General features: G+C 37.7%; 7 protein-coding genes across 15 annotated transcripts in view; 4 read left to right on the forward strand and 3 right to left on the reverse strand.

Moving 5' to 3' along the window:
* Secp43 (tRNA Selenocysteine associated protein) overlaps positions 1-11,057 on the forward strand; it is a 414,926-nt gene extending 403,869 nt beyond the window's left edge. Inside the window, exon 7 of the mRNA XM_069505344.1 lies at positions 11,042-11,057. Within this exon, the coding sequence (XP_069361445.1) occupies positions 11,042-11,046 (5 nt within the window). The 3' untranslated portion in view covers positions 11,047-11,057. The remainder of the gene's footprint in view (positions 1-11,041) is intronic.
* Hnf4 (Hepatocyte nuclear factor 4) overlaps positions 1-36,793 on the forward strand; it is a 41,586-nt gene extending 4,793 nt beyond the window's left edge. Inside the window, exons 1-10 of one of the 5 annotated variants that reach the window (XM_034979229.2) lie at positions 11,315-11,475; positions 26,676-26,859; positions 27,423-27,517; positions 30,035-30,162; positions 31,053-31,199; positions 31,838-31,958; positions 32,669-32,800; positions 33,128-33,364; positions 33,915-34,056; positions 34,446-36,793. In XM_034979229.2, the coding sequence (XP_034835120.1) occupies positions 11,457-11,475; positions 26,676-26,859; positions 27,423-27,517; positions 30,035-30,162; positions 31,053-31,199; positions 31,838-31,958; positions 32,669-32,800; positions 33,128-33,364; positions 33,915-34,056; positions 34,446-34,500 (1,260 nt within the window). In that variant the 5' untranslated portion in view covers positions 11,315-11,456 and the 3' untranslated portion in view covers positions 34,501-36,793. Of the gene's footprint in view, positions 1-11,314; positions 11,476-22,531; positions 23,453-26,675; positions 26,860-27,085; positions 27,163-27,422; positions 27,518-30,034; positions 30,163-31,052; positions 31,200-31,837; positions 31,959-32,668; positions 32,801-33,127; positions 33,365-33,914; positions 34,057-34,445 lie in introns of those variants that run through there. The other 4 variants (XM_034979227.2, XM_034979226.2, XM_034979228.2 and 1 more) reach the window with 4 other exon arrangements.
* Positions 36,794-37,796: 1,003 nt separating this feature from the next.
* On the reverse strand, positions 37,797-52,855 carry LOC117991719 (fanconi-associated nuclease 1-like). Of its 3 annotated transcripts, none has more exons than XR_011237908.1 (14): positions 52,277-52,855; positions 51,670-51,909; positions 50,658-50,803; positions 49,487-49,673; positions 48,095-48,296; positions 46,139-46,366; positions 44,909-45,031; positions 44,200-44,428; positions 42,632-42,837; positions 41,758-41,876; positions 41,068-41,319; positions 40,675-40,844; positions 39,916-40,201; positions 37,797-38,101 (listed from the first exon to the last, which is right to left on the reverse strand). XR_011237908.1 is itself a non-coding variant. In XM_069505286.1 (14 exons), the coding sequence occupies exons 2-14, from the start codon at positions 52,476-52,478 to the stop codon at positions 40,019-40,021; spliced, it is 2,487 nt and encodes an 828-aa protein (XP_069361387.1). In that variant the 5' UTR covers positions 52,479-52,500; positions 52,778-52,793; the 3' UTR covers positions 39,348-40,018. The 3 variants fall into 3 exon arrangements, 2 of the variants coding, with proteins under 2 accessions (XP_069361387.1, XP_069361386.1); XM_069505286.1 differs by lacking the exon at positions 37,797-38,101 and having other exon boundaries at positions 39,348-40,201; positions 52,277-52,500; positions 52,778-52,793; XM_069505285.1 differs by lacking the exon at positions 37,797-38,101 and having other exon boundaries at positions 39,348-40,201; positions 52,277-52,500; positions 52,725-52,739.
* A 529-nt stretch (positions 52,856-53,384) lies between these two features.
* LOC117991720 (dynein light chain Tctex-type 5-A-like) lies at positions 53,385-57,073 on the forward strand. The gene is made up of 3 exons (XM_034979322.2): positions 53,385-53,471; positions 54,989-55,182; positions 56,888-57,073. The coding sequence occupies exons 1-3, from the start codon at positions 53,385-53,387 to the stop codon at positions 57,051-57,053; spliced, it is 447 nt and encodes a 148-aa protein (XP_034835213.1). The 3' UTR covers positions 57,054-57,073.
* Positions 57,074-59,495: 2,422 nt separating this feature from the next.
* LOC117991587 (synaptic vesicle membrane protein VAT-1 homolog-like) lies at positions 59,496-96,394 on the reverse strand. 2 transcript variants are annotated; one of them, XM_034979178.2, is made up of 9 exons: positions 95,919-96,394; positions 73,116-73,245; positions 71,514-71,729; positions 68,441-68,592; positions 64,297-64,400; positions 63,235-63,290; positions 61,680-61,874; positions 61,116-61,323; positions 59,496-59,666 (listed from the first exon to the last, which is right to left on the reverse strand). In XM_034979178.2, exons 1-9 carry the CDS (start codon positions 96,377-96,379, stop codon positions 59,629-59,631), a joined length of 1,560 nt encoding a protein of 519 aa, XP_034835069.2. In that variant the 5' UTR covers positions 96,380-96,394; the 3' UTR covers positions 59,496-59,628. The 2 variants fall into 2 exon arrangements, with proteins under 2 accessions (XP_034835069.2, XP_034835068.2); XM_034979177.2 differs by having other exon boundaries at positions 61,086-61,323.
* Positions 96,395-99,444: 3,050 nt separating this feature from the next.
* LOC117991729 (putative ribosome-binding factor A, mitochondrial) lies at positions 99,445-105,202 on the reverse strand. The gene is made up of 6 exons (XM_034979327.2): positions 104,879-105,202; positions 104,269-104,470; positions 103,080-103,248; positions 102,819-102,958; positions 101,928-102,191; positions 99,445-99,729 (listed from the first exon to the last, which is right to left on the reverse strand). Exons 1-6 carry the CDS (start codon positions 104,968-104,970, stop codon positions 99,541-99,543), a joined length of 1,056 nt encoding a protein of 351 aa, XP_034835218.1. The 5' UTR covers positions 104,971-105,202; the 3' UTR covers positions 99,445-99,540.
* Positions 105,203-105,942: 740 nt separating this feature from the next.
* LOC117991755 (retinoblastoma-like protein 1) lies at positions 105,943-120,911 on the forward strand. 2 transcript variants are annotated; one of them, XM_069505529.1, is made up of 20 exons: positions 105,943-106,237; positions 106,377-106,513; positions 107,051-107,254; positions 107,790-107,980; positions 108,615-108,775; positions 109,314-109,449; positions 111,082-111,164; positions 111,884-112,047; positions 112,610-112,820; positions 113,503-113,712; positions 114,114-114,246; positions 115,121-115,234; positions 115,557-115,696; positions 116,030-116,209; positions 116,446-116,572; positions 116,781-116,878; positions 117,711-117,875; positions 118,378-118,434; positions 118,751-118,910; positions 119,835-120,911. In XM_069505529.1, exons 1-19 carry the CDS (start codon positions 106,070-106,072, stop codon positions 118,901-118,903), a joined length of 2,832 nt encoding a protein of 943 aa, XP_069361630.1. In that variant the 5' UTR covers positions 105,943-106,069; the 3' UTR covers positions 118,904-118,910; positions 119,835-120,911. The 2 variants fall into 2 exon arrangements, with proteins under 2 accessions (XP_069361630.1, XP_034835248.1); XM_034979357.2 differs by lacking the exon at positions 118,378-118,434 and having other exon boundaries at positions 119,835-120,910.
* Positions 120,912-121,896: the final 985 nt, after the last annotated feature.

Genomic DNA, 121,896 nt, shown 5'->3' on the forward strand with positions numbered 1-121,896 from the left:
CGTCATACCAGTGCCTGTCGTCTGACCGTGCCGCACGCACGCAGTGAGGATGGACATTGATGCTTGTCACTCACTGGACTCGGGACTGATAGAAGATAAAAAACCGGCCAAGTGCGAGTCGAACTCGCGCACAAACGGTTCCGTACCATTATCTATAAAAACGGCAAAAAAAAATCATGTCTGTTGTATGGGAGCCCCCCTTAAATAATTGTTTTATTTTAATTTAATTATTATTTTTTAAAGTGAATATATAACTAAATATTCTGTGAATATTTCAAGCGTCTACCTGTTGCCGTTATCAAAAAAGAGCGAAAAATCGTTTGTTGTGTGGGAGCCCCCTTAAATATTTATTTTATTCTGTTTTTAGTATTTGTTGTTTGTTATAGCGGCAACAGAAATAAATCATCTGTGAAAATTTCAACTGTCTAACTATCACGGTTCATGAGATACGGCCTGGTGACAGACGGACAGACAGATGGACGGAGAGCGGAATCTTAGTAATAGGGTCCCGTTTTACCCTTTGGTTACAGAACCCTAAAAAGATGCGTCTATGGCATAGGTACTCTTTACTCGGTATTGGACAGATTCTGGATTCGCCAGATTCGGGATTAGACAGATTCGCTATAAGTACTTACCTACGTTAGAAATTGTACAGTCATACGTAAAAAGTCATAAAGTCATTATACTAGCTTTTCCATGATACCGTGATAGCCTAGTGGTTAAGACGTCCTCTTCCTATTCGAGCGGTTGGGAGTTCGATCCCGGGCACGTACTTTTCAGAGTTATGTGCGTTTTAAGCAATTAGATATCACTTGCTTTAACGGTGAAGGAAAACAGCGTGAGGAAACCAGCATGTCTGAGAGTTCTCCATAATGTTTTCAAAGGTGTGTGAAATCTGCCAATCCGCACTTGGCCAGCATGGTAGACTGTGGCGAACCCCTTCTCATTCCAGAGGAGACCCTTGCTCAGCAGTGAGCCGGCGATTGGGTTGATCATGAATCATGATGATGATGCTGATGAAAATGCTAGTAGGCAGGTTCCTATAGTACGCGAGAGTTTGAGATGGCAATCGGGTTGGGAACGCCTCGCACACCCGCACAGCCCCTGTGGTAACCCGATGCGGCAAGCGCGGGTGACGTGCGGGTATGCGTGGCGTCCCCCCGCCTCATACTCCGACTGCCATCTCGACCTGTCGCGCACCTACTACACTTCCATCTTATAGCTACGGACTTACGTTCAGTAGATGATTTACTGGTCGTTACAACTGCATCTGCATGTTACGTCCTCATTGGCAGGTGTTCAAATCTTCTTAAATGCAATTCAATTAAAGACCACTCTTGGATCCGAAATCAATTCCTGGCTACGGCCATACAAATGCCCCTACTTAGTTAGCATAATCTTCCACAACTGAAGGTTGTTTTGTTTGAGGCTTTGCTGCAATTGTACCTGCTTTAATAATAATTATATTATTAAATTAAATGCTTCCTTGTATGAATTTTCAATAATGTTTTTTAGCATTCCGTATAGGCCATTACATTATCACAATCATTCACAATGTGTACAAAAAATGTATAGACCTTCAATGGAAAAGGTTGAGTCTCATATTTTGTACAAAAATAAAAATAAGACACTTCACAAAACAAGACCGCTTCCTTCGCTGCTGCGGCATTATTTAAGAGTAGGTAGGTGTATAATATATAATCATTTTGTCCGTTTGGGGGTTAGGTACGAGAAAGCCTTGGATTCCATAAAACATTAAACTGAGAGATGCTGGATCGACTAGTTAAATCAGTTTGTATGTCCACAGTCCATGTTCTGAAGTGATTGATTTGTCGCTGAGATTGCTTCTATCCTGAGGACGAACGTAGAATACTTTATATCCCTATTTTATTATTGTATTATGTTACAAGTAGGTAAACATAATTTAGTGGGTATACAAAATGGAGTCGTTCTAAATGCATCAAAATACCTTACGTCATAGAACCCAAACAATAAAGGTTAAAACCTGAATGTATAATGTTGACTATAGTAAGTAGTAAGTATATTAACCTATAGGTACCCGCCTCACGACATTCACGTGTTAAGATGTAAAAGACTGGCCTAGTGCGAATCGGACTCGCGCACAAAGGGTTCCGTACCATTATCTATAAAAACGACAAAAAAATCACGTTTGTTGTATGGGAGCCCCCTTAAATATTTATATTATTCTGTTTTTTACTATTTTTTGTTGTAGCTGCAACAGAAATACATCATCTGTGAAGATTTGAACTGTCTAATTATCACGGTTCACGAGATACAGCCTGGTGACAGACGGATGGACAGCGGAGTCTTAGTATAGGGTCCCGTTTTACCCTTTGGGTACGGAACCCTAAAAAGAAACATAAAATGCTTTAACTACCTATGTATTAAGTCTTAATACCTAGATCCGCGATTTTATCTCGTCTAAATTATTTTAGAAGATTGAAAAGTGCGGTTGTAGAGTCTATACATCTCTTGAGGATGCTCCGGTCACATGAGTATAAAGTACGCGACAGGTCGAGATCGCAATCGGGAAGGGAATGCCCCGCACACCTGCACGGCTCCCGCGCTAACCCGGTGCGGGCGAGCGTGCAGGACGTGTGGGTGTGCGGGGCGTCACCCCGCTTCATTCCCCGATTGCCATCCCGACCACGAGTGAAACGTACGTAGAGTGTGTTTTAGTAGATGCTCCCCATTATACCATACAGATTTATCTGCTTTACCGAATTGATCTAATTAGAGAAATAATAAGCTTGTTGTTCCTTGTGTAAGTATCATCAAAGATAATATATTAAACAAGGTATCATGGACTTCCGCAAAGTGACGCTTGTTTCTATTCTATCCAACATCCAATTGATAGATCAAAGAAAGGTCAGTGTTGTATTCTAAGTATGTTTTATTAATAACTTTAAAGACCGAAGACGTTAGTATGCTTGCGCCGATGTTGCCAGTGGCTTCCTAACCTATGCCAACAGCCAGCTGCAGATCACGATGAATTCAAGTGACGCAGCAACTTTGCATAGACTGCTCCTATTAATAGATTTTCATATTCTCTTCAATCAAAAGCTAATGGAGCAGCGAGACAGCTAGGCTTATTGAAACTAAATAAGCCATGTTTCTAGCATGACATACCTATATTTCTCATTCCATTATAATCCAGCTTGTGTACTAAGTAAGTAAAGAGTTGAGAGTCAACATTGATTTCAGTCCGCTCGCTCTTTGCCCATTAAGCTATTGAGATCTCTACATACAATAATTGTATTACAAATATACGAAAAACCAACTAGGCTGGGCAGCATTCGGTAAGCTAGGCAGTATAGGTACTTCAATTAGTCCAAAGTCATCGAACAGTGCGTATTGCCACTTGCCAATGATGACATGGATCTGAGACATGGTCACTAAGAATGGGCCTCGTAAGAAAGCTCATAGTCACTTAGCAAGAGAGATGTTACAGAACGATGGAGAGAGAGCTATGCTTGGAGTTTCTCTACGTGATCAAATTAGAAATCAAGAGATCCGTAGGAGATCCTTACCAACATAGTTCAATGGGTTGCGAATCTGAAGTGGTAATGGGGCAGGGCACATACAGATTACAGACTAGATTGACAGACCGCAGACCACATCAGACGGGTTGCAGGGAGTTGATGGATTCAGGCAGCGCAACACCGTGGCGTGTGGAAGTCCCTACAAGAGACGGATGTCCAGCTGTGGACGTCTTAGATCGGTTGACGATGATGATAATAATACGAAAATTGCCATAAAATCGATGAAGAACGAAAGCAAATCATAAATACTTATGATACGACTGTATGCGGAGAAGCGCGCGATACTCGACAATCTTCGCACAGTTGGAAAATGGCTTGAATGATTAATTACTTAATTAGCCATTCATTATAAATGCATATCAAAATGAGGTACATAGAGACCACGTAAATAAAGCAATAACAACGCATCAAGGTCGTCGCCTATGCTTTATAGTCGCTACTTAGATTAATTGATGTGTCTCCCATTACCTACTTCACTAGCAAGCGCTGAATGTTCCACTATAATTGAAATTGCTTTGTCAAATGAAGGTACATTCGGAATTCAAGACCACATGTTGCATCTCTCTTTCTTTCTCTCTCTCTCCTCTCTCTATGCGTCGCTGAAAGTTGTGATCCCTTTCCAGTAATCACATAATGGTAACAGTTTTCTTGAGAAAATAATACGGTGGGTTCCCAAATCCTATTCTGCTCAATTGAGGCCGAGATTTCAACTCAGATTTTTACAGATTAGGTACCTACTACCTATCAAATGTTTGTGATATTGATAATAACCGGGATCGTGCTCTCCGAGGCACAAGGTTACCGTTAAAATTGTGGCAAAGTGGCTTGCAAACTTCACAAGTCAGTATTCGTACCTCCATGGTCAAATGGTGGCTTTTTTGTGGGTAGGTAACTCTACTCTAGTCGCCTGTTGTGCAACTGGCCCTATTAGTCATCTGTGTTGTTTAGCTAGGATCCTAATTACTATTTTAGGTACCTATACAACCTATATAGTTAATGGTTAACCTTATATCAGCATTGAATAATAATATTCGCATAAGAATATTGGTTTTGTTTGACCAGTGACCTTCAGCAAGTGGAAATTATTGTAATAAATCCTAATGAGTCGAATATAACGAATGTATCTACGTAATGAGGGCTCTTCGATCGCCCGCAAATCGCAATGTGAAAGCCCATGAATGGTCAGTGGGAACAACAGTGTGGATGGGTGTGGATGGTTCCCGCTGTTCACGGATGGTTCCCACTGTTCACAGATAGTTCACAGACGGACGCGCGCGAGTGAAGAGCGGATATGACGTAACTTAGGGCTGCCAGGCCCAAGAAAACTTAAATACAATAAAAGGTCAAATGCGTGTCAGTGCGCAGAATACGCAAGTAAGGTCAGAATGCAGAATGACGCCAAAGTGAGTTTATTAGCGTAAGCCTAACATGCTGGCTAGCTCAAACCTTTTTCGTTTGTCTATTTTCATCATAATACTTAGGTAGGTAAGTACCTACTTATTTTATTTAGGTGTTCATATTTTTTGTTGGTGGCATAAGCTTCGGTAATAAGTAGGTAGGTATTCACAATCAGCTATTTTTAGGGTTCCGTACCTCAAAAGGAAAAACGGAACCCTTATAGGATCACTTTGTTGTCTGTATGTCTGTCTGTCTGTCTGTCTGTCCGTCTGTTTGTCAAGAAACCTACAGGGTACTTCCCGTTGACCTAGAATCATGAAATTTGGCAGGTAGGTAGATCTTATAGCTGAAATTTGGGGAAAAATCTGAAAACCGTGAATTTAGGGTTAGATCAAACAAAAAGAATTAAATTGTGGTCACGAACTAATAATTAGTATTTTCAACTTTCGAAGTGAGTGACTATATCAAGTGGGGTATCATATGAAAGGTCTTCACCTGTACATTCTAAAACAGATTTTTATTTATTTTTATGCATCATAGTTTTTGAACTATCGTGCAAAATGTCGAAAAAATACGACTGTACCCTCATTGCGCGAGCCTAACTCGCACTTGGCCGGTTTTTTGTGTATCATGTTACATAATTATCATGTACACATTTTACTGTGACATTGTATAACCCATTAAGGTCACAGAAGTCAGCATACCTACAGCTACCTACTTAATATTTTATAGTATGTAATTATGTGATCCTTCACAAGTCCGGTGTTCCGTTTTTCCATTATGAGACGGAACCGTAAAAATGTAGATAGATATTTGGGACTGTTGCACATTTTATATTTTATTTATTTAATCCTTGACGGCTAGGTACTTGTGCACGATGTAATGGAAAAAGTTAACCCATAACCTCGGTGAGTTTTGAGCTGATTCTTAATTCTCCTTCTTCTATAATACCTACTGGTTTTTTTTCGCAATTGACTTAGTAGTCCGTTGTAAATGAGACCGCTGGTGCGGCTCCCCGCTGGATCACTCCAGCCAGTCGAGCTCACTCCTGAATACAAGCAGGCCTGGTAGGTCGGCGAGGACTTCAGGAAGTGTTGCTGGGGAGCCAAACTGTTAAAAGTTGAAATGATGTACTGGAGTTCGTCATGCTAACATTGGTGATATTAGGTTACCCGTAACTCGAAGGAGGCAAGCAAAAAAGGTAATTTGGGTATCACAGCTTGTTTTTTGCCAATTGTTTCACTACCATCGCCAGCCATTCCGCTCGTACTGATCAAGCAGAAAAGCCTCGCCATGCCGGTCAAACTGTGTCGGCGCCTTGGTGCCCAGCGGCTCTTTTATTCTATGACAAACTAGCCCTTGCAATTTCACATGGTGATAAGTGATACCGCAACACTATATAAGTAATGCTCGGTGGCACGTCGTTGCTACTACTCGTACCTCAGCTGAAGCCTCCCACCAGATCAGCTTTCGATTTATGCGAATTTAAAATTTTAAAAAAAACATTGCGAATTTAAAATTTAAAATTTAATTTATTTTAGTTTTAATATAATGTTTTTTTTTAGATTTAAGTTTATTAATAGTTTATTTGTTAACCATTGATAATAAAATATAATATCCAAAAAAAACATGGTTTTTAAATTAAGTATTCTCTTTAATAATGAATTCTAGCCTCATAAACTACCACTATACAAACAATAACTTATTATACTTTGACGACCTCCCTGGCGCAGTGGTGAACGCTGTGGTCTTAATAGTGGGAGGTCCCGGGTTCGATTCCTGGCAGGGGTTTGGAATTTTATAATTTCTAAATTTCTGGTTTGGTCTGGTGGGAGGCTTCGGCCGTGGCAAGTTACCACCCTACCGGCAAAGCCGTGCCGCCAAGCGATTTAGCGTTCCGGTACGATGCCGTATAGAAACCAAAGGGGTATGGGTTTAATAAAAACTGCCATACCCCTTCCAGGTGAACCCGCTATCATCTTAGACTGCATCATCACTTACCACCAGGTGAGATTGCAGTCAAGGGCTAACTTGTATCTGAATAAAATAAAAAAATTATACTACAGTTCAAGAACGCACGTGACTAACCCCAAACCCTCTGACTATAATAATGTTCATCGGTCTTTAGAATGACATTTCGGCTTTGTAGAGCGTTGTCTCAGTCACTCACACCTATGTGACGTTTTGTTGGCCTCAACGACAGAGACAATGCTCTACAAATCAGCAGGGCGATTGTCCCGTTCTACTTCTAAAGGTCAATGTACATTATTTTATGCCGCGTACTGTAGTTGTTTTCAAATAGACCGAAATCCTATGCCTAACCCTATAGGTTTAGTTAGTTTATAGTTTAAAAAGTCCAAATTCATTTCCATGTGCAGAAAGACCTGAATGATGTAATTAATCAGACTATCATTCAAATATCACATCGGCCTGACCTTTACAGATGTACAGGTATGAATGGATCGCGTCAGCACACGGGTTGCCAACTGGTGTTTTGCTGCACTGCCAATTTGTATGATGAAGCGTTAAATAAGGTCTTCCCACATAACATGTAAGAGGGTATTCCCTCTGTCCTCAAGGGTGCCTTAACAGTGCACAGAAATGTGTGAAGAAACTTTTCAGCAGGACGTCACTAGAGTTCGTCGAGAGCTTGAAGTGCAACAGTGACGGTGAGGCCATGTGATGAGGCCGCGCGAATGCCTAGAAATGCGCTGGGCTCGCACCGCTGCAGTAATGTCTATAATGCTCGTACCCTAAGCTCATCCAAATAATTTTAATTCAAGTAGGTAATCCTATTTTAGGGTTCCGTACCTCAAAAGGAAAAACGGAACCCTTATAGGATCACTTTGTTGTCTGTCTGACAGTATTTTCAACTTTCGAAGTGAGTGACTATATCAAATGGAGTATCATATGAAAGGTCTTCACCTGTACATTCTGAAACAGATTTTTATTTATTTTTATGCATCATAGTTTTTGAATTATCGTGCAAAATGTCGAAATAATACGACTGTAGTACGGAACCCTCATTGCGCGAGCCTGACTCGCACTTGTCCGGTTTTATTATTTATTGGAAGTACCTCATTAATCTGTACACCAAGTCACAAAATATGATACTGCACTACGTACGTCCGTTATAATATTCACGTTTCACGTTGGCCCAAATGGTAGGTATAGTATGCGACAGGTCGAGATGGGAAGGGGAGATGGGGAAGGTGCGGGCGAGCGCGGGAGACGGTGCGGGGCGTCCTCATACCTATGAGGCTGCCTCATACCTCGATTGCCATCTCGACCTGTCGCGTACTGTAGGTACTTAGTGCATTTGCCCACCTTGACTCACCAATCAACATGCATTTAAATTTTAACGGCCTATCGAAGGACATGTCGTGCGGCGATCGAAAATAAATACTAATACTATACAAAGACGCTTCCAACTCTATATTTAGCCTAAGATATTTTACATCAACTTAGAAATACTTTGTATGTCACCGTACCTGGTGATAATTGATAGTTTGATAGTTTTGCCAAAAAGGCGCTTCGCTTGGATAGGAGCCATATCTACCATTTCGTTAACTAGTAGGTAGGTAACTATATAGGTAAATACAATAAAGACGCCATTATACGTACACATTGGCCCACTGCGTTCCAGAAGCGCAAACCTAGGTACCTAAAGCACAGAATATATAATCCTCTAGGTAAGTGCGTAAATAAACGTAGGTAGGTAATAGTCAGTACAAAATGACTTCTCACCCGCCATTTTAACTCTATGGGTCAACTATCATGTTTAAAATAAGGACTAAAATCGTACTTTTGACTAGACAATTGACACAAAGTTGAAATGGCGCTTGAGAAGTACCTACCCACAGAATTTCTAAGTACTACTTCGTAGTACAACCAGACTGAGGTACCTACCTTTTAAACCTATAATTTACATAATAAGTACTTAAGACATGGTAGAATGTGTGTAGTGCATAGTGCATAGATGCAATGTGATATCTATTAATAAAAATTAATCAGTCCACGTACATAGCTGTAACAACTGAAACGCGTGATGTCTTATGCGTACTTACCTATCCACTATTTAGTATTTCAAATGTCTATCGACACCATCCACGAGTGATCTTCTTGTTCTTCTTTATCCTGGGTTTCTTTGCCGCACTGAGATGTAGGGTAGGGGTGGCAACAATGAACCAAGTGGACACAGTGAGTGAATCACTATAGCTAGCCGCGCTATGAATCGCTGTTACACTGTGCAACATGGTATGATAACAGACTACCCGCATACACATGGAACATAAAACTAAAAAGATATGTAACATAGGACATTAGTTTTAGTTTGGGGAAACACACTGGGCGGGGAAGCACATAAAAAACGGTTCTAATTTTTCATCATGTGAATAAATTAAAAAGTTATTTTAATTCAAATAATATTTTAATCCATTTTTGAAAAAAAAAACCTAGAAAAAAAGTTATATAAAATATGCAAAAACCAAGTATGTTGGCTTAAACTTCATTAAATTTCCTATCGTTTGGTACAATTTGTGCATTATAGATTGTGGCAAACTTTTTGTGGTTGATTGTAGCCACCCCTACCCTAGTTGTCCATTGTACGTGAGACCGCTATATACAGTTCTCCGCCCGATCACAAACAGGCCACCCTGGTCAACGAGAACTTCAGGCCGTGTTGCTTGGGAGCCAATGTTTTCGATGGGCAGGTATGCCGCTGCACTGCACTGCTCACTGACGATAACAGACTCGAGTTTTGGGGAATAATACCTATTTCAATTTTTTTATGCATTCGATTTGGTCAAATTAGGCCCCCAGAATAAAGGACAGCGAGATGGCAATCAGGGTATGAGGCCTCATTCCCCAATTGCCATCTCGACCCGTCGCGGACTTTACGGAGTAACTCGTACGCAGAATGAACATTATCTATTAAGACTAATTTCCGAAGTCATGGTTTGTCTTTCGTAATGAATATTGAATGAGAGATACACTGACGAACTTGACACATATTTTGAGTCTAAAAATGAAACAAACATGCGTTATTTCGTCTACTACAAACTACTCGAGTGTCTGGACTCAAAATAGCATCTGGAAATCGAAAAACATAATTATCTACACACTTATACTCCAAAGAGATACTTAAGCACCTATAATTATAAAGTCCTTATTAATATCACCTACTTAATGTCATAAATACGAAAGAGTGTCTATCTGTCTGTGTCTGCTAACTTTTCACGGCCGTTTAACGGTTTTGTGACGAAATTCGGCATAAACACATAAGTAGGTAGTCAGCTTGCATTAAGACATTAAGCAAATTTTTGTCCAGAAAAATCAAAAAGTTCCCACGGGATTCTTAAAAACCTAAATCCACGAGAAACTTGAAGACGCGGGATCATCTAGATTCTAGTATATTTTATAATAGTTTCGTTGTCTTTGACCTACGCCGTACACGAGTTTGTTGTTACTTGTTTACAGCTTGTTTATATACCTACCTATGTAGTAGGCATTTAGCCTTCAGCCTTAGGTAGTTTATGTTCCTTGTTTACAAGCCATAATTATGTAAGTTTAATTAATGTATTAAGTACTATTGTATATATTATTATTGTTATGTCCATTTTTCTCTGTTTGAATGAGTATTGTTAGACCTGATTTAAATTAAATGAGAAAATTGTATTCCTGAACATGCAATGCAATTTTTTTAAAAAACGGTAATATAATAATTGCGCAAACTAGCGCCATCTAGTTACCTGATACTAATTTTATTTTGCTGTGGTAAAACCATAGACTTATGGGTAAAACAGGTAAAACTATTTAGTGATCTGACATGAAGGACATAAGATAAGTACGCTGGAAGAAATATACCATAAAAACAATTTTTTTTGTACCGATTCTAAACGCCGACGGCCGCCGCATCAAGCGTACTGCGTATCGGGATTCAAAATTTATATTTTGTGACAAATGGTCTTCGTTCTGTCTTACCACTAACATTTAGTTCCATATAGGTACGCTCACAGGATGCTCACTGTTGATATCAGCGCAAAAATGGCGAAACTCAAGTTGCTAGGTACCATAGAAGTATTAATATAGTATATTAATATAAGTATAAGGCTAGCTTTAAGTTTTATTGTAATATTTTCATTAAAAAAAAATATATAATATATAGTACCTATATTAATTATTTCGTACGTACGTCGTACGTCCAGCGTACTTATTTTAATAGAGGTCAGTGGCATCAACTGTCACATCCTAGTCTATGGACCTAATCATTCATTATCATTCGTTTTTTCCGTTTGTCAAGTTGACAGTTAGTTGTCATCACGGATGTTGTCATGCATGTCACTGTCACTATTAATTTCGTCATTTTCACGTCATTTTCAAGTTTCTCAAAACTGTACAAATTGTAAACTCGTGTACAAAAATAATACTTTTTATGAGTAAATATTGAGTTTTACAAACCTGGTAAATATAAAACGTACATATCAACATCTGAACATGGGCCTATGTGACGAGGGTGAGTACAAACATTTTCCTTCATGTGTACATAGTAAACAAGTCAATTATCTGGACTCAATTAGAGAAACGCATTTTCTTCTCCATACGCATTCATTGTAATGGAAACTTTTTAACTATTTGCTTGTTTAACCTATAAATAAGAAAATTTGATGTTTAATAACGGCATCATGCAGTATTTATCACAGTAGCAGCACTAGCAGCAGTAAAGATGTTAGAATAGTTAATAAATAGTACGCCATCTATATGAATAAGCAGTGGTAAGGCCTCGAATAACTATCGCGGAACTAGCATTCCACAAGAACAGGTTTGATCTCCACTTCGTACCTACCAAATATTTATTTACTAGTTTTCTTATGTAAATGCAGTAGGTACAGTACATTTATGATGTAGTAAGTAAATAAATAACTGGTTCCTACAAACATGACATAATATCTCTTCAAATTAAGTACCTACAAGATGTATAGAATTATACTTATTTTTAAGTGTAAAGAATATTTTATTAAGTATGTCGGTGTTTACCTACTTACTTATAACTGATGAGTAGATTTTTTTATTTGACAGGAAATACTTAATCTTAAATTATTTTTTAGCATGTTATAAGAAATCCAAGTAGAATTACAAAAAATTAATCTCTAGCTGATGCAGATATACATTTAGGATTTTTTGCTGTAGATACTAGGTACTTAAAATGAGTTTTATTTCTTGTTAAAATTTTAAAATAAATTAGGTGTTTCCGTATGTTATACTTCCTATTTCTGTTCTGTTCAGATCTGCAATTTAATTGCTCTTAGCAAGTTCACCTCATTTTTACTTCCTATTCTATTTTTCCATGGCTTGTTGCAGAAGCAAGAAATTTCCATATCTAACCATGGCGACCAAGTGATATTAGAAATGCGAAAGTGTGTCAGCCTGTAACCTTTTCTTGGCTCATCTGTTAAGCCGATTTTGGCAAAACTCTGTACTGAGGTAGCTTGTGCATTAGTAACGAACATTTAACGGACGAACGAACACTACTTTTAGGGTTCCGTACCTCAAAAGGAAAAACGGGACCCTTATAGGATCACTTTGTTGTCTGTCTGTCTGTCTGTCTGTCAGGGTACTTCCCGTTGACCTAGAATCATGAAATTTGGCAGGTAGGCACATCTTATAGCTGACATTTGGGGATAAATCTGAAAACTGAATTTAGGGTTAGATCACACAAAAATAAATATTTTTATCAAATAAGAGCTCCTACAGGATTTTTTAAGAACTAAAATTCACACGAAGTCACGGGCATCATCTATTTGTTACATATATAGCTTGCATCCCAGAGACAAGAACATAGGCTAATTTTTAATTTTATCCCAGAAAATGAAAGAGTTCTCTTGGGATTTTTAGGGCTTGGCTCTACCATGCTGGCCAACTGGCAGATTTGCCACACACCTATGAGAAAATTAAGAACTCCTTCCCTTCACTGTTAAAGCAAATAGTATTTAACGCACATAACTCTAATAAGTTAGAGGTGCCCGGGATTGAACTGAGGACCCCTCGAATAGGAGGTAGATGTCTTAACCAGACTATCACCGCTGAACATCACATAATATTACACAGTATTAATTAATGAGTCTTCAATAGTTCAAGAATAGTTAAGGACACAATAATTAGTATCAATTGTAAGTGGGAGAAACTAGACCTAGCAATTGATCACAATTCATTAATGAATGCAGTGCAATGTTGCGAGCAATGTTAATATTACGGCAAAATAAATAACTGGCCTAATAAAGTGTCATTGAAGGAACACTGCTCACCAACTGCCCTGATTTGTCAAAAACTTGTATAGTGAGAGATATGGTAGTTACACAAATCTAGACTAAATTAACAGATATAAAATACTAGCATATATACTCGTATCGTACTGCATGGACTACACAAATTTCACACCCTTAGGGGATGAATTTTTCAAAAATTCTTTCTTAGCGGATGCCTACGTCATAATAGCTGTCTGCATGCAAAGTTTCAGCTCTATCCGTTCAGTAGTTTGAGCTGTGCATTGATAGATCTGTCAGTCAGTCAGTTGCCTTTTCCTTTTATATATTTAGATTTGTTCAATGAAGGGAAACTCTTTAGGAAGAAGGGAAATAATCTTTTTTTTTACTATTTCTAGGCCATCTGCAAACAGTCATTTGTATGGACTATAATGAGATTGTTATGAGTGCATTTAAGGTAATTTACCACTAATCTAAAAATATAAAAGGAAAGGGAAAATGGCTGACTGACCAATCTAAGTATGCACAGCTCAAACAACTGAACTGGTCTAACTGAATTTGGCATGCAGATAGCTATTATGATGTAGACATCCGCTAAGAAAGGACTTTTGAAATTTCAACCCCTAAGGGGATAAAATAAGGGGTTGTTTGTGTAGTTCATGCGGATGAAGTTACGGGCATAAGTTAGTAACCAATATAACTTCATGTCAAAAAAATGAAACTTTTACAAAATATATTATTTTTACGAAAGGTTACTTAAATTGGATATAAAAATAATAACATTAATCATGACTAATGAGTAGCTACCAATAAATAATTGCTTCCAAAACAATAACGTTGTGCTTTACTGCCTTTTATCTTAATGTCTCATAATGATATACCATAAATACATTCTATTGCAACAATAAACAATGGATAAAAGTTAACTTTAGGTATTGGATTTAACATCTGCAAAGTCAAGAACTGTTGACATCATTTCTAGGATTTTACTTTTCGTCCTATATAGGGTTATATTATATGGATGGTGAAACATAAATAAAAGTTTTTTTTTAATTTTTAGGTGTAACTTTAAGCTATTAGACATCAACTTGTTACCTATAAAAATTCAAAACACAGCTCAGGAAATGTACACACGCCTTACACTAAAAATAATTGTGAAAAGTATTGCATATTTTTGCACTCATTTTATGTAAAAACTAGCTGATGCCAGCAACTTCGTAAGTTTGAATTTAGGTTTTTAGAAATCCTGTTTAACTTTTTGATTTTTCGGGATAAAAACGTTACCCTCCAGGTGCTAACCATATCCAAAGAATCATGTCGATTCGTTGCCCCGTTGCGATGTGATTGAAGGACAAACCAATAAACCAACGAACAAACACACTGGTAGTACAGGGGTAGTGATATAATCATAATATAGGTATTTTATCCTTAAATGTATAAAAAACGTGTTTTTTGCGCAAAAGCCTATCAATAAACCATTGAATTATCTTCTATTCAAGTTGAGTGTTAAGTACTTGTTATTTATAAACTGGAGTCAATAATAAGTTAAAATAATTTTCTGACGAAATCATTGAATACAGGCTGTAAATGCTAATTAGCAAAGATGTGTTTTCCCTTTAAGCATAAAATTATTATTTTATGAAGTTCCTTGTACCCATTAATAACATTACATATATTAATCAGAAATATTACTATCTGTTTATTACTCATGCTCACAGTCCAAAGTTCAATTCTTGTAACTGTACTGTAGTCTGTACCACATATTGTACTTACCTAGTACCTACCTACCTACTTGACATCCCACTCTTGGGTCTACCTAGCCAATTTAGAGAAAAAATGCCTCAAATTAAGAACCTATTTTTGAAGTCCATTAATAATGAAATAAGCCTTTGTGTTAATTTAATAAAAATAAATTTAAAAAGTTTTCGAAGTTAAATATTTCGACAACATTGTATGATTTTTAGAATAATTAATATTCACATTAGGATTAATATTATGTGTAAAAAAACGCATTTAAAATGTTTCATAATTATATGACACATTTTTGAACTGTGAACTCAAAGTGCGTGCGCGGCAGTGTGAAGCCGGCGTAACAAACGGACTTTGGACCGTAGTCTTTGATAATTTACTCTCTTATCAAAGACCGCTGTGTCGATATATTATAATTGAGGACACATTGTAACTGGCGGATGCGACACTACGCACTAGTTTGCACGCATAGTTTAGGTACCTGGAGTTCAATAAATATAACAATGAATGGAATTTGGTATGTAGTACAGCAATGAGAGGACCTTGGAAAAGATAGATGTCTAATAGAAATATAATTGGAGCTAGTTCCTTCGAACACAACTTGATAAACTGCCATTATTCCTCTATTCCAGGCTAGTCTGCTTACCTATGAGATTGTAGGCAATAGCTTGTATTCGAATAAAGAAAAATATCTATAAGAAGCTTATGCTCGCGACTTCGTCCGCGTGGACTACACAAATTTCGAACTCCTATTTTTACCATTAGGGGTTGAATTTTCAAAAATCCTTTCTGAGCGGATGTCTAAGTCATAATAGCTATCTGCAGGGTTAATTTCTGACCGTTCTGCCCTGTAGTTTGAGCTGTGCGTTGATAATTCAGTCAGTCAGCTTTTCCTTTTATATCCATGATGAAATGAAACTAAGTCGATACGTGACACAGTTTCATGTTGACGTACACTTTAGTTTTATTTATCGAGTGTAAAAATGTATACGTATCTATTCATTTTTCAATCGAAATTAAATACCATTTACTTTCAAATATTATCTACAGTGGAATATTATAGTTCCTTCATGAACGTTAGGGCTCAATAAGGAGTATATTAGACGATTGATCTATTAGAGGATAGACAATATACATCAGTTCATTCCGTTAACTAACGAATGACTGCTCAGTGGTCACTAATGGAGCAGAGAATTATCCAGATATTCAGTCTAACTGCTAACAGCCTTCACATTAGAGATAGAGCTTAGAAAATAGATCATCAGTAATAGCAGTCGACTATGGCAAAACTAAGGTTGAAATCTATAGAGCGAACTTTGTCTTTGCTTAGACTTAAGACACTGTTAAAACGAGACAGCGTTATATCGCGAACATAAATCGGTCTTGTTTTAACTGAAACTTAAGTCTGAGCAAAATTAAAAGTTAGCTTTATAGTCAGAATGAACTAGAGTGAGGGAACTCTCGGTTCGATCCTGAATCGACGATATGTCAAATAGGCTATGGTGAAGTGAAATCAAAGAAAAATAGGGCTACCTGCGTCAAATGTACTAACATTTGACACCTGCCAGTGACGCCGAAGCCTCGATGTTTTGTTAGAAGTTCCCTAATTGTCGTGAACTGTGCTGTAGCTCTCAGCCTGACAGCAAAACCTAACACTTAAGGTATGATTCCGAACCACGCTGCACGCACCAAGCGTGCAGCGTGGTTCGGAATCATACCTTAATGCTCCCCCATCGTATATCTAATGGAGGCCTTATAACATTGGGTATTGGTCGCCGATAACATGTAGAGCAGTGTGAAGCTAGTTTAACGAATGGACTTTGAACTATCGTATCTCGATAATTACAATTTTATTGAGGAGAACGACGCAACCAAGTTGCAAACTAGCAAAAGGGCAAAAATTCCGCGTATTGCATTTTGCAAGTCACCATGATTAAGTATGTTATACTTTTTACAATTACCTTTCACGATTGAGCTAACTAATGCTACAAAATATAATATTTATAAAAAGTTGACTATGCCACAAATGCCACTATCAAAAGGATTTTGAAAAACAAAAAAAGAATCATCAAAATCGGTTCATAATTGACGCAGTAATCGCGTTGTAAACAAACAAAAAAACATACAGTCGAATTGAGAACCTCCTTTTTTTGACGTCGGTTAAAAAGTTTTTTATTTCAGCACTACTTACAGTAACTTCCACACAAATTATACCTATATACCTGTTGTAAAAACAACCAAATCAAAGCTAAGGAATTTTTATGAAACCTAAAATCTGACGAACTGGACGACTTTATAAGGGTTCCTTGATTTTCTACGGAATCCTAAAAAAGAGTTGACAAAGGAAATACATGAAAGTAAATGAATATTAATTTATACGTTGCTAGAAATGATAAAAAAATCTTTTCTGAATAAGCCATGACATTTTATCGCCACTGTAACAAATATCTCGAAAAGATAACACTGTTTACATTTTACATCCTTGTCAAATATGCCTACATGAAATTATTAATGTTACATACACTTTCTACTCATTCTAGTAGAGTAGTGTTTGCGTGATGCGCGTACAAACAAACACCTAAAGGTACAGTAACAGCGATCATGCACTCATCCGATCCGAATCCGTGAAAATACGGATAACTCATAAGCTACCATACAAGTACTTCGTAAATATATATTAATTGTTTTAAAAACGCACATAACTTCGAAAAGTTAGTGGTGCGTGCCCGGGATCGAACCCCCGACCTTCCGAAAAGAAAGCGGATGGCTTAACCACTAGGCTATCACCACTTACATTTATGCTACTTACATAGGCTTTTTTTCTGAGTTACCTACACCAACTAGGAAAAGTGTTTATATTACGTATTTACTTTAAAGGGAAATATCTACCTATTCAATTGCACAACAAAAAAATTTACGCACATCTAAATGTGCCCACTATTCAAGTATATCCAATCATTAAGGACTACACCATAAACAAACCAATTGACTAAACAGACGGAACAATAACTTGCATAACCAACAAATAAATAACTGCTCTAGTAGTTTCTTTTGATCAGAGGGTTCTCCGCCACTCGCTCAACAAACGTAATTTGATCAGAGTAAGGGTAGTATTACTGGTACATATTACAGAGGTTTGACGAAGCCGTCTAGAGTCTAGACAAAGCAGTTGTGCGGTACCTAAATGCGCGTAAAATAGCGACCCGAACTTTACGTATAGTACGCGACAGCTCGAGATGGCCATAGGGGTATGAGGCGGGGGGACGCCCCGCACACCATCACGTCATCCGCGCTGTACCGCACCGGGTTAGCTCGGGGATTATATTCAAGCACTATATACTACACAAGCACAAGTTTTATGTGATGGTAATTATATAGTAAGTAATTATAGAGCCTCAATAGTTCAACCGGTAAAGGAGTGGACTGAAAACCGAAAGGTCGACGGTTCAAACCCCGCCCGTTGCACTATTGTCGTACCTACTCCTAGCACAAGCCTGACGCTTAGTTGGAGAGGAAATGGGAATATTAGTCATTTAACATGGCTAATATTCTTTAAAAAAAAAAAATGTTACAACACTGGGTGTCCTCCATCTACGAGTACCTGTTGCTCGACCGCAAGGTTGAGGTCAATGATACGTCACGGAATATCATTACAATGCACTTGACGTCATTCGCCAGCGCTTGTAAACTATTTGTAAACTATAATTAATTCTACTCTACTATGCTATCTGGGGTACGAACCCAGGCACGCACCTCTAACTTTTCGGAGTTATGTGCGTTTTATGTGATAGTAAAAACATGTTACAAGTTACAACACTGGGTGTCCTCCATCTACCTGTGGCTCGACCGTAAGGTTGAGGTCAATGATACGTCACGGAATATCATTACACTGCACTTGACATCATTCGCCTTCGCTTGTAAACTATAATTATTTCTACCCTACTGTGAACGGTTGAATGAACTATGGTGTGGTATGAACAAACGGTTATAGCCTGGATCTGGGGTACGAACTACGAACCCAGGCACGCACCTCGAACATTTCGGAGTTATATTGTGCGTTTTAAACAATTAAATATCACTTGCTTTAACGGTGAAGAAAAACATTGTGAGGGAACCTGATGCCTGGGAGGTCTCCATAATGTTCTCAAAAAGGTTTATGAAGACCGCAGTCTTCCACGCTGGCCAAGTGCGGATTGCACTTGGCCAGCGTGGAAGACTGCGGTCTAAACCTTTCTCATTCTGAGAGACCCGTGCGCAGCAGTGGGCCGTTGAGGGTTGATAACGATGATGATGATATTATACCACTTATAAATAGGTAAGTTTATCATCATGATCAACCCATCGCCGGCTCACTACAGAGCACGGTCTCCTTTCAGAATGAGAAAGAGTTTAGCCATAGTCTACCACGCTGGCCAACTGCAGATTGGCAGACTTCATACACCTTTGAGAACATTATAGAGAACTCTCAGGTGTGCCGGTTTCCTCACGTACGTTTTCCTTCACCGTTAAAGCAAGTGGTATTGACTCCGAAGAGTTAGAGCTGCGTGCCCGGGATCAACCCGACCTTCGATTAGGAGGCGAATGTCCCGCTAGGCTATCACAGCTTCTAAAATAACTGCAACAGCTCAAGAAATGCTTATGTTTAAAATCAAAAACAACTTTTCTAGGTAGTGACCTCGCAATAATTGTTAATACTTGGCTCCCCACTTGATTATGTCACCACTTATTTCCGTATTTTTATGTAACAGTTAAAAAGGGCCGTGTTGTTTATACTCCTTCAGATACCATTACCTACCTTGTTGTCCTTACTGTAGTGAATACCTACATTTTAATCAATTTAAAATTTAATTATGGAAACCACATTATGAAGCATTATAATAATATGCTTTTAGACCTGAAATTTTAAGAAAATTATTTTAAAACTAGCTTATGCTCGCGACTTCGTCCGCGTGGACTACAAAATTTCAAAACCATATTTCACCCCCTTAGGAGTTGAATTTTCAAAAATCCTTTCTTACCGGATGCCTACGTCATAATAGCTATCTGCATGCCAAATTTCAGCCCGATCCGTCCAGTAGTTTGAGCTGTGCGTTGATAGATCAGTCAGTCATTCAGTCAGTCAGTCACCTTTTCCTTTTATATATATAGATTACTAGATGATGCCGGCGACTTCGTCCGCGTGTATATAGCTATCTATAAACAATCTCGCGGGAACACTTTCTAAAGTAGCCTAAATATATTATCTCCATTTCCAGCCAAATCCGTTTAGACTTCAGTCATTGTGGCGTGAAGGAGTAACAAACATCCAGGTATTTTATATTATTATAAAATACAATTAACTAATAGAAACCCTTTATATTTTTATAAGACTAGCTGATGCTCGCAACTTCATCCGCGTGGATTTAAAAATCCCATGGGAACTTTTTTCCGAGATAAAAGTATCAGGGCATCAGCTAGTTAGGTATAATTTATTTTCACAATATAATATATTTCATATATTGTATAGGTATTATATAATCAGTGCCATGAATTACAGTGCAGATACGCGACAAGTAAACAGTCGTATCTGAGGGCGGGTCGGGGTCAGGATATCTCGCTATCTGTCCCCCTTACACGCAGTACCCTCGATTTACCAAGTAGACTGCTTAAAATCGGTGTCTTGACCCAGTAAATAACAAGATAAACTTCAGAAACCCAAACCCGACTAGGTCCCTACTCTTAAAAATACCACCACTACGAACAGTTCATGTTTTTAGGGTTTCGTATCTCCATAGAAAAAGGAACCCACATAGAATCACTTCTTTGTCTGTCTGTCGTGTCGGTGCGAAGATATCGAAGAGAACCAGGAAAGAGATAGATTCAGCTTACCAAGAGCAGAAGTAGTGTACAAGTGAAGAGGCCTTTGTCTTGCAGTGGACTTCAACAGGCTGTAGATGATGATGATGAACTATAAAAATTAAATATTCAGAAAGCTAACATTTCCACTGAACCTATTAGTCGTTTGTTTATCATTGTGTTGTTTATGTAGTTATTGGTCGTTACGATTACTTTTATCAGTATACCGCGTGAAGTATGGATATAGGCGTGTATCGGAGGGTAATTATTTGTGTGTTTTGGTGAAATAACCTTTATTCGGATGACCGACCTCACTTTTTGCAAAAAAACTATTTTTGTCTCCCCTGCATAAAAAACAATTTGTGTTCTATAAAAAGCTATATGTACCGAACAGCGTCTTATCTATTAGCATCTTGGAGACAACCTTCTTTTACTCCTAGTTCCTACCACTACACACTTCTGCTATGAAGAGTCGCTGTTATCTGTTTTCACAATATCCGCTTGTGACAATCACCGACCTGTCAATTTGGTTTTAAGAGATAGTGTACAACCGAATTAGCACCAATGTTTAAACTGGTAAATATTTGAATAGGAGCATGCGTTTGACACGTGAAATTACGTTTGCTTCGCGATTAGTAACGAAAAGTTCTGTTCTCGATTACTAATAGCCCACAATGTATTATTTGTATAGTCACATTCGATTCTTTCATCGTTTTTGGAGCCGCTTATCTCTGCTCCAGTACCTGGATCTAGTTTGTTCATTCATCATTTCTAGCGCTGGACCAATTGTCAATTAATTTAATGGCGACCTTAACCGGTGTCCGTGATTTAGATTTCCGAACCTCGTGGTTTCACGGGAATATTTTATGTCCATCTCTAGGTTACAAATTATCTCTGTGTTAAATATCGTCAAGTTCTATTAGCGGTCTGAGCATTGAGCTGTTGCTTGTTGGGATTAAGATTTTTTGAATCTCGTAGGAATTCTTAGATTTTCCGGGATACAAAATATCCTGTCTATCTCCAGGATTCAAATTCTGTGTTAAATATCGTCAATTTCGGTTAGCGGTCTGAGTATTGAGCTGTTCCTTGTTTGGATTAAGATTTTTTGAATCTCGTGGGAACTCTGATTTTCCGGGATACAAAATATCCTATGTCTATCTCCAGGATACAATCTCTATGTTAAATATCGTCAAGTTCACTCAGCAGTAGAAATGGCACTAGCACTAGATTAATCATCTAGACTAGACGATTCTAACCGCGCTAGATTTAAAGTAGGTTGATAATTCAGTTGCTGGACTTAGCGTTGACAGTCCATTGTCTAAAAACGCCGTTGTTCACATTATTCTAATAGCAATAGAGCACGACATTGAATGAATCGTTGGACGACTATTGTAATCCATTTCATAACAGTTCCTTTGATACGCAAACTGGGATATCATGTTAAAATTATCATACCGACGACGACAAAAAAGGAAGATTGAAAACTATCATTTACTGTACAAAAGATGACAAAGGAACAAAGCGTATGCACGACAATCAATTACTCATCCGGTCGGCAACATAACATTCCCTGTACGAACGAAACTTCATCCATCAGCTGTGACTGTGACTCCTCGTCGTGCATTCGATTCTACATCCGCTGCAGTTCCGATAACGGGTGACTCAGGCTTGCTGACTTGACATTTGCCGGTCGGCAGGCTGTGCTAGCAGATTTGCGTTCATTAAAGCCTATAAACACCCGATAGTTAGTTCATTAGTTTTATTTAGTTCTCGCTTAGCCGCGGTCAAGGAAGGTCGCGTTGTCACACCGCAATCGTCACGGACCAGACGCATGATAAATCCTCGCGTGACCTACGTTAACATATCGGCGTTTTGTACGAAAACAATGGCGTGATAAAAACAAACACCTCGGTGCTCTGATTCGCGTTAATCGTCTGGATATTAAAGTAACAGCTAAGGACCTGACAAACGTGGATATAGTCTTAACAGAAATGCCTGGTGAATTTAAACATTGGTTTAATATAAGAACCTGGTGAATGTGACCATAACCGCAAACTAACTTGTGACAGTAGTACCTATATGAACGAAGGAAATCAGTGTAGCTTTTGAAGTAATAGAAGTACCTGGCGAAAGTGGAGATTGTAATAAAATGAAAACGTGGTGAATATGTGCTTATAATAGCTAGTGAACATTGCCATTGAAATAATCAAGAATCTGATGAAACTGGCTTTAAAATAACTAAAATATATCGAAAGAGATTATCATACCGACATACTTGGATTGGATAAAGTATTATTTGTTGTTGATAAACGGTATTAATGTTCTTAATTGGAATGTATTCGATTACTTAAAAATGTTTATCTATTTATTATCAATTGTCGAATGTTGACTGTTGCATTCAGTAGTTGATAACGGTTGGATGTGGTAACACTCTTGCCTTTTGTGATTGGAAGATGCCAGCTCTTGGTTGTGAGATGGCGGCTTCACAAGACTTTTGCGGGCCGAGGTATTGCCCAGGAACCGACTATGTGCTACCAGGATCCTATATGTGGGAGAAGCATCAGAACAACCCATTTTCAATCCACACGCATAAAACTCCTCCAGAAAATGAACAATGCGTCAACTCTTTGCCAAATTATAGCACAGGTTCGTTCTTGATAGTAGTTAATATTTTTCTGTAGACGTCAGTAAAGATTTACAAGATTAACCCTTATCATATTATTTTGTTTAAGGTGCCTACTTGGTTTTATTTTTAATGCTAGATAGGCACAAGTTATGATAACAGTTGTTTAAAAGATAAGCGAAAACCTGCAACCCCATTTTTCATATAAATTTGCTAATGCCTGGCATGCATGGTAACGCGACTCGCGCACCACCTATTGTATTTTGATGGTACTATGTCAGAAACCTTTCCGCAAGTTTCAACACCAACTTTACAAAGTTTTAACTCATTCGGATGGGTACGCGAATGCATAGGTAAGACACAAACATTACGGTGGCGCGCGAGGGATATTGGAACGCACGCCGGGCATTATACTTTAGTTTTCCTTAGTTTGAAAACAAATTGCTGAAACCCTCTTGGAGAAACGCGTGACCTTTTCGAGTTAGGTTTTACACTCGTATCATGATTCCATTGTCAATTCGCATTAATGCGCCTTTTACGCATTTTAGCGAGAAGATACTTGTTTATCTTTTAAATAGATTAAGGAAACTAAAGTAGGTATAGCTATTTCATTATTATACACTGCTTTGCAAAACAACGAACATCTATACAAAAAACTGTAGGTACGAGCCCCCATCGTAAGAAGTGATTACTTCAAAGCAGATAGGTGATCGAATTCAGTTCTCGCCCTATAGTGAAATTCCATACCTTCATCAGACAAAGTACCTACGCTACTCCAGTTTGCTTGTGGAATGCACTATTTCTAGCTAACCTGAATCGGACAATCGGGTGCTTAGGGAGTACCTACCTAACTTATGGACCCTATCTGGCCGTCGACTGTGTATGTTGGCAGCTACTCGTCTCTCACCGCCCGTAGATTGAGCTAATTTGAGCTGCCTGTACTTTTTCTAGGTTTTTTTGAGGTACAAGAGGTAGTCTCTTTAATAATGAATTCTAGCCCCATAAACTACCGCTATATAAAAAATCACATCCTTTTATTACTGTAGTCCAATACCCTATTGTCATTAAATATTTAAACTAAGATACGTTAAGATTATCAAGACAAATAAATGTATTAATTGTACTTAATACATCTGATTTCTAGTCACATGTTCTTGCGCAGTGACATAAATTACCTTAATTGTACATATAACAATCTACTTTATGTACACAAAGTACGCTTCGTATTGAGTCTTTTAATTATTTTTTACTGCTGAATAATGCTTCCTGTAAATTACATATTATTTGTTTCAGCTGTCGGAAATATTTGTATTTTTTCAATAGGCTTCGTCTAAAAACTAATTATCCTATTTTGAAATTAGTTAGGTACATTACAAAAAGTAAAATAATGACAGAAGGTCATCATAGCTCCAGTTACATACCTAAAGCTTATTTCAAACTATAAATAAAATAATAAATAAAAATAAAAATAGCTTTATTTTTTCCTTACAATATTTTTCTTATTACTAATACAGTGCATAATTAACAAAAAATAAAAAATAAAAGAATTATTAGTAGGTTAGTAAACTATGTTTCTTATTCTTAAATAACTATATTAATATAATGGGTTTCATTGTAAGGACCGCCCAGGGCGGTAAAAGCCTCCTCCATTAGAAGCCATTTCTTTCTATCTTTAGCTACTCTCGACCTTTTTTTTTTCAAACTACGGCATATAAATTATATTATAGGCCGGTCAATATTGGCGTTCCCAACATCCGTACCAATTTTAAGAGTAAAAATTGGTACGAATGTTGGGAACGCCAATATTGACCGGACTATACTTAATATAATTTATATCCCGTAGTTTGAAATAAGCTTAATGCCTACAACAGATATAATAAATATAAATAATATGCATATTAACGTCGTTAATACATATTATATTATAATAGCTTTATAAATAAATATCAAAGTGTTTTGTTACGTAACAATTTTATATATTACCGTTGTCCTTCATATATTTATATATCAGTATAGTTATATATTCCTAGTACCTACTTCCGCGGTTGTAAAAATCCCTTTGCTACACATACCGACCTTGTTTAAAATAAGGTCATTACAGATTCCATATCCAAATATGTAAATAAATGATTATAATAAGCTTTTAAGTGCCCTTTTATTCGTATACCTAACGGAATAATTACTTATTTCCCAATCAGTTAAACATTAATGATAATAAACTATGACATCATATTTTATAGATCAACAATTTTATTTTAAAAAAAATGTAAGCTCATGGCAGCGTGCATCTCTTACTTGCACCTCTAGATAATATTATTTTTCTACATGTTATCTCTTAAGATTAGTAAAGGTTGGAAATTAGTTTCGTACACTCATTACTATTCAGTGAGTTAGTATAAGATGTCACCAACGTTGATAGAATTCGGGTGTCGAAAAACTTTTGTGAAAGTAAATTAACTGTCTTGTTTTAAAGCTTAAGTTAGTCCCTTCATCCATATATACCTACACTCCAAACTGAATTATTGACTTTAAATCAAGGGTCTTTAGGTCAATTCTATAATCTGACGTTAATGTGTTTCAACGGTAATAGATGTAAAATCTCATACTAACCCCACTGTAGGCAAAAGTTTTTGACGGCAATCTCGATCCCCGCCCACTTGGATGTTGCGTTATCATAACTTTTTTCTGTGACCAACATCCCTTTCTCCTTAAACTTTTCCATTCATGATGAGAATTATTATTAAACAGACTAAATTCAAGGCTATGTGTTATCTTCTGGCTAGACACTCGGGAAATAAATTTATTATCATGGGTTTTTTATTGGTTATACGCAATGTTTAGACTAGGCCCCACGGAACAGAAAAAACAGCTAGGCCCGCACTGCGTTGCACCGCGTGATTTTTCTCCGCAGAATTCTGTGACATACTGTAATTGTATGAAACCGCACGCACGCACACGCAAAAAAAATGCGAATATGATACAGTTTCCATGTTAAAGATTTCTACGGGAAAAATCGCGCGGTGTATATTCGCAAGGCACTTACCCTTAGGGCGTTTGTGCACTCATCCGTGATTTTACGGATCTGTCAAAAAATACTAATCGAATGTACGTATTTGTATGACGGCCACTTCAGAGAATCACGGATACGAACCAAATACGGATGAGTGCACAAACGCCCTTATAGCCCGCAAATTGAAAAATATTTTTTAATACCACCAAAAGTAAATGTAAAAACTTTTGTTGCAGATAGTGATATGCAACTAGAGACCAGTAGCAGTGAGGCGAGTGCAACAAGTTCTATAACGTTGTCGCAGCACTGCGCCATATGTGGGGACCGAGCGACAGGCAAACACTACGGGGCCTCATCGTGCGACGGATGCAAAGGCTTCTTTAGACGCAGCGTTAGAAAGAATCATCTGTACACTTGCAGGTTTGTGGTTTGTACCTTCTAACAAATTGTAGTGACATTAATCTGTGAGGACCGAGCCACTAAAACTACGGGGCCACATCTCGCGACGGACGCAAATGCTCGTTTAGATGCAGCATTAGAAAGAATCACCTTTACACTTATAGGTTTGTGCCTTGTACCTTCTAACGAATTGGGGTACCAGTTTTATAAAGTTTGGACAGTTGTGGTGACCAAGCCATAGAAGCCCTGTGTGGCCTCATCGTGGGACGGATTTAAATGCTTCTTTAGACGCATTGTTAGAAAAAATCATCTATATACTTGCAGGTTAGTGTTTTGTACTATAGAATATTTAATAGTACTTTTCAGGTACAGAATAATCACTCCGCAAAGACGTTTAAATAAATAGTGATTCTTGATACGACGCCGTAGAGTGCAAATTAAGCTCGCACAGCGCTGCGGCCTAAAGCTTAATAAACGCCTCTTTCTATCGCGTAAGCACTTATATATCCCTCTCAAGATGCAGGGGAATTTTTGGCATTCTAATAAAAAAATGACTGACTAAACAATATATTTCTCTTTTACAGATTCAGCAGAAATTGCGTGGTAGACAAAGACAAAAGAAATCAATGCAGATACTGTAGGCTAAGGAAATGTTTTAAAGCTGGCATGAAAAAAGAAGGTAAGAGGCAAAACAATCAAGACTCCTTATCAATATAAGCATTTTTAAATGACATTATTCGAAGACCACGCATTATAATCAGAATTGTCTCAAAGCCCACAATTCAAAGTAAAATGACAGGTCTAAATATAGTGTTATCCTTTTCCGCAGGCAACATTGTAAAGAGTATAGCACTATTTTTAGAACGTTAAATTAAACCGTGTAAAGAAAACCGTGAATTTGTGGTTACATCACAAAAAATATGTTTGTTAATTTTTTTTAATTTTCAAAGTAAAATAACTATACCAAGTGGGATATCATATGAAAGGGCTTTACTTGTACATTCTAAAGCAGATTTTTATTTATTTTTATACATAATAGTTTTTGATTTATCGTGCAAAATGTCGAAAAAATATGACTGTAGTAGGGAAACCTCGGCCTGACTCGCAATTGGGTATTTGACTCCAATTTTTTTATTACTTTATTATAAACTAGAATAAAAATAATGACGTAAACTGAAAAAACTAATTAAATTGATCAAATAATAAAAAAGTTATAAGCATTTCAATATTTCTGATTAGACAGCAGTTTGACGTCACGCCTACTAATGCCATAGTAGCTTCGTGCGGTTCCATACAAATTTTCGTTTTGCGAGAAAGGGATAGAAGACCCTCCCACTCCAAAATTAAAATGCCTGTAACTTTGTAAATCTTTGTTGGATTTTAATATTTTCTTCAATGTACGTCATTATTTTTATCCTAGTTTATAATAAAGTAATAATATTTCTCAAATTCAAAAGTAGGCAAATACCCAAGTGGCCGGTGTTTTATCTTTCGTTTGTGTTTCAATTCTGCATTATGTCAGCAAAACTTATAGATCCGGTTAACATATTATCCTCCATAGAAACTGTGAAATTGCAATAATAACATACAATAAAGTTTTTCTGACTCAGTGTCTTCTGGTACTTGCATAATTAGTATTTGCATAGCTAAAAGTGACTAATTCATTGATTAATCATAACGTGACCAACAAAGAAAAGCCCGTGCTATTATAATAATTTTGTTACTAACTAAAATTGAGCGAAAATTCAGTCGAAAATTGAATGAACTAAAATGTAGTGGTGTTGCGGCCAAAATCAATTATTAAGATCTGTCCATAAATTATTTATTTCGCTTCTTTACTACTTTCGTACTAATGCTGAATAAGGGTCGTAAAAAGAAGTAGGTAGTTCATTAATCTAAATTGTGGATTTAATCTATTACCAAATACATTACATAATGTGAAACTTAGGAGTTGGACGCGATTAGAACATCTCTAATTTCCTAAATTTTACTTCGCAACAAATTATTCTTGCTTTACAAACAATTTAAAAACTGAAATTCAAAGTCTCTTAGCTAGCTATAGAGAGTGCTATATGTTTCCCTGCATGATAAGATCCGGAACAAGGAACTGGGCAGAACTCACACAGAACACACAGGCCAAACCAAGCAAGCTGAAGTGGCAGTGGACAAGCCATGCTTGTTGTAGGGAGGATGGCTGTTGGAGCCGAAAGTCCTAGATTAGAAGTCGCGTCCCTACAGCACAGAAAAGAGGGTGGCCGGAAGCGGCTGGATGAAGAAGGATGAGGATAGGGAGTGGTGGTGCTCACTAGGGAAGGCCTATGTTCGCAGGCTGGTATAACATGATGATGATGAAAAAATTTGAAACAGGATGTCAAACTTAACAATATGCTTCACATAATGTCTTCTCAAATAATTACACAGTCGCTTATGATCATTAATTGTTTTTCTCTCCCTTTAACGAACAAACAAATTAACGAGTTAATTAATATAATATTATCCTAATTAAAATTGAGACATGTATGTACAATAATTTAGTAATTCAAACTAAAACTACGTACATTACTCATTAAGGAATGACGCATTTGTTTATTTTTTATCCTTATCTGCCGGAATCAAATACCGTGAATTTATAGGCTTGGACGCACGTACCTAACGTGCGACGGAAACGTTGGACACGTTTTCGTACCCATACAGACGAAGTGCAGTGAAAGCGAGTTTTTATATAACAACTTGAACGTCAACTGAAATACGGTTGAAATTCATATACTGAAAAGGACAAGTCCGGATAAGTCACAGTAGGGCCCCGTGCTGCCTTATGCACAAAAACCGGCCATGTGCGAGTCAGCCTTATTTTTTTAATAAAAAAAAAATATATTCGTACTCTATTCAATGAGCTCTAAACAATGGTACCCGGTACCCCACATAATAGAGTAAGAAGAAAAAATCCGGCTCCGTTTCATGAAAAATAATTTAATTGAATTTTTGGTTTGGGTTAGTATTCTATACAAAAAACCAAGACACCCGACAGACAGCAGAGTGACATTAATAGAGCTCCGTTTTTACCTTTTGGGTACGGAACCCTAAAAACACCTGCACGGTATCCATAACAACTCAAACCTTTTGGAAACAGCTCTCCTGTAAGGTTGATAATTTTGACTTACGTGGTGTTAAAACATATATAACATATTTGTTTCAGCCGTACAAAACGAACGAGACCGCATCAACTGCAGGCGGCCGTCGTACGAGGAGCCCACGCAGGCCAATGGGCTGTCGGTAGTCTCACTGCTAAACGCTGAGCTTCTCAGCAGAAAGGTCATAGATGAAGTAAGTTATTCGTACGTAACAATCTGTAATAAAAGTTTCCAAATGCTGACAGATACGGTGCTTCTTGCTAACTAAGAGCCAGCGCGTGCCAGACCTTCGTTATTTTTAAAAACCTTATCTTCTATTTTTATCTGCGTATTGTCCCCAACATTGGGAGGGACATCTGTTTGGATGTTTGTTTAGATCATGGTGGCTTTGGGAGATAACAGGTAATAAAGGTATAAAAAATCTTACGTCAAAGTATAAAGAAACCAAGAACAAAGTGTCTTCCAATAAAGTATGTTAACTATAGACTAAGATAACCGGTCAATGGACCGATGCTTAGGTATAAGTACGTGTATAAGTTTAGGTTAAAGTAATATTACTTATTATAGCTATATAATTGTATAGTACTGTTGCCAGTACTATACAATTTAAAAAAAAGGAATAGTCTAATTATTTTATCTTCGTACTTCGCGACTTCGTACGCGTGGATTTAGGTTTTTAAAATTCCTGTGGGAGCTCTTAAATTTTCCGGGATAAAAAGTAGCCTATGTCCTTCCCTAGGTTGCAAGCTACCTCTGTACCAAATTTCGTCAAAATCGGTCGAACGGTTGAGCCATGAAAAGCTAGCAGACAGACAGACAGACACACCTTTGCACTTATAATATTAGTATGGGTGGATTTTCTTCATATTTTCTTAATATTGTTAGAAATCACTTCATGCGTTGCCAGACGTTCTCAATATGTCTATTTCTATTTTAAAACAGTTCCCTTCAATTCGGGTATTAAAAATTTGCGCTTAGACATTAATTTGCTACTTTGCGCACTTGCAGTACTGTAAAAATAAGCATCATGGTTTTCCTGCGTTTTCGGAGATAAATGGGCCTAAATTGTATTTCATCCGCCAGACAAACAACGTAACGGACGCAGAGATCAACAACCGCAAGTTGGCCAAGATCAATGACGTGTGCGACTCCATCAAGCAGCAGCTGCTCATCCTCGTGGAGTGGGCCAAGTACATCCCCGCCTTCACAGAGCTGCACCTCGACGATCAGGTATCATCATCATCAACAACCGATAGACCTCCACTGCTGGACATAGGTCTCTTGTAGGGACTTCCGTGGCTCCCTGCGAACTCGCCTGATGTCGTCCGTCCACCTGTAGTACGCGGCAGGTTGAAATGCCAATCGGGGAGGGAACGCCCCGCACAGCCCCGCACTAACCCGTTGCGAGCGACCGCGGGTAACGTGCGGGTGTGCAAACTCCTGTCTCCTCGCCTCATACCCCGATTGCCATGCAGTGGGAGGTCTTCCAACGCTGCGCTTTCCGGTGCGAGGTCGCCATTCCAGAACCTTAAGACCCCGACGTCTATCAGTTTTTCGAACTATGTGTCACCGTCACTGTCACTTCAGCTTCACCACCCGCTGAGAGCTATGTCGGTTACTCTGGTCCTCCTAAGGATCTCCTCATGTATTATTTGATCACGTAGATTCCAAATCAGGCATAGTGGCACTATATAATTTTCCCAAGCGATTGGTAAACTTGTCTTGTTATTGGTTGAGATCCTTTACATGACTTTCGACTATCGAGACCTTATGCAAAATAGCGATTAGCTGCATACCTTTCGGTATACACGTACATCTATAAGCCGTGTAGGTAGAAGCATTGTGTATTGAGCAGCAACATGTCGCAGGTGGCGTTGCTACGCGCTCACGCGGGCGAGCATCTGCTGCTTGGCTGCGCGCGGCGCTCGTTACATCTGTCCGACGTGCTGCTACTGGGGAACAACTGCATCATCGCCAAACACCACATCGGTAAGCTCTATTTTAATATTCAAGCTGGGGCAGCAAGTGATCTTCCACCGCATGGTATAAGCCCGCAACAGGTTGAGATGGCAATCGGGGTGTGAGGCGGAGGGACGCCCCGTACACCCGCTCGTCACCTGTGCTAACCTGCACCGGGTTAGCGCGAGAGGTGTGCGGGGCGTCCTCGATTGCCATCTGGACCTTCCACGTACGATGAATATTAATTATAACGATTATTAAAAAAAACCGACCAAGTGCGAGTCAGGCTCGCGCACCGAGGGTTCCGTACTACAGTCGTGTTTTTTCGACATTTTACACGATAATTTAAAAACTATGATGCACAAAAATAAATGAAAATGTTTGTGTTTTAGAATGCACAGGTAAAGCCCTTTTCATATGATACCCCCACTTGATATAGTTATATTACTTCGAAAATTGAATATACTAATTATTACATGACCACAATTTTTTTTTTGTGTGATCTAACCCAAAATTCACTGTTTTCAGATTTTTCCCATTATTTCTGCTAGAAGACCTACCTACCTGCCAAATTTCATGATTCTTAGTCAACGGGAAGTACCCTGTAGGTTTCTTGACAGACAGACAAAAAAGTGATCCTGTAAGGGTTCCGTTTTCCTTTTGAGGTACGGAACCCTAAAAGTGATTTAGAAAAATGATTTCATGTACCTAGCAATAATGCTCATCTCTGGTCCTTGCAGACGGGAGAATGGACATCGACATCAGCATGATCGGCATTCGCGTGATGGACGAGATCGTGAAGCCGCTGCGCGAGATCGACATCGACGACACGGAGTTCGCGTGCCTCAAGGCCATCGTGTTCTTTGACCCCAGTGAGTACCCTCCTCCTCTTTGTACTCCTGAGTAGTGATTACTTATTAGTGTTTTTACCAACTCTAGGTCATTATTGAAGTAAAATTTTTGAAATAACTCAAATCTTTTTTCGGACGGAAGTAACGTTAAAAAGTCATTTCCGCTGAAAATTGCCGCCAAAAACCAAACAGCTATCCTGAGGCTTTTTTTCTTTCGAGGGGATTTAATTTTGTACGAAGTAGTTAGTACCATCAATTAAAACCTTGCCGACAAATGTAGCTCAGAAGTAAGTCTTGCTGACTATAAGTACCTACTCCAGTAATAAAATCCAACACTTCCCTTTCCAGACGCAAAAGGCCTCTCCCAACCACAAAAGATCAAGCAACTCCGCTATCAAATCCAAATTAACCTAGAGGACTACATCAGCGACCGTCAGTACGACGGGCGCGGCCGCTTCGGCGAGTTGCTGCTCTGCCTGCCGCCGCTGCAGAGCATCACGTGGCAGATGATCGAGCAGATCCAGTTCGCGAAGCTATTTGGAGTCGCGCATGTGGACAGCTTGCTGCAGGAGATGCTGCTTGGGGGTAAGTCATTTTGTTTTAAACTAGCATTACGACTTTGGGATCTAGCTCTTTTGAATTTGTGACTTTGATTACGCTTCTCACACTCATACCAAAGAATCATACGGAAATCACGAGATACGAGCCTAAGGCGGAATGCAACTCACAACGATATCACGAGATAGCACCACAGGTATCTTCAGTATCGAATGAAAAAGAAAGGCGAATGTACACCAATGAATACAGACCTAATTGCTTGTCATTAAGATTTTGAACACGAGAAAATAGAGACTCGTACTATCTCGCTCATAATGCGCGCGTATAAAACATGGCGGGTAAGTAACAACCAATAGCGGACGGCCGCGCGCTACGAGGCTGAGATATTTTCGCGCCATTCAAAAATAAGATTTCTGCGCAGGCACATCGGTGTAACTTATAAAAGTGGTAGTACTGTAAACGGATAGGCCGTGAAAAGTTAGCAGACTGGCAGACACTGCCGCATTTATAATATTAGTATGGATTTGTAGTAATGTATTGGGCCATTAGCATAGGGTCTAACAGACTAAGGTCGTAGGTGCGTCAACAGAGGCGTCGCTGGAAGAGGCGGGCGCGTCACCGCCGGGCGCCGCGTCGCCGCCGCTCGTGCCGCAGCTGCCGCTGCCGCTGCCCGAGCCCGCGCTGTTCGACGCCGTGCCCTTCAAGCAGGAGCCCAACGCGTGAGTACAATCAAACACCTGTACATTTTATCATTTTTATGATAATTCCCTACGCTTCAAGGAGTGAAGTGGTCAAAAGGTCATAAGAAAGCTCACAGTACAAATCTATGCCTGCGAAGTTTGTTCCATTATCCGTATAAAGTTCCACGGTTAGAACACGTCATGACACGAAACGCTTTATTGCCGAAGTTAATAACATTTAAAAAGTTAACTAACTCTTTTGTACACAATCTCTACATAATAAAAACTATTGCTATCCCTTTATCATGCTTCTTGTCGAAAATGATAGAACTAAAATATCTGTTAATTTAGTTTAGACAAAATCCGCGACATTGTTAAATATCGCTGATATTACCCTGTCTGATAATAATGTTTTTTTCTCATGTCAGGAGTCCTGAGCATCCATCGCGAGTCTTGAAGTCAGCGGAAATGACACTTTTATAGTCGTCTACAAATCGCCATAAAAATATAAAGTATGAAATGTTAGGGACACGAGGCATTATTGTTATTATTTATACTTAAAATTTTATGTTTAAAAAGTTGTTTAAAAGAAATAATCAGATGTAAAAAATATCAGGCAGCTGCATTGAAATCTAAAAATATAGGTACAGTTAATCGGCTGAAATTAATAATATCAGCCTATCTGTAATCTGTTGATAAGTTACTTGCACTGGAATTCATAGTCAGTATAGGGCCTTTTTCAGACAACATGTGTCATATTCAACCTTTACATTGTATAAAGGTTGAATGTGACATGTCATCTGAATGGTACGCTAAAGAAGCCCCGCCCCTATCTTGACTACGAACTCCAGTGTTGGTAACGTTATTCGTTAAAGGGCCCATACAATACAATTTTTTGACAAATAACGTTGCATTGCCAGGTAAATAGGGATGATAATGTCAAAAATAGATTATTTCTTAGTAATTATTAAATGGGGGGGCTCCCAAAATTCATAAAATCCACATAATTTTGTCCGAAAGTCATGAAACGTAATAAAAATCAGGTGGTTACTATACGGATTTGCGCTGCAGCAGTTATAATAACCACATACTCCGTAATTTTTAGTTTCGTGAAGAGTAAGTATTCTGCATATAATATCTATAATAATAATATATTATGTATGTTATGGTCATGTTAGCTGACATGACTGATTTTGTAAATGCATTTTGCATGTTTTAAAATGAAAGTATCAAAATAAACGTGCCTACATAATGGTATGTATTTTTAACCAACCTCAAAGTCAATAATTCGACTGTATATTTTTTATAAAAGTGTAATATGCTTACAAAATATTTTGTATTAAAGTTTTTATACAAACATTTGGAAACTATATTTTAGGAATTAACTTATGAATGTGAAAGTGTAAAATTATTTATTATCAGTCGGCTGTGTGAATAAATCATATTGTTGAGGAAAGTCATGGTATATAAACAATATACACATAGAATTAAAATAAGAGTAGATGTACCAGAGATCCATATTTCTTTGTCAACCAATTGTTCTCTTTTAAGCTTAGTTACAAATAGGCTCGAAATAGTCATAGTTTGTTGTAAAAATAAAATGAAATACCAGTTACAGATATTTTTATATACATTTTGAAAACTTTCAGTAACAACTACATATCTACCTACTAGTAAATTGAAGTTTGCACAAAGTATACATGGCGTAACTAATAGAAAGCTGAATGAAATGGCTTATGACTCGTTCAGGGAGAAGCGGAGCGTTGCGCGGCGCGTCTAGCGTCGCATCGCGCGTTTTCTCTGTTTATTGAGAGGAGAGAGCGCGTGAAACGGTGAGCAGGGCAAAATATGGTCGCGTTTCTATAGGCGCAGGGCGTTGTGGGGCGCGTGGTGCGGTGCGGTGTTTGCTTTTGATCACTTTTGGCAGTGTTCTTCGGACATCTCACAACGCAGACGTGTTTTTGTAATTGAGTACAGTTTCATCGACATGTTACTGGAAATTAATTAATTGTCATTCGAAAAGGATTCAGCCCATGAAACTAACAACACGTCCGTTTCGTTAGCAGTAGGAAACGCGACGGCGGTAGCTGCGGCAGAGTGCTCGGGCACGAATATTGCTAGATATCAAACAAAACAGATGTAAACACGTTTCTACAAACGTTTGATTTAATCGCGTGATACGACGCTAGACGCGCCGCGCAACGCCCCACACTCCTTGAATGGTTCTCAATTTTTTTGATTTACGCTAAACAGATTATGATTAGTTACCATTATTGATAGATAGAATGTAGGTGATGGTAATGAATTTGGTGTTTTCTTTTTTCTAAGAATTGTTTGCATGATTTATTACGAATGTGGGGCTTATTTGGCACTAGTGCTGCGCCTACTGCTGCCAAATATAAGTACCCCTGAACGTCTTGGAAGTGTGAATATAGATATAAGTATCTCATACGCTACGTAGGAAATTATGTAAATCTACTTTTATACCTACTAATATAACTAGTAGACTGAATACAAAACGGCGTCGGCAGTGTTTATTGTTAGATTATTTTTGTACCACTATTAATGCTCAATATATTCTTATTAACGGATAGGGTGGTATCACAGTATGCCAAACGGTGAAAGTTTATTTTATTAGGTAGTAAAATGGGTTTGTCTGTAGACTTACAGCTACGTGTAATAGGTGCCTTATTTTCCTAGAGGTGTATTGTTGATGTACATACCATGTTATGAATTGTTTTTAGAATATATTTGAAAAATAAAAAATCCGTTATAATTTGTGAGTTTTGAATTTAAGACCGCCTTTATTTGCCCTTGGCTTCGCTAGCATGTACAGTACGCGGCCGAAAGTGAGTGCGGTGGGCAAGGCGGTGGTTGACAGCGACGTTATAGTTTTAACCGACTTCAAAAAAGGAGGAGGTTCTTAATTCGTCGGAATCTTTTTTTTAGGTCAAGTGTCACGCTCCCACATCCCGCGCCTTATTTCACGAGCCCTCTTTTATAAAACGCTATATATTGGTTCTAAATCAGCTTTACTATTATACTCTTTGGTTGTAGTACAATATTTCTTGCCGGCTAGTAGTTTTTATCAGACGGGGGTTCTTAAAATAATGTTAACCAAGGATCAGAATACTTCAGTTCGTTTCAACAAAGTAATTTACTGTGCATCAAATAGGTAGGTAAAACTTTAAATAAAAAGTAAAAACTTTAGAAATTTAAATAAGTTATCTATTAAACTTTATAAACGAATAAACAAGGTAAAGTACTCTAAAATCTAAGTATAAACATGGGAAACACTATTTTATGGCTTTTCCTCCACATCCATGTACCCTTTCCTCCTGTCCGATCTGTTCTTACAGTAAAGGAATAGAATTGAAAGCGCAGACACTGCAGACATGGCCAGAAGGGGAAAATACACCGTCAACATTCGCAGGTAGGCACTGTAGGTAGCGTATGTCCAGACTTTGTATTTTGTGAATTTTATTCACTGTATTAGTAGAATTAAGTATAGGTACTAGAAAATGGTCAAAATATAAAGGCGTAAATTAGTTATCAGGTATTTTGACTGCCGAAAGTCAGAGAATCATAGATAATAATTCATTTTCTAGCACTTACATCAAAGTTGAGTGATTGAAAAGTCATACTTCTATTTTCCTAATTCTCTACGCATATATAAAGATGATGAGGATATAAGGATATATCTATGTTTGCATCATTTTGCAGAGGAACGAAAGAAGCATAGATTAATTAAGGAAGATCATGCAAATAAAACAACACAATTTTTATGACAAAATATTTATTAAAACCAAATAAGGAACTACATGCCACTATTTTAACATGCACCTAATTTATAAATTAATCTATTGTATCTACTTATTTATAAAAGTAAATCCTTGATAAAGGTATCTCCTTACCTATTGTTTCAATTAAGGGATGATTTATGCCAACACGTGGCGGGCGCAGGCCGTGCCGCGGACGAGGCACAGAACATCGCGAAGATTTTCCATGTCCGTGCACGGACGCCACACGTCCACGTGATGTTTTGAATCCGTGCCTCGTACGTGGCACGGCCCGTGCCCGCCACGTGTTAGCATAAGTCATCCCTAATTTATACAATTCAAATCATCAAATGGGGCCGATTCTCTTGTGCAAAATCTCTAAACTAAACTAAATTAACAGGTCTTAATCTTGTGCTATCCTTTTCCGCAAGCAACATTATGAAAAGGATAGCAATAGATTTAGACGTACTATTTTGGTTTAGTTTAGAGATTGTGTACAACAGAATTAGCCACATTATATACTTATAACAAAACTGTAACTGGTCAAATTCTGCACATTGAAGATATTTTGAAAATTTTTTTTCGAGGGCACTCTATAATCGATACTGAACCCAAAACTGTAATTTTTTCATTTTTGTCTTGTCTGTCTGTCTATCTGTCTGTCTGTCTGTCTGTATCACGGCCGCGCATCACGCTGAAACTACTGAATGGATTCCAATGAAACTTGGTACGATTTGAGGTCATACTATGAGGAAGAATATAGGATACTTTTTATCCCGAAATTCAGCATGGTTCCCGTAGGAGAGGTGACGGAAGTTAAAATGTATACTGAGTTGTAATTCATTAACGCGTAGTCCGATTTCATTCATTCTTTTTTTGTTAGAAAGGGGATATTTTAAAGATTGTAGGTACCAAGCAACGACAACAATCCCGAAAAATCAAAGAGTTCCCACAGGATTTTAAAAAACGTAAATCCACGCGGACGAAGTCGCAGGAATCAGCTAGTAATACATATATTTATACGTGTTTCTAAAAACTCAATGATAATATTTGTAAGGGTGATTTATTTTCGTCATAAACGTAAAACTACAAACGCGCTTTGGTATGAAAAGAAGCTCGCAACCAACTCAGCCTGCTGGATTCTGTTTTTACGAGATATCATTAGGGCCACAACAGGTTGAAATGGCAATCGGGGTATGAGGCGGGGGGACGCCCCGCACACCCGCATGTCACCCGCGCTCGCTCGCACCGGGTTGTGTGGCTGTGCGGATGTGCGGGGCGTTACCTTCCCGATTGACATCTCGACCTATAACATTTTTGAGATAAGGAATTTAAAAATAGGCCTAAAAATAAGATCAGTCATTTTTAAATATTTCCCTGTAATTTCTAAATATTTTTTTTATAGTTCACTCTGGCAATATGGTGAAGTTTTTAGTTTTCTGATCAGGCTTTAATGACTCAAATAATGTCGACAAAAAATTATCACTGCTTGTTCTCGGGTTCCTTTAATTATTTTTTAAATAATTGTCAAAATAAGAAATTAATAGAAAAGACCCCACAAAAATAATTTATTCTGAATTTTTTCAAAACGATTGTCTATACAGTAGGTAGGTACTAGTTGTAGACATCCGGATTCCAGATCCCGATAAAGGAACCTTCTCTATTAAATAATTTGTATTTGGTTAAACTTGGAAGAGAAAATTATGTCACATTATAAAAGTATATTCCATACAAGACGTTCCCTCGGCTTTGCTCGCGTGATGGAACTGAATCGATGCCCCATTCCAATACAAAAGTATGTAAATATGTAACACACTTTGCACACAATTATTTTTTAGTTTTAGTTTCTTTCTTTTTGTCATGTTATGTAATATTTTTTGTGTGAAATAAAGTATTTCTATCTATCTATCTATCTATATATTTTTTTACCAAAAATATAACATTATTACTATGATTTATATTATTATTATGTCTATAGTTAATAGCACCAATTAAAATATTAGTAAATCTATGCACTGCACATGTTATTATAGCGTAATCATTATCTTGTCTAATCTCAATAATGCTAAGTTGCATATTATGTACTTTGTAAAAAACTATTATCACAATATTTACTGATCAACATACACCACACAACTATTTTCCATCGTCATCGAATTTCCTGTAATGCCCTTCTAAACCAAAAAAGTTTTGTGATTATGTCATCATCATCATCACCAGATCTAGTCATCAGCGTCATCATCGGAATATTCAATTTCTCCGCAGTTTCTCGAGCGGGCGCTCCTGGTGTGAACGCCTACGTAACAGAACTCGACGTTGATTTTATTGTCTTTGAGGTAGTGCATCCATTGCATTTGCTTTATCGACGGCTTGTCCGAGTCTGTCTTTACTTCCACGAATACTATCTGTTGGACATGGAAAAGTTTCTCTATACACATATTATATTGATATTTTTTATATTATGTTGATCCATGTTAATATGTTAATATAGGATGACACTCGATAGTGATCGTTGGCCGCGAGTCCACATTTTTTAGGAATACTAATTCATAATGAGTTTTACGGCTCGCAGCTTGGCTCAGCTGTGAGCAGCATTATTATTAAAGTTAGTGGGTTTTATTAAAAACAGGTCACAAAAACGATTTCGGAAATGCTGTAATAGTCAGTCACAGACCACAGTACTATTACAGTTCTTACGTCAAAAGCAGTTCCCGCCTCTCGCGTCCTGCTGACCAAAGGATTGGTCAGATTTGTCATGCACAAAAGCTTTTCTCGATGGGAAGGACGTTCCGAACCAGTTGTAGATGGATTTGACTTCTTAAGGCTCTCTTAACAGCTCTGAGGAATGGTTTAAATTAAAGGAATGTATTCTGTTTACCTGCTTAGTGAGAATATTCCACAGGGTGAGGTCTGGGAACCCGCTGTGCGCGTAGTGGTAGCGAGTGGCCAGGCGACGACACAACACGGCCACGCGGCGCGGGCCCAGGCACGTCCCTACCGCGCAAACGTTGTCCCACCCGATGCTGCGGTTTATGCCCGATATTTCAGCTGGGAATACAAGGGAGTTGTTAAAATTTTATAAAATCAAATGAAAATTATAAAGTATAAATCAAACGAAAATGAAATGAGACAAAAAATTAAATATAGCCTAAATTAACAATATGACATCCATTAGCATATTATTATCTAAAAATCTATTTGCCATTATACACTGCCACCCAGAGCTCGTCTTAACTGAAACCAACTATATACACGCACCCTTTTTACTTACTCTCAGGTCTGTTATCCCACGTAGCCTGCATTCGTGCCAACAAATCCCCCTCCGTGGACGTCTCGATCTCCTGCAGCCTATCCTCAATCATGCGCTGTCGGTTCGCATAGAAGCTGTCAGTGTAGAGGTCGAGAGGGTGCGCCTGGTAGCGCGAGAGGAACAAGCCGCGCACGTCGCGTACACGCGCGTAGATTATGTCCCAGAATAGCAGGAAGAAGATTGTAGTTACTATCCTACCCTCCCAGTGCCCACCTGGAATTTTTTTGCCTGCGTTACCTTTGTGAACTCTTCATTTTTGAAATTACGAGGTAAGCAGGTATATATAATGGAAATGGCTTGAGGTATCAAGTTTTTTATACTGAATACTAAGGTTAATTCTCTAGCTGCTTGTCCATGTTTCTAGTTCAGATAGACCGACACACTTTCGCATATTATATGGATGTAATATTACAATCACTACCCATATTGTAAATGTTGTTTGTTGGGTTGTTGGTTTGTCCTTCAATCACGTCGCAACGGAGCAACGGATTGACGTGATTTTTGCATAGGTATAGATAATGACCTGGAGAGTGACATAGGAAAATCAAAGATTCCCATGGGATTTTTAAAAACCTATTTCCACGCGGACGAAGTCGCAGGCATCAGCTAGTATACAATAATTACAATATTAGTATGGATTAAACATGTTACCGTGCGTGAACATGGAGTCAACGTGAATGTAGTGGTGTATGCAATACTCCTCCGCGCTCAGCTTAGTGCGCACGCCGTCCACGATAGCCTCGAACTTCAGCTTGCCCTTGCCGTAGTTGCTGACAAGTTATATCATTTCAACCTATAGTACGCCACAGGTTGAGATGGCAATCGGGGTATGAGGCGGGTAGGCGCCCCGCACACCCACACGTCACCCGCGCTCGCCTGCACCGGGTTAGCGCGGGTGCTGTGCGGGTGTGCGGGGCGTTCCCACCCGTTGGCCATCTCCTGTCATGCTCATGACCTGTCGCATACTAAGACAGGAATATTTAGCTTCAAACAAGATAAAATTATTCAAAACTTTACCCATCGTATTCTTATACAAGCAAGATTATTTTTTGGTAGAAGAATTAAGAATACATAATATTATTTTACAAGATTATTTTAATTAGATTTAGGTTTTAAAAATCTTGTGGGAACTCTTTGATTTTCCGGGATTAAAAGTAGCCTATGTTCTTTCCCGGGATGCAATCTATCTTTGTACCAAATTTGATCGAAATCGATTTAAAGGATGGGCCGTGAAAAGCTAGCAGATAGACAGACAGACACACTTTCGCATTTATAATATTAGTATGGATTTGCGCGCGTGTGTGGTGCATGTGTTGCGCGGACGTCGCGCGTTTGTGACGCGGACGTCGCGCGTGTGTTGCGCGTCGCCAGATTATTGTGTCAAGAAAACTCCTACCATTATGTCATTAATGGAAAGGTGTCATGACCCTCAGCAATGAGAAACACGACGACAGAGAGAGAGCGCAAACGGTATAAGCAGAGTTTAAATAGTTATCAAACAAACAGTTTTAGCTCTAATACTCACTCCATCGGTACTTTATAAATGTGCCTCGCCGATATCTCTCTCTCCCAATTGGACACTTTCTGCGCGTACACTGCGATTTTGTCTGCTGATACTGCATCGATTTTATTCGTTTTCCGTTTCGCCAGTCTAAGGGCCCGCGGGTACAACAACTCCTCGGCGTCCGTCGGTAGGTTTGAGCTAAATCCTTCTAGCAAAACTTTTGCTGCCTAAATAAAATATAATAAAAGTTAAAACTCTATGAATGAACCTCTATAAATGTTTTTATCTAAATATACAAAAGGAAAAGGTGACTGACTGATCTATCAACGCACAGCTCAAACTACTGGACGGATCGGACTGAAATGGCATGCAGATAGCTATTATGTCGTAGATATCCGCTACGAAAGGATTTTTGAAAACTCACGATTAAGTCTGACGACCTCCCTGGCGCAGTGGTGAGCGCTGTGGTCTTAATTAGTGGGAGGTCCCGGGTTCGATTCCTGGCAGGGGTTTGGAATTTTATAATTTCTAAATTTCTGGTCTGGTCTGGTGGGAGGCTTCAGCCGTGGCTAGTTACCACCCTACCGGCAAAGCCGTGCCGCCAAGCGATTAAGCGTTCCGGTACGATGCCGTGTAGAAACCAAAGGGGTATGGGTTTAATAAAAACTGCCACACAACCTTCCAGGTTAGCCCGCTATCATCTTAGACTGCATCATCACTTACCACCAGGTGAGATTGCAGTCAAGGGCTAACTTGTATCTGAATAAAAAATAAAAAATAAAAGTCCACGCGGACGAAGTCGCAGGTATACGCCAGTTTAAATTCTAAAGCACAAGGCACACCGGCAATTAATTATTCATTTTTTAACGGGCGGTAGCGCGCGGCAAGTTAAGTCGCGCTGAAGCATGGCTCGCGTCCTCTATATTTTGTTTTCAGTATACCAGTGTATACTGTAAGCAAACCATGGAATTTACTAGCTCTCAAGTTAGCTGATCTGTTTGGCGGCCAATTTCGGTGGAAGTAACGTATGAGCGATAGTTACATCCGAAAAAAAATAAGTTACTCGCAATCTCCTAAGTTTTGTTTATTTATACAGATACAAGTTAGCCCTTGACTGCAAACTCACCTGGTGGTAAGTTGCGCCTAAAGAAGTTCTAGTTCATAAACCGGCCAAGTGTGAGACAGGCTCGCGCACCGAGAGTACTACAGTCGTATTTTTTCGACATTTTGCATGATAAATTAAAAACTATGATGCATAACAATAAAAATAACAAAAATCTTTTTAAGAATACACAATTGAAGCTCTTACATATGATACCTCACTTAATATAGTTATCTTAATTTGAAAGTTGAAAATACGAATTATTAGTTAATAATTAATTTAAATTAATTATTAACTAATAATTTAATTTTTTGTGTGTGACCACAAATTCACGGTTTTCAGAGTTTTCCCAAGACCTACCTACCTGTTAAATTTCATAATTCTAGGTCAACGAGAAGTATCCTGTAGGTTTCTTGACAGACAAACAACAAAATGATCCTATAAGGGTTCCGTTTTTCCTTTTGAGGTACGGAAGCCTAAAAATTACCTGATCCGCATCGCCCAAGAATTTGTCCAAGACAAGAGCTTGCTCCGCAATCCAATACGCTTTCTTGTGTTGCCGGAACACGTTCTGCGCGATAAGCGTAGACAAGATGTCGTTGATGAGAGTTGCTTTCGTCTTGTCTCTCTTCAAGTCGGTGATGCCTTCTCCGAGAATCTTCACGAATATGTAGGGAGGGGTGAAGCGCCGTAACCAAACTGGCAGCGACTCGTAACTTTAAAATATGAAGTACTAGGTGATGCCCGCGACTTCGTCCGCGTGGAATTAGGTTTTTGAAAATCCCTTGGGAACTTTTACCAACAAACCAACAAACAAACACACTTTCGCATTTATAATAAGGGTACTGATTAATAAAAAACACGTCAAAGTGCGAGTCGAACTCGCACACAAAGAGTTCCATACCATAGTACAAAAATAACACTTTTATATTTTTGAGATGTAACCACAAATTCGAGGTTTTCGGATTTTTTCCTTTACTTGTGCTTTAAGACAAACTAAGACTACCTGCCAAATTTCATAATTCTAGGACAACGGGAAGTACCCTATAGGCAGAGCCTGAATAGATGCCGAGCTGGCGCGATGTTTAAGCACCTTTACGACCACCTTGGGTACGACGCCTATATGTTCAATACATAGCAGCTTGTTACTATTACCAGTCTATAGCAATTGTTGAATAGTAATGTAAATAACTTACATCATCATTTCATCATTATCGATGGCTTTAAAAAGACCAAAAACCAATTCAATGATCCTGCATCTCTCCTTTAATTCAGTCTTCGCCAAAAACTCTCCATAAATGGAATGTGCTTTCAGATAGCTGGAAAAATAAATAAAATTAAGAGAAAATTTGTAGTTTAAGCAAAAGTTAGAAAAGCATGTTAAATTTAACTAATTTTATAAGTTATTAAAATGTCCCCTCATATAAAGCTTGCACGTGGATATAGATCACAACGTGTAGAGGCTTATCGAGAGTTTTAATCTTTATAATAACCTAACTGCAATATTAACTTGATTAGGGCACAATTGCTATTGCAACCACATAATCAAAATAGCGACCTAAACAAAAAAGTATTTGATAGTCGTCGAGTCTCGAGTCGGAACGAGACTGCTTAAAAACCTTCAAACACCGGTATTTATACAAATCGATTCAAGATGGCTCCCCCGCCACAGATGACGTGACATCGGATGAGTCAAATATTGTCTAATTCATTAAACTAACTTCAATAAGCTAACAGTAGATAGCATAAAAACTGTGATAGTTAAAGCGTTAATGTTATTTTTCCTGTAAAATTATACAATAAACTTTTTTCCTAATGCGTTTAAATAAAAAGTTGTCTAACGAACCAATCGCACGGCGCAACAGGCAAGCGGTTTGTGCAGTACAGCGTCTGACAAAAAGAGCTCAGGAGTTCGATTGCGGTAAAGGTCCAAACGCATTTGTCTACCGCGTTACTCCATACAAACTCACATCCCGACTTAATAATTTAAAGGCGAAAGTTTGTATGTGTGTGTGTGTGTGTGTGTGTGTGTGTATATGTTTGTTACTCCTTCACGCAAACACTACTGGACGGATTTGGCTGAAATTTATGGAGATATATTATACCCTGGATTAAAACATAGGCTACTTTTTATCCCGGAAAATCAAAGAGTTCCCGCGGGATTTTGAAAAACGTAAATCCACGCGGACGAAGTCGCTAGTAAACTATATTTGCCGCACCACGCCGAGTCGCGCAAATGCGTTTGGGCCTTAAAATGACAATTAAGTATAACGATAACAATCACCTCTGGCTGACACTCTCTCGCTGTTGGTTAAAAAAGAAACGAAATACTTTTGATTCAAATTAACTTTTACAAATATTTTTGAATCGTTGTCGTACCACCTTTACTAATGAAAAGAACTAGCAAGAAACTTTGTTATTCTCACCGTTCAAATTGTAGCCTATTTTGGAAGACTACACTCGCGTTGTCCAGCAACTCACTGTCGATAGGGTAGCTCTCACGTTGAGACTTTTCGTTCAGTAGCATCTGTTCCAAGTTCTTATCGCTGATGATGCTGTAGTTCATGCCGAGATACATCAGAATGTACAGTTCGTTCAACGCTTGGCGAGCTTGATCGGCAAGCTTGTAGAATTTTCCAGCCTTCGCACCCATCCTGCAAGACAATAAGTTATTGTGGGTAATTCCATTGTACACAAACTCTAAACTAAACTTAAATGACACGTCTAAATCTATTGCTGTCCCTTTCATAATGTTGCTTGTGGAAAAGGATAGCACTAGATTTAGACCCGTTAATTTAGTTTAGTTTAGAGATTGTGTACAAAAGAATCAGCCCCATTGTTGTACTATACAGGCTTTTGCTTGACTGCAATCTTGCTGCAATCACTCCTAATACATATTCATCATCAACCCCAACCCACTACTGAGCACCGGTCTCCTCTCAGAATCAAACCAAATCAAAGTTATAGTATGTACCTATTAGAGTGTACCTTTGCATATTGTATATATAGTTGCATTGCGACTCCGTCTTAACAGCTCTATAAGTTCTACCTGGAAGAGATCACTGGTAGTGATAAGGTCGCCCTTTGTTTTAAGCATATCCTGTGTTATTTTACTCTTTCGGCAGCACTCAAACTCGCTTAATCGTTACTTAAGGCATGAATTAGCATGGATAAGGAATGCCTTAAGTAACGATTAAGCTACTCTGAGTATGGCTGTTAGTCATAGTATGAAGCAATAAAGATGTTTTAAATTAAATTGATACAAACATTCAGTATTGGCTGAGTGCAAGATTGTTTTGTTTTCATTAATACTTATATCAATGGTCTAAAAGACAAATGTAATTTAGGTCATAATCCACCATGCTAGCAAGTGCGGGTAGGTGGACCCACACACTTTTTAGGACAATATGGAGAAATTTCAGTCATGCAGGTTTCCTTACGATTCATTAATACTTATATCAATGGTCTAAACGATAAATGTAATTTAGGCCACAATCCACCATGCTGGCAAATGCGGATTGGTGGACCACACACTTTTGAGGACAATATGGCATAATTGCAATATGGCATAATTTGAGGATAATGTCAGGCATGCAGGTTTCCTTACGATGTTTTTCTTAACCGTTAAAACAAGTGATTTTAAATTGCTTAAAACGGACATATTAAGTCTGGAAGGACAGAGGAGCGTATCTGGGATCAAATCACATAGGAAACCGACATCTCTACAGTAGGAGAACTGCCACTCAGTACACTCATTCAAATACAGAGTGAAGCAGTATTACCTATCATTAATATAGAGTATTTTATATATTATATGTATTTATATTTTTCATATATTATGTATATAATTATTTATGATAAGTATAATTATTGTATATAAGTTGATTTGGGTATTTATTATAAGATATTTATGTAGTTTATTAGATTCTAGTACCGTAGACCTATTCCACTTCTTGATACGCCTTACTCACAACCTTGAATGGGAAGCTGGAAGAAATCTCTGTTTAGAGATAAGCATTTCCGATGTAACTTAATTTATTATTACTTTGTAACTACAATTTTTGGTACATGAATAATAAAAATAAATAAAATAAAAATAAATCTTAACAACTATGTTTTTTAATCCTAATCCTAATAATATTATAAATGTGAAAGTGTGGATGTTTAGATGTTTGTTACTCAATCACGCAAAAACTACTGGACGGATTTGGCGGAAATTTGGAATGGAGATAGATTATACTCTGGATTAACACAAAGGCTACTTTTTATCCCGGAAAATCAAAGAGTTCCCGCGGGATTTTGAAAAACGTAAATCCACGCGGACGAAGTCGCGGGCATCGGCTAGTAATTACTAAATTATAAATGACTTGAACACTACTTACATCTTTAAAAGGCGACTTTCGTTGTTACGTCTACCACCAAAATATGTGGCGATGTTGGTCTTTTGATGCATAAAATTCTTCAATAGTTGTATGCCCTTTGCTTTATTTTTTTCTTTTATTTTAAATTCTTTGCATACTTCTTCCAATTCTTCCCTATTCATAATCTTAACCATTTCATCAAAATTCAAATCGTGTCTTTCTCCTATTAAATAGAAGAAAAATAAACTAATCTTAGTAACTAAACCGACTAGACCTCAAACTAAATCGACTGGAATCGGAATTCAACTTCGTATATTTGTAGTTCTTGCATTTCACGAAGGCGAGTGGCTCATGCTTGTGATTAAGTCGTATCGGTATAAGTAAGGAACAGTAAATGTGTGCGTTTGCGAGCGCTTGCTCGCGACTGATTGGTCCGACATGCACGCACACTTAGAGCGAGGGCACACGATGCGTTGCGGCGGCGGTGCGGCACCGGAGTGGTGTCGCTGCGTCGTCTTACATAGAAATATCTGTGGCATGTCACACGATGCGCTCCGGCGCCGCACCGGTCTTGCAACCACCGAGACGAGGCGGGGAGGTGAATGCGTTGCGACGTCCGAGCGGCACCGCTCAGTTGTTTTTATTAACATACTGTCCAACGCTGCTACGGCGGCACTGCGACATAACAACGTTACGGCGCCGCACCGCTCGTGTGCCCACTGATACGGAGAAATCTTTTGAGGTGCGGCGCTGCAACGCATCGTGTGCCCCCAGTCTCACGCAATGCCCGTGTATAAGACGTAACCACAAGTAAAGTTCACTCGCCTTGGTGAATTGCAAGAACTGTATACAGTAATATACAGTAAAATTATTGGAATTGGAAAATCAAGGTTTTCGATAGTAAGTTTAAAATATTAATTACGATACGTGTGACTTAGTATAGACGCGCACTAGGCAGCCAGGTCGCGAAGGCCAGGTCGCCAATGGAGCGGCCGAGAATTCTCAGTTCAGTTCTGGCCGCGTGTGAGTCGCGCTTGATCTTATTGGTCGCGGCTAATCTTGGCCGCTGGCCACGTGTTGTTAAATACATGCGGTTTTAAAATTTATGAAACAATAAATAGATCACACTGGTCGCCACGACCTGGCCGCCTAGTGTGCATGTAGTCTTAAGTACTTAGTCCAATATTGCACGTGCTATACGCCGTGCAATAAACTTGCAAATCTAAGCAAATGCTCAAGTTACGAATATCGTATATTAGGTTCGGTAGCCTAAACCTGCGTAATGCCAATCTGTGATTTAATGCAGTATATTTTTGAATGGTCTAAAAATGGACCACTTAAGTCATGGATAAATCTTACTTAAGCGCGGATTTAGGTCACATAGTGATATTTTATTGCAATAAATCTATCTACCGTTGTACTGCGCCACAGCAATAAAGCCATTTTCAATGAGATAGTTCAACACGTCCTGTATAATCGGGTCATCAATGTCGACTTTTGAATTAATATTCGTTCTTTCTTGCTTTCCTTTTTTTTCTTTCTTTTCTTTGTTACCACATGCATTCTTCTTTATTTTGTTCCATCTACACCACTGCTCTACCTGCAATGATTATTGTGTCAGCTTGTAAAACACTATAGTTGGGCCATTACGAACGTGCGAACGGGGTCATTAATCATTACGATCAAGGGTTCACAACACAATGCCGCAGAAGACGTTATCGATAAAGGGATTCGGACGCAGGTAGTAGAGACGCAGGTAAAAGTATGGGCGATTTTTAAAACCTGTTATCGACTATCGATAAATTCTTTTGTTGCTGTTACACACAACACCAGAGCGTCGGGTTCGCACGTTCGTAATGGCCCAACTATAAATACAAAAACGGTCAAGTGCGAGTCGGTCTCGCACACGAAGAGTTCTGTACCATCAAACAAGAAATAACACTTTTAAATTTTTAATGTGATGTAACTACCTACTTCATGATTTTCAAATTTTTGCCTTTAGTTGTGCTATAAGACAGCTACCGGCCAAACATAATTCTAGGAGAACGGGAAATACCCTATAGGTATTGATTCCCTTGATGGGTCTTGAGAGACTGACAACAAAGTGGTCCTATAAGGGTTTCTTTCTTTTTTCTGGAGATACGGAACCTTAAAGACACATTTACGTGCCACATCCTCTCGTAAATACCACGAAGATGCTAGTACAACGTTACTTTAATAGGATTGGAGCAATGAAATACAATAATGTTATAAAGTAAAAGGAATCCAAAGATCCTTGGTTTAAAGTCTAAAATTCAGTAGGTACCACCGTTTTTGATTTCGCAAGGTTTCCAATTGGAGCGCTGGCTGTAATAAATAATAATCCATACTAATATTATAAATGCGAAAGTGTCTGTCTGCTAGCCTTTCACGGCCGTTCCGTTAAACCGATTTGGACGAAATTTGGTACAGCGATCGCTTGCATTCTGGGGAAGGACATAGGGCTACTTTTTATCCCGGAAAATCAAAGAGTTCCCACAGGATTTTCCAAAACTTAAATCCACGCGGATGGTGTCGCGGGAGTAGTGAAATATACCAGGTTTACCTGCCAGTATAGTCTGCATACTATCCTTTGTCCCGGGGGTTTCGCTTGCATATATTTTTCAAAGAGATCCAATGACTTTCCGTTCATGAGAAGCCGTAAGTTTTTATCATTCAAGCATTCATTCACGATTTTCATGAGGAATATCGCTGAAACATAAAATGGTAAGTATTTTTATTAACTCGGGCAAGTTTGCTGTAGGTATAGTACGCGACAGGTTGAGATGGCAATTGGGGTATGAGGCGGGGGGACGCCCCACACACCACCCGCGCTTCCCCGCACCGGATTAGCGCCGTGGCTGTGCGGGTGTGCGGGGCCTTCCCTCCCCGATTGCCATTTCGACCTTTTTAGTAAGCTAGTCTTAAAGAGAGTGTACACATACAATCTAATACATATTGTAAAGACAAGATTTTTTTTAACTCTATTGTGATTCCAAAGGATTCCAACATAAATTTATTTTATTTCAACCACGCCACATCACACTTTTTAATAAATATTTCTATTCTAATTAATTATCATATATTTTGTTATCTTTTTAATTTTCAACTGATAATGTTAAGGCACAAATCTTCAATACAACACCTCAATGTCAAATGTCATCCCTTCTGTATTAAACAATAAACAGGTAGTTCAGGAATCATCTCAATCAAACCGTAGGCTTATAATCTTTATGATATTCACACAACTACCAACAAAAACAGTACAGTGTTTCAACTCAATTGGATGAACAATATGCAAACAGAATACAAACATACAAACATTATTTTTTTTATCTAAATATATAAAAGGAAAGGGTGACTGACTGATCTATCAATGCACACCTGAAACTATTGGGCGGATAGGGCTGAAGTTTGGCATGCAGATACCTATTATGACGTAGGCATCTGCTAAGAAAGGGTTTTTGAAAATTCAACCCCTAAGGGGGTGAAATAGGGGTTTGAAATTTGTGTAGTCTACGCGGATGAAGTCGCGAGCATAAGCTAGTTTAAGTATAAGAATACTATTGGATACTTACTTTTATCATCTACTCCTTTTGTTTTTTCTTTGAATTCCTCATCCTTTACATCTTTTGATCCCAACAATAGATTCAAATTTCGCTTTGCCTTCATAGGACTTTTGATAGCTAGATGTCTCTTTTTAGAAGGTGAATAAAATGTCTTTTTTGATGATGGAGATGTATTGTATGCAGGGCTGTATGCTATTGTTGTGTTGGAAGTATTAGAAATTGTAGAGGAGCCACTACAATTAAGTTTGTCTGCAAAATAATAAACAACATGTAATCCATACTAATATTATAAATGCAAAAGTGTGTCTGTCTGTCTGCTAGTCTTTCATGGCCCATCCGTTCAACCTATTTTGACAAAATTTGGTACAAAGATAGCTTGGAACCTGGGGAAAGACATGGTTACTTTATATTCAGGAAAATCAAAGAGTTCCCATGAGATTTTTAAATAACTAAATCCACGCAGTCGTGGGCATCATCTAGTATAAAATATTATAAATACGAAACTGTTTTTTTTAATTGATTTTACAGCCCTGGATGTCAATCCTTTAAGGCCTACGAAAGTGTGTTATGTGACTTGACTAAGAGAATGATATATAAAAAATAACAAAAAGTTCACCTGCATCCCGCATTTCATCATCACTTGTCAAATCTATCACTCCTGGCACACTATGATCCTCTAGTGACAATTTTGGTGACTTCATTGGTGTTCTTTTTAAGGATAAGTTTAGTCTCTTTTTCTTACCAGGCACTACTTTGGTGCTAGGTCCAGATACAATATTAAAAAATCTATGCAATTTTGACTGTTCCTTTTGACTCATGGCTTAAAATCAACTAGTTCACCTAATTAGAAACTAAAATATTTGAAAAACATCTAGGTTTATGGATTTACACACACTAGTATTATTCCCTAACAAAGTTCAAAACACATTGCTTAATTTGGCTACAGGTACCTATAATGGTTTTGGTAATCACTAATCACTTGCAAAATTACAAAACATAATATTCTCAGAATCACATTATTTTACAAGTGTACAATTGAACAATATTTATAAACATATACGTACACTCCTTTTGTACCTACTTATTAGAAATTATGAATAATGAAAAAGGAAATTACAATTTTATTCTCTTAGCAGAAGCTCGGGAGTAACAGCAATAAAATGGAACTGTGGTGCAATAAAATAAAACGATGCATAAAGCACAACTTTGCCAGAAAACATAAACTTTACACGAGACAGACAGGTATTTTGAATGAAAAAAAATAAACCATGATAAATTAAATAGGTAAGTAAAAGTTAAAGCCAAAAGGTAAATATGTGCTAAAGAAATCTGGAAAACATGGGAAAACACGATAAGTACTGAATACACCATCCAAAAATAACGCACCGGGCTGCACACTGGCTCTGGAAAGCGGGAAAATAAATTGGAAAATGGAAAAGAAATGCATAGACATTTGAGAAATAATTGACAAACACAGCACAGACCAATAACATAACACAGGTTAATAATGCCGAAGAAAACAAAAATCCAAAAATCAGCTGTGACTGTGTTGCCATTAACTATTCTGATTATCGATGATTAGTTAGAACTGTTTCCAATCTTCAAATCCAAACTGTGTAAAAATCGCGATGGCTAAAGCCATTCTGAAACACTCTAAAACTTTATCTTGAATAATAAAGTTATTGGTAAGTATTTTTGGTGAACAGCGGCCAGCTATTAAAAAAATGTCTACAGAATATCGAAAACGAATTTCTTCGGATAAAATTAGCGGACTTGTTATCAACCGACGTGGAAGTAACAAACAGAAAATGGTAAAGTTCTTTTCATGAAAGAAGTCCCGCGGTGATTTTTGGGACTATGATGTCAGCGGACTATGTTAGCGGTGATTGTCGGCCATGTTGTCGTTCGTTGATGTTATCAAGTTCGTTTGTTGTGGTAGATTTTTCTAAGTTTTTAACACAACACCCTCCTTCTTACATTAATGGTCACCAGTCACCACCGCACTGCACCACACCACACACAACAAACCACCATACAACTTCCAAGACCTCCTTAATTAACTTTAAGAAAACCTCGTTTTTAGGGTTCCGTACCCGAAGGGTGCCAACCAGTCTATATTACTTTACTCTATGGTGCCAACTGCCAACGGAACCGTAATAGATAGAGTTGAAATATCTGTTAATAAAATTTATTTTTTGTATGATGGTAAGGAACCCTTTATGACGTGCGAGTCCGACTCGCACTTGACTGATTTTAAACTTTGATATTCTCCCAAACCTTAACAGTATTGGCCGTGATACACATGCTAGTTAATGGCATGCTAGTAGCTGGCAGGCTGGCATGCCAGCTACTAGCAGAATGTCGCTGCGTGATACACACGCTTGTAACTGGTATGCCAGTTACTAGAAAGGCTGCGTACCGTGCCAGTGACGTGCGAGTTGAAGATATAAAAATAACGTCTAAAAAGATAAATAATAACGTCTTCTCGTCGCCCCAACGAGCCATTATGTTTTATCAAAAAAAACCAAGGTAAAAAAGAACAAACACAAAAACTAGGTAGTTGTGCGTACGATGACAGTGCGAGTTACTAGCAAACACGTTACGACGTGTTTCGCGTGCTTGTAGCTGGCATGCTAGTCCCCCGTCCCACTTCCCCTATAGGGGAAAAAATCAAACGCCGTGCGATCTACTGGTATGCCATGTACTGGCATGCGAGCTACTGGCAGAACCTCGATACACATGCATGCTAGTAACTCGTTCTTGCTAGAAGCTGGCATGCTTTTGTGCGAGCTACTAGCATGTGTATCAAGCACTTATAGCCGGCAAGAAATATTGTACATCGACCTTTAAAATGAGATTTCGCCTTTTTGGAGCGTTGTCTATACTCTATGTCACTCATATCTATGTGACGTTTTGTCGGTCTCAACGACAGAGACAACGCTCTACGAAACCAACTAGGTCGATGTACAATATTTTCTGCCACGTACTGTACCTTAGCTTTCTATAACTTACCCACACTTTACAAACTTACTTAAGGCTTAAGCTGAGTTGTGCGAAACCTTCAAAACAAATTTAAAAATTCAAGTGAAGTTTTAACTAACAATCTCCAGAATTCCATTGAATCTCATGATTAAGTAAATTAAGACTTAAGTACCTAAGTACTAAGTTTAATTTTCTCTTAAATTTTGAATTTGTTTCAAACAATTCAGTGTTTACGTTGTTGTTGTACGTCGTTGGTCCTTCGGATTCTTGTCCGTTGCTATGATTTAAATTATAATTATTGATCAAACCCAACAATATGTCTGAAAACAAACCCGTTCCAAAGCAGGTGCGAACTTATCAACCTACTTATCAATTAAATTCAAGAAAACGCTTCAGTATTGAAGACGTTGAGAAAACCCTCCAGCGTATTGTAACATCAGAATTGGAGGAGTTGGAATATAGTGATAAAACCGCCGCAGACCTGTGCCTCAGCCTGACAGAAAACATTAGGACGGCTATAAAAGAAGAAAATTATGACAGGTATTCTTCGCCCCATTGTTATCTATATAGAATGAAATTAAGTCCCGCAAATTCCTAATGAGCGTGGCCGCCATTTTATTGTCGTCAGCCGTGTGTAGTTACGAGCATCGACATAGGAGGTACCTAATAATACTTGTAGTACATAAAAATTCTTTGGTTACGAGCCGATTCTATAGTAGGTAGATACTTCGTGATAGTACGCTACTACCATAGAGTAAAGTAATACACTGGAAATAGAGAGCCTTCTCATAAGATTTTAATGTCACCCAAATTCCTAATGCAAACCTAGCACCATCTATTAGTTGGTCACCTACAACTGTAACTGTATACATACCTATAGGTACCTATCTACCTTAGTGATTATTATAATATTATACCATAGAGATAGTATTCATCAAAGAGTATAATCTCTTTGCTACTAGGTACTCTTTGATTGTTATGGATGGCGTTGTCAAAAGGTCCAGTAGGTCTCAGAATAAAGGCTTCCCCACACAGCCGCGTTATTATCAGTCGATAACATCGCATGCGTTATTGCGATATCTGTTTTCAGTACATTTTGTATTAGGATGGTCATGTAGTTACACACTGCTGTGATAATACGTCCTACTTCTATTGCGGCGTTATTATCGTGGCTCCCCCACACAGCCGCGTTATTATCGGTCGATAATATCGCATGTGTTATTGCGATATCTGTTTTCAGTACATTTTGTATTAGGATGGTCATGTAGTTACACACTGCTGCGATAATAACGCCGCAATGGAAGTAGGACGTATTATCGCAGCAGTGTGTAACTACATGACCATCCTAATACAAAATGTACTGAAAACAGATATCGCAATAACGCATGCGATATTATCGACCGATAATAACACGGCTGTGTGGGGGAGCCTTTATGACTATGAGTAGGTAAATAGGTCATGAATGGTCGCGAATAATAGGTAAATTATGGTAAATGCAATAAATACTTTTGTACCGATCTAACGTAAATGATTTTAACGATAAAATGTTTAAAATTATTACTGAATGAATGTCACAAATTCGAAAGCAATGTTGATATTGCCACTGATTGCCGGCGCAACCATGGCTTCCGTTTTATGCTGCTGTTTCCATAGAAAGACTTGCTGATATTATGAACATCACCGTTATTTCAAAATCTTCGTGATAATATTATGTGACTGTTCGTATTTTAACTTAATTTCTTCTATAACTTACTTAATCCAGCAATGCGCCTGATTGTACTTTAATACTTAGGACACGGCATAATATTGTAGGTATGTATTATCATATCCTCATATCTTTGAAAAGTGCAACCGCCGAGTTTCTTGTTGGTAGGAAAGGCATTCCGAACTAGTGATAGATGCATATTTTCGACGATTCAAAAGTAGATAGGTACTTGCACACGATCCTCCATCTTCTTCGTTCACACATTTCCCGCCACGACAACGTCGGTTTATCGACTTTATCGTTCAAAACTAATTTTACCAGCCTATACAAGATTTGCAAAGGGCGACTCTGCTTGTTTTATTTAGGCTGAGATCTGTACACGTAGTCTTTGACATTGCTCAGACTTAAGTTTCAGTTTAAACGAGACAGATTTATGCCATATCACGCTGCCTCCTTTTAACCTACCTAAGTCTGAGCAAAGTCAAAGTACTTACGCTATATAGATTTGAGCTCAGGCTCAAATCAGGTGTCTTGTTTCAGGTATAGAATAATCGTAGTGGTGAGCATAGGCCAGCGGAGGCAGCAGAGCGTCCACGTGTTCCACTCCTTCGTATGGGACCACGAGCGCGACGGATATGCCTCCTACAACTTTGAGAATTGCCACATGTTTGCTAATGTCGTTGTGTATGGAATTTACTTTGATTAAAAAGTTAATTTACCTTTAAATTTGTATTGATCTCTAATCTTCTTAGCTTCGTATTTTTTTAAGTTAGGTACTGCCTCAATGAAGTCTGTGGAGACCGATGTGGAGAGCTTGTTTACAAGTCTGGCCCGGGTTTTAGGATTCCGGACTCCGATATGAGACGCGTTAGACAGTTATTAAGTTTGCTTTTATAAAACGTCCCAAAATATTTCGAAATTAATGATTGTTTAACTCTGAAACAAAACCAACTTGCCTTGTAGGTATTCATTCGTTCATTCATTCTTCCGTTGAATGGTTAAATCTGCTTAAAAGTACTAAGCACGTTAAAGATAGTCAATGAAATAAAAGACAGATTTAAGCATTTTTACAGATCATACATATTTATTTATCAATTTCATAGTATAGATATCACACTGGCCCGCCCTTACAAAAATAATTGTGTAATACGTTAACGACCCAGTCAAGCGCGTAGCTGGCGCGACCGCGCGGGCTCTGCCGCTGCCACTCTGGCTCTCTCCCACAATAAATATTGGCATCAAATTCGACACTATAACCTACAACAATTTGGACACAATCGCACACGGCGCAGTCGTCCCAGCTCACGTCGCGTCGCTATTGAATTTTGTCAGTTAACCTTATAGAAGAGAATTCAGATAAATCTTAACCATTATACAGGTCGATATACACAAGATTTTTAATTAATAATATAATATGTTAACATTAAGAAATTCGCACATTATTTGACACATAAAGCGACAAAGATTACTGGTAAGAAGACTAAGTAGCTTTAAGATATTGGTCCGAGACACTGAAGCAGTTGTATCCGCGTACAATACGAAAACTAGCACCAAGCCACCGTACGACAAGCGAGGCGGAACGGCGCGGTGTCGCCCGCACATATCGATTACACAAAAGCTATCTAATTTGAATCGGGTCGGATGCAGTCTGGTCTTTCGGTGCTTACGAGCTCACAACCAACGGCAACCGTCAAATACTTTCGCTCTGGACTTAACACTTTCAGTGATATACACGAGAAGATAAGACTAAACAATAAACATGCGCTCACGCAAATTATGCTCGTGTGAAAAATGTTCGAAAAGGGTAAAACTTTATAAAAATTCTACGAGTCTGTCGATTAGGTTTTGGAGTCGAACATAGGTTGCGTCAACGCTTGGCAGGGTGTCATTGAGCAGTCGGTATGCAGGACTGGAAACTACAGTATAGCCTCATTTTTTTCCGGAATCGCCGGACTACCTCAGCCTTTCAGATATAAATTTTACATGAGTTTGATATGTTATACAGTTAAAAAGTATATTAGTACTGGGTACATACATCTATAAGTTATAACCATACTGTACATTATAATATGACGGTAAATGTTACTTACAGCCTTAACAAAATCAGGAATAGGTACTTTTAATATATGCTAGGTAGGTGTATAAAAAGAAATGCAGTGAATATTGTTATCAAAACATTATCTCTAATATACATTGCGTGTAAGTGTATTTATGTTTAGATATGTGATATTTGTGTAAAGATACATAAAAAGCTTTATATTTTATAAGAGATCTCATCGTCGACATTTGGTCTATAAAAATATAACTTATATTATAGATGTCGTTACTTATGATAGCCACAAAATATATCGCACTCCCTGAGCTCGTTTTTAAAAATGTCGAGTTTTCGAGCTCTTTGGACTATCATATTGTGAACTAGGAGTAATATAAAAGAACAGAAGCAATTTATAAATCAATTTTTTGATATTTTCTTCTTAACTAGAAAATAATTTACAAAACGTCTAAGTATAAAAATATAATTATAAAACACTCAACCGTATTTTATGCTCAACTAAAAAAAATGTCATGTAAAGGCAGCATAAAAATACCGCACAAAATCTAAGCATACCTAATACAAAATATCACACGTAAGGTTTCGTTCGTTAGTATTTCCGAGATGCGGCGAGCGAGTGAATGAATGAACGGACCCGCGGCTCGAGGGCGGGGCGTCAGGGCTAAATTTTAAATATTTACTAATAAAATATTAAAGCTTAACATACATAAAGATTAAGCATCTCTGCACCTTAGATATACAATAGCCATTAAAAATAACCGCAGACTAAAACATCTCATCCTAAAATAAAGTCTTAAACATAAAACTATAAAGAAAGTTCGAAAGTTCAGCAACGAACTTAGGCCAGATTAAAAATTAAAATGGAATATTATTGAAATTCATTGCAAATTCGCTGTGTGAATGTCAAAATTTATAATTTAATAAAATATAGGAATTTAAGATGTGATGATAAAACGTGTACAACTAAACTTAACCGAGAGAGGTGGTACGAGAATGTCCGAACCGATTGCTGCATTACTTCCAAACATTATAGAGGGGGTTCCAGATCGGACAGGGTCGTACTCAGACTTATATTTAAATATTTTTATTCGTTTAAACATAAACATGAGGCAACACAGTGAGACGCCGGTGTAAGCACAAGGCGGACGTCCAAAGGAGCAGCTTCAACTCTAAAATAATATAATCAATTGGCGGTGGTTTGTCTGGTCCTGTTCTCTGGCGAGACAATTCAGCTAGATTCCTTTTCCTTCTCCTTCTCTTTCGACTCTGAAAAGCATTCATCCTCATCATTAGCATCAGTTTAAAATATGCGTGAACTTGAAATAAAATTATTTGAATTTGAAAGTGTATATTTTGTGTTTCAATAAAACAATGAAATAATAAAAGAAACCGGCGCATATCTTGGCAATACAAAACTTATATTCTAAAAATTGCTTTTATAGTGCATAAATAAATATAGCGACGAAAATCAGGAAAGCATATCTAATAAATACCCAACCGCTATGACCTTTTAATTTTTATCAATATTAATTTTGAGACATGTTTCCGTAAAAACTCGACATCATATGACCAAGCTGACTAAACGTACACAAAAAACAGCCTTTAGAAGGGGTCCTACTTATTACAAGGATTCGGATTTTATAATTGCTTTTTTAAAATTAATTTTAGGGCAAATGGCAACTATCTTGTACTTGCTAATTAATCTTTTTCACAGCCTGTAGATCATAGCCCGAGCTGTACAGCCAGTCAATAAAAATTTCAAACAATAATGTACGAAATGTAAACTTGATTGTAGAATCACACACACACACTCCAGAATCCATATTTTTATTTCATTTTATATCCTAAGTAGGTACGTAAAATATTATTTTAACTGATGTGTTGTTTGTTGGTTTGTCCAGCTTCAACACATTCAACAGCTGATTAGTATATGGATCTAATTCCCACGGCGCGGCGTTTTAAAAAGCTAAGTCGCGAATATCATTTAGTTTTTAATAAATTATTTAATATTCCTAAAAAGTTTGCTTGTCGTAATAAAATGTACCTATTGACGTAAATAAATAAGCAATAATTTAAGCGTTGATCAAAAAAGTGAATTGCGTAAGCGAGTCTAAAGGCTGCCATATCGTGTAACACTGGGCCTTCCTCGAAGCCATCGATGTGCGTAGTAAATAAGCCAAAATAAAAGGACCTCTCAATTTTTGGCAACTTAGCCTGCAAAACATGTGCAAAAGAAAGCATGCTAATTTTTATATTCAAGTCCGGAGTCACAAGCACGCAAGATTAAAAAAGAAGATAACCGGGTACAAATGGTTTTAACCTGGAGCCGAATAGCTATTTCAAAAAGTTATGGGAGCCCCGAGTCATCTTAAAAAAAAAGATAATCATAGAATATCAAAAGGGCGAGAACACAGCTGTGTAAAATAAAAGTATTTTTCTCTAAACATTTTTTTCTATTAATTATAATTATTTAAAGAAAACTGCTTCTTTGAATGCATCAAATATTTCATTAGAATCGGAAACTTTGTATGCATTTTAATGCGACAACATAAAAATTCACAAATCCTTACGTGCTAGCTAAGCTGCCAAGGAGAGGTCTATACTATTCTTATTTCGAGATAATAATATGTATCGCTTATGTAAAGCGTCTACGCTACGCATGCCTGGTCACAGATGGAGACTGACCTTCGTCGCTACCGTTAGTGACCTCCTCACCATTCTTGTCTCCATTCTCTATTTTCTTCTCTTCTTCTTTCGTCTCTTTGTCCTTCTTGTCTTCGGAGCTCTCTTTGGCCGGTTTTTTCTCTTTCCCGGCTTTGCCCTTAGCGGGTGTTGCTGGCTTGGGTTTAGGCTCCAGAGATGGATCTAGTACAAGCTTGCCAATGTTTTTGCGATCGTGCATTTTCTGCATCGCCTCACCAACCTGTAGGATGATAAAGAGGATTTAAATACATAAAATGTTTTTCTAGGAAAGCCTATTTTAGCTAGAATTTATTGCCAGTAAATTCACTGACATAGCAAACCATCAACAAGTTGAAGTGGCAATGGGCAGGCCATGCTTGCCGGAAAGTTCTAGAGTGGAGACCGCAAATAAGTAAGCATAGTGTGGGGCGCCCTCCAGCAAGATGGACCGACGATATAAAGAGGGTGGCGGGAAGTGGCTGGATGAGGAAAGCTGAGGACCGGATGTGGTGGTGCTGTTTGGGAAAGGTCTATATTCAGCAGTGGATGTCCGCAGGCTGAAATGATGAAAAGGCTTGGTCGCAGGTGTATACGTACGTCTTCCAGCGCCCAGGTGGAGTCGACGATGGGCTTGACCTTGCCGTCGCGCCACAGCGCGAACACGCGCTCCACGGCGCGGCGCACGGTGTCGGCGCGGCCGTGCTGGAACAGCAGGTGCCGCAGGTTGAGGCCGGCCAGACTCTTGTTTTCGTCGAACAGCTTGATCGGCGACACTTTATCCACTTGCCACCACTACGAAAACAAAATCTCTATAAACCCTAAACATCCACATAACAGATTGGTATCCATGCCAAAATTATGAATACGTAAAAATTGCCGCAAAGTCCTGGTCTCGAAGAGTAAGCGATACCTGCGAGTCGCTGTTCTACTTACTATTCTTAACTACTCTCAGTTTACCCTCGCGAAGAATTTAAAACAAGTAAGTAGCTATAATGCAATTTAAACCAAATGATTTATTAAGGGACATAATCAGTGGCTGCCTTCCGATTTGGAAAATTGTACAAGATTTTTTACAGTAAGATTCAAAATTCCGAAATTCCGAAAAAGGCCATGGTTTAAAATATCTAAAAAAACAGTGTGTTTATTGCTTCCGCTTTCCTTCTTTTATACTTTGTATAAGTCGATTGTTCAATGAAGTTAATGGTGGCAGTAACGCCTGGTGTCATCTGGTATCCAAAGGCTGATTTATTACGTGAAACTTTTCTTTTTTTTCTCATTTTTCAGAGCCTTTATAGACCCTTAAAACTTTTTGTACCTATAGACTATAATATGAGACTTATAGTATTATAATTAGACTTTATTATAATATATTTGTAGACTATAGAATATGATAATTCGAAGAATAAAACAATCTTGGAAAACAATATTTGCTGCACATTGCGAGACCACCGCAGCGAGGCATTGTACCCAAGATGCTAGCAGCATTACCCCTTTGGATGGCCAAACTAATTCTTTGGCCAAGGTAGCTGCCAGCTCTCGGGTCCCCGGTTGACACGATAACTCTTTTCGCAATTTCTTCAAAAAGAGCACGAGCCCCCGGGCCCCACAGCCCCAAGGTCTCCACACCAAAAGGCACGAATACGAAGCTCCCATCGAGGTTTTCATATTTGCGCCTCTTGGCCTGTTCGGCGCTGATGGCCGCTGCACCCGCCATAGAGGAGGTCGCCTGAATGTGGGATGCAGCTAAAGTGTCTACACAAGTTGCATCCCAAACAAGCGACCTGCCCATCTTCCACGGTACGAGCGTCATACCATCAGGTCTCTTGCCATCGACACGTGCCAAACCAACAGGTTCTAGTACAGCTGGCACATGGCGGTGGCAAGGGACCTCCGGATGATATCGTTAAGGGTACTATGGCGGGAGAAGCGACCAGCGCTTCTCGAACAGGAGAGCCCATGGTGGCCGAAGGCGTCCACGCAGTCACCGCAGTTAAAATATATTAAATCAGGTTTAAATATATTACTTTCCCTTTCATAAGTCTATAGATTTAAAGGGGCATAAAACCAATAAAACACTAAAATCCATGGCTCTTATTTATTTGCGTGGAGCGCATTCCCGTCGAATCAGATAATTAAAATATAATATACTCACAGCACGCGCGGCGCTGAAGAAGCTCTTGGTCTCCCCAGTCACGATGTTAGATGATCCTGCGATACAAGCCATTGTTAAGTGCGTTCAACTCGCTGCTACAGTTCTACATGCTTAAACCATTCAACGAAAGCACTGCATTTTGTCAACTCTTTCACATCACGAGGACGCTCATGACTTGTTGATCATGTTGACGCTGAGTGATCAATGATTGATAAAATGGAGCAGGGAATTACAGATATTTTACAAACAATTTTGATTTACCGACGTCACATTGAACATTTCGTGGCGAGCCCCAGGGGCCCACGCTAGTATTTTTGACGCAGCTCTTCATCCGAAATCAAATCATATTCGACTGTATTATTACTTAATACGTGAACTGGTGCCTGGTGGCCACCGGGGCAGGGTCACTTTGCTTAGACAGTTATATACCTCTCAATGCATTTTTCTACCAGTTAAATTGCTTCACAACTTTTATTATAAATCTTGCAAGTTTATCAGATTTTTTTATACTTACCTATTAGTAAACTATTTTTGAGTTGGAAATAAAATCTTATTGCAAAGACACACAAAATGCCTCCGGCATTTCTAAAAGGCATTGCCTATTTTACGACCGAAATCAGAGTCAAAACAGAAAGCCAACACCGATGCATCAAGTGAACATCAATTTTTATTTCAGTCGCTTTTACGACGAAATAAAATATCGCTTTTGTTAGAAGATATCGGGTTGATGTGTAGATACTGACCCAAATCGACGTTCTTTAAATTGCCTTTTACACGCGCAAACATACATAGACTATTTATTTTAGTCGTAAAAGTGATAATTTTTAGTACCCAGATCCACTACTTTAAAGATTAAACAAATGCTGGTTATACACTATGTAGGGATTCGTAGTAACTCTACAAAAATCACTTTCGAAACCTATAACATGGTTCTGGAACTTCTACAATTCTAAATGAATTATATCAAAAATTCTAGGTATTACTTGAACCTCGATTTAAATCTATGTGACTAATTCTAACTCAAGATTTCGTATAGGGATCTAAAATAACAGTAAAGCTCACCATAGAGGATGTACCGTCCCATTGGTTTGAGGAGAGAGTAGCCACGGTTGCATTCTTCGCCGCACAAGCAATCGAGGACTATATCCACGCCGTCCGGTGTAACCCTGAGTACAAGAAAAATCTACAATGAGTAAAAGCTACGTCTATAAGTCTATAGTACAGGTAATATAGTAAGGTAGTAAAGAAGCTATAGAGGTTTGTCAATTTTAGGGAAACCGTAGCTGTCTTTACCGAAGTGCTAAACATGGTTTTTAAAATAAAAGACAATACAAAAAATAGACAATCATTTTATAAATACGAATTGAAATTTTGAAAGAAGAGATTACCGTTGTAAGTTTTTATTTGGACGCTGGCTCTTAGTTCATTCTGATAAATTAGAATTCCATATTTGAAAACAAGGTTCGATTGAATTCAAGTTGACCGATCGACATAACCTAAACAAGGACAACCCGTGAGGGTCATGTTAAACATCGGAACATCAATATGTGAGTGGCATCGATATTATCAATAAATATCCGTTTTATATTCAAATACCCGCCGGTATTGTTGACAAATTGAATGGAATATCGATGTCTTTACTTTATAGTTAACGATACATAGCATTTTCCTGGTACTATACCAGAAACGACATAATACTATACTGTGTAGGGTAGTTTAACATTATTTCCTAAATGATTTTGCTATAAGCTATAAATTACCTAAATATGCACCTAATAAAATAAATATTCGTTACATGAAAATAGGATTTTTGTTTTAGGTAGGTAGGTACCAAGATTTAACTGTTTAACTGATTTAACTGTACTCTAATGTTAAATTTGAGAACAAAATATGTTGTTCTCAAATCCTCTAAAATACCCAAGGGCGCATGTATTTGAACTTTGGAATGATTTGAATTAGATATCATAATATTATGACAACTTTATACGGTCTTAGATTCTAACTTGTGTACCGATCTAAACGTCACGTTCTAATTATCCAACTGGGACGACAGGGAGGGTTATGTGTTTGACCTGTGTGTATTTTTGTATAGCAATATTATTATATTTTGTATAGCAAACTCAAAACTGTGGTTATTGCTGAGATGTTCATTCCGGTAATAGGCAATAGTGGGTACCTACCTAATTCCTTTCATCAACGAATTTCAATGACTTCGTCTTGTCTCACCTACAACCTACAAATAGTATCTACCTACTACGAATTGCCCATGTTGTTTACGTAAGGGATTGTGGCGCGATTTGTTTACACTGAAGAGCTAACGGGATATAAAAATAACAGTCTATTTACAAGAATTAAATGCCTCGCTGCTGGTACGAAGCAGCTGCCCTAAGGAGCAAGTTATAAACGGAACAATTAGCGCTCTATTCCCAACATAACTGGACCTTGGCTTTACTACCAGTGTATTCCCATATAACATGTAATAGGGCTGGTTATTCATCAGGCTTCTTCAATCAGCCTTCTTTCAGGATCTGAGAAGCTTTTGTTTGGAGCAATGCAACATCATTATCATCAACTACAACAAGCTAATTTGTAATGCATTCAGTTTCTTTCCATCTCTGAACTCTCTCAATCCTTAGGCCTCATTACGTAAGCCATCGCCCTATGTCATTTTATTTTTGGGAAACAGTGATTCTAAACTGCAAGCAAAAGCGTTCTTCAGCTAGGAGTTTTTATTAAACCAGACAACAATATCACCGAATGCTTATAAAAACTAAATAAGTAAATAGGTACTTATGATTCCGTTTCACTTTCTTTTTCATTATTTACACTTTTAATTTCAATGTGCATTTCAAGTTCATTCTTTTCTTATTTTCTCTTGATCGTGTAGTTTTTTTGGTATAGTACAGTACGCGGCAGAAAGTAATGTACATTCACCTTTAGAAGGAGATAGCAGATTTGTAGAGCATTGTCTCGGTGGTAGAGACTGACAAAAAGTCATATAGGTATGAGTGACAGGGACAACGCTCTACAAAGCCGAAATGTCATTCTAATGGCCAATGTACATTACTTTCTGCCGCGTACTGTAAATAGTTTTTTTGACAGCCCTGCTATTTAGTTGTAGACTGTAGTTACCGCGGTTCTTACTAAATTGGACTTTTTGAATCGCTCAAGTGCGAGCGATATGGGTGGGACAGAAGTATGTAGGCACTAATAACTAGCAATTAAACCATGGGATCTGGAACAATTAAGTTTATTAGCCGGAGGAATTTGTGGAAGCCGATGCTCTTGCGCATTCTTTATTTAAGGGCGTTACTTTCGCAATTTTGCTACTGTTTGTTGCTTGTGTGGTTGTGAAATTTTATGTATGGGAAGACCGGTGTCTAATGAAGAGAATGGTTAATAACGCCTACCTTTGGAACTCAGTTTCATTGTCATTCATTTATGAATTCATTGTCATAGGTACTCAGCCTCACTTTGAAGTTTGATGCAAAAATTCGACCTCGAACTGACATAAGTACATAAATGTAAAAGCCTGTTATTAAAAGATAAAAAAAAAAGATTATGATCGCCTGGCACTCTTGCGCTATTGTCTAAAATTCACAGTTTAGATAGCATAAATATGTAGATATAGATACCAATAGTAAGCGACAGTTCAAGATGGTAATCAGGGTATGAAACGGGGGGACGCCCCGCACACCCGCACGTCACCCGCGCTCGCCCGCACTGGGTGTCGCGGGGGCTGTGCGGGTGTGCAGGGCATTCCCTCCCCGATTACCATCTCAACCTGTCGCGTACTATTAACCTATATATATATATATAACCTTGAATTCAAATTTCGAAATAAGAATTAAGTTACTAAAGCATTAATTGGCGAAAAAAATACAGAATTCGGTTATCGTAGGTACAAGACATTTTTTCAGTGGGTGGCGAAAAACTGAAGCTATTATCATGTTACACAGCTTGGTATCTAAACCGCGGATCTAAACAGTGAAGACACCGCACCCGTACGCACGATTGATAGCCCATAAAAACGTAATAGATGCAATAAAAGCACAAACGATCACTCGTTCATGAAACATTCGTAATACATGCAAACTTTTACGAGTTTTAATTCAGGAGTAATATAAAAGAAACTCATCTTACTCCTAAGTCCCAAATGAAAAAAAAACCTGCCACGTTTTCCGTGAGGGTTCCGTACTCAGGTATTTTTTGGTATTTTTGCACTAATTTGCAAAATAAATCAAAAACTATTATACTTAAAAATAAATAAAAATCTAATTTAGAATGTACCTACAGGTTAAGCCCTTTCATATGACACCCCACTTGGTATAGTTATCTTTTTGATTAAAAAATTGAAATAGGTACCTACACAAAATTCTGAATTAAAATATGAAGTTCTCATACTTTCAAGTCAATATTTCGCGCCGCTATGCTATGGAAGATCTGCGCAAGAGCCACGGATGTACAAAGCCTGACAAATAAACTCATTTTGCAACAACCACTCTAGTCTGTGACAACAACTAAATAACTTTGATAACGAAATATTTAATCAAAGTTAAACTATATTTAGCAGTGATTTCATGTTGCGATTCCTCATATTATTTAGCAATGACGTGTTTTATAAAGAGAGATGCCGAGTGCAAAAAAGGCCAAAAGTCTGTGGAGGGTGCCGTGCCGGCGGGTTCGTGCTCATTTCAGATGACAAAATATGATTAATTGCAAACAAATTCGTCTCTTCTTTGTCGGGACCATGCGAAAGTTAACTTTTTATTATTTGTCAAATTGAAACGGGTTAAATTAAATTTAAATAATAAAATTTGGACAAGCCACACTTTAATTAAACTTTTCTTTTAAAAACCATGAGGATATTGCAAACATAATATGAGTAGGTACGTATTTATAAAACTTAGATAAGATGAAATGGGTGAAAAAGAACTTTCGTTCTGTTGTCACTGGTTAGTCGCTGCTGGCTGTAAGTATTAATTAGCTCTGCAATTTGACTACAGAAACACAACTAAATAAAGTCATTGTGTCAAAACAATGCCCAATCGTCAATCTCTTAATAAAAGTACTGTTAGAACTAAAGAACTTTCAACTGAAATCGAATCATCTCAATCTCCCCGATTTCACGTTATCTTGGTCGTATCCACCTTCTAGCACGAAATTCAGGCGTAGGTAGTTTGAGGGTATTAAAAAAACAACTTACTTTCTGACTTCGCTGGTATAATCGCTACCCCTCTCGAGGAGATGATCGATGTTGTTGTTATTGGCCTTCAGCGCCTCGTGCTTGCTCTTGGAACACACGCCGAAGACGGTTACGTTCTCCACGGTCTTCGACAACTGAGCTACGGCTTGACCCTGTAGAAGAAAACACATTTGAGTAACTTTCATTCGAATTCGTTCTTGACGTTTGACGGAGTAAGAAGAGTAAGAAAGAAAAGTACCGTCCACCAGGCTAACATAACACGTGAGAGTTGAACATGTCTTAAATCCTATAGAGCCTACGTCCGCTGCTGAGGAAGATATCTTTTTAAAATTATATTGTCTAGCAGTTTGGGCAACTCCATCGTGGTACATAAGGTTTTAAGATCGTCCTAAAAATATGTAGATTCTATAAAGGTGATATAAAAAGAGATTTATACGAAATAGATAAGTACGAATGTTTTCTGCTCCATGTCCAAAATACCTCCAAAAGAAATTATCGACATTGGAAAAAAACGGCATTGAAAAAAACTTCGATCAGATTCTGCAATACCTACATTTAAAGTTTCAATAGAGCTTTTAAAAGTACATTTTAGCGGAGATTTTGAATGGAGTTATATGGAGTTTAAGCTTTGAGAACAGTTTTATAGTCCGCAAGAGGCTACCGACATTGTAAGTTCGACCTTAAAATCATTTATTATCCTGGCCTATCTAGTTATAAATGCCATTTAGAATTAAAGCTCATTGACTCCGAACACTGAGGATAATGAATGACGTCAGAGCGGAAGCGCAAATATTCGGAACACTAAAAAATTTCTCACCCAATTCAGTACAATTAGACAATTTACGTTGTTTGTACTAGGAATACCGAAGAAGGGATGGACGGATAATGTGGAAGAGGATATGTGTATAGAAAAGGTAACTAAAAAGGTAATTGTCAATTGATAGAAGTAAAGTAAAAGTCAAATCTTCTTTATTGTAGATAGGTACAATGTTCTACAAAGGCGGCTTTATCGCTAGAATAGTGATCTCTTCCAGGCACGGAACCCTCGACTCGAATGAAGTTTACGTAGAGAGAGTTGTGACGAGACTAGGAAATAGGAATAGGAAATAGGAAAGCCAGACGAAGGCTAGATCAAGCAAACTTTTGCAACTTTTTTAGATGCTTAAAAAATTCCATCCGGGTATAACCGAAGTACAAAAGGAGCAAAAATCGTGGGTTTCGATGACGGCTTACAGCCCTACTGTTTATGAGCTGATACAAAGATATTAAACAGTACTTTCCAGGCTCGATGATGTATGGGATTATTTTTAGCGAAGTTCATTTATTTGCGTATGTCAGAGATCCAACGCAAATTTTATTTTGCACTTATTTAATGGAAGTACACAAAGAATTTCGCACGAGTACATTGCATCGTATTTTATAATGAACGCCTAATTTACATTTTAATTCTCTCGGTTTCTGTATTATTTATACAGGATCATTTAACATTTACAATTTAATATTTTGCTTTCCGTTTTATCGGTTTTATTTTTATAAAACGAAATAGTAAGTATTTGGATCCTTTACAATATACTTAGGTAAATAAAATAGATACTGATTACATTGCGGTTATCGAATCATTCTTCGAGGGTTTCATTCGTATTTTGCAATTCTATCTAGTTGGTGTAATTGACACTGGGTAATAGCAGAAAACCAACCGTTCCGGGAGCTATGTAACTAACTATTGCTATTATTGCACTATCAACTTTCAGAAGTGTCAATAGATCAATATAATCAATTTTAAGTACATTATTATAAATCATACCTTGAATATAAAAGTCATTTCAGTCAGTAAATACATATCGTCATCGTCCGTCTCAACTCTCAACCTGTAGATGTCCACTATAACGAAACTATAAGTGTCTTGCAAGGGTCTTACAAAATACCTACGGCTTTGTGCCGTTTGTACCTATCTAGTCTAGCAACTCCCAGCTTTGGCAAGGGTATGCCCCAATCTTCACTCTGGGCTGGCCGATTGCCGATCGTGGCTTGATCATTATATCAAAGAATTACTTTAAAATGCGTTTAAAAGCTTAAGCTTTAAGGGTAATTAAGTAATTTAGCGTGGGTACATGATTGTCATGTCCTTCTCCTTCCCCAGGTTGCAAGCTATTTCTGAACTACGTAGACGATGCCCGCAACTTCATTCATGTGCATTTCATTTTCTAAACATCCCGTGGGAACTCTTTGATTTTCCGCGATCAAAAGTAGCCTATGTCCTTCTCCGGAATGAAAGTCAATGTACCAAATTTCGTTAAAATTTTGTTAAATGGATGGGCCGTGAAAAGCAAGCAGACAAACATTGAATTGGCAGATATCTATTGAACTCAAGTATAATTCTCAGTTAGGTACCATTGAATTGTTCCATACAAAATTACTCATTGCATTTTCGTAAACATTAAACTCATTCAATATCTAGGTCATTCAAAAATCAAAATTTTATTAGCACAGTACAAAGGCAAGTCATGGACTTCTTTATTATCACGTTTCCATATTTTGTCTTACACACTTTATCTTAATCAGGAAATACTTTTCCTCTGGAGCATCTACTTTAGTTTTTAATTAGACGAGATTACACGTAAACCAGAATTTAATCTTGCTGGTGGATAATTATTTGGTTTGCACTAATTGCCCAAACTTGACTCAGACGGGACCGGTTTCTGTATCTATTTTTTGCTTGGATAATAAGCACATACACACTCCATTATTATGTTTGGAATCATAATAATAGGTGCTGCCTGCTAGGCCGACTTTACATTAAGATGAGTCATTACTTAATATTATAAAAACGTATTGTTATATTATAAATATACTGTTAATAAATGCCGGAGACAGACTGAAATCCAAAATTTTGTAAATCATTGATATGTACCTACCCAATTTTGTTGTTAGCTTCTGCACAAACTTAACGATTGTTTGTAGGTAGTTACAGGGTAGGTCACAGGGAAAATAAAGTAAGATAATGTTACTCATTAATTTCATTCATATCAGTCATTCATTCATTTATACAATAATGTAAAAAATATGAACTTACCACACCACCACCAGCGGAATGGACAAGAAGGCTCTTGCCAGGCGTCAAGTTGGCCATTTCAAACAGGAGCAGATAAGCGACCACGTAGTTGGTGGTGATGGCCACGGCGTCCAGGGCTGACATGCCCTCGGGCAGGGCGTACACATACTGCGCTGGTACGGCTACCAGTTCCGCCCAGGCTCTGTACTCCGGCAGGGCTACCACCTGGTCTCCAACCTACGACAAGATATTCAAATGTTAGGACAAAACTCTTCATTTGTACATGTTGACATAATTCTGTTTATGAAACGAGAACTGAACTGAACCGCAATTTCTAAAAATCCTTTCTTCGTGGTGTCACTTTATCAAAAAAGCCTACGTTCAAAATTGCAAGTCTTTAGACCCAGCGCAGCGGTTTGAGCTATACCTAAGTTGATATGTCAGTCAGTTTATATCTCGTGTTATGTAAGTTAAGTATACTTATAGAAGATAGATATATCTCCATTTCTTGACTGTAAATCTCTGTAGTAGTGTATTGCTCTTATCTTGACTCAGCTTGTGAAGTTCTAATCAAGCATCCACCTATAGTAACATTTGCTAATAAATTTTTCGGTACTACACTATCTTCAAAATGTCAAAAAATTCTTAATTCATACATGTAGCGTCGTCCAAAACTAATTTCATTCAAAAGTTACCTATATATCCCAAATTTCCAATAGCATTTTAATCAACTGCTAGTGCTAGTAGTGTCTCAGGTTTATGAGGCTTTCTTACCTTTAAAACAACGTCATATGTGTTAGGTTTGTGCAAGGTAAAGTATGAAAATCTTTAATTACCAGCTTAACTTCTGCTAAGCGCATTAACTAGTTCGTTGCTTTGTTCTAAGTCATATTTACTTAGAATGTTACGAGTACGTTTAAGTTAGTTACTTATGTTATTGTTAACAATTTCCTAAGAAGCATTATCTGGACTTAGATACACTAGAAAGTAGAAAGGTATTATGGTTTAAAGAAATCCTATTTGTAACATGATAAACGTTGAGGTTTCGACCATAGTACATAGTTTAATAGTTTCGATCCCACACTCCACAGGCAACGGTCTAGGGTTCTGCATTTCACGTTCGCTTTTATTTGATGGATTTGCTTACCTGACCGCCTGACCGTCATCGTCAACTTGGGCGGGTCTTCTCAATCCAAAGCAGACATATCTATAGAACTTTTGATCCATTTTTTTGGTGTAAAAAAAAAACTGTCTCTAGAGGTCGGATCCAGGGCTTTATGAATTTTGACAATCATATTATAAGAAGTTATGATATTCTTTTGATAATTTCAAACAAGCTGTTAGGAGTCACTGGAAGTTTCATAAAAGGCTTGTTGAGATAGTAAGAAGTGGAATGATGTTACAGTAGGTACCTATAGCTGCTATTTTTTAAGCACGTAAGTATGTTACTTTACAAGCTATAAAGTCTGGTCGGCTGGAATACAGCGAATTCAAATTATTCCACCTAGAAATCTTAACTCAATTCTCAGTTGGATTAATTGAAAGAACGATTTTCTTTAAATTGTAACCTATAGGCCTGACAAAACGGTAGACATATTAGAAACGTAGAAACTAGAGTCTTACTTTAAAATTGGTGACACCTTCACCAACTTGTTCGATCTCTCCAGCGCATTCGAAGCCGAGGATGAAGGGAGTCTTGGGCGGAGAGTCGATAGCGCCCTGCCGCACGATCAAATCTTGGAAGTTGAGGCCGCTGCAATGAAAAACAATATTAAAGACTTTGCTCAAAAAATTAGTACTGTGTCAACTGTGAAGAAAATATGGAACATACCCGTGTCGTTTGTGGTCTGGCCAAAGGTTACTTTGTACTATTTATTAGGTCAAATTATCCTATTTATGTGCTTTTAAGATGCTTAAAGTCCACATTATGACAGTGTTTTTCGTTGTGACAGACAGGAATGAGTTGCAATTTAGTTCTAGAAAATATACCTACCTACCTACATGTTATGTTCTATTAGTATTTATGTGCTGCAGAAACCAGCACTTGTGGGCCTTTGGACCTAATGAATCCTGATTCCTGAATTATTGTGATTAGATGTCCTTAGCGTAAATCACTCTTCGAAATAGAAATAAAATCTACAGCAATTTTGTGTTTATTAACTATGTACAATGTAGGTACATATTATCATGTAATAGATAAAATATGTTTCTGTAAAATGTTCCTTTTGGACTAGGCGTTATATTTTAGTACAAAATATTTCTCAGAAGTACCACAATATGAGTATTAATGAAATATTTTGTCCTTTGTCACCACGATACTCTGTGATAAGGATCTCGTTGCCATTTAATAAAACTGGGAGCCTAATTAATGTGGTGAGTCGAAGGAATGCGGCATCCATTTGTTATTATGCGCCGGAACACGACCGGCATAAAGACACCACATTTAAATATTGAAACATGTCCGTCCATGTCTCAAGGTATCTATCAATCATTGGTCGTCACGCCCTACGACACCTGCCCGTTACATCAATACAATACTTTAGGATACAAAATCGATATATCATTTTGCTGTCTGAATACTAATTATCTAGTAAATAAAATCAATTTATCTGATTCGGAATGCTTTCAAAACTTCAACCAAGTTCGATACATTCCTTTTAATGGAGTTTACTGCTTATTAACAAAAGACGGCAGCATCTCTACATGGTATAAAATAAAGTCGCTTCCCGCGTCTGTATGTATGTATGAACGCGTAGATCTTTTAAACTACGCAACGGATTTTAATGCGGTTTTCACCAATAGATAGAGTGATTTAAGAGGAAGGTTTGTAGCTATAGTTTAATTCTCAAAAAATTTGAGATCTCTAGAGAAATTGAAATAATGTGAATTAGGTCGGAAAAAAATGCTCTCATTTGAGAGTTTCCGAGGCAATGACACCTCAATGACACCACATTAGTACCTACCTATCTACATTGCACCCATGCGAAGCCGGGGCGGGTCGCTGATATGATAAATTTATATTCGTCTGTCGTTATTTGATATTGGTTTAAATAGTTTTCAAAAGTTTGTGCGCACTATACGCAAAAGCTGTAGTCCCATGAAGACTAAACGTTTAAGCCCTACTCCAAGTTTGAAGTAATAGGTCCACTAGAATTAAAGATACATAGGTTCAAATCATTCCACACGGGTAAAGACGACGCCAAGATATGTTTGTGTTATATAAATAAAGTTACTAATGGAGTAAATTATAAGTAAACATTATAAATGCGCCACGAGTATTTAAATATGACAATACTTAATATAAATATGAATATAATCATAATTCATAAGTTATGAATCATGGAAACTAAAGCATTGTTGTGGTTGCATACAAATAGGACATAGGTAAATTAAAAAATATTAACTGAAATCGTCATGCAGTCAACAAAAACGTTAAAATATAATCAATTTTGTTCGTCTGGAAAACAAAGGCATGGGAAAACTCAAACTCAATCTCTGTAACAAAGCTACAACGCCAGCCAAAATTATACATACTTATAAAAGGTAATAGCAATAATTTGTTAAGTATAACTTTTTTGAAAATACACTATACAAAATATCGGTACCTATACAAAGTAACGCGTTTTCTAATGATTCGCGATTTAGATTTACAAATTCATATTTTTTGCGCCTCTTATGCCCAAACACATTGCGTGCTTTGTGTATGATTCATTCTCATTGGCTGCATGTTATGTAGCAGGCGCAAATATGTGTAATTATAGTACCTTCGTGGAACGTGCTTCGCGTTACAAACCGCGTGCGTCGAAATAATCGATATTTGCGATTGTCTCTTTACCATAATAGGTACAGTAGGACTACCTGTGAGAGCTATTATTTGTTGCATTTGCACCATTTTTTTTTCTTTTGCTTGCGTGATTACTTCTGATTTTTCTTGCCTATATAATAGTCTAAATTGTGCTCGATTTTTAGTCCCCTTTGTTTTACAGGTCGTGTGTAGAACTTTTGTTTGTAAGCTAGCTAGCAGTTATAACGCATAGGCGAGAACGAGTTCTCTTTATTTGCGTTTTTAACTATACCTACAATTTGCTTGCTAACTTTAATATTTTCCGTTTTCACAGAGTTTTGTCAAAAACTCCAACACACTGTCTATCCTGGCGTCATGATCCTAACGTGATTCTTATCTAGGTATGTGTATGTCTGTACACTACACATTAAGTCCGTGACGTCTGCACATTCTTGACTCTCATTACCATTTGTCTGGTCACCACAATGGCGCTAAGTTATGGAGGTTGCAATATTATAATCAGCCCTAATAACTGAATAAATTAACAAATACGGAATTGCCAAATGGTGAACCTCGTTGTAAAGCAGAACTCTGTTTGCAACTTTGCAGAGTAGGCCGATACTGAAGGCCGAGTGTCAAAATAAGTTAAAAGAAGAAGAATATGATGCAGTAGCAGAAAAGCAAACTTTTATACATAAAAAGTTGATAGTTTAATGGAAATCAGTACAAAAACGATTTAACGGAACTTTGGCTCATAGATGCCATGAATATCTGGGTGAAATCGTAACAACAAAAAGCACTTAATACCTCACAATAGCTTTCAGACGGAATTGATGCAAACAAGGAAGTGCGATTCTTTTACCAAAAGCAAAACAGTACTAAAAATACCTACATTAAAGTTAGCCAACAAAAAATAAACAAAACAGTAACTGCATGCCGCCGGGAAAGAATTCTCGAGTAAAATATTGCAAGCCAAATGGGAAGATGCTGCTGTAATTCATGCAGATAATTTCTTAATTTTGATACGAGAAAGAGGTGGGTGCATAGCTTAGGTATAATAAAAATACCTCTAGAGGGCTAAAATATTAAAGGGATAGTTTAAATTGAATAGGGCAGTCTTGTAATGACGGTCTATGTTAGCTGTTATATACAATAAACAAATACAAAAGTAACAAATACAAATATAAATATAAATGGAGTCGCTTATTTGCAAGAACGTTTTTACAAAAAGTTGAAAGTAGGTAAAATAAACAAAATAAGACGTGAATGAACGAAAATTAGTTCACAATTATTGCGATTTGAATAAAGTTACCTAAATTTTTAGTAATATAGCCACGGATTTCAGAGATATTATCTGTAGTAGACACAATACAAATCCGCAAACACTGGCAATATTCGCATAATAAAGACGCTACGAAAATGTTGAATGAATGAACATGAGTCACACTTGTTACAAAAATTTGATGTTCCTATTAAAATGACCTTTATCCGAAGTGAATGAATCACGGTGCACGCCGCTCTTATGTTTACAGTTCTGTTATTTGCTTGATTCATTCGAGGGGACGACGCTTTGGTAACTTCAGGGAGCGGTCTCCCCTCATCAGGCTGACGTCCCTTTTATAATAGGGTTGTCATTTCCGAATTTTTAATGCAGGAAATTACCATGCATAAATTAAGAACGACACTTGTAAAAGTATAAAATGTTTATTGGGCTATGTTATGGACTATATTATTTTAATTTAAATATTTATGTGCTCATCATGGGGTCACGACTCACGGGTGTCATCGTAGACCGGCGTGATTTTGTTGTTAAAAGGTGTCAATTTCAAATTACACTATGACCGTCAATATTATGTGAAAAGCGGTTTCTTCTTTGTTATCTTCTCTGATTTGAGAGTCATCGTGCTAAAAATACACTATTAAAACACATAGGCTAATTACCTAGCTACCTAAAACTACGACTTTAAAAACACCAAAAAAAGCACGTTGGTTGACAGTTGACACAAAATTATTATATTGATGCAAATTATAGGTATTTCATGCCGGCAGGCAACCCTAGTATGATATTAACGTAAGCCCTTTATAATGGTGAATAATTACAGCTTACAAAGTCTCTAGTCGCGTCGTCCGTCGCGATGGTTGATAACGTAGGTATGGCTCGCACCCGCATGCTTTTTATTGGCTAAATTGGATGGGTAGATCTGTAATATAGTATAATCTTGAACAAACAGATGCTTGCTTGCTTGCGACTTCGCTCTTTACTCATATCAGCAAGCTGTCTTCAAACCCTTCGATCCCATTTGTAACTTCCCACAACGCTCTTGCTTTATCAACCTTTACTAACCAAAGACGTAGAGTCCGTACTTTAGTAGGTAAACCAAGTATACTTCGGTGTAGCAAGTACTCGAGTATATTTCTGTTTTCAGTACTAGAAAAGACTGATCCATCTTCATAAAACTTACATCACCTATTTTTCTGGTATTAGTACCTATGTATTTTTTATCAACTTTTCAAAAGTATGGATAATCTTTTTGATCTGTCATTTCATCGACAGCAAATCAGTAGGTAAGCTAACCCAAAACGTACTTAACTGTAACCAAAAATCAGGCACCATCTTCAAAGGCCGCAATTTTTGTTACTCCATATGACCTAACTTTAAACATTGAGGATGTAAGTACCTAGCCATTTTTTAATATTTTCCGTTAATAGGGAATATAATTACATCCAAGATGCTGCGGTGGATGCGCGCGTTTTTTTATTGAAAGATACTTTCATATCGTCTGTTTGTTCTGTTTACAAAGTTTAGTTCTTCCTCTTACAACGTAGGTAGGGACAAGCTATCCTTTATTATCAGCGATCGTTTGGGACTCAAATTGCCGTGAGTCGGAATGTTAAGCTGAGATAATCTCACACACTGAGACTCGTTTGCTCGCATTGAATTTTCCACGCACGCTACCTGACCGTTTATACAACAATTCGAGTGGCTTCCTTTCACATCAATAGCTCGTAATATGCGAGCAGGTAAAAAAGATTACATTATTTGAACTGTGTAATAGATTAAGCCCTTTTTTGGAGGTTTACGGTTGTGGTATAAAATTAAAATATGAATATGAATAATACTGAACTTCAAATGAAAATTCAAAATACAATAAGCATTTTTGTGATTTTTCTACGGCGTTTGATTGTGTAGACTACATATTATTATTAAAGCAGCTGCAAAGAACTTGCTGCGGTTGCCCTGTCAACAGGAGTACGTAAGAGAACACGACCCGCTCTTAATCCCTATTTAGGTAAAGGACTTTTTGGCTCTTTTTATTACAATTCTGCAGTTATAAGTGTTAACTGTTGCTACTTGCGTGTAACAAGCCTTTATTTCAAAAGGCCTTGCGATAAGAAAGGCTCTCAAAGAAACAACGCAACATACCAACGCCAACTAATACTTAGAATTCGTAAATGGAAACCCTGAACTCCTTTGATAATCTAAATTACCGCCACTTCAAGCGACTAATAAATGAAAAAAAATTACAAGATTAAGTTACATTTAAGCCATTTAACATTACCTATGTAGCTTAATAGTAGCTTCTCAGAATAATTTATACGCCGACTTAATACGAATTTATACGTAGGTTGTATACCCCGGTTTCATTTGAATGGAATTTCTAAATAAGTTATTATTTCTTTATGAGCATTTTAAACAAATTTTTGAACTTCTGAGCACGGGTCTACTCTCAGATCTCAGATAAGTGAAGATTGGCAAACTTCACACACCATGAGAACATTATAGGGAACTCTCAGACGTGCAGTTATACATACTCAGAAGTTAGAAGTGCATTCTCCGGAAGCGGTGATAGGGGTTTCTAGACCCAGCGCTTAGAGTTGTAGGATGTTGATGTCAATCAGACAGCTTCTCCTTTTACAAATATAATAATACTTGTGATATAGATTAGATTAGATTATTAGATTGATGTAGATAGATTAAGGTGATGTTGTTTGATTTGCGCACTGGACACAACGTTGCACTGTAAGATGGCGCGACGTTATCAATAAGGCAGAAGTCAGTAGACTTGACTTGCGGGTCTTCTCCGTTTGGCCGGAACGGCCAAGCGGGGGTACGGGCCTCGAGGCATGGCCTCCTTACCCGGGTGGGGCGCAGGGCAACTTTGTGCCCTGGTGGCCGGAATTTCACCGACTAGGGCCTGCCAATCATGGCTTAGGGCCCTAGGGATTATGATAGAACTGGGTGCAACATTGTAGGTACAGAGTACACTACCTACAGTAGAAAATCGCGTACAAATGACGTGGCAATTAGTCTAGCCATACGATGTTACTATGATGACACCTTATCTAAGATGAAGCACGTTTACTACCTATCTTTTGTGCAAGTTTACGAACCTAGGTATGCAGTAGGTATTTCCGTAACAGTAATCAAATTAGATAGATATATCGCGGTTCCAAACCACTGACAGTATTCACAATAAACCGATTACAACCCTAGCAAAGCGTTAATGCGATTAGTGCATTATGTAGAATTTCTATTCACGCAATTCAAATAACTTTCCGGTTTATTAAGCATCGCCGAATGATACGCAAAGAATAATGATGAATAAATTATTCTTGGGTTCGCGCCCGCGACACCCTTGCCGTTTCGATTTAACTACGTTTCTAGCGGACAAATAATTCGACGAACATAATATTAGTCGAATTGAAAAATACCCTCCGATTACACTGTTAGCCATTTTATCTAATTTATCGATTTAATATTTAAATCGGTTAACATGCAAAAACCGTTTAAGTTTCGTAAACGACCTCCCCAGACAAGACACTTTTTGAAAGAGTAAATCAGTAAACTAATATTTTTGTTCCTTCCGTAATTTTGTCATGTCCTCCATGTTGGATTTGTCATGACGTCAAAGGGTACAGTCTAGATTAGGTGAATCACATAGATTTATAAAGTGCCTACTAGTAGGTAGGTACCTAGAATTATTACTACTTCACCATGGAAGTCCATGGTGAATCACGACTTGAGCAATGAGCATCTCATTTGTCAAAATGTATAAATAATTTGGGTAAGTATAGACTTCTAAAATCATCACTGAACTCCGATAGACCCTTGGCGCCTGATAATTATTCTTAACACGTTTCGGATATACGTTTCTAGCATTGAGTGAATGAGTTAACACCCTGATACCGAGTAATTTTAAATTGCAAGGGGGTTGAATCAGTCGGTGGCGCGACCTGCCGGCGACGGGCGTCGCGACGACGCGTCATAGCGCCTGTACTTCCTAATAGCTAAGCATTAGGCACACGCAATCGACTGGGTAGCTATAGCTGTATCTAACTAAATGGGTATGTATATACACTAGGGCCAAAATTGGAGTCAATGAACTGGGACAATCGATTTTTGCTACGCGACAACATAATTGTTAAGTTGCGCACGGATATTGATCATTTCTGTAAATTCAAAACAACACTTTTTAGCGTTGAAACTAGTCGGGCTAACGTCGACTAAACACGTGAGTAAAGCCGGTGTGTGATATATGTATAATCAAACCAATTCCTTAAAATAAGATAATAAATGCTTAGATTTTAGTTTCAGTTTAAGCTGGTGTCAGTGATATAACCGGGTCCGACGAGTTAAAGGTACCTCCTTGCCTCGGAGGAAATGAAAATGCCAACCAAGTTCGGACCTCCAAAGTCGGTCTCCTATCCAGTTACCGACTTGAGTCAACGTTGTTTTATAATCGAAGATCGCAGTCGACTGATACGTATGCGTAGTCACAACTAGGCAGCGATATAGACATGTTAAACTAGGCAACACGTCTGTCTCTTTTGCGAAAATTGCTATAAAGTAAATCATCTATACAAGAATCGGATTTTACCAGTGTCGATCATTTCTGGTAAAAAAATAACAATACCCAAATGCTACATTAGCTAAATCAAGTCTGTGAACTAAATTAATAGAACTGAGGACGGATTGAGTCCATGGACATGTAATTGATGAAACCCATATAAAACCAGTGATAAAAGAATCCACAGACATCCCTTTGATTAATTAAGTTCTCGGCTGGAAAAAAAAGCCTTGACTAGGTATATTACTACCGAATCCTGAAGTTGATTAATTTTAACGGTAAGTACCTAGGTACTTTAAAATTTATAACTAAATTAATCTTAAAAAATATAACTAATGGTTTATGACGGTTTCCGATGAATATAATGCTAAAAATATGCCATAAGAGGTATCAGATAATATAAAACTTTTCAGACGCGTTTCAGTCTGTCTTCAGTCTACTCCGCAGCCGTGTTAGTTTTGAGCCCATAAGTATAAGTATTAAATACTCGTGTATTTAGTGCTTTTTATTTGTATTTTAAGAATATGGAATATAGCCTTCAGAAGTTCGGCAGACAAGTATCATGTTACACTCTCACTAAAGAATAAAATGTTGCGCAAGTTCGACGTCGGCCTGTCACACTTCATCGCATTTCAGAGAAATCTGCAGGATGACTTACATTACTGTACAATGTACGTACATCAGTGATTATTTACCTACTTATGATATACCTTAGAGATATGTAGCTGCCTTAAATATAAAACTTGAGTAATTACCTATATTATTAAGCTCTAGAGAGAGCTTAAGCGTGTCACTCTCGTTAGAACTGAGTGAATAACTCTGTAATCCATACTAATATTATTAATACGAAAACGTACTAAATAGTTATGTGTGTTTGTCTGGTTGCTTTTCACGGCTCGTCCGAACCGATCGAACCGATCTTAATGGTAGGTACAGCTTGCGTCCCGGTATTGGACAAACTACTATTTATCCCGAAAAATCAAAGAGCTCCCACGGGGTTTTTAAAATAAGTTCATAAATCCACGTAGATGAATTCGCAGGCATTATTTAGTACATGTAGTATAGCTAAGTATGGGTAATGGGTAAGAGTTTCTCTACGTGATCAAATCAGAAATGATGAGATTCGTAAAAGAACAAGAATAACCAGACAAAGCGAGGTAATAGGCAGGGCACCGGCACATAGTTCGAAGAAGCATTAGACGTTGGAGTCTCAAGATGCTGGAATGGTGACCTTACACCGGAAAGACCCCGCTGTCCGGTTCCCCACTAGGTGGATAGACGAATTCAAACAAGTCGCAGGGAGTCGTTGAATCCAGATGCGCGACGCAAAACAGAGGCGCGGTGTGTGGAAGTTCCTACAAGACTGGCCTATGTCCAGCAGTGGACGACTATCAGTTGATGAGGACGACTACGATGGCTACATATGTACAGTATGAGTAGTCAGCTAAGCTACCTAAAGTTTTGCTACAAATAGAAAAATACAAACATCTTAAATATGACCTAGGCACTAGGTATATAGGCAGTAGGCACAGATAAACAAAGCGTATCCTGTCGCGTAAAGGATTTTTCACTATCCTGCTTTTTGTAATTTTATGCATCGCTAGTAACGAGTCCTTAGTACTTACTACCATTAATTACTTAGTCTACTCTACAATTTAATACCTAGCTAATCTGGTACAAAGTATACCTACAGCCTCAGCCTACAGCTACCGAACGGACGCGTCCAGTAACTTTATAAATTAGTTTATCAATATAAATATTTCTTATGTAAATATATTATTTACAACTTACAAGCTTCATGCCTTTGAAAGGACAAAACTGAATGAATATTTAAAGAGCGAACCAACGAAAAAACCACAAGCTTCACAGGTACAAGTTCAATCGATAACTATGTCTGGTTCGCTGTTGATACTTAGTTAGCTATCCACTACTTAGATATGTATATTCCAAGTTTCAACCCTCCCGTCCACACCGTAACACCTAGGTAGGTACTTTACACGTAAATTCGACATAAAAGTTATTCATTTCTCTCCTATATGCTATAGCTACGTAATATTTTACGTAGCTATAGCATATAGGAGTACGTATGTCATCATCTTCAAGTCTCAACTCATCGGCCATCGCCCGGTCCACGGTGCTGTAACTGTACTAAAGTGCATCTGGAACCTACTTACATAGAGCTTGATTGGTTAGTATTCAAATGAGAACCATACTATGTACCTTTGTTTGGAGTATACTACCACTAATCTCCTCTTTACATAATACCTATTGTACCATAGTGTAGGAAAGACACTTAAATACCATACCCTGTAAGTGCCTATACTATAAGCGAAGTATAAGCCTCATAAGCATCATTGTAATGCGAGGTGTGCACCTCCACCACATAATACCTTCACTTCAAACTCTTCCGTTCGGCGCTCGTGTTTCAAGTCAGACGTGCTTAAGTATACCTACATTCTTATACCCAGGAAAGTACTTAGAACTATCTCCTACGATTTCAAAGACTATAAATTGCGAAATCGCTATTAGAGCGGATTTGCATGTCTGAGATAAAACGAACATTGCTGCTCGAAAAACCTATTCAAACGGTTTTATTTTTGAAAAAAAAATCTTTTCCCTGAAGACTTTGAAGTTTTAGTAATGGCAGGCTTTAATATTTAAAAAAATTAATAGTTAGTCATTTAAAAAATTTGGTATTGATAGAGAAAGTAATATAAAATTAGCCCAAATATGATTGAGGAAAATCATCTAAACTTGATAGGTACAACAATGATTTTTTTAACATTTTGTTCTTCCAATTTTATCGTTTACCTGCTGAATTTTCTGATTCACGCCAAAACGACTTGCTAATTGAATTGAAATGAAAATCAATATTAGCAGAGTATATATTGTAAATTAATATTCCCAAATATTAGGTTCATACATATTAAAACGACTAGACATAGATGTAGTCTTGTCCTGATTGCGACTGTTAAGTCATCATCATCATCATGATCGACCCATCGCCCGCTCACTACAGAGCACGGGTCTCTTCTCAGAATAAGAAGGGTTTTGGCCAAAGTCTACCACGCTGGCCAAGTGCGTATTGTCGGATTCACACACCTTTGAGAACATTATGGAGAACTCTTAGGCATGCAGGTTTCCTCACGATGTTTTCTTTCACCATACCAAACCATATTTAAAACCTACAATAATTTCAAAACAAAAGTAGCACCAATAGTTAAGCGTTTGTATTAAATCCATAAATACGGGTTTATTTATAGAATCGTCTTTATTCACACGCCTAATTAAAAAAAAACTTGAAGCGTTTTACGAGTAGGTACCTATATTATTATTCTTGTTATACTCGTAGTATATTATGTAGGTATACTTAGCTACGATAAAATGCCAATGATTAGCATTAATTGTCCTCTCAGGAAATGAGACTTCATTCCACAGCTGGTTGGACACTACACTTGGGGTGGTCAAACAACCATAAATGTAAATCAACATAAAAAGCCATCCGGCCGAACCCTCTTTAAATTGTGACAATTTTTCTGCCTCCAACAACGGTCAAATAATAATGGTCATGAGAAAGTTTTATAGGCTAGCCTTGTAAGTATTTTCCTAGTTTTAGATATTAAATACGAAATTAGGTTTTTAAAAACCCCGTGAGAACTTTTTAATTTTTCTAGATAAAAATAAGCCTTTATCCAGAATTCCAGATCTTTATGTATATTCATGCAAAAAATCACATCCATTCCTATTCCCTTGTTCCAATGCGGCGTGATTGAAGGACAAACACAGATCAGAGGGCAATCCAACAAACACACTTTTGCATTTAGATACAATATTATGTAGTGTATGTATGTGATGTAATATTAAAGTACGGAATTCAAGAAAATAACTCAACATTTGGTGTGTAACTCCACCTAATAATATTATCAAAGAACTTTTGAGGCCTCTCTTAAATTTACTTTTTAGGAGATTGCAGAGAAAACTATCTATATAAGTATGTACTTATTTTGACAAATTGTCTTGATCAAAATCATTTTTAATTTTATTTACTTATATCTATTAGATACGATACACGTACGCACCTACACAAAGTTGCCTAGGAATGAAAAATTAAATAGTAGGTAAGTAGTTACCTATCTGAACAATAAACAATAACATTGATTGTTTAATAACGGATATAGAACAGACAAGAATTCGCTTGGTAATCAAGCAATTATCGCTTTCAAAAGCAACGTAGGCAATTCTGATAATAGCCTACTCTTGAAGGTTTAAGTAACCAGTAGGTACCTACCTGATAATTTTCGTTCAATATGCATAAGTGCATAAGCTAATGCGATCGCATGCCATTTATCTTTATTTATTCAACTCATTTTTATACCAACTTTTATTTATTGTTTCGAAGTAACTAGGTACTTAACTAAAGCAAAGAATTTCTCATTATGATAATGAGTAGTTAGTTGCCTAGTGGTAAATACTTTGTATAGACTATTATAATATTATAATATTCATTTTCTTTTATGCCGCTTCTATTTAGTTTTCCGTTTCTAATTAAAGAAGGCTAACACATCTACAATAATTATTATTATTTATTACCTACCTACCTATTTGTATTACCCGTATTTACCCCTAATATCGTCCAATATCGTCCAAAAGAGATATTCAAAACCAATATTACAATATCCTCTAATTAGAATAGTATATTGAAAGAAATTTTTTATTGAAATAAGCTTTTATGTACAAGTGCTTTTCAATCGTTACGGAATCTACCACAGGTTCTTCTTATCAAGAAGAACCACCAAGAAACTCGGCGGTTGCTCTTTTTTACCATATCCCCGCGCATTGCTGGAGTGAGCTGCGAGTCAATCCCATGCTCTTTTATCATTTAAGTAAGTAGATACATACATTATCTTCGATTGTGTAATATGCTCTTTTCGGAAGCATGCTTTTAATAGATTTTTTAAATTGTGTAAGATAAGCTGGTAAAGTAAGAGGTGAATGAAATGAACAAATGAATAAGGGAAAGTGTTCCTTATCACTATGACACAAAAATATTCCGGGAACATTGATAAGGGTTCGGGAATGTAAGGTATGATGACTGTCAAAGTAGATAATGTCGATAGCATTGTTTGAAGTCATCTGATTCTACAAATAACAGATAAAGTGTAAATCATTGCTTAAGACAACTCATAAAAAGCATGATAAGAAGTTTTAACAATGTTTGTATAGTACGCGACTGGGTAAGATGACAATGGGGGTTGGAACACCCCCCACACCCTTAGTTCCATTATCCAAAACTGAAATTGTCCATAAACTAAGCTGATTCCTAGTTCCATGTATAAATACATAATACTGAAATGATGCTATAATAACTTCGTATACCTAAAAATAATTTGATTTATTGATCACAAAATATATTACTTATGAATTATGATTTGATCTATAGAGCAGTCCAAATGGGCAAACAGGTGGTCGAACATCGTACGAGAAAATGTTATCCGTTACAAGGATTATGATACTCAGCAATGAGGAAGATGATGCAGAGAAAACCCATCATACTACCCCTATTGACACAGAAATGATGATGATGTAATCCATACTAATATTACAAATGCGAGTGTCTGTCTGTCTGCTAGCTTTTCACGGCCCAACAGTTTAACCGATTTTGATTAAATTTGGTACAGCGATAGCTTGCATCCCGGGGAAGGACATACTTTTTATCCCGGAAAATGAAAGAGTTCCCACGGGATTTTCAAAAACATACATCCACTCGGACGAAGTCGCAGGCATCATCTAGTAAAAAATAACTAAACACAAAGCTAATACAAATATGTAATTACCTTCTTAAATGGCATTTATAAATAGGGGACCATTATCATACAATCATATCATCATATAATCATATCAGCTTTTATTTCGATATGAAGTATACACAGACTTTACACCATTATTAAAACCACTCCCGAGCATTTCATAGGTTTGATAAACAGGCTACTTCCATACCCGACCCCCATCGATACCAATGCGGGTGACAAAAAAGGGCACCCATACCCAAAATGACGTTTCGAGTTATATTATGAACGAAATATCATAATCGTAAGGTAACAGTCACACTAGCGATTTGTAGCACTAGCAGTCACACTAGCCCACGTTTTCGTCCGTGTGGATTTAGGTGGGAAAATTTATCCCGTGGGAACTCTTGAATTTTCTGGGATAAAAAGTAGCCTATGTCACTCTCCACTTCTTTAACTATACCCGCTATACCCATGCTAAAAATCACATCAATCCGTTGGTCCGTTGCGCTGCGTTTGTTGCGGACAAACCAATAGACCAACAAATAACAAACACACTTTCGCCTTTATAATATGGGCAGTGATAATCTTAGACCTAATAGAGATTTTAAATTAATAAAAACTATTAGTTATTGCTAAGCGTACCTAATAAAGATAAATTGTATAAAAATAATATGATGTCTGTTAATAAAAATAAATTTCTACTAGAACTAAAAACGGATTTTGTGAAAAACAAGTAGGAGTACACACTTCTTTAGGCTATCACGATCTTGGCATGTAGCCATGGGCCTCCTTATTATTCTACGTCTATATTTTACAGGATACTTGTTGAATATAACCCGTAGAGCATACAATATTATATCAACTAATAGGGCATTTGTGTGCCATTTCATCTAACTTCACTAGTCTCTTCAATTTATCTTTGGTTCAGTAAGATCTATCACCATCAGCTAATCCGTGCCATTGTTATTTATCATTTTTGCCAATCTACACCTACAAAATATCTACACCAAATTTTGGGATCTTTATGTGTGTCGCACATTAAAATAGAACGACAAAAAGTATTAAAACAAAATGTCTCCAGTATGACCTAAAACGAACGCTGACCAGCCCGGATATTGGGATTGAGAAACAAAAAAAGACACGCTCCAAAATATTATTAGGGTGCGTGGAACCTTAACGCGTTAAGAAGGGTGCTTTTAATTCTACGAAACTAAATATAGATCAGCAACTACCGGATTTTGTAATACATAAATAATATATTGGTACATGGTATAGGTACATGTCTGAAAATGTAACCTAGTACCAGGATTGGCAAATTATGTTCTGGTTTTCTCGGGATATGCTTGGATTTTTTCTTCTCGCTAGTTGTCTTGAACATATTTTTTGTCATTTCTAAGGTATTACCTTTTTATAGCCATATCCAGCGCAGTACCATAAAACGAATTTAAATGTACTAACTGAGTTTACACATTCACCAACAATAAAAAAGTTACTGAAAGTTACCAGTCATTTTAATACGTTCCATTTTCCAACAATAAAGTTTTCCACGTTAACCTTTTCAAAAAGAAAATTGCAGTTACATATCAAACAACTCGCTTGAGATTAGAGGTACTACGCCACCATAATAAATAGCAGACTCCCAAAAAAGGTGTATGGAGTAGCGACTTTCATACTTCATGTACTTATATGTTCCCCCGTATATACGACGCTACCAAACAAGTTCTGCGCTAACTTTTTGCTCTTCACATTAGAGTATGTAGTAAAAAGTGGCCAGTTTAGGGTTTCCATTTAAAACCTTGAAAACAGGATGAAGAAATATCCCTATCGTACGGCGAATTAGCTGTTTTAAAAGAGCCGTGTTCTATACACAAAATTCATGTAAGTACATAAAATAATTGTTCTCTTTATTTCTGTCAATTTGATCTTTCCGATAAAGCTATAGAATATAAATTTAGTTTAGACCTTCCGGTAGCAGTAGTACCTATACCTGAGTAAAACAACCTCCACTCCATATTTTATCCGGAATTTATACAAATTATACATGCAGACAGGTTCCACAAAACAGGACACTTGGTAGCCCTAAGAAAGGGGCATATAAGGGCGGCTCATACTTTAATGATGAGACAGCAGACAAAAGCATTGGGACAAAAATATTCACCCCTGAACATCCACTCTAACCTTGAACAAAGAAATTGATCCACCGACCCTGGCACGTGGCAAAATGTTAATAAATTATAATACAACAAAAACTATACAAACAGACATTGTAGTGATCGGAATTGAGCTGAAATAACGAAGATCATTTCGGCAAACTTTTTGTTAAAGCTACTGAAACTTCACTTTCAGTGAAGTGGCGAGCTCAAAAGCTTTACCTGGAGATGAGCTCTTAAACTCCTAAGGAGTGTTGAACAACAAGCTGAAATTTGTGTCGTCTTGGACCAGTTCTCTTATTAGAACAACGCAGGTTATTTAGGACTGATGTTTAAATTTTTAAGTCTCTTAGTTCTAAAGACTGAGAAATCGAGAATCGTTTTCATTGACATAAGAACGACAAGCAAGATCTAAAGTGAGCAGACGCATTTATTATACCGAGTCGCTCATGATAAGGCTTAAACGCTTCCGCACATAGATAAACAAAAAAATCAATCCTAGTCCAATAGGACCTATTTCTACATTGATTTCTTTCGCATACCTACCTACTTCATGAAAGATTGACTTACAAAATTTCAATTAACCTAACGTATAAAAATGGGTCCTATAGAAGAGTATCTAATAAAATGTAAAATAAAAGTAAAAGTTTGATTGATCGTAGAAGCAAATTCGTAGCCAAAGTGATTATGCTGTATATAAATTCTAGACGAGGGACCACCAAGGAAAATGTAATTTCCGTTTTATGTTTGGAATAATGATTATGCTTAGCATGGTCTTTTAGTTGGTGTATATTTTTAAGTTAAGTAGGCTGTCTGTTACTCAGTTATCAAGAGACAAGCGATTGCCGAGGTTTTCGACATTATTAGTAATCGGAGCGTTCTAATTTGTCTATTAACCTGTTTTTTTAAGACAAGTAAACTTAGCTAAATGAGTTTTGATGAAATGTTTCAGATAGGTTCTGGTACCTACTGCTTATTAAACGATAACGAAACTTTATCTTTCAAAAAGAACTATGATATAGGTACCTAACAACAGCCATAACGTGGACGAATAAACCACTTTTTCGTCCAAGAGCTATAAGCAAAGTCATAATTTTAAACGCATTGCCTAAAAATAATAATTTCTCGATCACACCACTAAAATAAATAGTGTAGCGAAAGTACCCCATCTTATTACTATAATAGAAAATTTAATGGATCGTTGAAAAGATTCGAGTCGCGTATCTCTGATCCGATGATAAATTGCCTTCGTCCGCTCAACTCAAGTCTCTTTATAACAATAAAAGTATACATTAACGATATAAATCATAAGGCTTTTCGAATTGGATATCTGTAAATTAATGTACTGATTCATAATCAATTCATAATAGACAGTCGGTTACGACTTATGGTTCTTTAGAGTGCCTATCTACATAATTTATGGTCAATCTACTGATATGCTGCAGGTTCCTGTGATTTCGCTGTCTAATCCTAAAGCTTGAGAACAAATATAACTATATTTTAAATGCTCATGTAAGAATTCAAGTTAAAGCTCGTGGAGTAGCAAGCAAAAGTGACAATAAATACTAGGTTATCAAGCACATGGCAGCAGTATCTTTAGTCATGTGACAGATTTCGGTTTCTTCTATTCGGATATCCTATAACAATGCAAAGAACAAATCCTTAGAGAAATTCACTAGACCGAGTCGAGAACTCCCAATATATGCTCCTAATACATTTCGTCGAGGAGTATGTTCAGCGCTATAATAAAACAAGGTTCGGCGTCGAAAGACGTAGGGCCTGCGGAGGACGGGGCTGGAAACGCGCTGTATTGATCTGCCGCCGGTACTCCCATCCCCCCGCTTCACCGCCCCGCCAGACATTACAGGAGCACTCGCAACCCTCACCCCCTGACGCACCGCGCGCCCTCCCGACTCCCCGGCGAAACGCAACCACACCCCTTTTTAATACGAACGCCGAGTCACGGGATTTTCCGATTCAATTTACTCAGCAATCGAGAATAGATGACTAGAGTTAGACCACTCATAATAAAACTATAGAATAAAAACAAGTATAAAACTATATCAAGAGGAGCATTAAATATTAATCGACTAAATCAAACCGACGCACACGCAATCGAAATCGACAATAATAAAGAGTCGAAAACGCAAGACGTCGACGGTTCTGAGAAAAGCGCACGAGACCGATTTTAGGATATTTGTCAATTATCATGCACGCTTTGTCGCAAAAAAAGAAGAAAGATTAAGAGAATGCGAAATGTTTACTACCATATATAGAGTAGCGAATGCCGAATTCGATTATGGACACAATAAGCAATGAGACATTTTCGTAAGTTCAATGACTCGGCGAACAATGTACAGCGAGAGACAGTCGGGGCCGTCCCGCCTCTGCCAGCAGCATCTGCTACACGACACGATCAGGGATTTTATTTTATAGTCACGCCACATGTCCTAACCAAATGTCTATTCCATAATGCTCCGTAATAGGAACAAAAAATCTGTTCGGGACAGTTTGGATTGAATAAGAGAATATAAAGCTTTACTAAACAACTAAATAGGTACCTACTACCTACTATAGTTATCATTATATTAAGGGAAAGACTGGCTGACTGATATATCAACGAATACAGCACGAACCGCGGCGTTGGGTCTTGAGATTTTGCAAATGTTTACGGTAACGTAGAAACTGTAGCAATTCCAACGTCCAGCTTTCAGAGCCCAGACCCGGCTTCAAGCAAAGATAGTCAGCTCAGGATCAACAAGTATTTAGTATAAAAAATTAATGGTTGTCTGTCCGTCTGTCTATTCATTATTTTTGCATTCGCGCATTGTCCATCCGATTAAGTTGAAACTTTGTACAGTTGTTATCGATGATCCGACTATTCGAAAGTACTTGTAAAAGTTTATTTGAATAAAAAAGATTTTTATTTTATTTATTTATTTATTTAACGTACAAAAAGTAGAGTGCGAGTCGCATTCCAATTTCCAACACATGCTGGGTATAAGCTAGTTATCAATAGAAACCGGCCAGTTTTAAAGCTACAAGTAAAAAGGTAGGCGTTTATAAACAGAAATCAATTATAATTACAAATATGATTGCGTAAAACTCACTTGCATTTGTGAAATGAGTCAATATCGATAACTTAACTTGGACTGACTCATCAGTGCGAGTTGGAAACATGCGTAGCCAGAATAAATGCGTGACGCACATGCCATTGACGTTCAGCCCATTGTTTTGTAAATTCAACCAGTGAGGATAACTATTCATTTCCCCTTGAATTCGGAAAACATAAAAATGGGTAAAAATCAATTGCGTAATTTTTTTAAACTTCAATTAAGCTAGCCCTTGACTGCGATCTCACCTGGTGGTAAATGATGGTGCAGTCTAAGATGGAAGCGGGCTAAATTAGAAGGGATATGGCAGTTTTATTAAACCCTTACCCCTGATCGGTTTCTCTTTCTACACAGCATTGTACTAGGACGCTAAATCGCTTGGCGGCACGGCTTTGCCGGCATGGTGGTAACTAGCCACAGCCGAAGCCTCCCACCAGAAATTGTCCCTGTTAGGAATCGACCCCGGGATCTCCCACTTAAGACCACAGCACTTACCACTGCGCCAGGGAGGTAATCAAATTTTAAGCTACCCATCATATAATTCATATAAGTCCTACAAAATCTTATCTCAGAATAATATCTACAATGCTTTCGTTGCATTTTAAATAATCGAAACGATATACAAATCAATGCACGCTAATAACAGTAAAACTTTATGGTGGTGACATTGATAGTTATAGCGTCTTTAAGTTGATAGGATAGATAATATTAAAATGATTAGGTATAAACCATGAAAATGTTATGGAATAAAATACTACATTCAGACAAAATAGACTCGTAGAAATGAAAAATATACAGCACATTACTGTACAATGTACATGATCCGTAAACCACCATCGAATCGCAAAGGCAAGTCCACCCACTCGACATTGCATACCCGCGGAGTCTCGCAAGTTACTCCGATCGAGTTAGTTCAAGAGCATTACTTTCTAGTGACTCATAGGAAGAGAGCTATCTCGTACAGACGGTCCCAATAAGGAAGAGGGTAATAAACGAATTCATCTCTCCCATCTTATGTGGCTTGGTTGCCCATTAAAATACACAATGCTGCACTTTATGCCATAGTGCTCAGCCCCAGTTCTCGAAGGGTAGATGTTATTTTTAGGCTTTAAATTGATACACCAACAAAGGAAAGGATGTGTGCAATTAACACGCACTTTCGACGTAACACGACCGTCACTGATGACAGCGCGATGGGATTCTTGATAACAGTATTATACGATAGCAGAATTCATATTAATATTTAGTACCTACCTAGTACTCATCATCATCAAACTTAACGGATGCGGATTGACAGACGACACCTTTGGAACATTAAGAAGAACTCCAACTCATGCAGGTTTCCTCACAATGTTTTTCTTTGCCGTTAAAGCAAGTGAAGTTACTTAAAAAGCACAATACCTAGTTCCAAAAAGTAAGAGGTGCGTACTCCCACACCCGGAGCCCTTAGCCGACCTCATTTCAACAAAATTATTCATCTTCTGCGAAAAAAAGGCACTTAGACCTCTTACAAACGAGGGAGGTTATTACAGGAAAAAGCAAGCCGTCAAAATCAGGTCAAGAGGGCAAAAACAAACAAGACTCTTATCCCCCAATCGTATTCACATTTAATTAAACACTCTCAGAAAAAGAAAGCCACTCGGGTACAAGGGCGTATATCAGATTGTTCTCGGAAGACAGTTCTGACACTGGCTGACCTAATTGAATATAATGGTGTGTTATTCATCTGTCCGATCCCTTCCTTGATGTCTTACAAAAACATTATGTGAAGCGGCGTTACTGAAGCGTCTACACCATAGACGTACAGTGTAATAGGTTTGAGTTTCATTTTATAACTCTTACATATCATTTATTTAATAGCGCTATTAAAATAAGGGACCCTTGTATACTGGCCAGTCAATGGGAATGATGGTTGATTGTTTGGAAAATGTTTCACAGTGTTTACTCTAATTCTATTTCTAGAATACTCTTACGCACTACGCTTACGTATAAATCATTTGAAGCTTTACATTATGATGAACAGTCAGATACTAATTCAGAAATCACAATATTTTTGTAAAAAATCGTTTTGGTAGTATGAAATAGCTCAGAAGTTTCTGCATTTAACCATGACTCCACCCGATAAAAAAATTATTAGAAATAGAAAATTATTACCAAAATAATTTGTGTAAACGAATAAGGAATCTGGAGGTTTGTAAGATTTGGATTTACATAATGTGTTTCTTTATTTGTGGGTCAACATTCTTTAAGGTATGTGGTTGGTTGTTTTGTTTATGTTACTGTTAAACAGAGCACCGTTCATCCTTGAACTGATCTATATTTAGATTTAAAGACGATCTTTTGATCCTTACCATATCCCTACTTAAGTTCCCAGAAATTAGTGACGAGTTTGGATGCATTCAAAAAAGTAAACGTCGTGTCTGTAGGAATATGTTTATCAATACAAGCTTTGTTAGCTCGATGGAAACGTTTTGGTTAGAATTGAATGGTTCAAAGGAAATATTATTGCGTAAATGTTGAGTAAACTTGCAACTATGAAATCGTAAGTTTATGTTTTCACGGCAGCTGGTGTTAAGTATAGCTCTGTCATTTACATACTATAATATAGTAAGTCGGAGATAAGCGAGCTATATTTAGAGAGAGCGGGGATGCGCTCTGCGCCTGCCTTGCACCTCACTCCGTACACCCACGCAGACCCACTCCCTTAACCTTGCCGGTTGCCTCTCTTCGTACATTCCGGTTCCGAAACTTGCTTACATGTAACTTAGATGATATCTTTTAATCAACTATTAGACATCAACGCACCAATTAAGTTAGATAAAACGCCAGCCGACCTACAACATAGCTCGCACTTAATGGGTCATTACTTAATTCGAGAAACGGCCTCTTCAGAATCGTCAAGTGCACGCTTTGTTAAGGCTGCCACAGCAGAAAAGTGGCAGATAATTCATGGCTCGTAAGTAGCCTGTCGGCGAGTTTGGCCCGATGCATTATCTGAGCGCTGAAGCGATAAAAACGAACAAAGAATAATATAAGTCATTTATACTACCTTTCGCATGAACTCGGCTAGCGGATTCGGATGACAGTTTGAGTTTTTTCGAGACATTTTTTTATGTCGCTTCAAAAGTGCGAAGTACAGTTATTAAATAGTAAATGATATGCAGATTTCTAAAAGATTAACTTTAAATACATATAAATTATGTTAAGTTGTAAAATTGTAGAATATTATCGTTTAAGGAATCGTCGTCCCTGAGCTGGTCGTTACAGTGTAAATCTGGCGAGGGGCGCGTCTCGCCGGCAAAGAATGCAATGTGCGTGCAAAATTTTCAATCGGGCACATAAGCCTTGCTACACGGCGCGGCAGATGTTAATGAAGCAGCGAGACGCGGCAAACGGGATCCGACGGTATACTACAGTGCAGCCGAGCACTGGGTAAGTGGGTACAAGTCGCCGCCCGTGAAATTATATCACGAAGAAATCGCCAGACTCGTTATTACGGCACTGACGATGATAGATAACGAAGTTGTTTTCGTAACTTTCATATCTAATTGATTTTACGGCGAACGTAAAAATAACCGACAAACAATATCAATCAACAACAGAAACAGTCTGAGAGTTCTGTTGTCTACCCACTCTTGTAAAAAAATATTTACTGTTTTTTGATCTTATTGATCAAAAACCAGTAAATCATTTCTGGTCAGAAAGATAAATCTACATATAATAAAAAACTGAAACACTCACCAGGCTTTGACGCGAATCAGGACCTCTCCTTCGGATAGTGTGGGCTCAGGCTTCTTCAAAATTTTAACAGTTTTGAGACCCCCGAAGCCGGTGAGAACGACCGCGCGCATCTCTTTGGGCGGCGGGGTCTCCTTTTCTTTTTCTTCAGTTGCCTTTTCGGGGGTCTCTTCGGGAGGAGTTTCGGTGGTTCCATTCTCGGTCGGGGTCTTCTCGGGCGCTGCCGCCGCGGGGGTGTCCGTACTCTCCGTCATGTCTGGGGTTAGGAACGTGTGTGGATCGAGCGATACGGCAAGCGGACGCGGTGCGAATGAGGCGGAAGCCGGCCGGCGAGAGGATGCGTCGCGAAACGAATGAGTGGAGGGAAGGGCTCGCGCGCAGCGGGCCGGGGTGGCGACGGCGCGGGACGCGGGGCGGGCGCGAACAGGTGGCCGGCCCGCACCCCCCGCGGCGCCGCCCGCCATACCCCCGCTCGATATTGCACTACACAAAACCTGGATTAACTTTATTACTCCATGCCCGACATAAAACCTATAAAACCTATAATTCTCTAAGTGCTACCCTGAAAAAACGCCGAAAAACCTAAGCACTATACGCTACGAACGTGACTTGGCAACGAAATCGATAACACAAGGGTAACAGCTACAGTGAGAAAATCGATATTGTTTGAACAATATACTATGTTTTCACAGCGTAACGGCCGAGCTGCCGGAAAATTCCGAAGTCCCTTATAATTTCAGCACGCCTATTGCCTACCCGCATTAGTATATACTTAAACGGTTCGCAACTTGTTGAGCATTACAACAGGTTTTCGCTATTATAAACTGGGATTACTGTTTCTTGAATTCTATTTTTAGTTCTAATCTACTGATCCCGGTATACCAATAAGTGTCTTTATAGTTTATCTAATGTGTTGCGCCTGCCTACCTACATACTACTTACATGTTATAAACTTAGGTACTTCTATATCTGCGAATTGAATTGAATAATAAAATGCATAAATAAGGCATAAATTATTATTACGTGCATTTCGTTGCTGGTAATTTTTTTTTTTTAATAAAGAGCTGAGTACAATTAAGATTAATTACTTTTTGCCATCTATTACTTCAATGTATTTTAAATATTTTTAATACCATTAAAAATATTTAAAGCAGTTTTTGAAAAACAGTTTATTATTTAAATTATTTTTAGGGTTCCGTACCTCAAAAGGAACCCTTATAGGATCACTTTGTCTGTCTGTCTGTCAAGAAACCTACAAGGTACTTCCCGTTGACCTAGAATCATGAAAGGGTTTTACCTGTACATTCTAAAACAGATTTTGATTTATTTTAGGCATAATAGTTTTTGATTAATCATGCAAAATGTCGATAAAATAAGATTGTAGTATGGAACCCTCAGTGCGCGAGTCTGACTCGCACTTGGCCGGTTTTTTTATTGCGATACAAGCTAGCCCTTTACTGGGATCTCACCTGGTAGGTGATGATGCAGTCTAAGATGGAAGCGGGCTAACTTGGAAGGGGTACCTATGGAAGTTTCATAAAACACGTACCTACCTACTACCCCCGATCGGTCTCTACGCGGCATCGTACTGGAACGCTAAATAGCTTTGCGGCACGGTTTTGTAGGGTGGTAACTAGCCACGGCCAAAGCCTTCCACTAGATGACCAGAGAAAATTTAAAAATTCCAAATTTACTCTGCCAGGAATCGAACCCGAGACCTCCACTTAAGAGGCGCTCACCACTGCCCCAGGGAGGTTGATTTAATACATTGTATCCGTGAATGTTCCCCGATAGGTACAATACATTCCCCCAATTCGTCCCTGATTGCGATGACCTGATCGCCATTATCCTCTCATTCAATTTGAAGTGTGTCTGATAGCTTGATACGGGCGCAGTGTCGTCGAACGCATTGTGACCAAAAATCGATTGCATTTTTAGGGTTCCGTAGTAAACAAGGAACCCTTATAGTTTCGCCATATCCGTCCGTCCGTCCTCGGTTAATCTCAGAGACTATTAGTGCTAGAAATCTGTAATTTGGCATGGGTATAAATATTAACCACGCCGACAAAGTGGTGAAATAAAATTGTGATAAATATTTTTTTACGGTAGCTCCCCTACATTTAAAGTGGGGATGAATTTTTTTTCTCGTCTACCCCATAGTGTGGGGTATCGTTGAATAGGTCTCTTAAAAATACTGTGGGTGTGGGAACATCATTTGTCGATTTCTAGATGCATTTGTAAAATATGATGTTTTAAAGTGCTAATTTTTATTAGAGTCAACTCAAGTGCCCCCCCCCCCTTTATCAGCCAAATGGTAGTTTATAGGAACGTGAAAACATTCACAGCAGTAGTAGGTATATATAATCAATTTTAAAGAAAAACTATCATGGCTACGTTGTGACTACGGAACCCTACACTGCGCGTGGCCCGCCACGCACTTAGCCGGTTTTTTTACGTATAGTATGGAATAGTTGGAAGATTAGGTAGTCTGCCATATCAAAATTGTTGGGATTTCTTCTGATTGTTTGCATAGATTGAAATCGCCGATGAAAATTCTACGTAATTAATTCTTCTTCCTTAGGCAAGCTCTTTACAAAAATAAAGATACATAATATAGAACATATTATTATCATATTTTTCACTAGCTTATGCCCGCGACTTAATCTGCGTGGATTACACCAATTTCAAACCCCTATTTGCCGCCCTTAGGGGGTGAATTTTTTCAGAATCTTTTCTTGGCGGATGCCACCGAAAATATATTAAGTACCTATCTAGTATCTACATTAAGTTTAGACTCTAGACATTCCCACTAGAGTCTAGAGAACAACTAATAATTTTACTTGTTTATAATGTTTAGCAATCTGTAGCGTAAGCCCAGTGGTTAGGACGTCCGCCTCCTAATCGAAGATCGGAGGTTCGATCCAGGGCACGCACCTCTAACTTTTCGGAGTTATGTCATCATCATGATCAACCCATCACCGGCTCACTACAGAGCACCGGTCTCCTCTCAGAGTGAGAAGGGTTTTGACCAGTCTACCACGCTGGCCATGTGCGGATTGGTAGACTTCACGCACCTTTGAGAACATTATGGAGAACTCTCAGGCATGCAGGTTTCCTCACGATGTTTTCCTTCACCGTTAAAGCAAGTGATATTTAATGAATTAAAACGCACATAACTCCGAAAAGTTAGAGGTGCGTGCCCGGAATCGAACCCCCGACCTCCGATATTAGAAGGTGGACGTCCTAACCACTAGGCTGTCACAGTTTTTTCGGAGTTATGTGCGTCTAAGTAATTAAATATCACTTGCTTTAACGGTGAAGAAAAACATCGTGAGGAAACCTGCATGCCTGAGAGTTCTCCATAATGTACTAAAAGGTGTGTGAAGTCAGCCAATCCGCACTTGGCTAGCGTGGTGGACTATTGCCAAACTCTCTCCATACTGAGAGGAGACCCGTGTTCTGTAGTGAGCCGGCGATGGGTTGTTCATAATGATGATAATGATGAATGTTTAGCAGAATAAAAACAACGTTTACTTTCGTTAATTCATTTATATACCTACCTTTCAACTACTACATATTATAACTAATATTTACAAATCATAAATTAACCAGCAGTAATACAGCATTATCTTATTTTCTTCCCGTTCTCTGCTAACTCCTCTTTATTGGCAGAAAATGGATCGTCTAAATCCTCGTAATAATCTTCGTCGTAAATTTCTTCGTCTTCGTCATAATATCTGGTTTGTTCGTCGTGCACTGCTTCTAGAGTTGCGCGTTCGTCTCGGAGTTTTTTGTGGAGCTTATTTTGTAGGATCTGAAAATTTGGCGTACTTGTAGATGGAAGTGTAAAGAGTAGGTATACCGAGTTATTATACCTATTGGTAAGGGAACGTCAGTACCAAACTTGTTTAGAGAGATTTAGAAATTCAGCACATTTCTTATTTTTCGGCATATTCGTGATTTTCTAAACAGCGCGCGGTACGTTCATGTGTCAGTGAGCCAGTTTATCTTTTTATTATAACACAAAATAATATCGACGACTCTATAGTCATACATATTGCCTATTTACTAGCTGATGCCCGCGACTTTGTCCGCGTGGAATTGTTTTTTTGAAAATCCCGTGGGAACTTTTTGATTTTCCGGGATAAAAAGTAGCATATGTCACTCTCCAGGTTTTTATCTATACCCATGCAAAAAATCACGTCAATAAACCAACAAACAAACACACTTTCACATTTATAATAAGGGTAGGTACCTACTGACATTATTTTCATCTTAATGATACCCGCGACTTCGTCCCCGTGAATTTAAGAAAATCCCGTAGGAACTCTTTGATTTTCCGGTATTTTCAATGATTTTCAATTTTTTTTATATTTTCTTTAGAAATCACGTCATGCATTGCTAGACACGTTAGTGTCGTAGCAACCCTCTGCCAGACACCCTTAAGAGAAATTCGCTAAGTGCCCACCCGACAACTTTCGGTAGGTAGGTATATGATATTCATGATGCTGTCCTAATCTGTCCTGATTCGTACATTCTCGCTACTATACGATTAGTTAACCTGGCTGACGCCCATCTTCAGTTTTCGATGACGGAAAGCTGCTTCAATCATTGTTGAGAATCAAACTACGATTTTATGGAGACGCCCCTGTTAATAAATTTCAGCTTTTATAAAATAACGAAGGTCTGGCATGCACTGGCTCTTTCTCTATAATGAAATGGGTCTTCAGCATAAATTACGTAAAAATTGTGTCATAACGTTGAAGCTCGTTGCCAAGTACAAGCGACTGGCCGAAGAATTAAGATCTAAGAAAACTTTACCCTTTCATACTGATCCGCTGATCCGGCTTTGCTTTAAACTTATTAATGTTTCGATTATCATTATGATTCCTTATAAATTATCCATACTAATATTATAAATACGAAAGTGTGTCTGTCTGTCTATCTGTCCGTCTGTTTGTCTGCTAGCCTTTCACGGCCCATCCATTCAACCGATTTTGACGAAATTCAGTACAGAGATAGCTTCCCGGGGAAGGACATAGGCTACTTTTTATCCCGGGAAATAAAGTCAATTATAATGCAATATGCGAATTGAATTAAAACAATACTTATATCATTTATCAATTGCTTGGTGCAGTATGCGTCAGTCTCTTTTGTTTGTGTATTGTTTAATTTCATTGTTGACATACATAATATTTCTTTATTATCAAGTTTATCGCTCTAAAGGCTGTCCTCGAACATAATTGCGTTCTGTTTACGCACTTTATATATAAAGTTAATGGAAAATTGTTATTTATCAGCCGACCGATAATGTTATACCAAGGACGTCACACCTACCTAGTTATGAAAGCTATGCATTATCTAAAGCTAATGAGCCTCAATAGCTTAACGGGTAAAGGAGTGGACTGAAAACCGAAAGGTTGACGGTTCAAACCCCGCCCGTTGCGCTATTGTCGTACCTACTCCTAGCACAAGCTTGACGCTTAGTTGGAGAGGAAAGGGGAATATTAGTCATTTAACATGGCTATTTCTTATATCATTTATTTAAAAAAAATATATAGTTATAGTTTGAGAGAGATTGAAATGGCAATCGGGAAGCGAACGCCCTGCACACCAGCACAGCCCCCGCGCTAACCCGGTGCGGGCGACGTGTGGAGCAACCACGTACTATAGCTCATCTAAATCTAAAGCTAATTATAAATAGGAAGGTAAAGTGCTCTTAAAATAATTTTAAAGAAACATACCTGTCGTTTCACTAAGAACTCAGCTAACTCCTTCTTTTGTTTGCTAACATCAATCTTTGAACCTTATACTCATGAAGCTCTATGAGTTATCACACTGAACTCAGTGCTCTTTAAATAATTTTAAAGAAACATACCTGTCGTTTCACTAAGAACTCAGCTAACTCCTTCTTCTGTTTGCTAACATCAATCTCTGAACCTTGGACTCATGAAGCTCTATGAGTTATCACACTGGACTTAGTGCTCTCTAAATAATTTTAAAGAAACATACCTGTCGTTTCATTAAGAACTCAGCTAACTCCTTCTTCTGTTTGCTAACATCAATCTCTGAACCTTTAACTCCTGAGGCTCTATAAGTTATCAAATTGGATTCAGCATCAGCATCTATGTTGTCCCAAGCCTCCTTGGTTCTCTTCCTCGCAGCTAGAAGCCTGTTCATAATCTTCTCATGGTCCAAATCAAATACATTGTGTGTCATTTCTGGTAGGGGTTCTTCTATTATAGGTAGTTCGTCCTCTAGTTGTCTTATTTTTGCCTAAAAATATGGATTTTAATAAATTACCTATTTTAATGACATACCTGTTTGTTTTAATTACTCATTTTAAAGGGGGTGGATGAGGAAGGCAGAGGATGGTGTGGCACGCTTTTGGGAAGGCCTATGTCCAGCAGTGGACCCAAACAGGCTGATTGATTTATTTTAAAGAGGGTATCATCATCATCATAATCAACCTATCGCCAGTTCACTACAGAGTATGGGTCTCCTCTCAGAGTGAAAAGGGTTTTGGCCATATAATATAGTCTACCATGCTGGCCATGTGCAAATTGGTAGACTTCACAGTTCACATACCTTTAAGAACATTATGGAGAACTCTTAGGCAAGCAGGTTTCCTCACGATATTTTCCTTCACAGTTAAAGCAAGTGATATTTAATTACTTAAAACGCACACAACTCCGAAAAATTAGATGTGCGTGCCCAGGATCGAACTTCCGATGTCCAATTAAAAATAGTCCTAACCACCATGACTATGACTATGACTATGGCTATCACAGCTTTTTTTTAGGGTAAGGGTATGGGTAATCCAAATCAATTAATAAGGCTTAATGTAATCTGGCTAATGTTCTTTTTTTAACAATTTGAAAAAACTGTACTGGCCGACCTTACCTTCATTTCTGGTGACAATTTAGTGTTAGACATAAAATCTGTTTTCAGTAAATGTCCCATTTCAGTTGGTATATAATCTTCGCCATAATCAGCCATTGCCAGCCGACGATCTAAGTCAACTAACTGTGCCTCTTTTCTGTCTAAACGGAAAATATTAAAATTAGTTAATGATTTGAACCAGGGATGTTATGGAAGTGGATATCGGATATCGGATCCGAATTCGGAACCTGAGTTTTTAATTTGGTACCTGCAACTACAAACCTTTAACAAACACTATATATGGCACTTCTCCCATCAGCCGAAGGGTTGACAGCTCATGTCTTAAAGGCCCTGCAATAGAGTGGAGGAAGCTATTTGTCTCCTCATCTGACATGTCACCCTTGCATACCCAGAAAACATTCACTGTTTTGAAGTCTGGTGTTACTGTCACCTAATAACAAATAATAATTTAAATAATAATGGTAATTAATTATACATACACTGTGTAACACAACTCTGTATGTCCTGTGGCTCCACTCACAAATTTATATTTTCTATGCAGTTTAATCTTGTATGTTTCCAAGTGAACACAAGATGCAGTTATCAGTACCCTTATTATAAATGCGAAAGTGTGTTTGTTTGTTGGTTTGTCCTTCAATTCTCAATCTTCAATTCTTGGTCGCAACGGTGCAACGGATTGACGTGATATTTTGCATGGGTATAGATAAAGACCTGGAGAGTGACATAGACGACTTTTTATCCCGGAAAATCAAAGAGTTCCCACCGGATTTTTAAAAACCTAATTCCACGTGAACGATGTCGCGGGCATCAGCTAGTTAATTATATTTTGTGTAATACTGTGTGAAATAATCTACTGTTAGGTGAATTGCTGTTAGTCTGGATATGTCCTAACTCTCTGACATTTTCAATGAACATATGGTTTTAGTAAATTCTAGAACTTCTGGAAACGCTGGGAAAATGAATAGTTGATTGTAAATTAATAATTGAATAAAAGTTTGTTAAAGTATATCAAAGTGGTTTTACATTCAATACTGCAGTCTTTGATTTCTATATCTAGAGAACCCAGAACCATCTTATCAACCCTAAAAATCAAACCCATCTTACAGAAACTGGAAAACCATTGAAGTAAATTATTCTATGCTATTTCAAACCAACTCTGTGCAAAATTTCTATGAAGCTTTGTCAATTAGTATCAAATTGTAAGCCAAAACATATCACTAAATGCGAAGCTGTGTTTGTTTATTGGTTTTTCCTTTAATCACGTCACAACGGAGCAACGGATCGACAAGATTTTTTGCATGGGTATACTACAGAACCTGGAGAGTGACATAGGCTACTTTTTATCCCGGAAAATCAAAGAGTTCCCGTGGAATTATTAAAAACCTAAATCCACGCGAACGAAGTCGCGGGCATCAGCTAGTATATAATAAATGATATAAAACTATCTTGCCTTAGATATTTCTATCCCTCTGCCCACCACCTGCATGGATACTGTTCCAGTAGACATGATATCTGTTATGTTTTTCATGAATAACTTATTGAGCATTGCCACTCTACGGATGCCTCGCTTTCCTGGCTCATATTTTATTTTGGTCAAGCTTTTAACACTTGGCATACTGTTTGTATCTATAGGCTGTACTGGGTACCATTGCCTGAAAATTAATAAACATTAACTTAATTTTTGACAGCTAATAGCTGTCGTGAGTGTTATAGGGGTCTGGAAAGAAAAATTAAGGGGCGTAGGCTAATTTGACAGCGCATATTAGTTGACTCCACTGGTAAAAGCAACGTTGATAAGTCAATAGTTTGATGGGTCATTTTGGAGATCAGATTTGGCTTTTTCGATTTAACCTGGCCTCAAAGAACATGATTAAGCTCTAGGTCCCGGTTCTTTACCTAACATCTGATAAGGATAAGTGAAACTAGTGCCGAAATCGTACACTAAATTGACTACAATAGTCACAGCAAAAATAAATCAGAAAAATTTACAACATAACCTTAAAAAATTCCAGTTTCCACTTATTTATATATTTCTCATGATTAACAAGATACCAACTTACTTTTTATTCCTTGGACTTAACATTTTACATAATTTAACACCTTGCTTTTTGTTATAAAGCACGCAAGAACAGTGATAAAATCGACGAAACATTAAAATTAAAAAGCTATAGGTAGATATAAGTAATAGTATAATAATTACTACCCATATGCATTACAAGAAGATATTTAAAGAACAAAGGCAATTTAATTCGATTCTTTAATACTTAGCCGTGCATTTCAACCAAGTTAAAACTAAAAATGTTATTATTTTGGTTTTGAAACTTTATTTTGATTTTTTGACCAATGACCGCGTTGAAGTCTTTTTTTCATAAATTACAAAGTACTCTGTGAAGCACCTGTGAAGTCTTTTGATCCATAGAGTAAAGTAATCACCAGTAATCACAGATCAGTGATCACTGAGGCCGTTTTTCCAATAGGCGGCACAGCAATGGCACGGCGCGGCGCCGGTGACGGCAACGGCGCGGCAGCCGGACAAGCATAATGGCATGTTTTTCCACTTACCGGCAACGGCGACGGCACCGGCTTCATACATTTAATATGCTTCCTCGGCTGCTGTGCCGGCTAGTGAAAAAACGCGAAACGCCCTAATGAATGCCCGTAAACCTCCGTAAACGGTCAAACATGTTTGTCAAACTCGCCGACAATCTTTGCCAAGCACGTCGTCTGACAAACACGTAGTTTGTTTGCACCACAGATCTATTTGAACCTTGGATGAAAAATACTAAAGATCCAAGATTTAAACCGAAATAAAGAGTAAGATAGGTTTTTAGATTTGAAATGTCCAAAATATTTTAGTTTTTAAGGTGCTGCAAATGATGCACCTTCATAGGCATCTTCTAGGTAAACGCGTCCCATCTGAGGCCACATCATTACCACTCTGCCACTTTCCATCAGGTGTGATTGTGGTCAAGCGTTTGCCTATAATGAATTTTTAAAAAATGCAGATTAATCATTTGTGCAAATCGGGTTGCATGAATTTGTTATCTGTGTTACTGTCAAGCATAGACCAAAGAGTAAATGATGTATGCATAGACTCTGTGGTTTGTCAAATTTGTGTCACAAATTCGCGCGTGTGTGGGTGTTCCCGCCAAAGATCTGTCAAAATTAGGCAAAAATCAAATTCGGGATAACTTTTATTGTATATTTTGGGATAAATCATATTTAAATATTAGATTAATATATTTATCACTATGTCCAAACCGGACCCAGAGTCCTATATACATAGGAACCGGGATGAAAGTGACCAAAATTGGATTGCGACTATGGACAATCTGTGTTCGGAGTTAAATGTGGACCCAGTTGCTACACTGAAATCAAAGGAATCTTTTTCGGAAATCAAGGAAAATTATACGCTAGACGTGAGTTTACCATGAGTGCTATTTACACTACACTTAAGAATTTACTTATTGAGTGCTTGGACGATGTAACAAAAAAAAAGTGTCTCCGGTTCCTAAGGTATCTTGTGGTTGTTTATTACTTGTAAGTTAACGTTTTTAGGGAGATGTTTTGCATTGGATGGCGTGTGCCTTATATGTTGCGTGTCGCACTTCAATCACCCCCACAGTACAATCAGGTAAAGCTGTGGAGGGAAACTGTGTCAGCCTCACCAGATTGCTTCGACTTTGTAACATAAGGTATTTATCCACAATATTATTAAACACGTCTATTTTGAGCTTATAATCATGGATTACCTGCCACGACTTCCTGTTCGAATTTACATGTAATTAAAAATCAAGTAGGAATTTCTCAAAATCTTTTCTTAATAGTGGTTGAGATTAAAAGAGCAAAATCTGAAATTAGATATTTAGATCCAGTTGTTTAAGCCATAAGTTGGTGTCAGTCAGTCAGTCAGTTTCTTCTTTTATGTTACTAGTGATCTGCCCTGGCTTTGCATGGTTGCAATTTAGTAATGAGATGTTTTGATTATCTTGATATATCTTGATTAAATGCATTGCTGACTCAGAAATGGTCTATGCACCCCTTGAAATGACCCAAACTAGGTATTTATATCATTGTATAATATGTGAAAAATGAGTGCTGCGTTTTCGCAAAATTGTATCATATGTTGTCAAATCTGTTAAACTGATGGGCTGTGAAAAACTAGCAGGCAGACAGACAGACAGACCAGACACTGTCCATGTATAATATTAATATGGATTGATTATTTCCAGTCTCATACAATTTTTTAACAAAATCAAGAATTGGATGGAGATGGCATCAATGTCAACAGATTTTAAAGACAGGATAACAAGATTAGAGCACAAGTTTGCTGTATCAACTGTGCTTTTTCGTAAATTCCAACCCATTTTCCAAGAGATATTTTCTGGATTGACAAATGATCCACCGAAAAGTAATTCTAAAAGCAAGAAACATAAGTGAGTATCAGTGTTAGATCACTAATTGCATAATTTTATTTATTAAGTTGGTCATCAATTAAAATATTTCATTTCAATAAATGAAAGAAAGAAATAAAGAAAATACAATTAATTGTTGTTGGTTTGAATTTTTTAAATTTGTTTGAATTTGCCTTTTGGGCTGGCTTTGCTGCTGCAATTAAAAGATTCCTGCAGATTCTAATGACTCATTAAAATGTATAATTAATTTATTTATTTATTTTAAGGCATAATTATGATATGCCAATATTATTGGCTATTATAAGAGCAAGAAATATGACAACACTCGGTGGTATAATATCACAACCCATAAGCATGTTATGCTTCTGACAAAAACTTTGAACAGAAAAGCGCACTTTGATCTTTATTATCTCTCATTTTATAAGATATTGGATAATTAAAAACATAGCTCATCTAATTTGTAATTTTTCCTAGATCATTTTGACTTTGTACTTTTTAATTAAAATTGATGGTCAGGCCCAATGTTCTAATTCAATAAAAATATTTTTTATTTCAGGTTACAGCCCTGCACAACAAATGCACTATTTGAGTTTACGTGGTGTCTGTATGTGTGTGTGAAGGGAGAGTTCCATAACTCTGCTGATGACTTAGTTGATATGTATCATGTATTACTATCATGTCTTGACTTTGTATTTGCAAATGCCTTGATGGCTAGACGAAAGGATTTGATTAATCCTGCTTTTAAAGGTAAGATCTGTTTGTATAAAATTCAAGTTCTGACTAACAGCCTAAACCGATGGTCCTGGAGACATGAAATTTGGAGGGTGTGTTCTTTGTAAATGATGGGTATCCACTGAGAAAGGATTTTCAGAACTCCATTAAGTGGGTTAATCAATGGACAGTGAAATAATGCCTTTGATTTGTGGATGAGCCAGACATACCAAGTATCCAAATGATTGACCCACGTGATTGTTCAGACTAGAGGTCTCCTCCAACAGACAGATTGGAGGGGAACGAGGTACTTCGATAATGCCCGCCACTTCGTTCATGTGGATGTAGGTTTTTTAAAATCGTGTGGGAATTTTGTTTTTCTGGGATTAAAAGCAGCCTATGCTTGTCTCCAGGATGCAAATCTCTTTACCAAATAGATGATACTAGCGACTTCGTCCAGGTGAAGGGTGTATGTAGTTTTTTCAAATCCTGAGGCAACTTGATTTTCCTGAATAAAAAGGCCATGAACCGTGAAAAGGTAACAGAGACAGATCAAATAAACTTTTGCATTTATTATATTAATGTGGATTAACTGGACATTTGAAACCATCAGCCTATACAAATATACTTAACAGAGAGGATTTTTTTTACTTCATAAAAATTGTTTCAGGTTTACCAGAAGATTGGCATGAAGATGATTTTGAGGTGCCTAAGAAGCCGCCTTGTGTAATATCACTACTGTGTGAAATCAAGGAAGGCCTAGCAGTCGAGGCGGCCACTATGAAGGAGTACAGCTGGAGGCCTGTCATTAAGACATTCTTTGAGAAGGGGGTGAGGGTTAATTTTTTTTACACAATAGTTAATAGCATCTTCTAGGTTCACACACAAGGATTGTTAAAAAAAAGTTTAAATAAATAGTGAGTCAAAACAAAAGTGTAATTCAGCTTGATCAGCACTGCGATCTTAAATTTAATAAATGCTTTTATTGCACTTTTGACTCCTGCAATTTCGACTGTAAGAGATTTTTTCTGGTTGTACACAAAAAAAATTTTTTTTTTGTATTGTAATATAAGTATGTAGCGTTAGGTTTCTTTAAGCCTATTCGACTTTACAGCTCTAATAATTTATTTTTAAAATAGCTGTAGATAATTGCTGTGAGTTGTGACACAAGGGTGGACCCACAGATGTGACAAACTGGAAAAACTACAAGAGTTCCTTGTTTACTACAGAACCTTAACAATGCGTTGCGTGTCTCTCTTCCCCGTCATCTAGTTGTGTATTATATACCGTACTTCAACAATAGATTTTAACTATGTAGAACTTTTTTATTTTTTACTTTTTCACATTAGATTTATTTTTTATTTTTTAGATTCTTAAGGGTAACAGCGATCACCTAACAGGCTTATTAGATATCGGGAACTTTGATGCGAATCTGAAATCATTGAACAATCTTTACGAGACATATGTATTGAGCGTGGGAGAGTTTGACGAAAGGATATTTTTAGGTAAGATTATGTTATAGTACATTACTGCACGAGACCGGGAAGTAAGCGTTTTCTGGTCGAGTCTGAGTTAAACATATATAACACTAGGCCAGAAAGGCACTCCCGGTCGAGAATTGTATAGTGCTTTTCAAAAAACACTAGTAATTTATTTGAAAAAGTATAATATATAGGTACTATGTATTTTGCTAATTCGGTCTCCTCTCTCAAATTAGATGTACAATTATATATACTCTCCTCACTTGAACTCATTTTATCTAGTAGGTAACTTGTTTTAATAAATAATTTATATATAAAATAATTTAAAATGAACAGTCAATTCGCGCCTTTTAATATGACAAAAAATTCTAACTTTTTAAACTTTTGCTCCGAAAAGCGCTCGCAGCGCTGTAGAAAATACGATACGGATAACAGTGCCGTGTTGTGAGCGCTGAAAACACAATTCGGTAAAATTCCGAATTCAAACTATTTAAGCTAAAGAAAAAAAAATTAGTATTAAAAATATACAAGATATTCAGGAAGAAAGATTATTCCAGATTCAAAATTATCATAGTAACTTTTCTGAACAGTTGTGAGGAACAAACATTATTCCAAACTTACTTTCCTGGACAGCTGTAGTACTGTCCAGAAATGAAAAAGGAAAAATTACATACTTACTTTTCTGGACAGTACTTAGTAATAATGTCCGGGAAGTTTAACTTTCGAACCAATCTACAGGGTATGAAATGTGCACATTTCATATAATTTTTTAGAAAAATAGTTTTTTTTTAAAGTAAGCATGTAATTATTTATTACCATTTTCTTGAAAACAGGTTTTCTTATAATTAAATAATTTTTGTAATATAACTTTATTTATTTTAAATCAAATAGATATGGTATTTACAAAAAGAGGTTTTATATTTACTTTGCTTTTAGTAACTGGCCAATAACAATACTTTTTAAACCAAACTTCTTAAACAAACCTATTTTGAATAAATTATTTGAATTATGAAAATAAAGTTATTTGACAAATAACAAAGTGAAGAAAAGTTTTGGGACTTTTTGTGATTGTTTGTTTTGTTGTTGTGATTTTCTTTGAAAATGTCTAGATTTGCTTGTTTAAATGCATATTTGTGGTATTATGAGCAATATGGTAATTATTTTTTAAAACTGAAAACGTTACAATTTAACTAGCTTGTCTAATTACTGTACAAATCATGCTCGCGTGGAATGGTGCCCAGAATACTGGCTGCATTTACTCGCTGGACAGCACGACTGATCCTTTGCGCAAAAATGTGCCGGCCCTTCTGTCTCCAGATGAGGCTATTAACCGTAGTGAAATGACTTGTCAATGCAAATGTCAAATTAAAATCAACTGTTTGTTTTATTTGTTTGCTAGCTTTGCTAAGATTGTTGATATCGATACAATTTACGTTCGTTTCGTAAATTATTCTAAAATCTGGAAGCTCGTGCAATTGAAGTTATGGTGTTTGACAGCTCAGTATAGCCGGTTCCACAGATGATATATACTACTTCTATGGCCGGCTCACTTATGCGCCTACTGTCAGGATAAATTGGCAGTGTGGATCCCCATTATTAATAAATTATTATCGCTGTTTGTTACATTATTTATGTTTACCGTAATTATATTTTTAGGTGAGCACGCCAATGAACAGATCGGTACCAAGAACAAGGTATCAAAAGATGAAATATCGCAAGTTATTGCATCATTTGGCCCGGTACGTACCATATAAATTTATATTTATTACACAGTCAAATACAATAAAATAATCATTTTAAATTATCGATTAAACTAAAAAAGTACGTGAGTTGCTTATGACCTCACATTTCACTTTTTTTACTCTGATACAAGTTAGCCCTTGACTGCGATCTCACCTGGTGGTAAGTGACGATGCAATCTAAGAAAGACGTGAGCTAACTTAGCACTATACAAATCCCCCAAAAAAACACTCTACGCACGTTTCTCTCCGCCACCGGAGCATCCTAAGATGTACACCTTACAATGCACAATTGCGTATTTGACTCCAATTTTTTTATTACTTTATTATAAACTAGGATAAAAATAGTGACGTAAACTGAAAAAACTAATTAAATCGATCAAATAATAAAAAAATTAAGCATTTAAATATTTCTGATTAGACAGAGATAGCGATATAGAATTATGACGTCATTTTGACTAATGCCATAGTAGCTTCGTGTGGTTTCATACAAATTTTCGTTTTGCGAGAAAGGGATAGAAGACCCTCCCACTCCAAAATTAAAATGCCTGTAACTTTGTAAATCTTTGTTGGATTTTAATATTTTTTCAGCGTACGTCATTATTTTTATCCTAGTTTATAATAAAGTAATAATATTTATCAAATTCAAAAGTAGTAAAATACCCAATTGCAAAGAAAACTACAACAACATCTAAAAGGAATTTGTTTCGTTGGTACAGAGTAGTCGCGCCTGCCCAGACACCCCCCTGACGGGGCGACGCTACTTGGCGCGTCAGGAAAAGTTGACGCCGGTTTCCGAAGCCACCAACAGTCTAGCGCGCCTGGCAGCCTTCCTAAGACATACGAGACCAAAACCATCGCAGCATCTGCTAGGGTTTTTCGCGTGAGTTACAATTTTAAACTGAGAATATAATAGCACGAGCGCAGCAAGCGCAAATATTATTTCTTGCGTTACAAAATAATTTTAATAAAACCACCTTTTCCTACGCAATTTTTCTATTCAATTTCAATTTTTGTATGAATTATTTTATCCTTAGGTGTTGCAACCGTTTTGCGCGATTAGGTCGTCTCCACAAACTTTCACATTAATAGTTTTTCGAAACTTTCATCATCTTCGATTTGCAATCAGCAACACATTCAGCTGACTGACTGACTGATCTATCAACGCACAGCTCAAACTACTGGACGAATCGGGCTGATGCATGCAGAAAGCTATTGACGCCGACATCCGCTAAAGAAGGAATTTTGAAAATTTAGTCCCTAAAGGGGGATAACACGGGTTTGAAATTTGTATAGTCCACGCGGACCAAGTCGCGAGTATAAGCGAGTTTAAAATATATTATTAGTTAAAGTGAGAGCACAGCGAGCGCAAATTTTTGTTTAAGTAATAAGTATAAGTATGATCTAGCGTTCGTTATTTACGTTAAAAAAATTATATGTCATAGTGACTGCGGTGTAAGCGAAGACGCAATTAACGCGCGGGTGATAGAGCCATGCCAAGGATGGCAGGAGCAGTTCGCCAGCAGTCTGCAGGAGACCAACTGCAGCAGGGAGACCATCGCGTTCCGCTGCAACATGGTCACGTGCTTGTACTACAAAGTGCTGGAGCACATCATCCGCGAGGAGCACCGGAAGAAGCCGCAGCTTTCTCTACAGGTACATATTAATTGTAATAGTGTAAATATGTTAAATTTTATATCTACCTTACATGCAGATTTCCTTTCTTTTTTATATAAAATGAGTCATGAATTTTAAGGAGAGTGCTGTCGCCTAAATCACAGGTATATACCTAGCTTAGGGACAGTCGGTATTTCTGTATACTTAACAAATTGGTATGTTATTATAAGTATGTATTGTACTATTAAATATGCAGATGTACTTGTTTTTACCTATGTTTTTGATCAATAAATAATTTATTATTATTATAGGTATTTGTCTATTCCAACCGCATAGATAACCTATAGATACGACGAAAATTGATTAGCGGAATATGACGAATAGTAATTATTCCGGACATGACGAATAATAATTTGAATGCTGAATACTGAATATTCGGCTAGTTACTAGAATACAGTATAAACGCCAAGGGGATACAGCCTTGACAAGGCTGGCAGGAGCAATTCACCAGCAGTCTGCAGGAGACCAACTGCGACAGAGAGACCATCACGTTCTGCTGACGAATAGTAATCTGTCCGAATATGACGAATAGTAGTTTGAATGACTTATAGTTGTGGTCGAATACCGAATATTCAGTTAACAACTAGAAGACGTAATAAGCCTATCTTATGTGCCTTCTGACACGCATTTCGCTAGATTTGTGATTATTACTGTATTTCAGATGCTTCTATCGCAAGAGACGTACCAGCTCACAGTGTATGCGTGTTGCACGGAAGTGGTACTACACGCATACGGCGTTCACTCGCTGCGCTTCCCGCGCGTGCTTCAGATATATGGTCTAAGCGCCTTTCACTTCTATAAGATCATAGAGCTACTCGTGCAAGCTGTTGTTGAGAAGCTCAGCCGGGATGTTATCAAGCATCTTAATGCGGTAAGTCCACGATTCTGACATGCACTGCTAGAATTCAGATTCTACTATCGCAAGAAATGTACCAGCTGACAGAAACAAAAGACGCGAAATTTTATTCTCTACAGTAAGGGTCTAAATAATTTTTCCCTAAAGCGGATAGTTTCCGAGATATCAGCCAAAAACTTTCCCTCAAGATTGCGATCGAAGCTCCACCTGTATCTGTCAGCATTTTGTGATTTAATGGTCAGTAAGTGACCCTTAACCTAAAAAAAAATTAAAATTGGATCGGAAATTTAGTCCGAGGTTAAATGCTCTATTTACTGGCCTATATAGTAACAAAAAACAACGAACGAATTTGCACCAACCTAACATTTTTGTTGTTGTACTGTATAATATGATATTCCTGATTCATTCTATTTTAGGTGGAAGAGCAAGTACTAGAATCGCTAGTGTGGACATCAGACAGTCCACTTTGGGAGCAGCTCACGAAGACCCCCGTCCCCGCCTCCACTGAAGTGTACGTCCAGGACTCGCCTAACAGCCGGAGGAATATTAGTATGTATTCTAATACTAAAATTACTAATTTCATCATTAACAAATCTCCGTCCAGTCCTCCAGTAATCTGCTCTTCACTTAATTTCAGTTTTTTAATAGGGTATTTACCCTTTTTTGTGTCTTAAAAGTGTCTTATTTCTATCTTAATGTAGATACACTGCCAAAAATAAAATAAAAATGCATTTAAATTTTGTATTTCTAATTTTAACGCAAGCAGTGATAACCTAGCTAGTAAGCTGTGATAGCCTAGTGGTAAGGACGTCCGTCTTCTAATCGGAGGTCGGGGGTTCGATCCTAGGCACGCACCACTTACTTTTCGGAGTTATGTGCGTTTAAATTAATTAAATATCACTTGCTTAAACGGTGAAGGAAAACATCGTGAGGAAACCTGCATGCCTGAGAGTTCTCTATATTCTCAAAGGTGTGTGAAGTCTACCAATCCGCACATGGCCAGCGTGGTAGACTATGGCCAAAACCCTTCTCACTCTGAGAGGAGACCCATGTTCTGTAGTGAGCCGGCGATGGGTTGATCATGATGATGATGATGATGAATTTTCCCGCGGAAACGCCATTTTGTTTAGGTTCATAAGCTGTCATGACATCACACGGATTGGTAAACGGCATTTTCTTGTGAAATACATTACAACTACAATGCATGTGATGTCACGCAGTCGGAATTTATCATGGCTGTTTCGTGTGTTTCGAATATTTGTAGAGCAGATCAAAAAAGTTACATCTATAAAATTCATTATATGATTTTTTATACTGAAATTAATATTTTTCGATGCTTATTGCTAATATTATCTTGTTTATACACTTTTAGATTTTTCTCGCTTGGTGTAAAATACCCTATTGTAATTTTTTTTATACAAAGGTGGTCTGCAATCGCCCGTTTCTGCTGCAATCGACAGTTACATAACGCCGATGGCAGATCAGGCAAAAAAACAACTGTTTAAGGACAACGTGAAACCTGGACAGTCACTATTAGGTATGTAAATAATAAAAGATAAACTTATAACATCCACATCGGATTATATTATAATTTATAACTACACTACCATATGCCCGTGACTTCGTCCGCATGGACCACATAAATTGCAAACCCCTACTTTAACCCCTTAGGAGTTGAATTTTCAAAAATCCTTTTTTAGCAGATGTCTTCGTCATAATAGCTATCTGAATGCCACATTTCAGCTCGATCCGTCCTGTAGCTTGAGCTGTGCGTTGATAGACCAGTCAGTCAGTTATCTTATCCTTTTATATATTGAGATAACTAAGATTTATATTCTTTATTGAACTATTATTTCCAGTACAAACCAACAATGTGAAACAAGAAACGTTAGAGTCTACATCGCCACCGCCCGCACCTTCTACCGTGGACACCGCCCCTAACACTCCCAACACAACGCCGAAGAAGGCCAACAATTCATTAATACTCTTCTTCAGAAAGGTCAGTATACATTTAAAACACTTCTTTAGAAAGGTACACTTCAGTACATTGTATATACTCTTTAGAGAGATCAGAAAACAGTCTTCTTTAGAAATGACTGTTTCAAACACTTCTTTATAAAAGTCTGCACATTTTCCACTAAGACTTAAAAAAAACAATATATTATTATCTATTGTTAATACTATTCCTTTAAAGTCAGAAAAGCCAGTATTAAAAAAAAATTGAAATTTAATAAAAATGTAACCAGTTACCGTGCGTTTCTAATCCCACTTCTGATACCGAAACAACTTTTTAGTTAGGAACAACATTTTAACATTTGATTTTTGTCAACAGTTCTACAGTCTAGCAGTAGTGAGAATGAACGACCTGTGCACGCGGCTGGGTTTGACAGACGATGAGCTGAAGCGCAAAATATGGACGTGCCTGGAATACTCCATCATGCACCAAACGCAGCTCATGCGAGATCGCCATCTCGATCAGATCCTGATGTGCGCCGTATACGTCATTTGCAAGGTTGGTTGTCACGCTGTACGGAAAGCGATCAATAACATGACAATGCGATAAACGAAAAATATTTTTCAATTTTTTACATAAAAATAGAGTAATTTCTGTGGCAAAATATTTTTAGGGGCATTTTAATTATGTAAACAATAGGTCACTTTATAATACTTTTAACAGTCCAAGATGCTATTACGCGTTAGAAAGAGAGACGTTGATTATTTTTTAGTTGAATATTATTTGTGTTTCAGGTATCAAATACAGCGACAAATCAAGTTGAGAGGACATTCGCAGATATCATGCGATGTTACCGACAGAGACCTCTAGCGGACAATCATGTTTATAGATCAGTTTTGATCAACAAGGGGAGCGAAGAAGGTATGCAGATATCAAAATAAAACTATAATAACTATACAGACCAGGGATGTTACGGATATTCGCAAATGTGGAACTTTTGCATTATTTCAGAAATCCGCAAATAGAAATAGTATATTATTACTATCACTTACAGTAAGATGATGGTTGGATATAATTTTTTTACTATGACTATGATAGATAGAAATAACGATATTACTTTTGTTTTTAGAATCACCCGAGAGAGGAGACTTGATCAATTTCTACAACAAAGTCTACGTTAAATGCATGCAGGCATTTGCACTCAGGTTTACAGGGAGGCATAAAGACGTGAGTAAATTTGTGATCTATAATAATCTGGAAGTATGTATGTCTGTTTGTAACCTCTACGCATTAACCGCTAATCCGCGACTTCGATTGCATTTATTGCTGCATTCGTAGTTTATTTTGAAAATCCAGTAGGAACAGTTTGTTTTTCCAGAATAAAAATTATCCTATGTCTTTGGATACTCAAAAGATGCCAACTATTTCTATGATCTTGAGTAATAGAGTTATGAAAAGGTTTTTAACTAGAACTTCTTTAGACACGACTTGAAAATAACTCGGAATTTTTTCGAACCGAAATAACGTTCAAACGTCACTTTCACTAAAATGGCCGCTAAACGGCTCAATAGCTCAACCGGTAAAGGAGTGGACTGAAAACCAAAAGGTCGACGGTTCAAACCCCGCCCGTTGCACTATTGTCGTACCTACTCCTAGCACAAGCCTGACGCTTAGTTGGAGAGGAAAGTGGAATATTAGTCATTTACCATGGCTAATATTCTTTTTAAAGAAAAAAAACAGAACAGCTGTTTTGGGGCGACCATCAAAGATTTATTTTTACTTATTACAACTCATTATGAAAACTTTTAAATTAATCTTAACCTTTGCCACAAAGTTAAAGAAATTTTACATCAACCATGTGAAAAGTATAAAGAAATCCTTTAGGGATCAATTTGTTGTCTCTCTGACAGACACGGACGCTGTCCCGTCAGCCACTTGAATTTTTTTACTATACTGGTTTGAGATTTCTTACGATGAAGCGGAACGGAAACCTTCGTGTGCTAGTCCGACTCGCACCGGTTTTGTTTGTGTAACATTTGTATTTAAAACGCATTGGCAGGAATGCAGCCTGTCTCCATTGCCGGCGGGAAGGGCGGGTCGAGCGGGGAGGTCGCCGGGCGGTCAGCGCGTGTCTGAGAGACACCAGTTGTACGTCAAGCCCCTTACAACGCCGCCCAACCATCAGCACCATCTTACTTACCGGTTCAGCAGAAGCCCCGCAAAGGTACAACGACGTCATGCTTATCCCACTTCTGATAGCGGCATATTTTACTAAGTCTCGTCTTCAATGTGATACATGATGAAACTCCTTCAAATATTTATCCCACTTCTGATGTTCGCTGTAGTCTTGAACTGATGTCACCACTCACCACCGTGGTACTTGAAACCGCTCTTAGTATATTACCAATGTCAGAGGGTAGAGGGGGACGAGTGGGATGTTGGCCGGGAGGTCCTCCTGTCAACGTCGCCCGACCATCAGCACCATCTTACTTACCGGTTCAGCAGCAGTCCCTCAAAGGTACTGTAGAGGCCTATCATTATATAGCTGGTGGTCTGCTTCCAATAAAATTATGTTGAACATAGCTACAGTACTATGACGTCATGTTTATCCCACTTCTGATATCAAGTCAAGTCAAGTCAAATGATTTATTCAAAATAGGTAATAAATTACTCTTATTGATTGTCTGGTATAGTGTTAGATTTTAGATATCGTAACATTTGACTAGGTCTCGTCTTCACGGTGGTACATGAAACCGCATCGTCAGCATCGCCTTTATCGCTGGGTACGTAGTCCTATATTTATTGTACTAGGAGGAAGCTAACAGAACTAGCCCCAGACTTTACGTCCACACAGACACACACATGTACAGTACACATACCAATCCTTTTAAGAGCGAGTGTACGAGTGTGCAAGTATTCCAACTATTTTCGCTCATGTGTCGAGATCCGTGCATCTGTGCTGGTGACATGTAATATTTGTGTAATATCTCACTTTCAGGAAGCGGTGGTACACGATACCACTCACCAACCTTTTGCCATCATTACTTATTAACTCTCTATTACGATGTCTTCTTTACATTGGCCCTTATTTCCTAACAGGATCTGCACGCAATCAACACGATGGTGTCGTGTGAGGTCGGCGGCATCAAGCGGGCGGCGGAAGGGAGCGATGTGGTGAAGCGCGCGCGGTACACGGCGGCCGGCGTGGCGCGCAAGCTGCAGGGGCTGGTCAGCGACCGACAAGCTGTCTGATCTAATGGTGAGTTGACTGTTGTGTGTGTGTGTGTGTAATTTTAGAGTATTGGCATACTCTTCTTACTAATGTAACATGAAAAGGACAGACGCAGTTTGACAGTTTTAAATTTTATTTTTAGATCGGGAACCCGTGATTTTAGCGTACAGTCGCGAGCCTACTGTTTAAATTTGTAGCGTGCACTAAAATTTAAACAGTAGGTTCGCGAATGCGTGCTGAAATCACGGGTTTTACCATCTAAAAATTAAATTTAGAAATGTCAAACTGCTTCTGTCCTTTTCATATTACAATAGTAGGAAGAGGGTGTGAATACTCTAAAATTAGGTTGTGCTTAGAATCGGTGCCAATGGGGCCGATTCTCTTATACACAATCTCTAAACTAAACTAAATTAACAGGTCTAAATCTAGTGCTATCCTTTTCCGCAAGCAACATTATGACAGGGATAGCAATAGATTTAGACGTGTCATTTTAGTTTAGTTTAGAGATTGTGTACAAGAGAATCGGCCCCATTGTCACTGTAATGTGTTTGTATGCTTTGTGGACTGTGTCACTCCAGTGAGACAAGGCTATCTTGCCGCGTGGCGAAAATCGGAACTAACGTTGCCGTCAAGTGTTTCCTTTGTTCTTGTTTGAACTAACTCTAACAGCGCCCCACTTTCAATGGCATTCAAGTGCCAAGAGAGCGTTATCGCACTGTATGCTATGCTTCGAGTTTCCCTAACAAGTTTAAGACAGTTTCTGTCCCTGTATCATCTATGATTTTGGATTTCACTATACTGTCCCATTTAAAAAAAACATTGTATATTGGTGCATGTGTGATTCATACTCTGTGGTTCGATATATTAGTTTTATTGACTACTCTGTCCCAAGAATTTTTACTAAGCTACAAATAATTGATTAGTGAAAACTTAAACTAATTTTTTTTTCAGATGTAAAACTACCCGCCATATTTACACGAGACATCCAAATGAAGTTCAGTCATATTTATTGTATGTAGTACCAAAAATGTTGCTTTTAGCTTTCTAGGGTGTATTCTTGTCCCTTACAATTTTTATTTAATTATGAATGACGAATTTTTAAAAAAATCAATTTTAAGTGTAAAATAATGTTTTATCACAATACAGCCCTTCATTTGGCCAAGTCTTATGCTATGATTGGTGCTAATTAGACAGTTTGTAAAGCCTAACGTCCACTAGGTCGCAGAATCAAATCATAGTATTTCGCTTCTCATATATATTTTCAATGCAGTGATAGCAAATAGTGGTTAAGACGTTGGCCTAATGTTGGCCAGATATAGACTGGCCAAACGCTTCTCATAGGCTACTTGACTCATATCTAATTTCGTGCAATAAATGATTATTTATTATAGTATTTTGCTTAAGACAACGAAATATATCAATAACAATTATTAAAAACGCAGGATGGATATATAAATCCAATTTAAAAAAATTCAGTTTTTATTTTTATTTGAAACTCAGAAAACGCTGTCCGCCATGATGTGACGTCATTAAATATGTAAACAAAGAAATGTCATCCCTATTGACTAACGTAGTATCCATATATATAAAATTTCAAGTCCTGACAAACTTATATATCAACGCACAGCCTAAACATCTAAACAGCTGGTCCTAGATACATGAAATTTGGTGGGTGTGTTCTTTGTAGGTAAAGAGAAGGTATCCACTAGGAAAGGATTTTTTGAAATTCCACCCCTGAGTGGCTTAAATGGGGGTTTGAAATTTATGAAGTCCACTCGGGCGAAGTCACGAGCATAAGCTAGTTTTTATATATTTCTAAAAACTCATAGTAAACGTAAAAAATTATCGTTTTCTCTTTATAAATTGAATAAGTTATTAAGTAAGACTTACAACAAAGTGATCTTTGCAAAAATAAATTTGGGTTGCAGTCGTTAGTGATATAGGATCCTTTTAAGCAAGTCTTCGCGTGTTACGTATATTTATTTCACTGGGCAGTCTAATCCACAACTTTCCTGTGGTCTTTATCGATGCGTTTTTACATTCTCGGATGATACAATAACGATAATTACTATATTTTTCATGTAAACTACACTAGCGGCACGCTATGATGGCCGGTTTGACACATTACAATAGTGATGTGGAATGTCAATTTATTCTCGAACAAAAAACAATTAAGTTTTGTTTTTGTACCTGATTAAATAGGTTTAATAAAACAAAAATGTATATGTTTATTTAATTTATTTGAACGAACTGAATATTTGAACGAAAATGAATATACATACTTTATATGCACACAAGAAACATATGAATACAAAAGATACCGAAAAGGTGCCACAAAAGGCCATAATTAATCAGATTCGTCCATACTACTATTTTCACTGTCGTCACTGCTATCATCACATACAATAATAATTATATGTTCGTTTTCTATAATATTATCTATTTCACATCTCTTTCATAATCTTCCCTTATTAATTTAACAGTTCTATTCACAACCTTTTCCCAGTCTCCTTTAGTCACATGTTCACAAGCTTCTTCTAATAATTTTAGCATTTTTTTGTGGTAAATGGGGGTTCTGTATTGTGTCTTGCAGCATATCCCTTAATTTGAGCCCACACCAACTCAATCGCATTATACTCACAATGGTAAGGCGGTAACCGTATAACTCTGTGCCCATGTTCTAATGCTATTTCGTCAATGACGTATCGGATCTTGGTTGGTTTGTTTTCTTTTAAAAGACGTACTAATTCCGCTTTTAACATATTCATGTTTGCATCTACGCCATTTTTACGAAGCCATGCGACGATATCAGCTTTCTTTTGGGATTGGGCAGGTGGCTTGTCAATTTGCATCGAGTGGTATGGGGCGTTGTCCATAATTATAATAGATGGTTCAGGGAGGCTACACAACATTGAGGTAAACCATTCAGTAAACTTTTCTCCATTCATGTCTTCATGATAGTCTCCAGTGGTTTTTGACGCAAAAGCCATGAGAGAACCTTCGACAAACCCGT

Source organism: Maniola hyperantus, chromosome 20 (genome assembly GCF_902806685.2).
Source record: "Maniola hyperantus chromosome 20, iAphHyp1.2, whole genome shotgun sequence".
Classification (NCBI taxonomy): Eukaryota; Metazoa; Arthropoda; class Insecta; order Lepidoptera; family Nymphalidae; genus Maniola; species Maniola hyperantus.

Bases quoted from the DNA above. Each gene is read 5' to 3' on its own strand.
- LOC117991755 (XM_069505529.1), top strand. From the start codon at position 106,070: ATGTCCAAACCGGACCCAGAGTCCTATATACATAGGAACCGGGATGAA. The intron at 107,255-107,789 runs GTGAGTATCAGT...TTTTTATTTCAG, and splicing joins TCTAAAAGCAAGAAACATAA to GTTACAGCCCTGCACAACAA. The intron at 112,048-112,609 runs GTGAGTTACAAT...TATATGTCATAG, and splicing joins CATCTGCTAGGGTTTTTCGC to TGACTGCGGTGTAAGCGAAG.
- LOC117991729 (XM_034979327.2), bottom strand. From the start codon at position 104,970: ATGTTTCGTCGATTTTATCACTGTTCTTGCGTGCTTTATAACAAAAAG. The intron at 104,471-104,878 runs GTAAGTTGGTAT...ATTAATTTTCAG, and splicing joins TTAAGTCCAAGGAATAAAAA to GCAATGGTACCCAGTACAGC. The intron at 102,959-103,079 runs GTTTGTAGTTGC...TTTTCCGTTTAG, and splicing joins ATATATAGTGTTTGTTAAAG to ACAGAAAAGAGGCACAGTTA.
- LOC117991720 (XM_034979322.2), top strand. From the start codon at position 53,385: ATGTCTACAGAATATCGAAAACGAATTTCTTCGGATAAAATTAGCGGA. The intron at 53,472-54,988 runs GTAAAGTTCTTT...GTTCCAAAGCAG, and splicing joins GAAGTAACAAACAGAAAATG to GTGCGAACTTATCAACCTAC. The intron at 55,183-56,887 runs GTATTCTTCGCC...GTCTTGTTTCAG, and splicing joins AAAGAAGAAAATTATGACAG to GTATAGAATAATCGTAGTGG.
- LOC117991719 (XM_069505286.1), bottom strand. From the start codon at position 52,478: ATGAGTCAAAAGGAACAGTCAAAATTGCATAGATTTTTTAATATTGTA. The intron at 48,297-49,486 runs GTAGATAGATTT...TCTATTTAATAG, and splicing joins TGCTGTGGCGCAGTACAACG to GAGAAAGACACGATTTGAAT. The intron at 41,320-41,757 runs GTAACATGTTTA...AAAAAATTCCAG, and splicing joins TGACTCCATGTTCACGCACG to GTGGGCACTGGGAGGGTAGG.
- LOC117991587 (XM_034979177.2), bottom strand. From the start codon at position 96,379: ATGGCGGGCGGCGCCGCGGGGGGTGCGGGCCGGCCACCTGTTCGCGCC. The intron at 61,875-63,234 runs GTGAGTATATTA...TTGTTTTCGTAG, and splicing joins TCTTCAGCGCCGCGCGTGCT to TGGTGGCAAGTGGATAAAGT. The intron at 61,324-61,679 runs GTACGTATACAC...ATCATCCTACAG, and splicing joins CCACCTGGGCGCTGGAAGAC to GTTGGTGAGGCGATGCAGAA.